Raw genomic sequence first — 136129 nt, 5'->3', positions numbered from 1 at the left:
CAGATGAAGAAACTGAGGCAAGTGAGACAGCAAGCCAGAGGCAGAGCCAGAATTCAGTCCAAGTGGTCAGACTTCATAACCAGGCTCTTCATTTGTTTTTTGGTTTACTGTCAAAGAAAAGCAATAACCATGGCGATCTCAAGATAATTCTAGTCACATTTCTCCTGGCTACGTGGGAGAACTGTAATTTTTGTTAATCAAGAAGATTTATATTGAGGAATCAAATATGGATGAGAGTTAGCTTTTCTTGGGTTCATACTGAAAGGGACAGAAAGAAATAATCTACACTAGCATTTTCACACTGTGGGCTGTGACTCATTGATGAGTTGTGTAAACAGTTTAGTGGATTGTGACCAGAACTTTAAAAACAAAAATGCAATAGACCAGGAAAACACCAGAGTGCCTAATAACCCAGTACATATTCTGTTTGGGGATATGTAATAATATACATGAATATATGTATGTGTGTGTATAATATATATATCTATAGATAGATATAGACCTATATCTGTCGATAGATATAGGTCTATATCTAAAGATATGTAGATATATAGATATAGATATCTAAAGATATATATCTAGATAGATCTATATATCTAGATAGAGATAGATATATCTATCTAGATAGAGATAGATATATCTATATATCTAGATAGATATATCTATATATCTATCTATCGATAGATATAGGTCTATATCTCTCTCTCTATATATATATATATCTATATAGATCCATCTATATCTATCAATCTATATAGATAGACCTATATGTATCTATCTATATATTATATCTATATAGATCTATCTATATCAATCATTTGTATAGATCTATAGATCTATATCTACCTATATATATGTTATACACACATCTAAATATATATTATACACACATACATATATTCATATATACTATAGATATATGAATATATATAGATATCTAGAGATATATATCTGCCCCAGGCCATATAAAAACCACTGATCTAGCTCTCTAAAGCTCTCTTACTGCCTGCGCAGGACTATAATCAGGCCAGTTTTCCTGGAATGATCCATGCTGCCAAAACTGTTACCTTGGGTGTAAATCAAATTCTTCATACCACAGCCACGCCTCTCTTTGTTTTGGAAATGAACGATTTAGATCTCTTCTCTTTTTGGCGACAAGGACCTGTGACTAAAACAGTAAGCTTATTTTTTACATCTAACTTGCTTATGCAATTAATTTTTTCTCTAAACGTCAGGGGTCCGAGTTAGCCCCCTCTGTGGTGGTACACAGAAAGAGGATAGGCATTAATTAGTCCCAATTTGCATCTGAGTTGCAAGGAAGCTAAGTGATCTGCCTCATTTCACACAGCAAATAGGAGAAAGACCTGGGATTTGAACACAGGACAACCTGCCTCCAGGACAGCGAGTTTTAACCACTGTATTATACAGAAGGAATTCTCTGTCGGCATCCAGGGCTGAGAGTGCTGGGATGCTGATGCACTGGGGAGGAGGGGGTGTGTTGAGTTGTAGGTAGGAGCTGCTACATTAGAGGGATGTTTGAGTTCCAGAGTATTGGAGGTAACACGACAATTAATAGGGTGGTGGGTTCTTGGTGTTTGTGCCCCGATCTGTTACACTGAGGGTATCTGTGGGACACTGGACAAGATCTCAAAACAGCCCTGAGATGCTTGTTATTCTTTCCCTCACATAACCGATGAAGAGACTGAGGTTCAGGTTGGGCCACAGCAAGTAAAGAGCAGGCAATAAAAACTATAACCGTTACTGAAGGCTTATTACATGACAGGCACTGTCACACCATTTCCATACGTTATTGCATGTCGTTGTCTTGAAGAATTATCAGCTGAGTTTTAAAGTTAAGGAAACGGGGGAGGTTACCTGCCTGGTTCCGTCGGAAGAGCATGTGACTCTTTTTTCTTTGATGTTTATTTTTGAGAGAGAGAGAGAGAGAGAGCGCACAGGTGGAAGTCGGGGAGGAGCAGAGAGAGGGGAGTATAGAAGATCCAAAGCGGGTTCCCCACTGACAGCAGTGAGCCGGATGAGGGGCTCGAACTCACGAACTGTGAGATCATAACCTGAGCCCAAGTCAGATGCTCAACCGACTGAGCCACCCATGTGCGCCGAAGAGCAAGTGACTCTTGATCTTGGGGTCGTGGGTTCAAGCCATGTTGGGTGTAGAGATTACTTAAATACATAAATAAAGTTATTTAGAAAATATTTTTCAATATTTAAAAGTATTTTAAAATATTTAATTTGTTTACAATATTTAAAATAATTTTATATATTTTTTAATGTTTATTTATTTTTCTGAGACACACACAAAGCAAGAGCAGGGAAGGGCAGAGAGAAGAGGGAGACACGGAATCCAGAGCAGGCTCCAGGCTCTGAGCTGTCAGCACAGAGCCCAACATGGGGCTCGAATCCACGGACCGTGAGATCATGGCCTGAGCTGAAGTCGGACGCTTAACCGACTGAGCCACCCAAGTGCCCCTTAAATATCTTTTAAACTGCTCTGGGACTTAGAGCAGTTGATTAAGGTACCCAAGGTTACACAGTGAATACAGCGCCATAGTCACACTTTGGTCTGCCTGTCCCCAAAGACCTTGCTCTTAGACTACCCTAAGGCCTAACCAGAGAATGTCTGACCTCTTCCTGGGTCACAGAGAAAAGCGAATTTAAAAACAGAAAAAAAAAATTATAGCCATATAAGAGTCAGGATGGTTATAGTGGTTAGCACTCAATAAATGTTGGTGATTATTTGTTCCAATCACCTATTACTGCATAACAAATTGCCCACGAGCTTGGCATGGCCATCAAGTGGCCTCTCTTGCCCTCAGTTCCTGATCAAACACCACAGTGGGAAAAGGCCGTCCCTGTCCCAGACCCCTGGGCTACTGGGAAAGTCCCCTTATCCAGGGTCACCCCCTTTGGGGTAAAGAACCCTGGACATGTGGGGCGCCTGGGTGGCTCAGTCGGCTGGGCGTCCGACTTCTGCTCAGGTCACCATCTCACGGTTTGTGGGTTCGAGACCTGCGTCGGGCTCTGTGCTGACAGCTCAGAGCCTGGAACCTGCTTTGGATTCTGTGTCTCCCTCTTTCTCTGCCCCTGCCCTTCTCATGCTCTGTCTCTCTCTGTCTCAAAAATAAATAAAACATTAAAAAAAAAAAAAAAGAACTCTGGACATGTTCTTGCTTCAGAGATATCCCAAAATACAAACAAAGGTCAGACATGTACTAAAGCCACAATACGAGGCCTCACCAAGACACCTTTTACCCTCTTTAGAGTTGCAGACATTAATGAGAGTGGCTAAGGCATTCATTTCACTTCTAAAAATACATAACACCGGGCTCTTAAGACGTGCACTAGAACTTTCAACTACAAGGCTGTGGGCCTCATAAAGCACCAGGATGGCTTACTTAAATAGGTTCAAATTTAATTAAGTGAGACAACACATTTTAGTTATCAAACATCAGGGGTGAATTGTAATAGAGTCCAGGTGTATGTTAATGGACTTGATTGTCTTTCCATAGGATTATCAGCTCATCATCTGGGCAATAAAATAATTCCCTATAAATTCAAAAGGACTGAAATTATACAAAGTATGTTTCTCTGACCAAAACAGAATTAAACCGAAAATCAATAACAACAGATCTGACAGGTCATCAAACTTTCTGAAAACTAAACAAAACACTTCCTTATTTTAATGCTTATTTTTGAGAGAGAGAGCACAAGCAGAGGGGGAGGGGCAGAGAGAGAAGGAGACACAGCGTCCGAAGCAGGTTCCAGGCTCCGAGCTGTCAGCACAGAGCCCGACGCGGGGCTCGAACCCACAAAGTGCAAGACCATGACCTGAGCTGAAGTCAGATGCCTAACCAACTGAGCCGCCCAGGCGCCCCTAAACAAAACACTTCTAAATAGCCCGCGGATCATATGAAAAACCACAAAGGATATTAGGAACTATTTTGAACTGAATGAAATTGAATAATACGGTATATCACAATGTGTGCAAACAGCTAAGGCAGTGTTTCAAAGGAAATTACAGCATTCAATACTTACAGTAGAAAGGAAAGAAGGGTCTAACAACAATGGTCTAAGCTTGCACCTTAAGAAATTAGAAAAAAAATAAAAGAGCAAAATAAACCTAAAGTGAGCAGACAGCAGAAAATAAGAAAGAATAGAAATCAATGAAATAGAAAATGTATAAACAATAGAGAAAAATCAATGAAAACAAACACTTTTTTAAAAGATCAATAAAACTGATCCACCTCTAAGCATATTGTTCAGGGGGAAAAAAACATAAAACTTAGGCAAATCAAATGCTGTAATAAATAAAAAGGCTAATGCATCACGATCAAGTGGGGTTCATCCTGGGAATGCAGGATTTGCTTTGACACATGAAAAACTAGTCGATGTAATTCAATTCGCTACGTCAAAGAACTAAAAGAGACAGGCATGCAAAATTTTTTTAATGTTTTTAAAAAAAAATTTTTTAACGTTTATTTATTTTTGAGACAGAGAGAGACAGAGCGTGAACGGGAGAGGGTCAGAGAGAGAGGGAGACCCAGAATCTGAAACAGGCTCTAGGCTCTGAGCAGTCAGCACAGAGCCTGATGCGGGGCTCGAACCCACGGACCGCGAGATCGTGACCTGAGCTGGAGGAGGGGACAGAGTCTCCAAAGCGGGCTATTCACTAACAACAGCAGGCCCAATGTGGGGCTCAAACTCACAAACTGCAAGATCACGACCTGAGCTAAAGTCAGATGCTCAACCGACTGAGCCACCCAGGTACTCCCAAAAGATAGAGGCATGTTTGTTTAAAAAGTATGCTCCGGGGCGCCAGGGTGGCTCAGTTGGCTAAGTGTCTGACTTCGGCTCAAGTCATGATCTGACAGTTCATGAGTTCGGGCCCCCGCTAGGGTTCTGTGCTGACAGCTCAGAGCCTGGAGCCTGCTCTGGATTCCGTGTCTCCCTCTCTCCCTACCCCTCCCCCACTCACGCTCCGTCTCTCTCTCTCTCTCTCTCTGCCTATCAAAAATAAAGAAAACTAGTTTTAAAAAATTTTAAAAAAAGCATGCTCCACACCCATTGTGGAGCCCAACACACTTGATTCACGTCCCTGAGATCAAGACCTGCGCTGAGATCAAGAGTTGGACACTTAACCAACTGAGCCACCCAGGCACCCCAGCATACAAACCATTTGATGTAATTCTCCATCCACTCATGACAGAAACTTCCAGAAAACTAGTTTTAGAAGGAAACTTCCTCGACTTGATGAAGAGCAACTAAGAACACCTTTCATGTAGCCTTACGTTATACTGACTAGTGAAAGATTGAATGCTTTCCCCATCAGGTCAGGATAAAACAGGAGTGTTTGCTCTCACCATTGACTTTGTACTAGAGGTCTTATCCAGGGAAATAGACTCGAGAAATGAATAAGCGGCATGTAGATTGGAAAGAAATAAAATTGTCTTTATCCACAGACGAGATGATCATCTAGGTTGAAAATCCTAAGGAACACACACACACACACACACACAAGCTTCTAGAGCTCATAAGAGATACTAACAAGGTCACAGGATACAAGCGAAATACACATCACCCAGATGACCCAGCAATTCCACGCCTAGGTATTTTCCCAAGAGAATTGAAAACGTCTGCCCACATGATTTGTGGCGGCTTTATTCACAATGGCCCCAAACTGGAAACGACCTCAATGTCCAACAATTGTTAAATCAATCAGTAAATTGTGGTGTATCCATAAAAAAGAACAAATACACTCTGTGATAAAAGGAAACCAATTACTGAAACACAAAATGTAGTTACATTCCAAAATCATTATGCAAAGTGAGAGAAGCCGGACAAAAATATTACATTCTCCATGATTTCATTTACAGGAAATTCTAGAAAAATCAAGACAATAGTGACTAGAAGATCATAGATCAGTGGTTGCTTGGGGATGGGTGGGGAGCAGATTGACAGCAAAAGGGCACCAGGAAACTTTTCGTGGTGACAGAAATGTTCTATATCATGATTGTGGTAGTTGTGACACAGATATACACACTTGTTAAAAATCATCCACTTTAAAATAGTGGATTTTATTATATATAAATTTTACTTCAATAAAGCTGACAAAAACATTCCAGAAAAAAAGTTCTATGAATCCAAGTTTCCTCAAGCCAGACTAAATAATCTGTTATAAAGATAGCTTTACAGAATGACAGAAAATTATTCTCTAATTAGCCTGATACACTACCTCAGGATCTTTGCACTAGCTGTCCTCTGCCAGGAACACTCCTGCCTTCCATGCTCCTCCTAGATAACTCTTTATCTTGTCTTTCTTTCTTTCTTTCTTTCTTTCTTTCTTTCTTTCTTTCTTTCTTTCTTAGTAAGCTCCACACCTTGAATGGAGTCCAACTCGGGGCTTGAACTCACAATCCTGAGATCAAGACCTGAGCTGAGATCAAGAGTCAGAGGCTTAACTGGCTAAGCCAACCAGGGCCCCTATCTTATCTTTCAGATCCTAGTTTCAGTATCACATCCTTACAGACAACTTTCTTGAACCACTCTTACAAATTATGTTCTTCCATTATTCTCTATCATAGCACCCAGTTCCTTTTTTCTTCCTCAAATACTTTCTATGAATTTGTAAATAAATCTTGGTTACTATGTTAATGAATTTATTTAACATCTACAGTCTCCCCCATAATGTAAATTTCATGAGGTTAAGAAATGTGTCTATTTTTGTTAGAATAAATAAATAAATAAATAACCCCAAAAGGCCAATTTCAAATTTCAGGATGACTAACAGATAAAGTGTTAAAGATTAGTATTTACCAAAAAGACTAAGAGCTCTCATGAAGTGACAATGAAAAGAACAATGATCAAAGAACCAAGGTTTTGGGACACCTACCTGGCTCAGTTGGTGAAGCATGCTACTCTTGACTTTGGGGTTGTGAGTTCAAGCCCCAGGTTGGGTGTAGAGATTACTTAAAAATAAAATATTTAAAACATAAATAAATACGGACTTCAAGCTGTATTACAAAGCTGTAATCATCAAGACAGTATGGTTCTGGTACAAAAACTGATGCATAGATCAATGGAACAGAATAGAGAACCCAGAAATGGACCCACGAATGTCTGGCCAACCAATCTTTGACAAAGCAGGAAAGAATATCCGATGGAATAAAGACAGTCTCTTCAGCAAATGGTGTTGGGAAAACTGGACAGAGACATGCAGAAGAAAGAACCTGGACCACTGTCTTATACCATACACAAAAATAAACTCAAAATGGATGAAAGATCTAAACATAAGACAGGAAGCCGACAAAATCCTAGAGGAGAAAACAGGCAACAACCTCTTTGACCTCAGCCACAGCAACTTCTTTCTTGACATGTCTGCAGAGGCAAGGGAAACAAAAGCAAAACTGAATGAACTATTGGGACCTCATTAAGAGAAAAAGCTTCTCCACAGTGAAGGAAAAAATCAGCCAAACTAAAAGGCATCTGATGGAATGGGAGAAGATATTTGCAAATGACATATCAGATAAAGGATTAGTATCCAAAATCTATAAAACTTATCAAACTCAACACCCTAAAAACAAATAATCCAGTGGAGAAATGGGCAAAAGGCATGAATAGACCCTTTTCCAAAGAAGACATCCAGATGGCTAACAGACACATAAAAAAAAATGCTCAACATCACTCATCATCGGGAAAATACAAATCAAAACCACAATGAGATATCACCTCACACCAGTCAGAATGGCTAAAATTCACAACTCAGGCAACGACAGATGTTGGAGAGGATGTGGAGAAAGAGGAACGCTTTTGCACTGCTGGTGGGAATGCAAGCTGGTGCAGCCACTCTGGAAAACTGTATGGAGATTCTTCAAAAAATTAAAAATAGAACTACCCTACGACCCAGCAATTGCACTACTAGGTATTTATCCAAAGGATACAGGAGAGCTGTTCCAAAGGGGCACATGCACCCCAATGTTTATAAGCAGTGCTATGGGCAATAGCCAAAGTATGCAAAGAGCCCAAATATATGTACACACACACACACACACACACACACACACACACACTGGAATATTATTCGGCAATCAAGAAGAATGAAATCTTCCTATCTGCAACAATGGGGACGGAACTAGAGCATATTATGCTAAGCGAAATAAGTCACTCAGAGAAAGACAAATATCATAGGACTTCCCTCATAGGTAGAACTTAAGATACAAAACAGATGAACATAAGGAAAGGGAAGCAAAAATAATATAAAAACAGAGAGGGAGACAAACCATAAGAGACTCTTAAATACAGAGACCAAACTGAGGGTTGCTGGAGGGGTGTTGGGTGGAGGGATGGGCTAAATGGGCCAGGGGCATTAAGGAGGGCACTTGTTGGGATGAGCACTGGGTGTTAGAAGCAAGTGATGAATCGCTAAATTCTATTCCTGAAATCATTATTACACCATATATTAAGGAACTTGGATTTAAAATTTTTTAAATTTTACATAAATAAATAAAACGAGCTAAGGTTTTAAATAGGCAATTTACGGAAGAGCCAATAATCATAGGAAAAGCTGATCAAGCCTGTTAACAAACTTATGCTTTCACTCCATACATAAAAATAAATCTCAGGTATACTAAAAGCTTACATTTTTTCAAATAAGAAAAAATAACACTGAAGTGTTGTAATCGACAGAATAATGCCCCCCTCCCCGCCCCTCTTCCACAGATGTCCTCGCCCTAATTCCTGGAACCTGTAAATATGCTACCTTACACAGCAAAAGGACTTTGTATATAGATTAAGGACCTTGAGATGGGGAGATTATCCTGGATTATCTGGGTGGGGCCAATCTAATTGCATGGATCTTTACAACGGGAGAAAGTTCCCTGGCTAAATCAAAGAAATGAGAAAAAAGAAGAAGGAAAAGAAATCTGAAGCATAGGAAAGACTGGTCAGGCCATTGATGGCTTTGAAGATGGAGGAAAGAAAGAGGCGAGGAACGTGGGTGTCCTCTGGAAGCTGGGAACAGCCCTCTATCGGCACACAGCAAGGAAACGGATCTGCCAACAACCTGAATGATCCAGACAGATCTCCCTTAGAGCCTCCAGAAAAGAATGCAGCCCTTTCAATGCCTTGATGTCACCCCAGTGAAACCTGTGTGTGAGTGACTTCCAACCTACAAATTGTAAGATGACAAATTTGTGATGATTACTTGTGGTAGCAATGAAGAACTAACAAGATATCTATATGAACACCTTAGGGGTGGGGGAGAACTTTCTAAACAAAGCCAGAGACCCCAAGTTTCTATTTTTAAAAAAAGATAAGGCTCTTTGATCTTCTTTTAAAAACATATGGAGGGACGCCTGGGTGGCTCAGTCGGTGAAGCGTCCGACTTCGGCTCAGGTCATGATCTCGCGGTCCGTGAGTTCAAGCCCCGTGTCGGGCTCTGTGCTGACAGCTAGGAGCCTGGAGCCTGCTTTAGATTCTGTCTGTCTGTCTGTCTCTCTCTCTCAAAAAAAAAAAAATAATAAACATTTAAAAAAATGTTAAGTGGAACATGGCGATAAATATCATGATCCAAGTGGACATTATAAAGCAGTGCCCTTTGCGGCATTCGTCCTATCATCCGTAAAAAGTACGGGAAAGGAAACTAGAAAAATGGAGTCATGGAAGCAAAATGTAATTGTATCGTTATTTCTGTACTTGTAGTTAAGTGGCTGTAGAATGAAATCACCACTTGGATGCGTGTTTGTCTCAGCAGTGTAAGTTCAGCAGAACCCGCGTGCCAGAGGAGGGTACAGGAACAAAACATAAATGACCCAGCCTGCCTCCCCCCCCACCCCCCATATACAGAGGAAACAGACTGAAACCTAGAGAGGGGGGTGGGGCTGAAGTTCCCCAGTTAAAGTGGCAGAGCCAGGCCTAGAACTCAGATCTCAGACACATCCCACCCCCATCCTGGACAACCATTTGCAGCAAGGGGCTGGATTATGAGTGGGTCCCCAGCCTCATGCTGGCTGAGGAGAAAGGTCTCAGGTCTGAGGCCAGATAACATGTGGAGACCAACCAGCCCGCTGGGTCATCTGTGGCCCATTCGCTGGCGGCTGGCCCTAGGTAAGCTGGGCTCTCTATTTGGGCCTTAGAGCGAAATGCAGAGAAGAGCCTGGATACCACTCCAGTAAGCAGCAGGGCAAAACCGCAAAGGGATCCTAAGGGCTGGGATGGAAAGTAAAACTTCCAAGGTCTTCCTTTGACCTTGGCCAAGGTCATTCCTTTTGGCCTCGCGAGGGGAGAATCCCATTCAAGGCCCAGCGAACAGAAGAAAGGAAGAGGTAGTAGGCAGCCCTCAGCCTGGTGCTGTCCCCCCAGGAGGGACCGAGCCCCGGACAGGCGGGGCAGCGGGGCGGGAGGGGAGCGAGGGAAGTCGCCGGGTCGCTGCATCCAGCCGGAGACCGGCTGCAACAGGGCGAGGGACTGGGGGAGGGGGGGACGGAGGAGGGTCCCGCGCTCTCCTTGTCCGGGTTCTGGGTCCTGCACGTGGATCAGTCGCCTCCAGCCAAGGGTCTGCGCGCCCCCTCCTCCTCTCAGGCTCCTCTGGCCTCGCCCCTCCCTCTCACGTTCCCAACTCCCAAGGACAACTTGTCGCTCGCTTCAGAAGCCCGGGGCTTCGTTCTGTCCCCCAGACTCTTTCTCCCCCACTTCTTTTGTCTATTTCTGCATTTGACGGCTTCTCTGGGAAGCGTTCCCCGGATCTCCTTCTCTCTTGTCCGTTCTCGCTCGCTCTCTCTCGCTCTCACTCTCTCTCTCTCTCTCACACACACACACACACACACACACACACACACACACACACCACAGTCTCTCCTCTGTCTGCCGGCCATCTCGGCGCCTTTCCTCCGCGCCTCTGGCCTTCCAGAGGGCGCAAGGCCCACTCTTGGAACCGCCGCGCGGTGATCCGACGGCGCCCCAGCAAGGGGGCAGGTGAGACCGGCGGGAGCCCCGCCCGGGCGGACGCGGAGGAAGGTGGCGCCCGCGCCAATCCGCCGCCCGGGTCCTGTCCTCTCCCCTTTCACCCCCTCGTCGGCGCCAGGGGGACTGAGGACGCACGAGTCCCTTCGCGCCTCCAGCGCCGTCGGCGCCGGCGCCCCAGACCCAGACACTGCGGCCAGAGGCCTCACGGGGGCGGGGGGCGGCGACCCACAGCCGATGAGCCCTTGGCCCCGGCGTCATCACCAGCGTCCCTAGGCTCTGGAGCGCCCCAAGCCCCGGGTCCCTGCAGCCTCTGAAGACGCGCGGAGGACAGCGCGGTTCGGAGAGGTAGGTGAGACACTCCCAGCCCTGCCTCTCGCCCATGGGAGCCGCGACCACGCAGATCACAACGGAGGCTTGAAAGATCCCTCTGGGGCCGCGCAGTCCCTCGGCCGCGCTTTGAGGACTGATCGGCCGTGGCGGGCGTGGGCTACCTGGGCCGCCTGTTAACCTTGAGCTCCGGACGGATCCAGCCTCCCCAGGCTGGGGTACCCAGCCTTCGGGGTACCCCCCGCAACGCCTTCACTCCCCCCACCCCCCCAGCTCCCACTGGACTCTCACTCTCCAAGCGAAGGTGTGTAAGGGGGCAGAGGGTCACCCCCCCCCCATCCTTTGCCCGCAACCCTGGCTCCCCAGAGCCGGGTCCCGAATGCGCCCCCCGCAGCCTCAGGCCCTCTCCACCAGGTCTGCCCGCTTGCAACTCCGGATTCCAAGCGGATGCAGCGAGAGACCGGGGCTGGCTGGCTGAACAGCCTCGTGGGTGGGGGTAGCTTGGAAAGGGACAGCGGTTATTCGTTCTCCACGGAAATTAGGAATTGGCCTGGAACTCTGGGTCCAGACGGGACCGCCAGGCCCCCAAGGTGCAGAATCAGCTCTCTAGAAGTCCCCTGGAAGCGAAAGAGAGAGAATGCTTGGGGGAGTCTCTTGCTTCTAACCACTTTCCACCGCTGCAAGGGGACCCAGGTTTCCTTGCCCTCTGGATTATACTGAGACCCGAGTGATCTGCCTGGGAAAGCGTGTATCCGAATCTGGAGGGATGCCTGGCGCCGCCATCTTACTGGAAACTCACACTCACAAAAATGATGCGGGTGCATTTTTGTAGAGGGCCCTGTTGTTTATGGTAAGGGGCAGAAGGCAGAGGAAGGATCTCAATTTGTTTGGATTGATTCAGGGGTCAATACCTGCTTTTGAAAAGGCATGTAGAGAGAACTAGGCATAAAGGGGTATGTAGGATTATGGGGTATCTTAGGATTAGTAACCCTCAGTAATCAGTGGGGGATCCTGTGTCAGGCTGTGCCTTTGCCAGTATTTAAGCACTGTGTAGCGACTGAGGATTGGTGAAAACATGGAAAAGAGACGGAAAATTATGTCCTCCCAATTGTGCCCAATAATGAAGGTAGCAGGCGGGAAATTCACATTTTCACCGGTATACACCCCCTCTTCCTAATTAGATCAGTGCGTGGTATATTTCACATATTCTACATTTGCTAAATGTGGAAACATACAGCACAGAACCGGGCTTTCCAGTATTAGTAGAAGCACAATGACCCATACTGGAAAGGAGGGGTTCTCTGAGTGAAAGTTCACATTTATCAGTGTATTTCCCAGACCCCTGGAGGAAGAAAGTCTGGTGCTTTTCCTGATCTGATCTCCCCTGCGAATCCCTCTTTGGAGCTGCAGCTCCTCCCTTTCCCTGGGGTCTGGAGCACTTGGCTTCAAGTGCCAAAGAGGCTTCCTCCGTCCCCCAGCCCAGAAAGGATGACACTTCCTTCCACTCCCAACCATATCACCATAGACTCCCCAGGAGGTGAGTTGTTCCCCACCCCCGCCAAGGTTTAGAACCACCACACCCGCAGGCCCAACACACACATACATTTGCATACTGCCCCAGAAGAAATGCAAGGAAAGGCTTTACTAGCCCCAGGCAAGGCACTGTAGGAGACCTCAGAGGCCCTTAAGAAGAGCCCTCCACTCTTCCACACTGTGATTTGGGAGGCCCAGACCATCCCAAGCAGCTGGTTGGCAGTTTTGCCTTCTCAGAAGCCTCAGAAGCCACTGCCCCCATGACTGGAGTATCTGTTAGGCTGGGCACTTCGCCTCCCACCCACCCTGCCTCCAACTTCTCTTCCTGGCCGGATTAAAACAAACATCAGGCTTCAGAGGCTCTTGGTTTAGAAAGAGGGGGGTCGCTTATTTTAATCTCCTGGAATCATCTCCCTCATTTTTCTCCTCCCTTATGGCTTGCCCTCGGACTCTTGGGTTTTGTGTTCTCTTTCTCCCCCAACACAGAAAGACAGAAAAATCCATGACTGTTTTTTTTTTTTTTTCTGGGCTTGGAGGGTAGGGATGGAGAGAAAAAAAGGGGGGATGTTTGACCCATCTGGGCAGCACTGTGATTGGAGGTGACAAGTCATTATAGTAGGCCCTGCTCTCCAATGCTTAGAGGTTGATTCCACAGTCCCCCACACCCCAAGAGGTGTGGATCTTCCTTAAGAGGAACTGAGGATGTGGGACGTCTGCAGTTTTCAAAAACAGGAAGAATTAAAAATGCTGTCATTATTTGGGTGGCCGGATGTGCAGTTTGGGCAGCAGGTCTGGGCTCACAGAGAAGTGAGACCTCAGGGCCAAGGGGGTTGGGGCAAGGCCTGCCACCAACAGAGCCTTGGTGAGGGCAGGCTTGGTCCTGACCTGGCCTGCAGAGGACCCTGGGCTGTTCATAAGGTGGAGGTGAGATCAGGGGACTGGAGGTCCAGATCTCTCTCCTGCCTGGCTGCCCCATGAGCCCCAGAGCCCACTCAAAAGTCAGGAATAGCTGGAGAGGAAAAAAAAAAAAAATCCCTGAAAACATCCAGATTCGTAATCTACTTAGACATCCAGACCCATCCTGAAAACAGTGGTGGAAACTTTTCTCCTTGGTTGATTTGCAACTTTCCACTCTTCAGTTTGGCAATGGGTACATGGGATCAGCTTGAGGTTTCAGATTTGGGGCTTCAGGGCTCAGTCTCTAGGGAGCTACACTGCAGGGTTTGTGGTCACTCCCCTCCTGTTCCCGTGTTCCCCTTGCTTCTTCCCTTCCTCAGAAATGGCTAGGGCTTTCTTGTAGAGCCATGAAATCCCCCAATTTCCAAGGATTTCAGACTCTTTGGACGTCAGGTTAAGAATTCCTATTTGGATTGATCAGAGGAATTCGTGTCTGGAAAATGTTGAGACCAACTATGGTCATTAATGCAGGTGTTTAGTTTTTTTCCCCTTGAGCTGGTACCTCGGTGCTTCCCAGGTTGACTTTCACCTGCAAAAGCACCCAGGCGGCCTTCTTCTCCCCACCACTGTCTGGAAAGCAAAGGGCGAAAGCCACTAGGGCCTAGAAGTTGCCCCAATCTCAACTCTTTCTTCCTCAGGAAGGGCCGCTGGGGCCATTCTCAGCTCACTTTCCCATCCGTACTCTACCCACCCTGCCCGCCCCCCTCAGCCCCAGTTATAGAAACAACAGACTTTCCTTGCGGGGATAATTAAGGCCAAAGCACCCCCATCCCCCTCCCGTCGCCCATTGGGGCGGCTCTGAGTTGCCCTCCTTCTCAGCCCTCTGCTTACTCCCCGGGGCAGCTGTTCAAGGCTGAATCTCGGCTGAAGTGGAAGAGAGGACTTAGTCCAAAATAACCTGGATATTAACGGATAATAACGAGAAAAATAACCATGAACTCCTGAGCCTCCACCATCCAACAATTTTTTTTTTTCTTAAACCATGAATCAGGACGCACGTTTCAGCCCAAAACTCACCAGGACTAGTCAAATTGCCCGAAACTCTTTTGTGGCAAGAGAAGTCAATACCCAGAGTCCTCATCCTTTAAAACAACAAAAAAGGAGAGGGGCCAGATTTCTACTCCTTAAGCCTCTTACCTCTTCCCCAGTCGGTGCGCTCCTTGGCTGGGGACCTCCTGGGCTGGGAGGTGAAGCCGAGGGAAGGAAGCGCCTCGCAGCAACCTTCTGCCTGCGCGGCTCCTCCTGCGGTCTGCGATGTCCCTGCCTTGCGACTCGTGCAAGCTCCTGGGAGAGACCGCGTCACTGCCCACCGCTGTGGAACCAGGTCTCCTGGGGATTGGGATGGTCGCCCCTCCATGAGAGGGGCTCCAGACCGCTGCACCCCATCGATCCCCCAACTCCAGACATGCTTGGAACTGCGCGGAACGTACCCAAGATCTGTACAGGGCTCCCCGGCGCTGGACGGGCGCAGCAGTCCCCCGCCGCACGCACCCCGCGGTGCTCAGTTGGGGATCACCTTTGTCTCCTGGCCGGGCGCGGAGCGACGGTCTCAGTGCCAGCCGCCGGCCAGCTCGGCGACTGCCTCCCCGCTGCGGGCAGAAGGGCCGGGAGGTCGCCGGGCAGGGAGGCGGGGGGAGCCTAGCCGCAGAGACTCTGCGCGCCTCCAGCCCCAGCCGCCGACAGCCCAGCCGCAGGCTGGCGCCGCAGGGGTGAATCTGGAAGCCTGGGAGGGCCAAGCTCTGAGCCCAGGCCCTCCTGAGGCGGGAACGTGACAGAGGGATTAGAAAAGGAGGCTTTCAAATCCGCCGAGGCGGCTGGAAACGGCAATAAAGGGGCGAAGGGAGGTCGCAGTTACACAGGTGCCCCCTCGGACGCCGCAACGCCAAGGGCCTGTGGACTCACAGCCTCGGCTATCCTATGGGAGACATGAGATGGGGTAGGGGGTTCTGTCCAGCCACCGGAGGCGCAGGGAGCGGCTGTAATCGCTGACCCAGCGCCTCGCCCCAAGCGGGATCTGGGCGCGGGGGGCCCGGCAGAGGCTGGGACGGGCCGTCTTTGCCAAGGGAGCATCTTCTCGCTGTTCTGCTCCGGGGCGGGGGAAAGGGGGCGAGTGGGTCCTAGGCTCGGCTACCCGGCGCACGAACAGTTCATTTGCTCCCTCCGGTTGCCGGCGCCAGCACCTCTTGCCCTCTTTTCCCGGCCCTGGATTTCCCCTCCCGGATGCGCCCTTCCTCCCCACAATTAAGCAAAGATCCAGCGAAACCCCACCAGGGCCACCTCTATCCTCCCGAACCTGCTAATTAATCAGAGAGTCTTAAGGAGACCGAGGAGTTCTAAATGGGCAGTTTGGAACGAGGGGGCGCTCACAAAGTCATTAACCTCCCGGTAAGGACGGGTAAAGGAGACGCGCCTGGCTGCCTCCGCGGCCCCTGTGGGCCCTTCTCAGCACACGGGTTTGGCCGGCTCCACCTACCCCCGCGCTCCTGTCTGGCTGTTTCGGTTCGCTCTTTGTCATTCTCTCTGGCTGCCTTCATGGGTCCCTTTCTTTGTGTCTGCTTCCGACTGCCTACCTGTTCCGCTGTCTCTTGCTCCCCTTTCCGCGCCCAACCTGAGACCAAGGGAATTTTAAGGTCATGACAGCGGCCTGGACGTCGGTGTAGGTTCTCGGGTCGCAGGCAAGGCACCTCCGGCCTGCGAAATATCCAGGGAAGTGTCCGAAGCACCTTCCCCAAGAACGAGGGCATTTCTCAGCGGGGCTGGGGAACGGATCCCAAAACTTTCCGTTCCTTTTTGGTATGGACCAACTCAGGACAAGAGAAGGACCAACTCAACTCAGGCTGGAGAAGATCCAGGCCCCAGTGGAGAAAAGCTCCATATCATTTTGGTTAGAGACACAGAGACCTTGCACACTCGTTCTGTGTGTGGGCAAGGGTGCAAGGAGGTCAGGATGGGTTTGTGGGCCACCGGTCTTGGTCCTGGAGTCCTTAGCACCTGTGAGCAGGTGCCCGTGGTTCCGGGGAAGGCCAGATGACAGTATCCACCCGACCTTGTGACACATTTAAAATTGTCCTCTCTTTTACTTTATCCTGTCAGGTACCCAAATCTATTTCACTGCCTCCCTCTGCATCACATTGGAGGTATTTGTTTGTGAATGGTGGATAAAGGATTCTTAACATTTTGGGGTTCACTCATTGATACTTTAAAATTTGATGAAAGCTGGGGCTCCTGGGTGGCTCAGTCGGTTAAGCGGCCGACTTCAGCCAGGTCACGATCTCGCGGTCCGTGAGTTCGAGCCCCGCGTCAGGCTCTGGGCTGATGGCTCGGAGCCTGGAGCCTGTTTCCGATTCTGTGTCTCCCTCTCTCTGCACCTCCCCTGTTCATGCTCTGTCTCTCTCTGTCCCAAAAAAAAAAAAAAAAAAAAAAAAGTTGATAAAATTTGATGAAAGCTATTGGTTCCCTCCTCCCTAAGTGGGGGGGGGGGGGAGTACTTACATAATACTCACCAAATCCCACAATTTCAGAGGATTTCAGACCCCTTGGACCCCGGGTTAAGGACTCCTATTTGGACTGATCAAAGAAGCTGGTGTCTGGAAAATGCTGAGACCAAATATGGTCAGTTAATATAGGTCTTCACTTTTTTTTGCCTGTAGCTGATACTTTGGTGTTTACCAGGTTATCCTTTATCTTTAAAAACACCCATCCGGCAGTGTCCCTCTCCCCACCACTACCATAGGGGCTGGGTTCCCAGTGGGAGTCAGTCTTTCTCTGTTTCCCAGAGCAGGGGGGGCTCAAGAAAATGGGAAGAGGTTTGCTGCGAGAAGCTGATCTTGGGCTGGCCCAGGGTGGGACCAGCTGCCAGAAGGAAGTGGGACTTGAGGAATAAAAAAACATATCAGGGAACAAAAAAAAAGTAATGAAACTCCTGGAGAGGGGAAGGCTGTCTGGCGACAACCCTCTAGATAATGCTGTCTGTGAGCCAAACAAATGGAGATCGGGCAGTGTGATGTTCTTTTGTGTCCCTTATTGATCTACTTATTCAGTTTCTTCGGAGACCCCAGTTCTCCGTGGGCCTGAGGGCTTAGCCAAGGTTAGAGTCCGGAGATAATGAATTTTGGGTTGAAAAGGGAAGGATTTGCTCCCAAATATTTTTGTTATCTTGTTGGTACGAGCCACACATTATCAGGTAGCTCCTGACAAGCCTGGGGGACCCCCGAGTTTCACCCCAAGTTTTGGCTTCTTTAGACTCTTTGTCGTCCACGGCCCAGTAAAACCTTCCTGGCATTTCTCCCCACTCCTGTGAATTGATCTCCCCGAAAAAAAGTCAGGTTTCATTGGGGTCTGAGAAGTGAACCAACTTCCTTCTTTCAGCACTGTGTTCAGACAGATTAAGGGAACAGGAAATTGTCTGGCTTATTACACACTGCCTACACACACTCACACTCACACACTGCCCTACCCTCCTGGCTCATCCTCAATTGCCTACACATTTCAAGTAAATGCGACCTGGGGAAGGAAAGACCTCAACCCATTGCCAGTTGCCTCTCTCTGGGCTGACACAACCATCACCTAGCAGCCCCCACCGTTCTGGGCTGTCACACAGAAGCCAATGGCTGGCTAATAGTATTCAGACCCCTGCCTGAAAATAAAAAGAAAAAAATAAACAATTTTCTGCTTGGGACAACTTAAACTGAAGAATTCAGGCTGGGAACACCTGACCTAAATGCTTTTAATCAGAGCAGAAGAAATATATGCCCATTTGTTTCCTACTTTACTAATTAAAAAAAAAAAAAGCTAATTGGTGTTCTCAGGAACTTCCAACTGAGGGTCAGGAGCCTCTAGCCATCTCTTCACCCCTTCTCAATTCCCTGTGCCCCACCCCTCCCCCCACAAGGCCATCTCCACCGTGGAGTTGGCCTCTTTCCCACAGAAAATGGGAGGGGGGGATGCCCTCAGACCATCTGGCTCCGCCCCTGCACCAGAACTTTGGCCCTGAAAAGGCAATGCAGTCATTGGCCAGAAGTTCCTGCCCAGCAGGGTCTTACCCTCCCTAGATCCCTGGACTAGTTTCTGGGAGCAGAGACCTCTCACTGCCTGCAACTCAGCACTGCTAACTGGTGGAGTGCAGCTCCCGCTGGAGCCCCAGAGCTTAGCCCAGCCCTGGGCACACAGTAGGCACTCAGGAGATATCCGTGGAATGTGAAATGAAGGTTCCCACAAGGCAAAGCTCTGTGATTTGTTTAGGGAGTCTCTGAGGCCAATAACATGGAGAAACTCCAAGGAAATGGAGTAGGAAATGCCCAGGAAATGAGCAAGCCGTGGTTTTTCTGAAGTATTTCTCAGATGTTCTGCTTTAATTCCGTCTTTCTGGGCCCCCTATTTCTTTTCCACCCATTCTCTGAGGCAGGGATCTTGTTCAACAACTCCAGCAAAGGGAAAAGTCTTATTGAGAAGCTGAATGAGAATATGCCACCACTCCCCAGACCTTTCCCCCACCAGATCCAGATACTTCAGGCTAAAGGGAGTTTGAACCTGAAATGAGCCAGATAATTGCCCCAATTCTCTGTTCCTTATTGAAGAGGTAGTTACAGGCCAAGGGGTTCAAGGGGCCTCGCTTTTATGGACATTGCTTTAAGTCAAAAGAATACATTATACATATACAGGCTGAGAACATACCCTCCAACCCAGACTGGTTCTCTGAGAACAAAGCAGGATTCCTCCTCCCTCCCCCTTCCCTCCTCCTTCTCCTCCACCTCTTTTCCCCCTCCCCTTCCTTGTTATTAATAGTTATTATTTACTACATACTCTCTGTTCACCAAGCACTGTGCTAAATCCTAGACACTTTGTACAGTAATTAATCCGTACAACAACCCTAAGAGTTAAGACATCCAGATTTTGCAGATGCAGAAACTGGGTGACTTTTCCCAGCATAAACCCTGTGTAAGTGTGTGTGTGGGGGGGGGGGGGTGAGAGAGAGAGAGAGAGAGATAATGTTGATGCGATACTGGCAGATCTGAATGTTCAAGTGGTGTAATGGGGATGGAAATAAAGAAAATTGACAATGAGAAGATCTTAAAGTTTTTGAAATATGGAATGTTTTAATAGAAAGCAGACAGTTTCTCCTGCCCTAAAGTGAACAAAAGAAGTGATGCAATTAACTGGCTAATTCCCAGCCCCAAATGCTTTCCCTGGAAATGGGCGGATAATGAGGCCGACAGTATGTTCGCAGTTGAATTCGCCTGATGTTGCACCATTTCTCCCCCTAACTTTTGCGAATCGATTGGGCAAAATCACAGTGAGACGCACAGACGCTTCCCGGACGCTCACATACTCGCGCGCGCGCGCGCGCGGCGGGCGGGCGCGCGCGCGCACACACGCACGTAAGAATGCTGACACACACAGACCCGAATTTATCCTGCCTCTAGAGTCTTTTATGATTCAGCCTCGGGAATGAAAATAGGGTTTGGAGCAGAATAATGTGCCCGAGGCCAGCTAGGGCGCAGCTGCTCCAGATGTGCTCTAGGTAATTAGGCGTCCACGGGAGCCCCTGCCATGCAGGGAAGGCGCGTCTCGGGGCTGCAGACCCGGGCGGGGTCGGGGGGGGGGCCTAGTCTGCCGCACGGTGGGCCCGTGCCCTTTGCTGCCCCAGCCCCGCAGCCCCCCTCGGCCCTCTGTTTCCCTGCCTTTCCCCCAGGGGATTCTCTGGGACCTCTGTCCTACAAGGAACTTTGGAGAGATGTCTCCAAGTGGGCCCCCGCAGTGTAAAATGGCGTCTCTACCTTGGCAGGAGGGGAAGAGGGACCCCCGTTTCTCCTACCCCGTGCTTCTCGGGTTCGGGGGGGGGGTCTAAAGGGACTGTGTCCCGAGCAAGGTTTCCTTTTCCTGGAATCCGACAGGCCATTTGAGCCAAGGAAAGTGACCTGACTGCCTGCCCTAAAGGCCTTTCTCTTTTGGGTTTATGGGGCAGTCCTGTATCCAACACCTTCTCTTGTCATCAGGGCCTCTTTTACAAAGTATTCAAACTTCACGGTGTCCCCGTCCTGTGGGTCGTTTTCACCTGGGTGTTTGAAGGCCTCGGGCACTTGCCCTCGATGACACACATCTGGGGAAGTTGTAAGCTTTGAACTGACCATGTCTTGGAAGGGAGGGGGCCGCGCGCATCTTGTCTCCCAATCTTAGCTGAGACTCTCCTATATTCGCTTCCACTTCCCTTACGTGCTCCCCCAAATCTTAATTCCAACCCCCCCCCCCCAAAGGCTGCCTTTCCTGAAATGAATTTTGCTCACAAGGCAGACATTTTTTGCTGGGGTCGTCCTATTTTGGGGTAAGAGCATTTCACTTGGAGTAAAGGACTTGTCGGCCTGCCTCACCATTTTATAGCTGCTCTGATCTCGGGCTAATGACTTCATTTCTTCGGGCCTCAGTGTCTTCCTTTGCAAGTTGCGGGGAGGGGTTCAGGATTCCGGCGCTGCCCTTGAGCAGGCTTCTGGGGAGATCAAAGGAGACTGGGCTGTGGAAGGCTCTCTAGAGTCGGGAAGGAGGGTAGGGGGTGGGGAGCGGATGAAGCCACCATTAGCTGCCGATTCCTTTCCCAGCCCTCACTCGTTTCATCGTGTTTCTCTTGCTTGGCAGAGGGCGCCAAAGGCGACGCGCCGGCGGCCGGCTCCAGGCCAAGCCCAGTGCGTCTGCAGGAACCAGCCCCTTCACCAACGCGGGACACAGGACTGCGTGAGGACTCAACGCCAGGGCGCCGCCTAGAGGTTGGCGGCGGCCTCAGCCTCACCCGCCAGCCACTGCGGAGCCGCTCCCCCAGCCCGGGGCAAAAAAAATTGGGGGCAAAACATCGAGCCTGGGTCTCAGGGATGGTGCTTCCGGCATCTCTGCCTGCTCTGAAACCCACCCCGCCAACATACTGAACCCTACCTAGGAAGAGAGACGGAGGAAGAAGGCCCAGGAATATTTATTCTCCTTGCAACTCTAACTAAATGGAAGGGGGTCTCAATTTCGGTTTCTTTGAGGATCCTGGGTTCTGCATCTGTGTCTACACTGCCTCCTCTCCACATCTCATGTGCAGTTCCCTCCAGTTATGCTAGAACTCTGCTGTATCTTCAAGGAGGGACAAGAGTAGGGAAAAGTGACCCCTAAATCCTGCAGCTTGATCATCTACATTTTCAATTTTCTGAATAACTTGGGGATCGACGTGCTTTGGGGAGAGGATTTGGACACTTGAGGGTGAAAAGAAACCCCACCTCAATGGCCTTTACTCACGGAGTGACCATTATGAGCTCAACCAGTGTATGAGAAGGGTGCCTGTGGGCAGCAGCTCCCCTGTTGGTGGGTATCTGTGTTGGGCATTGAAAGTTGGCTCCTTTGGGGCCAGCAATCTCGGAAGGAAAAGGCTAGTTGGCATCTATGGGAGTGTATTTGAGGTGTCAGTCCAGTCCCATGCAGAGAATTTTATGCTTTAAACTGGGATCCATGGCCTGGGTTCTGGGTACCAGTGGGGCGGGGAGGGGGCATCTACAAAGCCCTTGAAAAGTATGTGCAAAACTTGTGTGTGCACAGATACATCTGTTCTGCAGCCGTGGCCTCTTCAGATTTTCCAGCGTCTAAGACTAAAATGGTCCCATCCCCTCTCCTCGGCCCAGGGAATCCTGAGACCCAGGTCAGCAATGAGCAGGGAGCCAGCACAGTGACCTGCCCCCACTGCAGGCTTCTGGGGGGGGGGGGGGCGGGGGGGGGTAATAACAGTCTTGAATGGTGTGGAAACTGCTAGCCCCTCAGTCCTGCCCTCCGCCCTTCGCTAACAGCTCCCGGAGGCAAATCCTCATAGCAGGGGTGACTGCCAGGAGCTGCCATCACAGTATTTTTATTAAAAATATAGCATGATAAAGAGCAAAATGGGGGAGTTCGGGCATGTAATAAGGAGGGAGCCGCCGGAGGGGCCTCCTCATGCATATCCTGGAATATGAATATGGGCATGGAAACAAGCTACTTCCTGTCCTCCAGCTGTTAATGAGAGCCCGCCTTCCTCCTCCTTGGTGCAGGGAAGGAGCCAGAGGGCACGGCGGCTCCCATCCCCCACTGGCTGGGGCAGAGTAGGACTGCCTGCCTCAGAGTTGGCCTTTCAAAAAAAATTGCAAACTGTAGACCATAGTATTTTCCCTGCCCCTTCCATTTGTTTATAACTTTATTTTGAATTTTCTTTCTTTCTTTCTTTCTTTCTTTCTTTCTTTCTTTCTTTCTTTCTTTCTTTCTTTTCTTTCTCTTTCTTCCTTTTCTTTCTTTCTTTCTTTCTTTCTTTCTTTCTTTCTTTCTTTCTTTCTTTCTTTCTTTCTTTCCTTCTTTCTTTTTAAAATAATCTCTACACCCAATGTGGGGCTTGAACTCACAATCCTGAGATCGAGAGTCACCTGCTGTACAGACTGAGCCAACCAGATATTCCCCCCTTTTTTAAAAAAAAATCACTTAAAAAAAGAAGTCCCCAGTAATGTTTTGGGGCCTTTCCTTGGAAGTGGGGGGTGGGCGTGGAGCCGGCGGGTCACACAGGGCGCACCTGTGTGTGTCTGTGGGAGGAAGGGGCCGCCAGTGCACCAAGCCCCAGCCTGGGTCTGCAGCTGAGCCTCAGTTCTGCACCCGAGCCCTGACTGCGCCTGAGCTCATCTTAGCCCTCCAGCGCCTCTTAGACCTAGATCCTTTTTATTTTTTGGTGAATAACTGTGAGGCATAATCGAATTCCTTTGCTCTCCCGCCCAGAAATGCACCTAACCAGGCCCCTCCAGCAGACAAAGTGAACAGGAAATCAACAACTTCGCTCCCAATTATCTGGAGCTCACAGCGAAAAGACACTTTCCTTGGTTTTGGTTTTGATTCACTACGGGCTAATAGCGATTTTCCAAATCCGGATTCCACAAAGTTTGGTCAAAACAAAACAAAAGCAAAAGGTCCTGAGCCGAAAAGAGCGATGGAGAGGGCAGTGGAAGTTCAGGTAGTGGCTGTTGTTGGAGGCTTTGAAGGAACCAGACAGGAGACGGTGGCAGAGGCCTCGGCAGAGGCCAATTTGGACACCACTCAGCGCTGGCCGTCACCTCCACTCTGGCCAAGACCAGCGTCTCGGTTTCTCCTCTGGGAGCGCCTGCCCGGCTCAGCCCCTTCAGGCCTTCTGACCCTCTCTCCCCTTCAAGCAAGTACCTGGCAATAAACGGGTGGGGCAGGGCAAAGGTCTGGCAGCTAGAGGCGCAAAAAGAAAAAAAAAAACAAAAAAAAACCCCGCTTTCAGCGGAAAGATGCAAAGAACGAGGCCACAGGGCGTGGCCGGCAGAGCCAGGCTTTAGCGAGGAAGGACGGGGCGCCTAACTCCGCTTGGGCGAAGGGCCGGGTCCGCCGAGCCCGGGCATGTGCGTGCGGCCCGGTGAGTTGCCAGCCGCCGCACGGGCGACTCCTGCGAGAGAAGAGTCCCTGGAGGCGGGGACAGCCGACGCAAAGTCCCGGGGGCCGAGGCTGCTTCTCTCCACGCGGACACAGTCTGCTCGGACGAAAGAAAGGGGCCGAGGCGGCTGCTTCTGCGGCTCGTAAATTTGTTTCCCCTTCCTTTTAACCCGCCCCCCGGCCGTCTTTCTTTTCAGGACAGGAGGGGATGTAAACCATTTGAAGTTCATCAACACGGTGAAGTTTTATTGTATTTCCGGTCCCCAAGATTTATACCCGGGAGGGGGAGCGGGCGGCCGGGCAGACTCCTCCGCTCCCTCGGACTTCCCTGCCGGACACGTGGCCACGCGGACCCTCGCCTCCGGCGCCAGGGCGGGAGGGAGCCGGGCCGGACGGGGGGACAGGCCGCTGGCGCCGCGCCTTCCGACGGCCGCTCCCGCCGCCGCTGCCGCCGCCGTCCAGGTGAGTCCGCCGCCTCGGCTCGCGCGGCCGCCCGCCCGCTGTGGGCTGTGTGCCTGAACACCTGCGACGACGACGCGGGCGTCTGGAGGGGTAGAGGTGGCCGCAGGGGAGATCGGTGGGGGCGGAGAGCGAAGGGCCCAAGCTGAAGGTCAGGAAGCAAGAAGCAGCCTTGCTCTCTGCGTCCCAAGCTGAGCCTCCAGGTTTCATTTGTGAATTCGGAGCGGATCCTCTTACCTGGGACGGCTCAGCCTCTGCGGAACCAGGTCCCCCCACCCCTACCCCGGACGTTTCCGGCAGGGCGACTTCGACTTCGCAGCGACTGTCCAGGCCAACCCGCTTTTGCCTGCCTGTCATCCCTAGTCTTCCTGGTATTTTCTCACACTCTGCTTTTCCATCTATGTCTCCAGCAGTCACTTTCTGCCTCTCCGCTCTCCGGTCTCTACTCCAGTCTCAAAGCAGGGGGGTGGTGTAGGGCTTGAAGATTTGGCCTCTCGGAACTACCCCGGGTGACCCTGGAATATAGGCACTAGCCCGAAGACGGGGAGTGGAGATGCACCTTGATGACAGTTTGAAGTTGAGAAATCTTATCTGTGGAGACCTCCAGCTGCAGAGACGGAGGCTGAGAGGTGGTGACCAGGCAGGTGTAGCTGTGAGGCCTTGTCCAGGTCTGGGGCTGGGCCTAGGGTCCCCATCCTCCTCCACCAGGGCTCCTGGAAGAGAACAAAAGTTCCCGGAATCTCTGAGCTGGTGGCACCGGCTCCTGAATGTTTGTGCCTGGAGTCCTGCCTCCAGATCTTTGGATGGGTTGTTTACTAGCAACTGGGTTCTGTTGGGAAAGTGGTGGAGGAAAATGAAGTGAGTTGGCCAACCGTTTTTGGTTTTTTTTTTTGTTTTTGTTTTTTTTTTTTTTTGTTTTTTTGGCCCATAAGATGGCTACGGGGGCCTGCCCCCTCAGTGAGCCCTTGACCTGGAGCTGCTGAGTGAATTAGGTAGTTTCATGTTGTTGGGCCTGGATTTCTGAACACAACGACATTAAACCACCCGACTCACGGCAGCTACTGCTCCTCGCTTAGCTGGAGGAGTGTGCGTGGGGGGTGGGGGTGGGTGCTGGGCAGGGAGGCAGCATAAGGACCAGTGTATCACTCTTGCCAAATGGTGAAGAGGTTCGAGATCCTTCACCCAGAAACAGCGAAGATGTTCCCCAGAGAAAAGAGGTGGGAAGCCCTAGGGTGTCTTTCCACTTCCGTATTTTTTAAGTGGGTGTTGGGAGGGAAAGCAGGAATGGAGAACATTCTACTCTCCAGAGGCACCTTACTGGGCTATTCTGCAGAGCCAAAGAATGCTGGTTGGGGCTTCAGGCTTTCTGCCTTGGGATCTTGGACTCCTGTCTACGTTTAGACTTTTCAAGGAAAGCCTCTCCAACTTGGCAAATGCTTGGTTTCAAGAGATACAAGGGATCCTTGAGATCTTTGCAACCCTTGGTGGGGGGTGGGGTGGGACAGGACTCCACTTCAACAGGAAACGTCAGGTCCTTGAAGAGGGCTCAGTATGTCCCATTCTAAAGGGGAAATGTCAGGATCCCGTGTAGCCTCAGCCTGTATGCCTCCAGGGTCCTTCCTAGGGCCCCCTAGTGGGGCAGAGGTGGGGCAGAAAAAGTCCTATGTTTCCCAATCCCTCAGCTCCTGTTCCACAGAGTGGCCAAGGCTTCCCCATAGACCCTTGTGCTGGGCTACAGGTTTACCTCGGTCCGTAGAGGCCACCCCCTGGGAGAGGGGCCTGATGTGCAGGCTAAATGGGGAGCCCAGGCTGTTGGGCAGTTCACTCCAGACTGGTGGTCTGACAGGAGATGATGCAGGGGGGGTGGGGCAGGGGCAAAACCATGATACCCTCTTTGACCCCAACCCATTCTAGGCTGCTGGCTCCCGGCCCAGGAGAGGAATAGCTAGACGTACTGGCGGAAGGAGGGGACGGTCCAAAGCATAAGCTAACTTTTGTTCCCAAACTTTCCCCCCCTGCTTGAGGCAAGGGAATGTGGAAAGGGGCCGGGAAAGAGGCCCGACCGGATGGGGCTCTGGCGCCAAGCTGACATGGAGGGGGGGCAGTCTGTGAACAAGGGGCATCTGCTAGGAGTGGAAGGGCCCTTGGGAGACCCACCTCTGGCCCTGGGAGAAATGCAGCCTTCAATCCACCCCCGTGGTGAGCAAAGGCCAACAACACAACTCCTTGACATTTTCTTGTCCTCCAGCCTGGGTGAAGGTGGTCTAGGGTGTCTTTCTGCCTTACCTTACTTCTCTCTGGGCCTCTCACAAACCTGCCCAGCCACCCGGAGCCTGGAGCCTGACTGTCTTCCATCCCGGCGTCTCTTGGCCACCCCCTCCCAGGAACAGTGCTGTAAAAAGAAAAAAAGGGGGATGTTAGAGAGAAAAGAGGAAATCAAGTCTTTGGAAAGCAGAGGGTTTTACAACAGCCTCAGGTTTTATGGAAGCAATTCCGTAATAACCTTCTACCTGCTCAGCTCCTTTCCGCCCCGCCTGCCCCCAACCCCGTTTGGCCTCCTGGATGCCCCCTCCCAAAGAGTCAGCCACCCCCACCGCTTTCCATATCCCCGATGGCTGAGACTTGGGAAGAAGATTCCTGAGGTCTGCTTGGGCCGGTGACCTCTCCGTTCTTCCTTTCACCTCTGACATCCTGGGAGGGAGATTTGGCAGGAGATTTCGTTACTTTGCAATTAAAAGCCCCACTTGGAGGGTGTGGCAGCATTGAGGTTTGAACCCATGTGTGTGGATTCGATGTGATCCCGGTTTAGAGGTTGTTTTGTATAAAGGCTGAAGGTTCTGGGGACCTTGATTTCTTCCCCCTTGGAGCAAACATCCCCACCCCTCTTTCTTTCCCAGAGTGGGTCTGGACTCTGGTTCTGGGTCAGAAGAAATATCTCTGGGTGGTTGGAGACATAGGCTTGGGGACCTTTGTAATTTCGTTGTAGATAGCAGTGCTTTTGTGTGACCCCCACAGTTACCTGAGGGCTTTCACATTCAGCTCATCTTTGCCCACTGGTCAGATTCACACTTGTGAGGGACACGCTTGTGTGCAGGTAATGGTGCTTACATCCTTGTGTCCATCACTACCATGAAAGAAACATCACACGATGTACATCGTTCCTGCAGTTTGGGGTGAGATACACAGTAAAGGAGGTCATGGTCGGACAAAAAAAAAAAAAAAAAAAAGTCACAAAATTTCATGACCTCCCCTGGGCCAGTCTGAGGCATTTCCTTTACCTTCCACAGAAATATTTTGGAAGAAAGTTATCAAAGGATTCAGATGTAAGCCACATGCGTTTGTTTGAGGATACGATGTATATTTTGCCTGAATATCAAGTCAACAGGAGATTTTCAAGCAAGGCTTCCTGATCAACTGATGTTTTATAGCCAGAATTCAAGTACACAAATACTCAAGTTTTTGCCCTTTCCGTAGGTGTGTGATAGTTATAAAAATGTATGCACAAACTTTTGGGTAACAGATCTTCTTCTATGAACAGAATCGTAAACTCACATCATTCACAGGGGTTATACATGCCTCCACATATGCACCATTGGGTCTTCTGTGTGAACACCCAAGCACATCCGCTATTATAGTTGGGTGTATTTATTTATTACATATTCTATACACAACCTAGAGTACAGCACATTTGCACACTGGGTCCCCATAAATAAATATCGATTTGAAATATACATACAGGATATCCACATCTATTCAAATACAAAATGCCTAAGTTTCAGCTTAGCTTATCTATTAAAACCAAACTTTTCCCCCTTTTCCCCATTTATTGTTTTTCTTTTTCTTTTTTCCTCCTCTCTTGCTTTTCCTTCCCTCTGTCTAGATTTTTTTCCTGTCTCTTCTTATTGACAAGGATCTTTCCCAAAGCCGCCCCCCCCCCCCCAAGCACAGGCACTCACCGTCTGGTCCTGGCCAGGGTCGGCCTCTGCTCTCCCCACTTCTGCCTTGCTCTTGGCTGCTCTGGGCCCCAGTGTGGCCAAGGGCTGCAGCTTTTCCCTGCCTGTCCTTCTCCGAGCCACCAGCTACTGGCCCTAGCTGTGCTCAGGCGGCAGCTCCTGTGCTGGGAATGGCCAGAGACTGGGGGGCGGGGGGCAGGCAAGGTTTTCCTTCTTTCTCTTTAGGATTAGGAGTGGCGTGGGGAGCAGTTTGCTGTCTCCGGACAAAGTGACCCCCACTCAAGCAACCTCTCTACTAAGCATCTTTAGAAGCTGGGCTCCAGGGACAGCCGGCAGTCCTGTTTGCCTCCTTCCCTCACGGTGGGTACCATTGTTTGGGAGAGGAAATAAGGTTTTGAGGGCGTCCACAGACCCTCAGAGCACCCAAACAGGGTGCTCCCTCCCCACTGACCCTTTAGCCCTCTGCCTGAGCTGGAGTTGAGCTCCAGTTTGGGACAGCAGCATTTGCTAGAAAGGCTGGCTGGGGTGGGACTATCGCTTGGTGCATTTGCTTCCCCACCTGGGAGATGAGCTGGGGTGCAAGACCCAGGGTTGGGGTGCTGGTTCGTTCTCGTCCCTCCAGAGCCCTCTCTCCTGAGAAGACTGAGACCTCAAAACCTGTCATTCTGAAACTGTTCCCACACTCTGGTGTTAGGAGCAAAGGCTAAGCTCTGGTCTCAGAAAAACAGGCCTGGGTCTCCTCCTTACCCAGCACCTAGGAGCCACAAGGGGAGATGGGCAAGTCAGAAACCTAAACCCTGTCTCCTGGGCCTCCCCACCCTTGTAGGGCACAAGTCAGGAGCTCAAATGTGCTGCCTCTAACTTCTTCCCTAAAGGAAGCGTCCCTCTTGACTTCTCTCTTATTGCAAAGAAAGGCAGCAACAAAGTCTGGGCCAGGAATGGGAACCAGAGGGCTGCAGTCAGAGCCCAGCGCTTGCACGGGCCTGGGTCCTCAGAGCAGCCCAGCACTGTGACTTTTCTATGAATAAAAAAGGCCCTGCCCACACTCCACATGGCCTTTTGGGCCCTAATTTATATACTACAGAAAGTCATATACTCGGCCCTCCATGCTTCATAACACCATTATTTATGGCAGGAGAGGCGCTTTTTTTTTTTTTTTGAAGAATATATTTATTACAGGTAAAGCCAACAGCAGACTCCATACGTCTGGCAAATCGAGAACAGGTGCTTTGCCTTAACTGTGATTCATTCGCTCTGTGCCCAGCTTTCTCGCTGTTGAGTCCGGGGAGCTCCCTTGACTTTCCCAAGCGTCCAACCGCTACTTAGAAGAATTTGCATCGGATTTTTGTTTCCCCACTTGGGTCCCATGGAAAAAGCAGATCTTCACGCTGTTTGGTTCCGGATCTGCTGGGCTGTCGCCCTCGGAGAGCTGGGGTGGGGAAGGAGGGGGCCGGCTGGGCGCTGGCATTGATCTTTAAAAAATCATTTTGAAATCGCCATAATGTGAAGAAATATGGCGCTTCGCCCTCGTATTTCACACGTAATGACACGAGATGGCTTCATTTGGAAAGAAAAGCGGGCGGGAGCGTGTCTGTGTGTGTGCGGAGGTGATCTGCAGCTTTCTGCAGGCAGAGGGGTACATGGCCAAAAAGATAAAACCTCAAATTAGAATGGCCCCGCTTTCGGTAAAAGGACAGGGCTGGGGACAGCCGATCGTTTAAGGGCCCAGGGCCCGGCAATGCTGAGAAAACCCACCCCAGCCTGCTCCCAGCCCCAACCGCAGGAGAGCCCGGTCTGCCCAGGGGTTGCGTCTCCCTGTGCCTCTACACCACAAGAAGCCACTGTACCCAGGGCAGAAGCTGGAGGAGCTGCGGCCGGGAGATGAGCCAGGAAGCCAGCCGGTGGCCCCAGGGGAGAATCAGCGCAGGGCCGCGTAGCAGAGACCAATAAAACCGACTATCTGAAAGCTCCAGCCAGAGAGTTCACAGGAGGGGAGGCGGCGGGTGGCCGGGAGACTGACCTGCAGGCCCTCGGTCTACACTGGTGCCCAATACCGGTATTTGGAAATCTATCAGGAAGGCGATGCCGGGTGAGAAGAGCCATCCGGAAGAGTCGAAAACTGGGCCCCTTCTTCACTGGCTGTAAGGGGAGATAACTGCGGGACCCCTTCCCACACCTCTGCTCTGCTGACACCTTAGGGAATTTCCCTTAACCCTTTCTCACATTCGGCTCCCGCAACGGGGCAATTTTAAGGGCCCCCGGCAGTTATCAGGGGGAGGAAAAGAGTAATGGCTATGCCCCCACCCCCCCACCCCCTACCTCCCTCTGATCGGGGCCAGAGAGAGGCCCTAGGAATTTAAAGGACCTTTGGCTAGTTGTATTAAACTCTTTCTGAGGCTCAACTTTTCAGGGCCTGGTGAATACCTCTAACCTCATGTAGGTTCTGATTTTAGGATAGCTAAATTTTAGGACCAGGTCATTGGACACTCACCCCGCTCTCCTCTGTCAGCTACCGAGGGGTCAGGAGAAGCTCCCAGGCCTGTAAACCTCCCAACATAGTCACAGAGAGCCCTCCAAAGCAGATAATGCCCTATAAAACCCCCCAACTTCTCTCCCATCCCCTTTACTTCATCTCCAGTGGATTGCTGCCGCACTGTTGTTTAATAAACATCTTGTGTCAAGGGGACAGAGGAGAGGAAACGAGGCCTGCGGGGTGGAGTGGCGTTGGGGGGTCCTGTCCCCACCCCCTCTTTAATTATGCTGTGGGCCTCTCGGTCTGCTCCCCGGGCTGGGGTTCTCTCCCTCCCTCTGCCCAGCTCTCCCTCTCTTCCTCCCGGACCCGCCTGGGGAGAGGGCTCCACAGCCTGAATCCCTCCCGAGGCAGCCCGCTGCTTTCCCTCCGCCTCTCCTCCGCCCCCGCCGCCCCATGTCGAGAACAACCCCCCTTCCTGCAAAAGGAGGGGAGGGGGGGGGGGAGGGAGGGCGGCCGGCAGCTCGGGCTGAGGTTACGTGGCCGCCGGAGCCCTGACGTGATAGCACATTGCATCAGCATAAAACAATCCATCCTCGATATGGAATGCGGTGCGGACGGATGACAGCGAGAGCGCAGCCCCCTCGCCCGATTGATTTATGTTGGAGCTGACGCTTTATCAGGCAGTCGGAAAAACTTTGACCAATCATTTTGCAAGGAGCGCTGAGCCGGGCTGCTCCACTGTACTTTGTTGGCTGAGAAGTTGAGCAGGGGGTGGGGGTGGGAGGGTGGGGGGCTGGGGGGGTCGCGTCCGAAAGCCCTCACACCGGTCTGGGTGCCACCTCTCCCTGCTTGGGCGCCGCCGCGCGAGCGCTTCCCTTCCCCCTGCGAGCGCCCGGATAATGTCTGAGAATGTCCATTTCTGGGACGCTTAGCAGCTATTATGTCGACTCGATCATAAGTCACGAGAGTGAGGACGCTCCTCCAGCCAAGTTTCCTTCCGGCCAGTACGCGAGCCCCCGGCAGCCGGGCCACGCGGAGCACCTGGAGTTCCCCTCGTGCAGCTTCCAGCCCAAAGCGCCGGTGTTCGGCGCCTCCTGGGCGCCGCTGAGCCCGCACGCGTCCGGAAGCCTGCCGTCCGTCTACCACCCCTACCTGCAGCCCCAGGGCGTCCCGCCGGCCGAGAGCAGGTACCTCCGCACCTGGCTGGAGCCGGCGCCGCGCGGCGAAGCTGCTCCGGGGCAGGGCCAGGCGGCGGTGAAGGCGGAGCCGCTGCTGGGCGCGCCTGGGGAGCTGCTCAAACAGGGCACGCCCGAGTACAGTTTGGAAACTTCGGCGGGCAGGGAGGCCGTCCTGTCTAATCAAAGACCCGGCTACGGGGACAATAAAATTTGCGAAGGAAGCGAGGACAAAGAGAGGCCGGATCAAAGTAAGTTATAAAAAGTGAGGAAATACCAGGCCGAAGGCCAGGCGAGGTGGGGGGAGGGGAGGGGAGAGGCAATAAACTGCGGACAATGTGGAGGGGAGACCGCGGCGGTGGCCGGAGAGAGCGAGCGGGGGAGGAGGGAAGAGGGAGGAAGGAAGGAAGGAAGCAGGCAAAGCTAGCCGGGTGCCCCCCGAAGGGGAGACTGAGGCCGCTGGCGGAGCGCCGCCCCCACCGCTGCCACGTCCTGGAGGGGACTGGGGCGCAGGCACCACCTCGCCGCCCTCTCGGCCTCCCTTCCCCCACTCCCCCGGGGCTCGGGCTCAAAGCCCGGGAGGAGGCTGTCGGCGGCCGGCCGGGAGAGGGGCCGGCGGGGCCGGGGCCCGGGCGGCAGCCGGCGAGGCCGAGAGCCCGCGCCGGCGAGGGCGGGAGCGCACGGGGCTGCCCGGGGCCGCGCGGCTGGCAGAGCTCCCCGCGCCACGCGCAGACCGTAAAAGCCGGCCAAGGGGAAGTGGGAGGGGGCTCATTAGGATTTTATTTGCGATGCAACAGCTTGGCGGAGGATTGTTCCTAGCAGGTCTCGCGCAGTAGCCGCTCAGGGTCCGCAGCCGGCGCCGGGAGGGGCGGGGAAGCCCTGGACCCGGTGACTGAGCCCCCTCCCCGGATGCGCCGGCCCCTCCCCGGGAGCCTTCCCTCCGGCCGCCCCCTCCCCTCCTTGGCATCCTCGCCCGGCTTGCAGCTTCCTTTTCTGCAGCCCCCGCTGCGCTCCGCGGGGTTCCCTATAGCCCCAGCCGGAGCCGTCCGCCTCTCGGGGAGTCGGGGGATCGCTTCTGAACTTCGGGGGCCGACCGCCAGAGTGGAGAAGGAGAGATCCCGAAGGGACCCTGGGGAGAGGAAGGGTGGGGGGAAGAGAGGCTTGCGGCAAGGCGGAAAACTTTACCCTCCGATGGCAGTTACTCCTCATCTTTCCCACTGCTCCAGAAGCACCCCCGCCAGGAGCCCAGGTCTGGCTAATTTCCAGGAGGTGCTGCTGGCTGGATGTGGGGTAGGGGGAGTCTCATCGTTTTCGTTTTTTAAGGTTGAGAAGAAGCAAATTGGTTGGGGGTTCTTAGCTCCGAACAATAAGCCCCAGGCTGACCGGAACAGGTCCTCACCCCTCACTCTTTTGGGGGAGCGAGGGTCAGATTTTTTTGGTCTCTGCTTGCCCTGCCAGATTTCCTGTCAGCGTGGTGGCCCGCGGGCCCTTTGGGGCGCCCTTGTCTGCTGGAGGGTAGAGAGCTGCCCCCACTCCCCTGAGGTCCCTGCCAGGTCCTACCACCTCCAGCCTGCCAGGGTTAATGACAAGAACTAGCATTTGGGTAACACGGGCTCTTCCCCAAACCTCCCGACTCACACCCAAACAGACCCCCCACACCAAGCCCCCCAAACTCTGCCTGGAAAGCCCATTACTGCAAGGCGGCGGTTGGGCTGGGATCAATTATTAACAGTTTTTTTTTCCTCTTTCATATTTAATGCGGCTGTAGGTCCCATCCCAGGCAATCACATTAAAGACATAGCACTGCAAATTGGTAAGACACGGTACTTAGTGTAGGATGAGCCAGATTATTTTTTTTTTAAATATATTCAGTGCTTTTTGTTTAGGGAGGAGAATCTAGCAAAGGGTGACTGTTATTTTTAATTGGCTCTGCTTTGTTTGGCAACTTTTCTGAGTTCCAGGGTAGGGAGAGAGACAGTGAAAGGAAGACAAGCCCGTGTATATTTTTGTTTCCTCTCTCCCCCCACCCCCCACCTCCCCTTCTTCCATTCAATTACCCCTTTCTCTGCTCTTCCTCACTACACGGAGCCAGTTGGAGTTAGGTGTGCTGTGAAGGGCCTTCTGTCACCCCCACATCATCCACGGCCCCCCACCCTGGGACCGGAGCAGTCTCGCTTCCCAATCTCCCTGAACTTGCTTTAACCAAACTGCGAGCTGAGCAGGAGCGGAAAAGGAGAGACTATTGCAACCATAAGTTATCTGCGAGCCCCTGGCGCTCCCTTGTCCACAGTCTGGAGTTGATAAATGGTTGCAATTGGGTTGCATGTGAATTGGAGTATGCTAGATGTTTGCGTCTCTAAGTGCAGACCCATGTTTGCGGGGTGTGTGTGTGGCGGGGGCGGGGGGGGAGGCGACAAGGTATCTACAGACACACAGGCCTGCTGCCATGTGGCCAAGAGATGCAAACTTGTGATGAAGGCAGGGTGTCCCTGACTGGACTTGGAGGGGCCAGGAGGTCTCTCTGGCGTGGCTGAACAGAAGCCGGCTCCCCCTGGGCCCAACCCTCCTCTTACCTCCCGGACCCAGGGCCAGGACCCTCCAGGTCAGCTACCTCTGGTTAGTCCGGTGGTGCCGGTGGGGAGGGGGGAGGGGCTTTAGCCATGCTGGGCTTTGACCTGAGTCCCAACCAGTGGCGACCCAAGTGGAGAAAGAGACTGAGCGAGAACCTGAGACAGGCAGAGCTTTGGAAGCGCTGACAAGCCTGTTTGGCCCCACTCTGTCCCAGTAACTGTCACCTGGCGGGCGATGTCGACAGCAACTCCTGACCCATCTCTGGGACCCCTTCTGGGAACTGGAAGGCCCAGCGCCCCCCTCCGCAACGCAAGATGGGGGAGTGGAGACCAGGGGGACATCCTCTTGGAAGGAGAGCACGGGGGCCTTTCAGCCCCCCTTCCTTTCTTTGATTCTATCGCTGCTTCTCTTTCAGCCAACCCCTCCGCCAACTGGCTGCACGCTCGCTCTTCCCGGAAAAAGCGCTGTCCCTACACCAAATACCAGACGCTGGAGCTAGAGAAGGAGTTTCTGTTCAATATGTACCTCACCAGGGACCGTAGGCACGAAGTGGCCAGACTCCTCAATCTGAGTGAGAGACAAGTCAAAATCTGGTTTCAGAACCGGCGGATGAAAATGAAGAAAATGAATAAGGAACAGGGCAAAGAGTGAAGATCCCCCACCCCCGCCCGGCCCTCCCTGCCCCTTCCCCATCTCACGCTTATTTATAAGTGATGGCTGCAGGGCCAGCGCTGTCTGGGATGTATTCAAGTGAATGGGGAAGGGGGTGTTTCTCTTCAAAGTCCTTCTCTGCATCTCAAGTATCTTTCCTTTGCCCTTACCTGTCCTTCTCTTCTCCCTGAGCCTCAGAAGGAAGTTTTGTTGATTTAGAAGGTAGACATGTAGTTGGTTTCTAACAAAGTGATGGGCCGCAAGGAAAGAGAGCCCCTAGTCGAGCCCCTAGCAATCCCCTTAATTTTTCTGGGAAGCCCCAGCCCCTCACTTCCAGCCTACCTGTCTCCACGCAGCACCCCCCCCCCCGCCCTGTCCCTATCCTGAGTCACCCAGGGACACTCCAGCTGCATACAGCCCAACAGAAGCCCACACACTTAAAGCCTGGAGCCCACAGTGATAATGGGGAAAGCTCACAGCCAACACTCAAATGAAGTGACACCCCAAATGCAGACCATCGCACCCCAAACCTGGCAGAACAGCCCTCAGACCACCAGCAAGCCCAGATTCTACCCCTGACACAAATCCACATCCAGAAGATGTCTAGAGACGCACTCCTGAATGAGGCGTTGTAGCCCAAAGGGCTCGGCATCACGTCACCATCTCTATGGAATCCCCAACTATACCCCATTTGGACCCAAGGGCAAATGGGGTAAATTCAGCCCCCAAGCTGCAAAGCTAGAAGGGGCGAGGAAAGACAGCAGTGGTCTTATGGAGGCATCTTAGGATTTATGAAGGTGTTTCACACGCACACGTTTTGTTGCAGGAAATGTTTAATTCCGCATGTTGTTTTCCTCTCCTTCCAACAAAAGGAGGTCAAATCGTGGGTCGTAAGCCTTGACAATGTCGTCTGTCTGTTCATCTGTGCCCCGCTTGACACAGACTAGCTTCTCTTGCTCTACACAGGCCCTGCCTTCTTGCACATCCTCCCCAGCTCTGAAATCAACTCTGTTCGGCCAAATCCACCTTGCACCAGCGAATCAAGCCGCCCCTTGTAGAAAAGCCCCTCCACCCTCCATCCCCTGCTAGCTCAACCCTACTATAGGCAGGAAAGCCAGGTCAGGAGAGTCCTATGGAGAATTTATTGTGAATCGATTCCCCGAGAGCGCCCTTCCGGGGATAACTTGTGGACAGGGGGGAGGAGAGGCTCCGGCGGGCGCGCGGAGCCTGGCGCATGCCTCCCCATCCTGCCCACGTCTCGACCCATGCAGAGGAGCCTCGAGGCTCGCGGCTGCCCGCCCCAGTGCAGAACGAGACCTGCCCCAGCGCCGGGCTTTGCCTCCCGCGACTCGGGCCTGGACGGTGGCCTGCGCGGCTGCCTGCCGGGCGCGCGCTTCTGGGGAACGCGGTCCCGCGTGCAAAGGAAAGAGGCGAAATCGCACCTAAGCGGCAGGCCGGAAGCTAACTCTGTGCTTCCCTGCTTCCCCTCCCCGCCCCTGCTCCCCGGAACTGTCCAGTCGCCCTTCAATTCCATGAACTGTTCTTGCTCCTGCTTCTCCCGACCCTGCAAGGGGACACTCCAGTAGAACTTCTTTGCTTTGTCGGTGGCTGTCGTGAAATTGTGCTGTGTTTCGTGATTTCTTTGGGGGTGATTGTCTCGCCTGTTTTCAGTTGTCGCTTATATGGGAGGGGGGCGTGGGTGGGAGTGGGAGGGTGAGGGGCCTAGAGCTCTGATTGTTTGTTTTGGAAGAAAAAAAAACAAGAAAAAGAACAAAAAATATATATCACTCTAGAAAATAAATCTCTTCTTGTGTCTTATTCTGTGTTGGCTCTCCTCACCTGGCCAGAGGTAGAGGTCCTTGTTCCAAGAGGGTAGCTTGGAAAACAGACTCCTTAGCCCAAGAGGTGCCTCCTTTAGACCTTGCAGGGCAGGGCTTCCTGGTGGGGCTGAGAACTGGTCTGGACCCCAGGTCCCAAGACCTCTGCTTAAAGGGAGCAAGAGCCTTCCCACAGGAGAGCCGGGAGACCAGAGGGGGACGGAAGGAAAAGATTAGTGATTTGGAGAGGGGTCTGGGTCTGCAGGGAGCAATGAGATCTCCTCCCCCCCCCCCCAAGTTGCACAGGAGGCCTCCCCACCAACTACAGAGCCCCGCCACTCCTGGAAATAGTTCCTCTCTCAGCTGGCTGAGAGCATCGCCTTGCTTTGGCCACTTCAAAATATCATGCGAGTGAGGAAGGCACCAGCTTCCTGCAGCCATTCCCTGCAGTGGGGCGACCGGGTGTAGACGGAGGCCTTAGGAAGGCCAGACTGTCCTCTCTTGCGCTCAGAAGGAGTGAGCCCCTTAGGGTTCTGGCCCCCACCAGGAGTGTGAGGCTCCAATTCGAGCCACAGGGCTGCAGCCTTGGTATCACGCGGGTGGAGTTTGGTAGAGGTGGCCGGATGCAACAGAAATGTCTCAGGAGAAAACCAAACCTCCCTCCCCAGTCGGACCCCAGAACTAAATTCGGTCTCCAGAGGCACCTCTCCGTCCCTAACAGACTGCGGGGTCCCCGCCAGGACCTCTTCTGAAGGCCGCTGTCCCGCGCAGCCCTGCCTCTCTCCAGCCAGACGTTGGGATTCGGCTTCTGCCCGCCGGGCGGTGGGGAAGCGGCCGCTCGCCCCCGGAGCCTCCCGCCGGGCCCACCCCAGCGGCGCGGCAGCCCGCGGAGACCCTGCGGGTTGGGGGTGGCGGTGGGGACAAAGCGTGGCCCGAGGGAGAGGCGCCTGGAAGTGAAGAGGCCAGGCCAACCCCTCTCCAGCGAACGAAAGCACGAACTAGTCGGACAGAGAGCAAAAGGCAGGGGAAAAGCGAAGCTCCCGGGTCTGGCAGGGCCCCGGACCCGCATCCTCCAAGGAGGGTTCCATTCGGGTTATGAAATGAATCTGGCTTTAGAGCTTGTGTAGACTAGGCTCCCTCCGCATCCTGGGCTCCCCGGCGCCGCGAGCGGGCGAACATCCGCCGGGAGGGAAGGCGAAGGCGCGGCCGGAGCGGGACGCGGAGCTGCGGGGTTGGGGGGCGAGGCCTCCCGGGGAAGCCGCCGCCGGCGTCAGGGTCCCGAGCCCGGGGGTGGCTTCTTTAAAGACAAACAAAGGCGAAGATGCGGAGGCCGGGAAGCCGGAGATGGGGAAATCTGTTGTCATAAAAGAGAGCGAGAGATTCGGAGCGGGAGACCGCGAGAGTGCGAGACAGAGAGCGGCCGGGAGAGGAATTCAATGCCGTGTGCGCAGCAATAAAAGAATATGACCGCTATAAAAGTTTATAGCGTATAAATTTCTGAAGGTTAAGAAACTAAACAGCAGCAAAGCAAACAGTGAGGGGAAACTTTCCGGAGCGCAGGGAGCCGCAGCTGGGCCTGGGCTCCGGGGGCTGGCGGCCGAATGGGTGGGCCTGGCTCCGGAGCCCCCACCCTCCCCCTCCCGGAGGCTTGGGGTTTAGGGGGGAGGCCCGGGGGAGGGGGGCAAAGAGGGGGAGAAGAGGGACAGGGGAGGGAAGAACACTTTGTTGTCACAATTCAGACTCTTGTCTTTGTTCCCTACACCCCCTCCAGGATCGGGCGTCATAAATGAGAAGCCCCCTGCGCACACGCGCGCGCGCGCGCGCGCGCACACACACACACACACACACACACACACACAAAGTCCGGCGGGGCCAGACGTCTGGGCGCGGGCAGCCTCTTGATCCTTTTACAGCCCCATCCCACCCTCCCGGGCCTCCTCTCCCCCCCACAAAAAGCCCAATTGTTTCTTCCTCAGAATTTGAAACAATCGTGTTGGGTTTGAAAAGTACTCGGCTCCCCCTTTTACGGGCCATAAACGACGCACCGAATGGCGGTCTCCGCTAGAAATTAGGGGCTTGAGATGGAGGGAGGGGGTCGGGGGTAAGTATGAGAAGAAAAAAGCTTATGGTTTCATTTTTTTTCCTCCCTACCCCCTCTCCTTGTTTTTTTTTTTTTTTAGCTTATCTGCACAATTTCATGAGCCATTTCCTGATTTCCGATGCCTTGTCTCTCGCCTGCTCTCGTTTCCCTCCCCCTTTTCTGCTAATAATGAAAGTTTCTCCCGCAGGTCGCCTCGGCGGCTGCAGGCTGCTGCATCTCGGGAGAAACTGGCCGAGCCGGTGGCGGCGGCGCCTTTTCTCAGGACGGCCGCTAGATGGCACCCTTGCTCCACGCGAAAATCCCCGGTGCGGCGGCGGCTGCGGACTCTGGCGGCGGCACCGCGCACCTTGGTCGGCCCTCAATCTATGAACTGAGCGCTACCAAAAGTCATGAATAATTTGCGCGTAATAAAAATATAGGGTTCATTATGGCCGTTTCCCCCATTTTATAGATTTCAGATATAGTGTGTTTCTCCCCCCCCTCCCCCGCCCTTCCCCTCAAATGGTCAATTTTCTGAATTTCCCCCAGGAGGAGGTCTCAGCGCTTCTCACCCAGTTTCTGTGGTCGGTAGGGGAACCAATGCCTGAAAACGGGCAGTAGCAGTAGTAACGATAATAATAATAATAATAATAATAATAGGGAAATGGGCAAAATAAAAGGGGAGAACTGGTTGGGAAAAATGAGATTTTCCGGGAGGGGAGCTAGAGGAATGTCTAGCCGGATGCGGGTGAGCAGGTCAGGTGAAAGGGGCGAGCGGGTAGAAGAGGGTCGGATGAAGAGGAAGCTGCCCCCAGACGGGATCAGCAGGAGAGGGAACCGGGTGAGCCAGCCCAGCGTTTGGGGGTTGCCATGTGGGGGAGAAATGGATCCTTGGCGTTGGTGGGGATTCGTCGGTGCCCAAAGCCGGCGGGGCGGCTCAGCACGGACGGACGGAGGCTTCAGAGCCTTTGTGCGCGTCCGGGGCTGGGCGCGCGCCGGGGGATCCAGGCGCGGGGCAGGGGCTCCCCAGAACGGCGAGGCGCGGGAGGTCTCGTATATTTTCTCGGCTGCTCTGCGCGCCCCAAGTTGGGCAGCCCAAAAAGTGTGCGTTTTCCGGCTGGATGTGGGGGCGGGCACGGCGGCGTGAAGCAGGAGCTCGGTTCTCCGCGGTCGGTCCGTGGCTTCCAGGTGAGAGCTCCGGATCCGTGCGGCCCTGCTCCTGGCAAACCTCGGGGACAAGGGTCCTTCCGAAATTTAGCAGCTGGAGGCTTGGACTGGGGGTAATTTTCCTTCTGAGACCCACGAGCTGTCTGTCCATAACCCTTCTGATTCCAAATCTCCCATTTCCTCCTGGTTCAGCCTGATGCGTGTCCCCCAATCCGGACAAACCTGCCTGAGAAATAGACACCCCCCCCCCTCCTTAAAATTAGCCTCGCCGCGGTCTCTCTTCTTCTCTTCCCCCAAGACCGGGTGCAGAGAGACCAGCGGAGTTTCTCAACTTGAGTTTCTCTAATAAATCTGCGCTCCGTTGGGTGTTTATAAATTATCTCCTCGCTCTTTCTTGTTTTTTCTTATAATAGAAACATTTTCCTTCCATCAGGAATTTCTGGCACGGTGTAGGGATGATTTAGAACAAGTCATTGCATTTCTACCTCACCGGTGAGTCCTCAAATCATGACCATAAAATCCCCCGCACTTGATAAAAATGTTCTCTTCGGCAACAACTTAACTCTGCCTTCTGCTGCCTCACCGCCCCCTCAGCCTTGCACTGAAAATCCAAGACCCTGGTTCTCTCCCCTCCTTTTCTCCTTTCTCTCTCTCTCTCCCTTTCAGCCCCTCTCCCATTCTCCTGATTCACTTTTAAAGGACCAAGGGGCCCTACTGGTAGTTTCCCCTTGGCAAAAGCTGATGGTTTCATTTTTGCAAAGGTTAGGGTAAATGGGATCCCCCAAAAGCACCCTTCCCAAAGCAAAGCACTCTGGTGAATAAACAATGGCTCGACTGTGTTTGTAAAGCCTCTAACCTTTGTTGTTAGAATTTTTCTTTCTGTCTGCCTCTCCCTCCCTTCTTCCTTTCCTTTCCTTGGCCAGTGAGCTGATTCAGGAGGCCGTTGGTTGGGACCCTGGGACTGGGGCCTTCTAAAACCAGGCCACCATCCCCAGCAGGCCAGTAGGCTGGGAAAGGCTAAGGCAGGAGAGAGTGGCACCCACTCAGCTCGGCCCTGTATGCTGTGCCTCTGGAGCCCCAGGTCCTCAGGTCTGTGGAGAGAGTTGGGTTTAACTACTACAGGCTCCCCCAGGGGAAAGGAGAGAAAATGGGGAGCTCTGTGGCCTTGCTGCATCCAAATCCCCTCTATCCCAAGGTCGGTTTAAGCAGTGACCATGGCTCAAAGGATGCTGAAAGCCGCAAGGTGCTCCTGCCCACACGTACAGTCTTGCAGCCCCTACCTAGAGCAGAGGAGAGGACAGCACAGGAACGGGACATCAAGACCAAGCACGTGGGCCTTGGTGGGCGCCCAGCAGCGGCCGCCGAGGCCCTTCCCTCCCTTTGATGTGCTGATGGGCGTGGTGATGCCCGCTCACCCTAGGGTGCTGCAGAAGGTGCCTGGGAAGGCTAGGAGCCAACTGAGCTTCGTTAGTTAAGGTCCCAAGGCCTGGGTGCAGGAGTGGGACAGCCCAACCTGGTGTCATCCTGCTAGTAACACCAGGCCCCTCTCCCATCACACAAAGATGGTCCCCCAGGGCACTGACTCGAGTCATTGCCCCCCTCCCCATCCCAGCACTGCTCTCCAGGTCAAGAGGGTTGTGCAGAACTGCAGAACTGGCCTTTGCAGGGCGAACTTTGCTTTCTGCTTCACCAGTGCCCATTAACCAGAAAGTTTCTTTCCCCCCTCCTGGTCCCTTCTCATGTCTTCCGGGACCCCTGCTCTAAAGAAAATCCTTGCTTGTTTGTTTAATGAGGGAAAGTTGGTGAGTGGCCCGGATGGGGCAGAGAGTAGGTGGTGTGGAGGGGGGGGGGCTCCAGAAAGGGGATGGGGGCAGGTGCTGGCCACAGCTGAAGGAGGCGAAAATCTCGGAAAAGTCACCGTTTGCGCCGAAAAAAAAAACCCATAATCGTTCTCATTTCGGCTTCGTCACCCCCACCGCGCTGCAGTCGGGCGGTGGGGCGATCGAAGCTGCAGTTTTATAGCTGTAGAGGAAAGAACTCGTAAAATGCTAACAGCTTTTATGCGCTGCGGCATAAACAACAACAGACTCCGGCTTTATTGCGTTTTATAGTTTGTTAAAGAGTTTACAGCCGTTTTTTGGGGGCCGGTTACCCAGCCAATTCCCTCCACACGATAGTTAAACCTTTATCAATAATAAGGAAATTGATCATTAAAGCCTTAAATATGACTACCTCGTTTGTTTGAAAATATGTTTAGGAGAGGAAGCTGTATGATTTGATAACTTGTATTAAAATACCAATTACATTTATAGGACCTTTTAAAACTCGGCGCAATTAAACCGTGTTCTTTTACATTTTTCCGAAGCGACCCTGACATTTAAAAAGACTCCAACTGCCTCGTTAAAATCGCGAAATTAACAGCGTGCCTCCGCCTGGCGCGCTGTGTATGTGTGTGTGCGTGTTTTTTTCCGTGACTCCCCCACATCAGTCTTTGGGGGTGGTCTGCGAAGGTATTTGATTTGTTGTGAGGCGAGAGATATCTCATTAATGTAGGTAGTTAAACAGATTTAATCCGTATTCATTCTCTCTCACCCCCTCTCCCTCTCCCCCCTCTCCCCCTCTCCCCCTCGCTCTCCCTGGGTGTTTTTTTTTTCCCCTCCTTTTTTTTTTTTTTTTTTCCGCGCCCTCCTCACTCCCTGGCGCTCTCTCGCTCTAGCTCTCTCTCGCGCTCGCTCTCTCTCGCTCGCACCCTCGCTCTGCGTTCTGTCCGGGAGGAGTACGGAGAAGCCAATAGGATGCGGGGTCTCTAATGGATGCAAATGATCATGAAAAGACAGTGCAAAATATGAAACAACTCATTTGCAGGGAAGTAAATCACCGAAAACTGTTTATGAACTGGCATCCCTTCTTCGAAATGTAAAGCGAGGACCTCTTTAAGTGGCGGTATATTTTTGTTTGGGGGGTGGGGGGTGGGGGGAGGGCGAGCGAGCCGCGGCTGCCATGCAAGCTTAGACTTTTGGAGGCTTCGCTGTCCTTTTCTATTCCTGGAAATCACAAAAAGTGTGGCGGCTTCGAGATCTTCTTCGCCTTTTCTTTCTTTTCTTTTTTCCCCCTCCTCCCTTTCCCTCTCCTTCCCTGGCGAGGGTGACTAGGAGCCGGCGAATCCGCGTTTTTTTTCTCTCTCTCTCCCTCCCTTTCCCCCTCCCCACCCCCTCCCCAACAGCCCCCAACTACAGCCGCCGCCGCCGCCGCCGCCTCAAAATTCAATAAAATGAGCTCTTATTTCGTCAACTCACTGTTCTCCAAATACAAAACCGGGGAGTCCCTGCGCCCCAATTATTATGACTGCGGCTTCGCCCAGGACCTGGGCGGCCGACCCACCGTGGTGTACGGTCCCAGCAGCGGGGGCAGCTTCCAGCACCCGTCGCAAATCCAGGAGTTCTACCACGGGCCGTCGTCGCTGTCCACCGCTCCCTACCAGCAGAACCCGTGCGCCGTGGCGTGCCACGGGGACCCGGGCAACTTCTACGGCTACGACCCGCTGCAGCGACAGAGCCTGTTCGGTGCGCAGGATCCAGACCTGGTGCAGTACGCCGACTGCAAGCTCGCCGCCGCCAGCGGCCTGGGCGAGGAGGCCGAGGGTTCAGAGCAGAGCCCGTCGCCCACACAGCTCTTCCCCTGGATGCGCCCGCAAGGTGAGCTCGCGGCGGGGACGGCCGGGGCGGAAGGGAGACCGGAGGGCCCGACGCCGGGCAGGGGGCCGGGAAGGCCGGGAGCATTTCCTGAAGCTCCTGGAAGACGTGCCTGCTGCGTTCCGATCGCCTCCCGTTTCTTTCCTCCTCCCTTCCTCCCTTCCTTCTTTCCTTCCTTCTTTCCTTCCTCCTTTCCTTCCTCCCTCCTTTCCTCCCTCCCTCTCTCCCTCCCTCCCTTCCTTCCTTCCTCCCTCCCTTGCTTCCTTCCTTTCTTTTTTGTTTCCCTTGAAAGGGGGTCGCTAAGCGACATTTCCTGAATCCATAAACCCCTCACCCTGCCTTACTTTTCTTCTTCTCATCCTTTTTTTCCCCTTTTAGTGTTTTATGGGGGTAGTGGAGAGAGGGTGGTGGGAGTGGGGGCGCTCAACTTTTGCACTTCTCAATTGCTTTATAGTTTAATTACCCTGAAGAAACTTTTCTTCTGGGGCAGAGGCTCTGGGGGCTTTTCAAGGTGGGTCCATTCGTCCCCATCCTGGCTTTTTAAATTCTTATATCCTCCTCCCCACCCCCCCTTCACATCCTTCCTTCTAAAGTTTATGGCACTTTTAATAGATTTGAACCACCCCTACCCAACTCTGGTGCTTGTTACCAGGGGAGGGGGCTCCCCCTTTCTGGCTCCCTTAGATTCAGTGGTGTCTGACCCCCCTCACCCCCCCCCCTCGCTCCTCTGACCGCGGCCTCCCAGCGCCCCCGCCCCTGCGCGGGGTAGAAGGTCCCTTGCCCTTATTATACTGGTCTCCTAGGCTGGTTCACGAATCTTCCAACCTTCTCCATCTCTGCCCCCTCCCCCACCCTCCCCTCCCCCCTGTCTCGCCCTTTCCCCCATTCCCAGCAGCCGCCGGACGCAGGCGAGGCCGACAGACCTACAGCCGCTACCAGACCCTGGAGCTGGAGAAGGAGTTCCTATTTAATCCCTATCTGACTCGCAAGCGGCGGATCGAGGTATCGCATGCGCTGGGACTGACAGAGAGACAGGTCAAAATCTGGTTCCAGAACCGGAGGATGAAGTGGAAAAAAGAGAACAACAAAGACAAGTTCCCCAGCAGCAAATGCGAGCAGGAGGAGCTGGCGAAACAGAAGCTGGAGCGGGCCCCGGAGGCGGCGGACGAGGGCGACGCGCAGAAGGGCGACAAGAAGTAGGCTCCAGCTGGGACTGCCAGGGCCGCGGCTGCCCTCCGTCCGCGGGTCCCCCGACCACGCCGCCGTCGCCCGCCCCCGCCCGAGAGAGCTCTGGCCCCGCGAGCGGGGCCGGGAGCCTGGCCTCCCGCCGCAGCGTCCCCCGCCGCGCCAGTCCCCGCTAGTGGTAGTATCTCGTAATAGCTTCCGTGTGTGAGCTACCGTGGATCTCCTTCCCTTCTCTTGGGGGCCGGGGGAGGGAAAAGAAAAGGATTTTAAGCAAGGACTCCCTCGCCCTGCGAGGGTGAGCGGCTGCGGCCTGGCTGAGCCCCCCACGCCCCCGCCCCGTGTAAAAAGCCTCCTTGTGCAATGGTCTTTTTTCCTTTGAACGTGCTTCTTTGTAATGACCGAGGTACCGATTTCTGCTAAGTTCTCCCAACAACATGAAACTGCCTATTCACGCCGTAATTCTTTCTGTCTCCCTCCCCTTCTCTCTTCTCTCTCTCTCTCTCTCTCTCTCTCTCTCTCTCGTCCTCATTTCCCCTCCCAACCCCTCTCTCCCCGCTGCCCTCCCTAGCTCGCTGGCTTTCTCTCTTGCTTCTCTCTTTTCCTCCCAACACCCCCGCCCCCTTTGGTTTGGCAATTTCGTCTTAAGTGTTTCTCAAAAGAGGTTACTTTAGTTAGCATGCGCGCTGTGGGCAATTGTTAAAAGTGTTCTTAGGTTTACTGTGAAGAGAATGTATCCTGTATCCGTGAATTGCTTTATTGGGGGGTGGGAGGGCTAATTATATATTTTGTTGTTCCTCTATACTTTGTTCTGTTGTCTGCGCCTGAAAAGGGCGGAAGAGTTACAATAAAGTTTACAAGCGAGAACCCGAGACTGGCCCGGCCCGCGCTCCTCATTTGCCCCCGGCGCCTTGCAGAGCTGGGGGGGAGCCGGTCACCGGGCTCCTGCGCCCTCCGGGCCGGGCAGCCCAGAGGAGGGGGCGGGGGCTGGAGGCAGGTGGTGCGAGTCCCTTGGCCCAGGGGCGCAGGGGGTGAGGGAGGCGGCTGCGCCTGATTGGAGGAGAGAGGAACGGGGGAGGGGAGCCCAGAGAAACCCCCTCCCTTCGTGTTCTGAGGCTGTCTGCCCGAGACCCAGGCGCCCAGGCCAAGCTGGAGAGATGCGCCCGGTTGGTGGCTCTATCCCTCACCACCTCCCCTTTTGTTTCTGTGGGCCCTCTCCTGTCTCCTGTGTGTGCATGGAAGGGGGGGGGTGGCTGGTGAAAGTGGAGCGCAGGGCCGTTGAACAAGCTTATATATTTATTCCCCCCCCCCACTGGGTTTGGGGGGGGAGGAGGAGGAGAGGGGAGATGCTCTTCCCCACCTCTCCCTCTCCAAGAGTTGGCCACCTTCGCCCAGCTCCGAGGTCGTGGCTCGCCGCCTTCCTTCCTTCGCTGCCTCTGCTTCTCCGGCAGCCACGCTCGACTGAGGCATCCGCCTCCCGGAACCAGGAGAGCAGCATACCCAGGCCGCCCTCCTCCCTTCCTTTCTCTTCCCACCCACCCCACCCCCTTCCTTTTTTATTTTCAAACCTTTTTTTGTTTTTTTTTTTTTTGTTTTAAGCCAACAGAAACCGCAGTATCCAACGCCTGTGGGCTGGATCCCGAGCCTGTAGGAGCACCCACGAAGCCTCACTCCATCCCTGCCCGTATGTCCGGGGGCACCCAGAGAGAGCCAGGAAGCCAGGCTCACCTCCGCTCTTCACCTCGGGAGAACAGGACCAAGTTCCCCCAAAGGCCCAGCCAGGCTGAATTGGCCCAGATTAATAAAGACCTGCCCTGCCCCCACCCACCCACCCAGTTGCGGGCAGTCCCTGCATTTGTTTCTCGCTGGGTAACCGGCTGGGGAGGTGGGTGTACGGGGGGGGGGGTGACAACACGGATCGCTCGGAGGTTATTTATTTTCCCTTCTACTCAATCCCTTCCTCCCCAAATCTCGCCTGCAAGCTGCCTCCAGCCCAAGGGGGTCGGCAGCGGCCCTTGAGCCCCCAGCCCCAATCCACAGAGCTTGGCTTTCCCATTCATTATTGATCATATTTTATAAATCCAACGCCACACAATTTTTTCCACATTACCGGGAGCCGTGGGGAGGCCGCCCGGCCATTGGCGGAGGGCACGTCACGTGGGCGGGGTCACGTGGTCCGGAGAGGAAAAAGGGGGTCCTTTTTGGTGTAAATCTGGACTCTAATTCTGTAATATATCAAGGAATCTCGTAAAACCGACACTAAAACGTCCCTGCCTACAAATCATCCGGCCAAATTATGAGTTCATTGTATTATGCGAATGCTTTATTTTCTAAATATCCAGCCGCAAGTTCGGTTTTCGCTACCGGAGCCTTCCCTGAACAAACTTCTTGCGCGTTTGCTTCCAACCCCCAGCGCCCGGGCTATGGAGCGGGTTCGGGCGCTTCCTTCGCCGCCTCGATGCAGGGCTTGTACCCCGGCGGGGGGGGCATGGCGGGCCAGAGTGCAGCCGGCGTCTACGCGGCCGGCTACGGGCTCGAGCCGAGTTCCTTCAACATGCACTGCGCGCCCTTTGAGCAGAACCTCTCCGGGGTGTGTCCCGGCGACTCCGCCAAGGCGGCGGGCGCCAAGGAGCAGAGGGACTCGGACTTGGCGGCCGAGAGTAACTTCCGGATCTACCCCTGGATGCGAAGCTCAGGTAACGCCGCGCACCGAGCCATCCCGAGCGAGCCGCAGTGGCCTGGGCACATTCCCCGGAAGGCGCCCCCTTCCTGGCCGAGTGCCCCTTTCCGCGTCCAGAATGCTCCGGTAGGAGGTCGGCCGTGGGGGACGCGGCAGCCCCTCGGCCGCAGCCCGGCGCGCCGCCCCCACCCCCATTTTTTGATCGGTGCTCTCAGGCTCGTTCTGCTCCCTTGGCGGATCTCTCTCCGCCGACGCCGTGGCGCTCCGAGCCCCCGCCCGCCCCCCACCTTTCCTCCCGGCCTTTTAGCTTTAAATATTTATCAGCCGCGCCGGCACGGGCTGGAGACGAGGCCGTTTGTCTTGTGGAGGAAGGCTGGGGTTTGCAGAGAATAGCCATTAGGGTCTCCCCCCTCCCTTCTCCCTTCCCCCGCCGGGGATCTCAGCTCTGGGTGTGTCCCCCAGCCCCAGCTTGGAGGTCTGGGGGAGGGGGCCGCAGCGCTCAGCAATTCTCCCCTCCCCCTTCCTTCCCAGCCAACCCCGCTCCCCCATTATTCCCTTCTGGACAATTAGAGGTGGGCTCTAGAGGCTTGGCGGGAGGAGGGGGTATGAGAAGAGATGAAGATCCAGCCAGGGACACAGAGCCAGAGAGGCAGGTGGAGACAGGGGGGCTGAGATCAAGAGAGACGAGGCTCCTGACCCCCCAGTGAACTTGGGAAGAGGGGGTGAGCAGCCTCATAGGAGTACAGCTGGCTTCCTCAGGTGCCCCCTCCTAGGGTTCCTAAGTGCCTCTGGAGAAGTGGCCAGCAAGTTTGCAGGTATCATTCCAGAAGGGTGAATGTCCTCTTAGGAGAGGGTCTCTATGGAGCCAAATCAGAAGTTAGAGAGTGCAGGCCACTGAAGAGGCTACTGCAGGAGCCCCAAGAGAGTAGAGTCTCCTGACTAGCCCGAACCAGACATCTTTCTTAATGCTTTCCTGGTCTCAGGGCCCAACCCCAAGGTTCAGAAGGCCCAAGACTTGTGGTCAGAGGCTCCTAATCCAGCCAGAAGCAGCCCAGCTCCTACACCATCCGTATTGGCGGTCACTGTCCCCATTACCTGCTCCATAATTCAACTGCCTTTCCAGTTGATTTATCAAAGCCCAAATTTTTCTGCTCGTAAACATTTCACGTTGGCTTTTATCTGACTTGAAATTAGGGCCCCTAGTCCCTCCTCCCACGTCTACTTCCCAGGAGGGCTGGCATCGTCACCGCCCCCAGTGCAGCCTCCCCCAAGGCTCCTCAGGGTTTTGGCCTAACCTGGAAAGCTCTCCTCTGGCCTTCAGCCCCCACCACCCTGATACTCCACGTTCCGCCCCAAACCAGGCTGCTGTCTGCCCTGTGCCTTCCTTCCTGGAGGCCCAAATATTGATTTGGAGAACTGGGTCGTCTGGGCAGGTGGGCAGGCAGGACAGCCTGGCCCTGTCTGAACCTCAGCCACTCACTGGAAAATGGTCATCAGAGGGCAACTGCTCTCAGGCCAACTCTGAGCTCCAAGGAAATCTGCAAATTCTCACCTCCGCCTCATACCACAACAGGCTGTGTGTGTGTGTGTGTGTGTGTGTGTGTGTGTGTGTGGTGTGTGTATGAGAGAGAGAGAGAGAGAGAGAGAGAGGGAGAGAGAGAGAGACTAGGTCTATAAGGCTCCTTTGTTTCCTTTTCTTTTTGGGAAAAGCACTCAGGTCAGGCCTAGAGCCCCACTCCAGGGTCACTTCTATGGTTTCCATTGCCCCATTGCCCTAAAGACATCAGAGTCACTATCCAAAAAGGGAAGCTTGGGGTCCTTGGTCCCAGGGGTGATGGGAGGATTAACCTTCCTTCATCCCACAAGAGCCAGCAGGCTAAATTTTTCATCCAGAAGCTTGAGGCTGGAGGACTTTCTGGGTGGAAAGTGGGGATGTTTGCCTCAGGAGGCCTGTAGAAAAGCCTGCACATGCTGGGGGTATGGAAAATAAGAATCTGGCTTAGTGGAGAAATGGGCTCTCCCAACCACTTCTCGTGGCTTCTCCTACATACACTGATTATTCTCCTTTAAATATTATGTGCAGGGACTGACCGAAAGCGGGGGCGCCAGACCTACACCCGCTACCAGACCCTGGAACTGGAGAAGGAGTTTCACTACAATCGCTACCTGACCCGCCGGAGGCGCATCGAGATCGCGCACGCGCTCTGCCTCACCGAAAGACAGATCAAGATCTGGTTCCAGAACCGGCGCATGAAATGGAAAAAGGAGAACAAGACGGCGGGTCCTGGGGCCACAGGCCAGGACAAGGCCGAGGTGGAGGAGGACGAGGAAGAGTGAGAGCCGGAGAAAGGGCAGAGGAAGAGAGCTGAGACAGGGAGAGAGGTGAAGCCCAGCTCTGAGAACTGATCCAGGAAACTCAAATTAAATCGGGAGGGGGAAAACTATTTAAATAGTGGAAAGCAGTTGGAAAGTTTTTAAGGAGAGAAGGTGAAATTTTGGTTTCTTAACACTGAAAAAAAAATACTACCTATAGAAACGTCCGTCGGGTTTGTTTTGTACGATATGAGGACATCATCTACCTGTTCTGTAGCTTTCTGGGATTTGCCGCCCCTTTTCTATGTCGCTATTGTAAGGTCTTTGTAAAATCTTGCTGTTTTGTAAACCCCTTTCTTTGACGCTGTCTTTGTGGTCTGTGGGTCTGGACTTACAGTGTGTGGTTTCCGTCCTCCTGAGCCCCCCTGACTTCCCAGTAGCGGCACTGAAGGGGCCTTAGGGAGCCCCATGGACCCACCGACTAGCTCAAGTGTCCCCTCTGTGCACCTGGCCTGCCCGATGCTCCTTGTTCCCATGAGCCCCCGTGATCCTCTTTACGTTGTATGTGTACCTGAAGGATGGAGAAATAAAACACAATTTAAAAATGAACAGATGCCTTATTTTCTGTGTTTCCCTAGAACCAGGGGTGGGGGACAGAGAGGGTCAGGGTTATGCATCCCAGAGCCTCTTGGCTTCAACTTCTGCTGCTAGTCGTTTCTTTCTGTGCTTGGGGTCGGCTCTCTTTCCTCCTCCTTGCTCTGGGGGCTACTAGCCAGCGAACCCTGATATCACACACACGTCCCCTTTACACACTCTGACATACACAAACGCACGGATGACACACATTCACAGGCTGACATCACACATACAGAAATATATACATCGCCACACACAGTCGCCAATAAACACCCCTACTCGTACGTTCATAAATAAACATACAGGCATCCACACATCCCAACTCGACCCGGGGAACGCACGCATTCACGTTCACACACACTCACGAGTAAACACACGTTCACACTCACTCACAGAAACATTTATGCATGCCAACGTACATTCACACGCTGGCTTATAAACACAGATTCACATTCGCCCCCCAAGGAAGCACATCCACGAGCCCGCACGCCCAGTCGCGCACGTTCGCAAAACAAAACGCCCACAGTTACGCGAACTCTTCCTCGTCCAGGCCTTCAGACCAGGCTAGGGCCCAAACGCAGAGCTGAAATCCAAAGTGTTAGGCCCCATAGGAAGGAAGAGTGGAAGGAAAGGGAAGGTGACCCCCCCAGATCCCCTCCCGCTTCCTGGGCGGCGTTGAGCAGAAGCCGGGCCGGCGACCAGAGACGCACGGCCGGCCCAAGGCGGCCTCCAAAGCCGGGGCGCTCCGGGCTTCCCGCTCACTAGGCACACATTTTCCGCAAGACCTGTTCGGTTCTTTTATTTCCACCTCTTTTGCTTTCATGCATTTTAATTTCTCTCATTCTAAATTAACACAGCGATCCGAATAATACTTTAAAATGGTGGGGAATGAGCCCTGAGAACGAGAACCTGAGCGGGGCAAGTTTACCCGGCTAGTGTGGCCGCAGCCGGGCCGCTCCGAGCCGGCCGCGCCTCCCGCCGCAGCTCCGCCGGCTTCCTCCGCGCCTTGCTACCCGCGGTCCGCGCGGCCGGCAACCTGGAATCTTCTCCGGAGTAGAGAGAAAGAGAAAAAAGAGAAAAAAACATGTGTGGGGGGATGTTATTTCGTTTCCTGCATCTGGGCGCTGGTAGCTCAATTCAAAATACAGGAGTATTTCAGGGGACCTGGGAAACACGGGGTGGATTTTGTTGGTTGTTGGTGGTGTTTGTTTGTTTGTTTTCCTCCAAAACACCCCATGATTGAGGAACGTAAACCTGGAAGACGGCGCCTAGGCATCTAGACCTGTGGAGCTGAGGTTTAGAATTTATTCGATTATAAGCCTTGGATCCTTTAAATGTAAAGAACAGGTATGGGGACAGAGGGGGGGGGGAGCAGTTTGGAAAGGAAGTGCATTTTAGGAGGACCTGTTTAATTTGAATTTGTAAGTAAAAGTCCCCTGAACCTGCAGTTTCCCCCATTAATGACCGCAGAACCCCCTGAGAGCACACAGAGCTGTCATTGGGAACCTGGGTGTGCGGGCATTTGGGCGCGAGAGGCAGGGATCCGGCTTCAGCCTCTTCTAATTTCTGGGGTGCAGAGGCGAGAATCTGGCTGCTAGACTGTCTGCCTTGGCCTCTATCAGGACTACCTTTCTTCCCCGGGGAAAAACTAGGCCCTGGGGGATCTAGGGCCCCCACACCCGCAATGCCACAAGCCTCACAGGTGGGGGTCTTGCCATCTAGAGGGCTGGGAATGAGGGGGGCATTCAGAAGGGGGAGAGGGGGCACTGAAGCTTTCATTTTGCCCTGATGCAAGTGGCAATTCTGGATCCCTGCCGCTGCTCCCGACTCACCCCAAAACTATCTTAGAATGGCCCCTGTGTGGAGGATTTGGGGTGAATTCTTACTAGAAGAGGGGGCAGAGCTCCTGTGAGAATAGGGAGGTTCTGGAAAGAATCCCCTTCCCAGATGGACCCTTGTGGCTCCTCTGCCTGATTCCCTGCACCCCAAATCTCACCCCTTCTCATATTGGGGTTTCCCCAAATAGCGAGAAGGAGAAGAAAAGAAGATGGCGACTGAGAAAAGGGTTGCTGGTGGAGCAGCCATGAAGAAATGCAATAAATTCCTTGTTGTTTTATGAAAATTTACAACTTTGTGATAGAAGTTTATGAGTGGTTGAATCCAGCGATTGGCCGGCGCCGGTCATGTGGCCGGGCGATCGTGAACATGAACTTTTTATCATTTCCCTGGTGGTTATAATGCAGCATTCTTTTGGACACCACACCTAGGTCGGAGCACTGTCGTCCTTCAGGGCTCCAGCCTCTTGATATTTTTATACTTCAGTATCACTCGATAAAGAAAAAGAGAGAGAGGAAGAGAGAGGGAGAGGAAAGAAGAGAGAGAGAGAGAGAGGGAAGGAGGGGTGGGAATTACACAAAAGAGAGAACCAAAAATAATTTTAATTTCTAAGTTGATTTGCTTGCTGATCTGGGATTTTAGTCATCATGGAGGGTAAATGGACAATCTGCCCAGGACTGCAGCCTGATACCATTTTTCAAAGCCAGAACTTACTCCATTTTCTATGCAAATGTCAGAAAAGCGAAACACCCTCTCTCCCAAGTCAGAGAAGGGGAAGCGACGGCTCTCAGGTTGGGACAATATTATCTGGAAGATGAAGAAGAAACAGAACGCTTTTCCCCCCTCCTTCCTCCTCACCCCTGTCAATCGGAGGAAAGAAATCCCAAGGTCTACAAAGGTAAGGGAGATTCTACAATTCTCTTCTTATTCTTTTGCATCGATTTTGTAGGGGGTGGGGCTTGGGTTTGTCTCCGTCTCCCCCCCTCTCTCCAAGACGGGGGCTGAACCCCACCTCTGGGCACTTCAGAGAGAGGCTTCCCAGGAAATTCGGTGGCCGGAGAGAGAGGGGTGGCTGCTTCCTGGAGGGGGAGCCAAGGCAGGGAAGACGGGAGGAGGAACCGAAAAGGGACCACGGAGGCGAGCTCTAAGTCGCCTTTTTAAGCTGGGAAGAGAGGCTCAAGCAAGGGGGCTGCAAAGGAGAGGATGGGGGCGTCTGGGCTCCAGGGCGCCCTAGAAGCCAGTCGCTATGGCCTCTGTGGGTGTGCGCCCCCTCCCCCTCCCACCATCCCCCCCCCTTGTTCCGGCCTCCCCCAGTTGCCCCCCGCGCAGTTCTCTTGCCCGGCATGGGTATCGGCGGTTTTCCGGCGGCATTGGCACAAGGGGAGGTGGTGCCGAGGGACGTTCTGGTCTCTGGAGGGCCTGGAATGTCCGCAGAGGCCCGCGAGGGCGAGGAGGCGGCGGCTAGAGGGACACAGAAAGAACAATTCACAGAGAAATGCTCATTATCTCCCTTACGGAGACATTTTTGAAATTCAAGGGCTGTGGGTGGAGGCACCAACATCGAGGGAGACCCCCTCCCCCCAGGAAGCCAGCCTGAGAATGCCCAGGTCTGTCGCCACTCCCGCAGGAGGGAGCGTCGCTCTGCAGGGAGACAGTTTTGTGGTTTTTAACGCGGTAGGTCACAGCGTGTTGGTGTCTGTGCAATATTGATTCTATTCCTTGTGTTTTATGGGTGTGTGGATTTCGGTGGAGGAAATTGCCATGGTGTGTCTCAGGTGGGAGCACCTCAAACTTTCCCTGGATCCAACCGTGGTGATTGTGAAGAAGCTGTGGAGTGTGTTGTTGTGTTTGAGGCTTGTACACAAAAACAAAAACAAAACAGGGAGGGACAGAGAGAGAAGAAGAAGAAGCAGCAGAAGAAAATCAAAAAGAAAACCCAGTTAGGGAACCTGATGGTGTCCGGACTGGAGAGCTGCCTGGCGCTGAGCTCAGACAGCTAGTCCTGTCCCTCCGGCGCCTGATTTCATTCTCCAGCCAGGCCTCCTGGGGGTGGGGAGGAGGGAGGAGAAGGATCGTTGGGAGGGAGACCGAAATTCCTAAAGTAGCTGGTGGGGTGGAAGAACGGGAAAGCTGGTGAGAACCTAAAAACAGAGTGAGTGAGAGGGCTTCTGGGGAAGCTGCCAGCGGAGAGATAAGCGGTTTGGGGCGTGGAGGGCAGGAGAGACTATGATTTAGTTTGGTTTGCACAAATAGGTGATTGCTTTCCTCTTTTTAAAGACCAAATGCAGAGCGTTCGGCCTGGGGCCTCTGGTGGCCCAGGGATCGCGGGGGATGGGGGTCGGTAGGGGGATATTGGCATTCTGGATCCTGAGCTGGGAAGAGAGGGATGCAGGCCACTTGTGGCGCAGGAAGGGGGTCCCTGGAGGCACAGGTAGATGCCTAGAAGCAGGCCCGGACTGGGTACCTGCAGGGACCCTCGGCTGCACAGCGATAGAAGTTCTCGGCCAGCGCCCACGGTACTCAGGGCCTATTCTCAAAGGAAAAATTCCCCAAACCCATCCAGACTGAAGGTCTTTTTCTCCTGTAGTCTTGGTGTGGTTATAAATCATCCCTTAGACAGTTTGCTCTGACCCAAATTATGCGGTTTGCTGCCATCTACCGTCCGTTCGGAGACATGCGGCTTCGGCGCCGCAAGCCGGGCGACACTGCCTGAACCGTGCGCGACGCCCGGAGCCCCTGCTGCTCAGGTTCGGCGGGTTGCGGGGACTTCGGGCCCAGATTGTCGCTTTCCGCTGGATCTTGGTACCCGCCATTCCGCGTGTGGATTAGAGAACAAGTGTCCCTTCCTCCTGGCCCGCCCCATTCCAGCTCCAAACCCAGCGGCTGGCTGGGAAAGCGGCTTTTTCTAGGACATATTTAAAAAAGACTAATACTGCATCCCGCGGGCAGGGGGCCCTGAACCAAAGGGTTGGGGGATCAGAGTCGAGAGTCCTCACCCTCCTACCCCTCCAAGGCTACAGAGGGGATCATCCGGGCCGCTCGGGAGATGCGAGGCCAAGGCTGTTCAAGGTTTATTTGGTTTTCTTTTCGGCCAAAGGAGGGGGCCAGCAGGGGAGGCGCCGGTCCCGCAGTTCCACTCGGCTGTCTAAAGACAGACCGGGTCTGTGTTCTCCGGGTTGGCCGGTGAGTCCGTGGTGAAGGAATTGAGCCGAATTTTCTGGAAACTGTTGGTGTCTGCAAGTGAGTGTGGGTCCCCTCCCCCATTCTCGACCGTTTCAAGCAAAATCGACACAAATATGCTTTGGGTAAAAATTGAGAGTGGGAGCAGGGATCAATCATTAAGGAACCAGACCATTGTGATTTCCGTTCCTGCAGGACCCCTCACACCCGCTTAACCCGACTGCTCTCCCAGAAGGGGGTGGCGAGGGCAGGGGTACGGGGCCTCCGCTGCCGAGTTTGAATATTGGCCCCTGTCTCACGGGTTACTGATTAGCTCGGGCTTTCAAGCTGCAGGAGGAAGCTCTGGCCGCTCCTTTCAAGGTGCTGTGGCCCCAGTTCCTGGGCGGGGGCTCCAGGAAATTGCCTGCGGTGCCAGGCAGGCCGAGGTGTTACTAGGGTCTGGGCCAGAACTGCCGAGGTGGAGGGGGGCCGGCGGTGCTGGGGGGGCAAACCCAGCGGCTGTGGCGCCTCCAGAGTCTGGACCACAGGAGAGCTGCCCTTTCAGCATTTGGGCAGAAAGAGTGACTTTCCGAGGCCAGAAGGCCCGGCCCAGTGCGGAGGCCCCGAGGGAGCCTGCCCGGAAAGTCTCGGGCCCCTCTTTCTTGTGGGCAATCCGAAGGACAGGTAGGGAGGGAAGGTGGCTGGTACAGGGGGTTGAAACACTTTGGGGCTCCTGGGGTGCCCGTGGACCTGGGTGCCGGGAACAGGGAGAGTGAGCTGAGTGTCACCGTCCATCCCACCCCCCAAGATCAGAGACGGTGCCGTTCATTTGCATAATGGAAATGAGGTCTTTGTACCGGCGCTTTGGGCGGGCTAATTTTAAGGCAATATCCCTAGTAAACAGCTCCCCTAGGTTGGGAACTCCCTCTGGGAACATTTATGTTTCCCAAATTCAGAGAATCACAGAGTCTAGGGGAAGAATTGAGTCGAGTTATTTTCATTCGCTCCATCCCAGCCAGAATTGGGAGTGGGCTGGGGGAAGATGTCCACAACCCAATGAGCCGGAGGTGGGGGGAGCTTTGTAGCTGTGAGGAAATGGGAAACTTGGACAGTGTCTCAATCCTCCTCTCCTCCGTACACATACAGGCAAAAACCCCTCCCTGAGGTTACCGGTGCAGGAGAATTTTACTCAGTTGCTGAGCACAACTCGGACATTTCCCTGGGAAATGAAAATGCGTGCGCATCCAGAGGAGCTCGGATCTACAGCATAGAATATTACAATTATAAATTCTGCCTGTGGGGTTTCTGTACAATCCTTCTGTTGCGTACTCAAGACTTGGTACACATTTATATCCATCTCTCTATATACACACTTCCTCAATGAGGCTGGGAGAGACACCCCAGACTGGCAGACGGCTGTGCCTGCTGGGTATTTACATATTCCCCCTTGGAGACAGACAGACGGCAGTGGACCGAACCACAGACAGATTCGTAGAGATCTGGCTCCAGAGACCAGGCGGCCTCTGGCCGGGCCCTGTCTGCTCTTTCTCCCAAACAAACGGATCAGACGAATAAACGCTCATAAATACCTCTGGGCTTAGATAAGAGCGATGAGGCGCTATTTCTTTTCATGCCGGACTCCAGGCGCCCAGGCCCTGCTTCGGGCTCCATCTCGTGACAGGCAACCTGCAGAGGTGAGGTTAATTTGGGGCTGTGGCTCTAAGGATAAGGAGATTATTTTCATGCTTCTGTATCAGGGAAGTCTCCCTGTCTTACAGCATCCTACTTAGTCCCGACTCCACAGCAAAGCCCACATTGTCCATTTCTAGGAAGGGGACACTGTGACCAGGGAGGAGGCAGGACAAATATGGCCCAAGGCCTAGCCTCAGTGGCAAGGAGGAGGGAGGTACATACAGGCACCCTCCTGACCTTGCTCCCCCAGCCCAAATGTTCCCTGTTCCTCTCTAGGAGTTGGCCCAATCACAGCTAGATTGGGGGCACTTAGGATTCTTCATCATTAGAAGACTTGAGTTTATTTTCTTAAATTTTGATAATCCCCTTCCCCCCCCCCACCCAAGTTGGGCTAGGAAGTGATTGGTGGGACATCCAGGGATCACTATGTGGCCATGAAGGTATAGCCTAGAAGTGTTCCCGAGTTCCGGGATCCTTGTAGGCCACTGTGCAACCAACCAATTTCCCGCTTTTGGTCACCAAGCGCAGCCCTTTCCCTAGTATCCCAACCACTTTCCCTAGTATCTTGTGCCATCTTTTGTGGGCAAACCTGGCCCACAAAAAGGAACCCAAAGCATGAGACAGCAGACAGTCAGCTGGCCCCTTCATCATCAGATTTTGTCACCCATCCTGACTCATTCCTGGACTCAGGTCTGAACATTATCGACCTTTAGTGCCTGGCTTCCATGTGCATAGTTAGAATGTTGAAAACATTTTGATTCAGTCTTCCAGCCTGGCTTCAAGGCTCATTTTCCTTAGATGAGAGAGGGGGGGGGGGAACAGAGATGAGCACTCTTTCTCACACTCAAGCCTGTGCAGCAGCAAAGCTGGTGATACAAATATGAGATGTGGGAGGGACTGGAGAGACACTGAGAGTCTGACAGAAGGGTGGTGAGCCTCTGGGGAGGGGATTCGGGCTGATAGTTGTAAGCTGCCTGCTGAGTCCCCAGGAGGACCTGAACACCTCTCCCTCCTTATAAAACTAAGCCCAAACCGAGTCTTGGGAAAAAAATTCATTTTAAAGAGACCTGCCAGCTTCTGGAGAGACCTGGAAAAGGAGCAAGGTCCCCTCTCTTCCCGGCTGTCTCTGATTGCCTCAAATATCAGGCAGTTTTGAGGACCCAGAATTGGAGGGGGAACAATTTCTTCCCTGTACCCAGACGTACTGAGATATCTTTGATTCTGAAGAATCTGTAGCCCTGGATATTCTAATGATTTGGGGGGTAGGGGGTGGGGGTGGAGTGAGGGTTGCAGGCAGGGTAGGGATCAGGGGAACCTAGGCTGGGGGATGTCCCTTCCTCTTCCTCTCCCTATCCCACAAGTGAAGAGAAGGCTATTCCCTTTCCCCAGTGCCCCTTCCCATTCCAAGAGCAAGCAGCAGATGCTGGAACCAGGCAGGACGTCTTGGGCAGCCGCTGTAGCCTTCCAAGAAGCTCCTAGCCTCGCTTAGCTTAACCTAGCCACAGAGCTGGAGGGAGAACCTTGGGCTCAGACCCTCCTTTTTCCCAGACTTCTGGGTCCTCTGGGCTCTGGCCTGCCCTTCAGACCATAAGAATTGTGAAGAAGCGAGAATAATAAACCCAGGCTTGGAGGAGACAGAGTAGACCTGAGAAGCAGGAAAAACAGTTTTCACCTGGGAAGGAGAGTGCTTCGTCTTCTTCGCCTCTCTTTCTGAAAGCGATGCTAAACAGTGAACTCTTCTCCTTTTCTACCTACACAAGACCCTAGAAACAAACCTTTTCCTTTAGTTCTCTCCTCACCACGCGGAGATTCATTCGGGGGACATTTACCCACCCTTCCCTTGAGGGAACGGGGCTCAAGCAACGCAGGGGTTAACTTTTCTGAAAACACAATTAACTTTTTCCTATCCTGCGTGGGGAGGGGAGGGATATATTTATTTAATCACTGGGGGATGGGGTGGTCTCAATCCAAATGCTCCCTCCTCCCTCCAAGGCACAGACGCCTCTTTCGCAGATCCTACGTAGGTGGAACAGGACGCGTTGTGTTGTCGGGGAGAGAGAGAGAGAGAGAGAGAGAAAGAGAGAGAGAGAGAGAGAGAGAGAGAGAGAGAGGAGAAGGAGAAGAAGGAGGGAAAAAAAAAAAGGTTGATAGGTTTGTGCGCGGGTCCCTCGCGCGGGCTGCGCTCCTCCTGGGTGCTATTTGACAATTCCTGCCTCTGCCATTGGTCAGTGTTGGATCAGATGGTTGTATTTCCTTCTGGCCCTCACTGGCACCTCGCCATCCCCCCTCAGCTAAAACCCAATCTCAGATATACTACTAATAGGCGCGGCGCTCGGACTATAAAACACAACAAATCATAAACCCGGCGGAGCAGCAGCGGCCGAGCGCGCCTCCCCTCCCAATGAGTTCCTATTTCGTGAACTCCACCTTCCCCGTCACTCTGGCCAGCGGGCAGGAGTCCTTCCTGGGCCAGCTACCGCTCTACTCGTCGGGCTATGCGGACCCGCTGAGGCACTACCCCGCGCCCTACGGGCCCGGGCCCGGCCAGGACAAGGGCTTTGCCGCTTCCTCCTATTACCCGCCCGCTGGCGGCGGCTACGGCCGAGCGGCGCCCTGCGACTACGGGCCGGCGCCGGCCTTCTACCGCGAGAAGGAGTCGGCCTGCGCGCTCTCGGGCGCCGAAGAGCCGCCCCGGTTCCACCCTGAGCCGCGGAAGTCAGACTGTGCGCAGGACAAGAGCGTGTTCGGCGAGGCGGAGGAGCAGAAGTGCTCCACCCCGGTCTACCCGTGGATGCAGCGGATGAATTCGTGCAACAGTGAGTGAGCCCTCCCGCGGCCGCCCCGACCCCCGCGGGCCCCCACCCCGGGGACAGAAGTAGCGCCCCCACCTCCTTCCCGCCCCCCCCCCCCGGGGTGCTGGGTGGGCATCTCAGTTAGGAGCTAAGGGAGGACTGGGCGCCTGCCCCGGGTCTCCCGCTCTGTCCTCTGGCCCTAAGGAGTTACAAAGTTTGCAAAGTCCCAGCTGCACTGGGAGCCAGGGGGAGCGAGTGGGCTCTCCCGGAGCGCCACGCCAGAGCCGGATTCCGGGGCAGGGGAGGGGGCAGGGGCCGCAGCCACTGGCGTGGCTTTCCCTCGTGCCCCCAGCCCTGGTCGGGTCCCCCACCCGAAGACGGTTCCATTAAAAACGGAGTGCGTCATAGGAAGGGGGGCGGCGTGACGCTGGCGAGGGAGAGTTGAGTCTGTCCCGGACTGTGTTTCCCTGGGGGTCCGGGGCTGGGGAAGGAGGAGGCACCAGGAAAGGGGTGGTAGTCAGAGGAGGGAGGGCGCATAAGGGGAAGAAAGGGAGAGGGAGCAGGCGCAGGCAGGCGGAGGGGGAGAGAGGGAGAAGCAGGCGCCTGGGTCTCAGGTTGGATTATTTGTCGGCCTGAAGTCCCAAATTGATGTCCATTAGCGGGACACGAAAGTGAGGAGCCGTTAATGCCGACTATGGATCGATCCACGTCATTACGGATTAAGGGCTGGAATCTATCACAGGGTGGTGGGGGAGCCAGATAGATGGAAAGAAAAGATGAGGCTAGGAAGAGACACACCTGGCCAGTGCTTCCCCAGCCCCTCCCCCTCGGCTCAGGTGGGATTTTAAGCCCTCCTCCCATCCCCCACCTGGAGTCTAGACCAGAGGCACAGGCCTGGGAGACCCGGAGGGAATCTGGAGGGGGCGCTGGAGGAGTGAAAGAGGGGGGCGGGGGGAGCAGGGAACTCTCGGAGAGCGGAGGGCATCCCGGGACAGGCTAGAGTCCATGTCTGAGGGTCGAGTGGGGGAGGGGGTTCTGGCCCCACTGACCCCAGGCCTCAGCATCTTCTCTCTGCTGCGTAACAGGTTCCTCCTTTGGGCCCAGCGGCCGACGCGGCCGCCAGACCTACACGCGCTACCAGACGCTGGAGCTGGAGAAAGAGTTTCACTACAATCGCTACCTGACGCGGCGGCGGCGCATCGAGATCGCGCACGCCCTGTGCCTGACCGAGCGGCAGATCAAGATCTGGTTCCAGAACCGGCGCATGAAGTGGAAAAAGGAGAGCAAACTGCTCAGCGCGTCTCAGCTCAGTGCCGAGGAGGAGGAAGAAAAACCAGCGGAGTGAAGGCGTTGGAAAGGGAGGGGGGACGCGAAGGGAGCGGCCTGTGGGGAGCCGAGGGCCTCGGAGAGCCCCGAGAAGGCTCTGCGGGCGGGGGACCCGGGGGACCTGCTCTCTAGCGCACGACACGTGCGGGGGGGCCCAGCGCTCTTTGGACGCCCCCGCCCGCAGAGCTCTCATTGGGTGCTGGGAGGCCCTGCCGCCTGAGCCCACCCAGCACCCTGAGCGTCCCCTCCATCCCTGCGGGACCCGCTTCAGCCCCATCAGGCTCCCCTGTGAGAACTGAGGACCGGACTCACTTGATGTTTCCTGGAAGCAGAGCAAAATGCTCTTGTCCGTGTCGCGTCTCATTTCGTCCATGTCCCCGGTGCACGGTTCAATGGTAGATTCGCAGTCCCCTCAGCGGGGGCCTCGAAGACTCCCTGACCCCAGACCTCTCTCCCACCCCCTCCTTAAAGCCACTGGAAGGAGCACATACTACCTAGAAGTAAGAAGAGGAGCCTCAGAAGAAAACAAAGTTCTATTTTATTAATTTTCTATGTGTTGTGTTTGTAGTCTTGTCTTAGCTCTGGACGTGAAATACTTCGGTAATAATATTAATATTATTAATAATGATGATAATAATAATAAAGACGTTAAAACTCGCCGCTCGGTCACCTCTGCTCCTCCCCTGCCACTCCCCCACCCCCAAGGCCACCCCATCGTCCCAGTGCCGGAAACTCCGCAGCAAAGGCTGGAGCCCTGGTCGGCCCCAGCGGGCCCGACACGACTCGGAAGTTACAGTTGAGATAAAGGCTGGAGCGGTCCCGCCCAGGCTCCCGCGCCGCGCCTCGCCAGTGCTGAGGCTCCGAACAGCCTCTCCTGGTGCACACTTGGGGGACGGAGAAGGGCCGTTTCCCTCTTATTCTCTAGCTTTTCCTCGTTTGTCCGTGGCACGAGGGACGACCGAGGCCCCGAGCCCGGAGCCCCTGCAGAGACAGCCAGGAGGGTCTGGCGCCTCAGCAGCGCCTTGCTGTCCTCACGATCGCAAAGCCGGTAGCCTTTGGCCTGTCCACATGGCCTGATCTCTTTCGGCCTTGGCCCTCGGCTCCCGGCCCGTGCCTCTGGAGACTAAAATCGGGGCCACTGGGTATCTCTCCGCGCGCAGCTCAAGGCTCCAGGCGCCCCTTCCTGCCTCAAGCAGGAGCTCATCGACAAGTAGGGGAATTTGAAGGCGCCGGCGGGCGCGGGGTGGAGGGCACGACTTTCCCCTGCTCCTTGGACACTTGAGGGCAGGAGGCCAGGTGATGGGGCATTTTGGTCTCATGCCCTCAACCAAAAAAACGACCCATTCTCTCCCCACCCCCACCCTCACCCAGGCAGCAATCTGCGGACACTGTTTTCCTTTCTTCCTCCTCCCTCTCTCTCGCTTTTTTATTTTTAAAGAAAATAGCCATCCGGCAGAAGGAGCCCAGCTGCGGCGGTCTTTGGCCGCCCAGCGTGCTCAGCAAGGCGCCGCTGGTCCTCGGAACCCCTTTCCAGGGAAGATGTGGGCCTCGGAGCACACTCTGAAACTACCCAGATGCCAGCAAGGGGCCTTCAGTGGGGCCTCCCAATGCAATAGCGGGCATCTGGTGGAAGGGTCTTGCCTTCATCCCAAACTCTCAGAACCCCAAACCCCAGGCACCTACTCTGCTGCTGTTTTCCCCTAAACTAGGCCGCTTAGCCCCAGCCCTGTTCCTCCTCTGGGGTCCCTGTCCTGCTTTGCCATTTTCCGGGCCTGGGCTAAGGATGAAGAGGAAGTCAGGAGGAGGATTCCAAACTTCTAAAGGGCACAGAAGTGAAAGCTTCTCCGTAGAACCCTCGGCCCAGCCCTGCCAGCTCCGCCTGGACGCTATGCATGGGCCACAGCAGTCCAGGCAGGAAGCAGGCCGGGCTGAACTCAGGGAGAAACGCATTGCAATAATTGTTTTTCACACATCTTCCAACCCTCCCCCCACCATTTCCTTCCCCAACTCGGAGACTTGCAAAGCCCACATAAGGGAAAAGCGACTCCGTTTTTGATCATCTCATCCAGAGTGAAAATAATAATAATAATGATGACAAGGAGAAGGACACCAGTAGTCTAACACCACTTCCAAGAAAGTGGGTAAAGGCTCAACTGGGTCCCTCCTCTAAAAGACTCAACTCTGCGGGTGCGCCTGGCCCAGGTTTCTTTTCTCGCCCGGCGTTTGCAGGGAGCCAGCAGGGAGGCAGCGGTCGCCGCCATGGCAGTCTGCGGCCCGCGCTCCCGCCGATCGCCGGGAGGTGGCGCGCTCTGCTCAGAGGCCGCCGCCAACCTTCTCCCGGTTTCTCCCCCTTCTCCTTTTTTCCCCCTCTCTCGGAGGCTCGCATTGAATCGGCCCTAACGATTCTCGGATCGTCATTATTTGTAACCATAGAGCATGAATTACCTCTTGAGGTCATCAGCGAGAATTTACGACTGGTCAACAAAAGCACGTGATTCTCTAACGCCCCCCCATCCCCCTTCCACCCCCCCCCCATATTTGGCCGCATACATAGCAAAACGAAGTACAGTGCATCGCTATAATTCATTAATACATCATAAATCGTGAAGCACAGGGTTATAACGACCACGATCCACAAATCAAGCCCTCCAAAATCACCCAAATGAGCTCGTACTTTGTAAACTCCTTCTCGGGGCGTTATCCAAATGGCCCGGACTATCAGTTGCTAAATTATGGCAGTGGCAGCTCTCTGAGCGGCTCTTACAGGGATCCCGCTGCCATGCACACCGGCTCTTACGGCTACAATTACAATGGGATGGACCTCAGCGTCAACCGCTCCTCGGCCTCCTCCAGCCACTTTGGGGCGGTGGGCGAGAGCTCGCGCGCCTTCCCCGCGCCCGCCCAGGAGCCCCGCTTCAGGCAGGCGGCGTCGAGCTGCTCCCTGTCCTCGCCCGAGTCCCTGCCCTGCACCAACGGCGACAGCCACAGCGCCAAGCCCTCTGCTTCGTCCCCCTCCGACCAGGCGACCCCGGCCAGCTCCAGCGCCAATTTCACCGAAATAGACGAGGCCAGCGCATCCTCGGAGCCTGAGGAAGCGGCGAGCCAGCTAAGCAGCCCGAGCCTAGCTCGGGCACAGCCAGAGCCCATGGCCACCTCCACAGCCGCGCCCGAGGGGCAGACTCCGCAGATATTCCCCTGGATGAGGAAGCTTCACATCAGCCATGGTAATTGTCGCTTTCGCTCCCTTTTTTGTCTTCCCCCGGCTTTCCTTCTCTGCGTTTGGGGAGGTTGGGGGGGGGGGGAGGCGAGGAGAGCTTGGCTTTTCCTCAAATATAGATTTATTTTTTTTTCCGGGGGGAGAAGTCTCTAAGAGGGTCCTCACAGCTCGGGGGATAGAGCCAAAGAAGGTCTAGGTCTTTAGCTGGGGAGGAGTATTTTTAATCATTTGTCTCCAGATTCGGCTAAGGTTTTATTCGCCCAGCTGTACTAGCTATAGGATGAAGGATGGGGTTTATGTAACGTGGGGAAGGGTCGTGCTTACCCCCGAAATTTTGAGGCTGCTGCTAGCAAAGGAGGGGCGAGCAGTAAAACGAGCTTTCCAGGGCAAAAGTGCAGCCGCTCTCCTCCCTCCCGGGGCGAGCGGCCGCCTGAGCCCAGCGAAGGGTGAGGCACAGGGAGGGAGCAAGAGACAAAGCCGGGCGCATTCACTGCCGGCAGAAGTGGGGGCTGCAGGAGAAGGGGGTGCAGAAGCGCGCTCGGATGCGGGCGTCTGGAGTGGGGAGGATTGGAGCTGCGGCGAGCTGGGTGCCAGGGACGCCTGGGTCCTGCTCCACGCCCCTCTCCCATCCAGTGCCCCCCTCCCTTAACCGGAATAACATTGCCTCGCGGCTCTACTCTGTCTGCTCCAGATATGACCGGGCCGGACGGGAAAAGGGCCCGGACCGCGTACACCCGCTACCAGACCCTAGAGCTGGAGAAGGAGTTCCACTTCAACCGCTACCTGACGCGGCGGCGGCGCATCGAGATCGCCCACGCGCTCTGCCTGTCCGAGCGCCAGATCAAGATCTGGTTCCAGAACCGGCGCATGAAGTGGAAGAAAGACAACAAACTGAAAAGTATGAGCCTGGCTACAGCCGGCAGCGCCTTCCAGCCCTGAGCCCGCCGGGAGGAGCCCTGGGTGGCCCAAGAGCCCTTGCCGCCCCCAGCCCTGGCCCCTCCAAGCCTCCCTGCGCTGCCACTGCCCGCTGGGGACCGGTTCCCACGAGCCTGCCTCGCCCCGGCCTTGTGTTACGATTTTTCGTTCGGTCTTAGGTCTTCCTGTGGCTCCCTCTCTCCTGGACTGGTTAATCTTGTTATTATTGTTAATAATAATAATTATTATTATTTTCCCTCCATGCTCCCCACGCCCCTCCACTCACCCCAAATCCGCCAGTATTTCTGAATGTTCGTGTCTGTGGTTGCACTCCTTCCCCCAGGAAAGAAAGAAACTCGCATGTTTAATGTGAACTTTCCCCTCCCCATCTGTGTTCTTCTAACTTATTTATAAAAGGATGATCGCTGTATTTTGAGTTTCAGCTTGAAACTTCTCTAAGGGGCAGCAGTTGAGGTGGGGTAGTGCCGCAGCGCCCTGGCCCAGCTGAGCTGGCCTCCGCGATGGAGTCCATGACTGTCTCTTTCCACCCTCCTCCTCCTCCCTCCCCACTCCCCAGGCCCAAGTCTCCCAGTGGCTTGGTCCTGGGGTGGGAAGGGGGCAGGGAGGGCCAAAGAGGGTGATATGGAGAAGAGGGAAGGTAAACCTTGAGAGTAAGGTTCCTGCCGCCTGGGTAGGCCCCACAAGGCCTGGCCTGGGAGTGTAGGGAAACAAAAATAATCCTCAGTGTAAAATGTCTTGTGTATTTCTCTGTGAGTCCATGGGTCTGGAGTAGAGGGCCCAAACCTTGTAAATATGGGGATAGTCTGGGTCAGACCCATCCCCTCCCCACCCCCCACCCCCAGTTCGCTTCTAAGACCATTTGTAGTGAGTGAGTGGATGCTGTGCTACGTGTGAAATCTGTCTTTGCCTTTGCCGGGCCTGTCTCAGTGATTCGCTTTTGGTATTTGTTTGTAGCTTTCCTTGAAGTCAAATAAATGTTTCCCCTACTCCACTGCCCTCCCACTTGTCTTTTCTCTGGGGGCCTGCCTCTCCCACCACTGGGCACACCCTAGACCATTCTTGACAGATCTGGGGTGTAGGGAAGGGAAAGCAGGGTGCTTGCCAGCAGCCTCTCTTAGCCACCTACATCCCTGGCTTGGTCAGCGGTACTTGGGCCAAGGGATAGGCTTTCCCCTGTCTGGGGGACTGGGAGGCCCAGAAATCCCACACGGGGCTGGGGTAAGGGAAAGGCCGAGCTGGACTCTACCCTGGCCTTCCACCAGCCAGCCAGAAAAGCCTCTAGAAACCTCTTCAGGGAAAGCAGTTTAGGCCTAAGTCCTGTTAGGAGGCTCCTGGCCTTTTGGGAGTGGTACAGGCCTGCTCAGATCCCCTGGCCCCTGGCCCAAATCCCAATTCAGCTCTGCCACCCACTAAGACCAAAAAAAAAAAAAAAAAAAAAAAAAAAAAAAAAAAAAAAAAAAAAAAAAAAAAAAATCTGCTCAATTTCAAAGGTTTTCTCTCAACCTCAGTCTTCTCTATACTTATCAAGGGCTCCCTCTCTCCAGGGGCCCAGCTGACCTTCCTTCTTGATTAGGAGTTGGGGTCCCTCCTGAAAGACCCCTGTTCCCCTGCCAGCCCGAGTGGCCCAGGGTTAGGGCCCAGTCTTCCTCCATCCAAGTCCGCCTCCACCCTGAGTACAAGAGTCAAGTCTGGACACTTACCCGGTCAATCCCTTCCAGCTTGGCCCAACTTCTTACAGGACTTGGGGGGGGAGGGGGAACTGGTGAGGAGGCAGCCAAGGGTCGTAGAGGCTCTACTGGGCCCTCCTTCCCCCTCACCCCTTGACTTTGTCCCCTTTTGTCCATAGCAAACTATCCCAAAAGTCGCTATGACATTTAGATGTCAAATGGATAGGGGTTTTATCTCGAAGTTAGATCGTAAAAATCGCCGAGAAGTCAGACAGATACCCCTCACTGGCTCGAGAAAGTCACGTGAGGTCCATAAAGTTAGTTTTATGGTTTTGGGGAGTTGACACCGCGCGGTATATTTCACATTCTCCAGAATGTTAAGTGACACTTTAACTGCTCGCTGTGGTGGGGAAGGGGGCAGAGGTAGGTGAGCGCCGTCCCAGCCCAGAAGGCGGTGTCGGCAGCCCAGGCCCCCGGCGCTCCCGCGGTAAGTGGCTTCCAGCTTTCGCTTTCTCCCCTCGCAATTTTGGGGCTTGGAACTGGGGAAGGAAATCTTGCCTCCGGCCGCAGGGCTGTGAGATGATAAAGTGGGGGAAATTTAGTCTGCGTTTTGCACCGAGTCCTGACAGGCTGGGTGTCTGAAGTGGGGGCACTCAGTTCCATAAGGCCTCAGCGGTTGGGGTGCCTGGTTTGTATTCGCAGGAGTGTCTGACTCTTTGTGGGGAAAGGGGCTCGTGGGGGCTCCTTCGGTGCCCTTGGAAATTTAGGGGGCAAGAGGGAAGGGTGTGTATTACTGAAGCAAGGGCCCCTTGTGGGGGGGGGCACTTCACTGCTGGATATCTTCAGACAGACATCTCCCCACCCTCAGGAAAGAAACTTTATGACATTCATTTGTCAGGGGTGTGTGGGGGCGCGCGCGGCTGGGCACTTTTATCTGGATACATCTGAGCTGAGAAAAAGCACCCGGAAGGCTAGCACGGCTGCTGGGGGCTGCCTTGCACTGGGGCTCTCTTTGGCTTTCAGATTTTTGAACCGCATGAAAGGGGGTCCCTGCCCTTTCTCCAAGGCCTGTTGGAGGGGGTTACTCAGGATGGGGAGCGCGGCACTTCTGCACCCAGCTTCAGCCTGTTAATTCCAAGCCGACCCTTCTGCTTGGCTCTAAGTAGGGTCAGAGGGGCACAATCCCCTCAAATTCCAAACCTAATTCCTGGCCAGGAGTGGGGGGGGGGGGGAAGGGGAGCGCTTCTTCCCTTGCCTGGAGGAGTTGGATGTTGAAGCAGATCCCTGGCAGTCCCTCCATAAATAAAACTTGCTCCAGAACACAGACCCCAACTGTAGGGGGGGGGCGGGGGAAGAAGGGACGCAGGAGCTGGGAGAGAAAAATCAGAGGTTCTCTCTTTTTCCTCTCCTCTCTCGCCCTCTTCTTTTCTCTCCACCAGACCCTTAAAAGCCCCTTTGTTTTGTGGTACCACAAACCAGAGGGATTTCATCATTTGACCCCCAGGGGGCCTGTTATTTTCTAAGGGTAAGTCACCCTCTTCTAAAAACCAGAGGCCTCCTCTCCACCAAACTGACCACCGTCCCTTCCCCCTTTTAAGGGTGGCAGCACCCTGTTACTCCTGTTTTTGCCGGCCTGCCAGCTTATCAACTCCTGTGGATAGTTCCTCAAATTGGGCATGTGGCGCCTTAAGGGGCTTCTGATCTTTGGGACAAGGAGAGGGCCACAAGATTCTCTTCATTTCCCATTAAAGGATGCCTGCCCTCTGCCTCTCTCCTCTCTTCCCTGCAGCCACTCTCTGTTCCCTGAGCTCTCCAGTCCCTGCCCAGGCCTGACTTAGGAGAGCCTTCACAGGTTTGAGAGCAAAGAGGACAGAGAGCTTGGTGTCCTCACCCTGATTTGAAGATGAATCTCCCCAAGAATGATGAGGCATTGGTACCCCTTGGAAAGGAGACTCTGGTCAGTTCCCAAAGGATCCTCAGCATCCTTTAAGATACCAGTATATTTTGGAGGCATAGCTTCCCCACGCCCCCACTCTGGACAAGGCAAATGAGTTGAGTAAGGTGCAGAGGAAGAGTGCAGCAGGGGCAGAATCTGACCTGGGGCCTCCTGGGAAACCCCATTGCCATGTGCCCTGGCCTCCCTCCAATGCAGCCTCCTTCTCTCAGAAACCCCAGACCACCAGGCCTGCCTTGAAGATTTTTTTTTTGCCCCCTTCCATGTCAGCTCTGCAAACTCTGATAAAGAAATGTGTGGGGCTGGTGTCCCAGGGACATCTGCTGGGCGTATCTAGACAGATTTTCCGGAATGGCAAAAAGAAGCCCGAGGCGGGGGTGCCCACTTCCTCCCCGGAGGCCAAAACCCTTGAAGGGTCTGGTCTCCTCCTCTAAGCGGCTCCTGAAGACCCTCCGGCTGGGTTTTCCTCTTCTCTACTTTAGGTTGTCTGGGCAATGGTCTCCCTTAAAACCCAACAAGGACGTGTTGGGGAAGGGGGTGAGAGGTGGGAAGGGGGTTCTGGTGCAAGGAGCTTCTTCTCCTTTGCTATAGCCCCCCCTCTCACCGCCCCCCCCATCCTGCCCTTCCCTCCAAGATGTTCTTTGGGAAAGCTGTTCCTCAGTCTGGAGGACTCTTCTCTCCCTTCTCACCCACTTGCTTCCCCTCCCCGGCTTAGCCCAGGCCTCAACCTTGTGAGCTACAGGCTGGTACCCTCTGGCCAGATCCATACGCCCATCCTTGCAACTGCCCAGCACCTTCAACCCCGGGCAGGGCGGAGGAGGCAGCCAGGGATTGAGGCTGCAGTTGCCCTTTTCCCCCCAAGGCCAGCCTGACCAGCACTCTGCAGACAATTTGATTTTGATTTTTTTTTGTTTTGTTTTATTTGGTTATTTTGTTTTGTTTTGGTTTGTTTCTCTGCGCCACGGGGCGGGAGGAAGTATAAAGAAGTGTAAACAGGAAAGCCAGCCGGCCCTGGAGTTCTTAGTGCCCATATTTCATCGGCGGCTTCCTCTCCATAACTGCAGCACGGACACTTAACCCTTCCCTGGCTGTGAGAATGTATTCCCTGGGGGTGGTGGGGACAGGGTGTGGGGGCAAGATCCAAGGAGAAGCTCCTTTCCCCGGCCCGGTTCCTTTATCCCTGGGGTCTGAATGCTGGGGCAGAAGCCAAGGATTTGGAGCAAGAGAGAAAACAGACCGCTCTCCCAAACTCAACCCCTTCCAGGGCAGTGAGGAGAAGGCTCTCCCTGCATGGGCTTTTCAGCTTGGGGACCAATTGGATCGACCAAGGAGGACAGAGCTAAGGAGAACCCCTCCCATGCTTTAGGGTCACTCTCTCCATTTTTGGAGTTTCTAGAAGTAATCAGATTTCGAGGCTGGGATCTGCCCACAGCAGGATTTATCGATTGCTGCAGCGCTGTTACACATCCATATTAATTAACCCAGACACCGGCCTGGAAACTGAGCTGCTTGGGGAGGAGGAGGAGGGGAGAAATAGGGGCCCCTTAAGGAAAATGGACATTTCTCCCTAAGTGCCCCCAGGGCCCAGATTGGAGAGTCCTTCTCCACCAGAATCTTGTGGCCTTCCCCAAGCTTGATGTCCCCGCACTTCTCAGCAGGGGCGAGCATGCCTTCCTCCCCACAGTCAGAATCCACACACAAATATTCTCAGGGGTGGAATTAAACACCCCTCAGGCCTGACTCTTCCTTGTCAGAGGTAGGCTGCCCCAGCCCTCCAAGGGATGGATCCTTTGGTGGATATTCGCAGCACGACCTTTCTAGAGGGCTTCACGCCTCCTCCCCACCTTCCTTCCAACTTCCTCCAGGTAGAAGCTTTTTTATGGTTTGGGGGCTTGTTTGGTTTTTAGTGTTTGGTGGTGGTGGTGGTGGTGGTGATGGCCTTCCCCTTCGTCTTCCCCCTCCCTCCAAAAAGTGATTAAAATCTGTTAAAGGATTTAATTAAGACAGTTAAATGAAAAGGAAGGAGGCGCAAATGAGTTGGGGGAAAAAACCCACACCAAAGCTATTCTCAACGATTAAATCGCCATTTTAACAATATAATGGAGTTTGCATCCTGAAAGGGGAAATCAACGCTCATATCTCATCAATAATTCATAGAGTCCGGGATCACGCAGAGGTCAGCAGACGGGGCCGAAGCGCCGGCCTGCTTGGGGCTCCGAGCCGCTGGAGCCGCTGCCGCATACATTACGCGCCGCGGGCCGCGCTGCCGCCACCTCCGCGGCTGCTTGGGCCGGGGACGCGCCTGCCGACAGGTTTAGGCTGATTTTCGGATTTTTCGTTCTTCCTTTTGGTGAATTTCCTGAGACCCAGATTTCGGGCTCCCAGAGGATGTGGGGGATTTAGGAGACGGGAGAGGACTGGACTTGGGAGCGATTTGGGACCGGTCGCACCTGGCATGTCACCACCTTTCCAAGTTTTAATCTCTTCTCCACCTTTTTTTCTCCGTTTCCCTGTTTCAGGCGTCTTCTGTCCTGTCTCTTCTCTCCCCACATTTCCACTTGAAGAGGAAGATGCACTCGCTGCAGCTTCTTCTAGCTTCTCTTCCCCTGGGGAAGAGGCTCCCAGGCTGCCCGGCGGGGTTCTGGCCTTGCAGTCCGCGTGGTTACGGGCTGAGCCCACATAGCCGTGGCCCTGGTTTCGGCCTCTGAGCCTTGACGCTGTCTTTGATTGTAGCGATCCCTGACCTCGGAGCCCTGTGGGGTAGGGATGAATGTGCTCAAGGAGGAAAGGGATCTCGCAGGCCCCAGTCCGGCTTGCCTGGTCAAGATGACCCCGGGCCAGGTGGGAAGGGAAGGATTCAGCTCGGAAGGCAGCATCTGGAGGAAAAGTGGAGGGAAAGTGCCAGCATGTGAGAACATCTCCCCTTGGGGCTTGAAGGCGGGATGCAGGATAATCTCTCTATTTTGGAAATTCTGCAGGCTTGTTCCATTCTCTGTGTTTGTGCCTCTCTAATTTGCTCTCTTCTGTTTTCTGACTCCCAACGGGCCCCTAGGGAAGGAGGAAGGAAACCTGTCCCTGTGAGAGGTGGGGTCCTGAGAGGGGATATTTGGGCACAAGGGAAACCGAAAGAGCGCAGGTCGCCCGTATGGCCGCTGCGCTGGCCGAGAAGCAGAGGCTGTAACGTCCCCGAGCTGCCAGTAGAGTCCGCCTTAGACCAAGTTCACAGCCAGGCTGGGGCCTCTGAGGCGCCAGCGAGCGGAGCGGCCGTGCAAGGTGGCCCCGGGCCCGCTGGGTCTCGCACGGCCTGGACACTGAGCTCTCTTTTCAGCCCTTTGGGGACTGTGGCTCCCTCCGCTCTCAAGGAACTCTTGCTCCAAGCTCTCTCCACTCTTCACCCCAGAAACTCCCTCCTCCAGGTCAGCCGACGCGTCTTACCGCATCCTGTGTGTCCCCACGCCCAGCACCCGCGGCCCCACTCGGGGACAAGAATGGAGAGGATGGGTCATCCAAAGCCTTTCCAGGCACTCCACAGGAGAGACCGGTGGAAATGCGGGAAGTGGGGTCGATGCAGGAAGTGGGGTGGCGTTTTTGTTTTTGTTTTTTTCCGAAGGAGCTATTTAATAATCAAGACTCCTCTTCCCCAGAGCTAAGGCCCTTAGTGGAGGTTGGGGACGGTGGTGAGCGGGGGAGGGGCACGAAAGGCGTTTTTGCGCTTGGATTTCTGCAGCCGGCGCAGCAGAATGAGACCCTGGGCCGTGAGGCCGGTGTTATTGCCAGAGGGGTCGCAAAGTTGGAGGGTCAAAAGTTTACAGCGTGCGTGAGCGGGCGGCGGCGTCTAGCGGCGGGGGCGGGCTGGGCAAGGGGAGGAGGCTGTGTGAGTGGAGAGAGAAGCGAGGGGGCAAGGGGTGCTGGAGGTATGGGAGGCGTGTGCTTGGGGAGTGGGGGAGCAGAAGTGGGGTGGAGAGACTGACACCTGGGAAGGGAGACACTGGAGTAGAGGAGAAACCCTTCTCCGAACCCGGAGCTGATGGGGTGGGGGAGCCGCACAAAAGAGCAGAGCGCTGGGGGCATGGAATCCTCTGCGCAATTTTCTCTCCCAAAGATAACCTTTGAGTCACCATATAAAATTTAATTAAAACCTACCCAGCCACACACATTAAAAAAAAAAAAAATCCTATTACCCACACGTCCTTGCAGGACATTTGATGCGGCCAAAGAAGGCTTCCAAGGTGAAGGCCTGATTCTCACCAACATCAGCCCCACCCTGCTTCCCCTAAAGGGGCCAAACAGCTGACTCCCCCAACTCCCCCTTTGCCCCCAGGCAGGCCTGCTTTTCAGGGGTTCCTAGCCCCCAGGCTGGGTCCAGGCAGCCGTGGACTCCTATAGGCTAGGACTGGAGGGTTTCTGAACTCCCATTCCTCTTTCCAAATTGCTTGGGTTTAAGAAGGTGGATATTGAAAGAAGGCTGGCTTGCTAATCCTCGCACTCTCCCAAACCTCCACTTGTGTGTTCATCCAGAATCCCTCTCTTCCTATTTGGAGGAGGGAAGGGAAATGAGAAGGAAAAATACTGAATGGCCTCACAGAGATCTTTTTAACTGGAGTTGAAACAAGCGACCTGAAATGAACCTCCAATCCATGCATTAGGCTGCGCTCATAAGTAACATGTTTACAGGGACTCTGTAATTATAACACCAGGGCATATGCCTATTTTTGGTCTTTAAATGACTGTTTGTTGTGTTATGAAATGTCTTCATCTTCTGTTCTAAGCATTGGGTATAGGAGGTGCGCTGTGGGTGTTTGTCCCGAGAGTTTTCATAAAGATGCCTTTTGAAATAGGGCCGGAAGAGACAACAACTTAACGGCAGATTTTACATCAATTTGCCCCAGTTTTTGCCTAACCAGTTGGGTGTGGGTCCCCATTTCTACTCAGCCTTGGGACACGTTTCTCTGAGGAGTCAGGCCAGGAAGGAATTCCTGAAGTCCAGAAGGGGTAGAGGTCAAAGCCTGAACAGGAACTCCTGTTCCTCCTCTGTGTCTTCTTCCTCCTTTCCAGGACAGAATGCTAGCAAATTTATGGTTCTGTGGACGAGCCTGGAGCAGCCAAAGGGCCTGGGCTGGAGAGGCCTCTCGGGAAGGGGAAAAGAGAGTCCTCAGCCATCCTGGCCAAACCAGGTGTTTGGGGATGTTCTCTCCCATCTCCCTGGGCTAGGGGGGTATATCTCCCTGCAGACACTCGCCCTAGACTTAAACTGGGTGGAAGGGGAGTCACCTGACCTACCTCTGCTGGTCCGTTGGAGGCTGGAGAAAGGGGAAAATGTGTTGTTGACAATCCACCAATTCTAATCCTTGAGAGACAAATCAAAGAAAGTCTCTGAGTATTTTTAATGCCTCCTTGCTTTATTCCAGTACCTCCTTGTGGTGGTGGTGATGGGGGTACGTAAAAGAGTTACTGTATAGATGAGAAGTGGTTTTAAACAAAAAACGGCGGGGGGGGGGAGCGAAGTATTGTTTTGTTTTTAAAGGGAAACTAAGGCCTCTGAAAGCCAAGTCCCAAGCTTTGACCAGCACAGTCCAGCTCCTCTCTCAGGGTTCTCTGTCTTTCCCAAATGTGCTGGCCTATGGACCAATTCTCACCCCCACGAGGTGGAGGACTCATTCCTGGGGCCCTGGAGCCTCCAAAGTTTGGGCAGAAAGGGGGATATCTCTGGCACTGGGGGATGGAATAAAGCAGACAGAGTATGCAAGGGGGTGGGCATACAGGCCCTACCGATGCAGCCATTTAATAGTGAAGGCAGGAGGGAAGGGGGCTTCGGCTCAGGCCTGCTCTCAGGGACCCAGATCCCGAAGGCCGCTTCTCCAGGTGCCATCCTCCCTCATAGGCCCCAAAAGGAGCCCCTGTGGAATCATCCTACCCTCTCCCACTTTTGCCTGGGAACCAGAACTGGCAAAAATACAGGAGTGATGGAATATCAAGGTGAAGGTGGGGCAGGCTGAGCCCTATCTGAATGGGACTTTTTTGGGGGTGGGGGTTGGGTGAAGGGAAGAGAAGGTTCTGGCAAAAAAAAAAAAAAAAGTAGAGCTGAGGAGGATGAGCTGAATCAAATTCCTGCTCCGTCATTTTTCTCCCAAGTAATGACCTGCGCAAAATTCAATATGACCGAGCGAACTGCGCCAGCGTATTATAGTAACTGCCTGCTCGTGGGGGAGGCCCGGAGAGGGGTGAACCGTAGGTCACAGCGTCTAAAAATTATTAAAATGTTCGAGAGCCTCGTGACGCGCCTAGCTGTTTAACAAAGACTGACAAAGTATGAGATTAATACGAAAACTTGCGCCTCAAAAACAAAAACACATCAAAAAAAAAAAAAAAAAAGTCTTGTTTCGGCCTCCAAGGAGGCCCGGAGCTGCTGTGCCCGCAGCCGCGGTTCGGTTTTCCGGACACACAATAGTGGACAAGAGCGAGCTCCTCTGTGGCCGAGCGGGCCCGAGGGCGGGTCTGCGGCCGGGAGGGCCGGTGAGTACTCTTGCCCGCTCCCTCTCTGGGCCTTCCACTCCTCGGTGCGGCCTCCGGTGCGCGGGCCGGCTGGGGGCTCGCCTCCTCGACCCTTCGGTTTCTCTCCCTCGCTCTATGCCCTCTCCCGGGCGACAAAAGGTAGACGGATTCCGTGCGGGCTGGGCACGCCCGGGACAGCGAAGGGGGCTGAGCAGTGAGAGGTCACTCTAGCAACCTGTGGCTGCCCGGGGGGGAAGGCTGCCGGCGAGCCAGCGAGCGAGCGGGGGAGTACAGGGGAGGTGGCTCGGGATGCGCGCGCAAAGCTTTTTGCTTTTTCTTATTTTTATTATGACTACTCCTGTTAGCATTCTTTTGAGGGTGGAAGGGAGAGGCAGCCCCCGGTTTTGGTGAAATCCGTCTAGGGAGTGGCTGATAAACCTTGTCCTCCACCCATCGCGGCTGCACTCGGCTGGTGGGGGGGGGGGTGCGGCGCCTCGGTGGGATGGGCAGGTGGCGGCTCCCAGCGCGCAGAAGAGAAAATCTCTGCGCTCTGTCCCTAAGATCAGCCATACCCAGCCCCGCAGTGTCTCTGTCTCCCATACCTCTCTCTTGGGGTGCTCCGAGCACCTGGGCTGCATCCTTTGTGAAGTGCAGAGCAACAGAGAGGCCCGGTGGCCGGCCTAGCGGCCCTCCCCAAATTCGGAAAAGCCGACTGAGTTGGACGGGTTTCAGAGAGCGAGCGAGCGAGTTGAGAAGGACAGGAGGTATGGGGTGGGGGAGGGGCCTGGCCAGTTGGAATGGGTCGTGGAACCCCTGACTAACTGGCCTTTGATAAGACTTGGAAAGATCCCTGCTTGAGGCCGCGGGGCTGGTGGGGGTCCTACCCAGGCATTTTGTCTGTGGGCCCAGGGCCAGACTCTAGTAGTCTCTCTAGGTGCCCATGTGGGGGGGTCTATTGGACCCTCTCTTGGCAAAGATCATTAAAATATAAGTGTGGTGTGGGGTGTATGTGTGTGTGTGTGTGTGTGTGTGTGTGTGTGTGTGATTTTTCAAATATATGCAAGTCAGCTTGGCTGGGCTGGGAGAGTGTTGTTGTTAGAAATCAGGCCTGGAGGCCAAAATTGGCAATCTGGATTTAGGACAGAAAATCAGAGGGTCTCTGGACATAGTTTCTGGCAAGTGGGAGCACTCCTCTTACCCACCTGCAAGGATCCCAGAATTGTGGATGGGCAGAGACTTCTGGAATGTGATGGTTAGAGGGTTGTTTTTGTGTGTGTGTGTGTTATCGCTGTATTTGTTAATGAAATTGATATGATTCTGACTTGCTCACCAGGGATGCAAGTATTTCTCAGGGAGATGGGTAGGGAGTCTGGGCAAGGCGGAAGCTTTCTCTGCGCCAATTCCCCTAACCCTGTGCTGGCCCTCAGCATTCAGTCTAGGACCCAGTTCCCTCCAGCCCAGTCCCCAGTCTCCCAGTTTAGTATATTCAGCAGTTACTGGGACCCTCAGGAAGTTCATTCAGAAACCCCAGGTTCCCCCAGGTTTCCCAGATCCCCATTTTGGTCGCACTGCCAGCGACCCTAGCAGGTGGCAGAATGAGCAAATTTAGACAGAGAGAGTCTGCTTGGGGCTAGGGAGGTGGGAGAAGCGGGGTTCCTCGCACACTTCAGGGATTATCCCCCTTTTCTGGCCCCAGGAGGTATGGGAGTTTGGGAGGGGCCAGAATATCATCTGGCTGCATCTTTTATGGTTCCTCATTGCCCTTCATTCGGAAATGAAACGCCTTTGATCTTTTTCTCAGGTTGTAAATGGAATTGCCCGTCATTAAATATCCGGGGCCCCATCTGTTTGGTCTCCCAGCATTTTTCTTTACAGCTGTTTCTCTCTCTTTTTACCATTGAATTTTTCCAAAAGGACTTTTATGACACCTCCTTCACACCCAGCCGCCTCTCCCTCCTCCCTTTACTGAGAGGCGCCTTGGAAAATATCTAGATATTCGTTTGATGGCAAACTAAAGGCTTCGAGGGGCATGGAGGAACCGATTGGGGTTTTGTTTTTCTTAAAAAAAAAAAAAATAAAAGTCCTGGGGGGAGGGGAGGGGCGCGAGGGCACCCAGAAGGGCCTGATTCTGACTATGCTGCAGCCTCAGGATGACCCTTCCTCCTTTTGTGCTTAGCTAATGTTTACATCTCATAATTCATGCGCCGCCCAGGGTTGCGCGGCGGCCGCGAGGTTCGCGTCCCTTTGCGGAACCGGCGGTTTCAATTTCTCTCTGATAGAAGAGAAAGAGAGTTGAAAACCTTGTAATCCCCAAAATGGACCCGCAGTGCCTTTCCCTGCTCCCAGAGCTCAAAAGTAGAACAAAACGAAATAAAATCAAAGCACTGAAATCACACCCCAAACGAGAAGAAGGCGCGCAAAGTGGGAGAACTGGAAAATTTCTGGGCCAAGAAGATCTGTCTGTCTTCTGTATATACCCTGTAGATCCGAATTTGTGTAAGGAATTTTGTGGTCACAAATTCGTATCTAGGGGAATATGTAGTTGACATAAACACTCCGCTCATTTTTTTCCCGAAGAAAAAAAAAATGTTTTTTTCCCCAAATGAGGACCATCCGGTGACTGACCACACGAAGACTCCTTCCTTTTTCTTTCTTCTTTCTTTTCCTCCCTTACTGGTTAGAGACAGAGGAATCATCTACCTGAATTCTCTCACGCCTGCCCCTGGAAGGCTTGGTCCCTTTTCGCTTCTCTTAGTAGGTTAATATTGCTGGTGGTGTTTTAATTTTATTCTCTCCCTCAAGCCCACTAATTCTCTATTCTGGGATCAGGGAGGCTTTACTGAAAATCCGGGGGGGTGGGCGGGGAACGACTATCGTCGTCAGTGGGCGAAGGCACAGAAAATCGCTTTTCAAACGGATGTTGAGGTCTCCTTTGCGTTTGGGATCAGAACAAGAGGGCCTGGAAATATGCAGTTACGAAGGGGTGTTATTCTGTGTGTGGGTCACCCCCAGGGCTCCCACCCCCAGCATCATAAGGATGTGAGATTTCTCTGCACTGCAGAGGCGGCTGCATTAGCGGCAATTAGAAAGTCTGCACACCGTGATTAGCATTGCTCCGGTGGTTTTGGAATTAGCAAATTGCTATTCAGTGTGCTCTCAAAAGTTGCAAGATTTTTACTCCAGCGCTCGTGTTCAGTGTGAGAAATCAAGTCATTTCTCCCCGCTTGGGCCGCGTTGGGCACGGGGAGGAGTGGATAGGAGAAGGGAACGGAAGGACTGACTGACACAACCAAACTAATAGCGCAGCTAAATGCGATTTGGAAGGCGAGGTCTCCCCGAATTAGTGCATGAATTTCCTATCGATCCGCCCGCGGTTCCATTCATCTCTGACAAGTCCCTCCGTGCACCCGCCTGCTTGCTCCCGACGCCTCCTCTCTCACTCCCTACCCCTCCTCAGGCGACTGCAGAGAAAAGCCCCATGCTCAGTGCCTCTCGCCCCCAATGTGGGTTCCCTTCTCCAGGCAGAGCCCCCAGGCTGTCTCTCACTTAACTCCCCACACAGACTCCTGGGCTCCTCGCCGTCTTGAGGAGGGGATGGGGGCCTATGGAAGGCAGAGAATGCGGGGTGGAGGCGAGGCAGGACAGGAGGGGCTGCACCGGGAGCCCCAACTTCCGAGGGGATCCAGGATTGCTCTCTGCCCAGCGCCCCAACAGGCCCTCCAGCGGCAACCTGCCCTGTTCCTCTCCCTCTCTCTCTCTCCTTCTCTGTCTCTCTCCGATCCCGGAGAGAGCCTGGCGAGGAGGCGGTCGCCCCGCAGGAGCCCTATGTAAATCCTGGTGTTGGGTGGGTGGGGAGGGGGAAAGAGAAGAAGGGGAAATAAACCTCTTTGGCTGGAGTAGGGTCCGGGTGAGCAGATTTCCTTATCCGGGAATCGCAGGCGGGGCGGCCATTGGCTCCGGGGATCACGTGGGCCCCTAACTTTGTTCACTTGACAGTAAGTAGGAGGGCTTTCGGAAACAGGAAAACGAGTCAGGGGTCGGAATAAATTTTAGTATATTTTGTGGGCAATTCCCAGAAATTAATGGCTATGAGTTCTTTTTTGATCAACTCAAACTATGTCGACCCCAAGTTCCCTCCGTGCGAGGAATATTCACAGAGCGATTACCTACCCAGCGAGCACTCGCCGGGGTACTACGCCGGCGGCCAGAGGCGAGAGAGCGGCTTCCAGCCGGAGGCGGGCTTCGGGCGGCGCGCGGCGTGCACCGTGCAGCGCTACGCGGCCTGCCGGGACCCCGGGCCCCCGCCGCCTCCGCCGCCGCCCCCGCCGCCGCCCGGGCTGTCCCCTCGGGCTCCTGCGCCGCCGCCTTCCGGGGCCCTCCTCCCGGAGCCCGGCCAGCGCTGCGAGGCGGTCAGCAGCAGCCCCCCGCCGCCTCCCTGCGCCCAGAACCCCCTGCACCCCAGCCCGTCCCACTCCGCGTGCAAAGAGCCCGTCGTCTACCCCTGGATGCGCAAAGTTCACGTGAGCACGGGTGAGTGCGTGGGCACCCCTTCCCCCTCCCACCCCCGGTGCTTTACACCAAAGGGACCTCGGAGGCATGGGGTGGGGGGAGCTGGGGGAAGCCAATTGTCCCCGCTATAAACTCGCCATTGCCGGAGATTTACGGTCGCCTGTTTTCAGAGCCACATAATTACATCCCCCATAAATTTTTATGGCCTGGTGGGCCCCGCGCCTTTGAAGTCGGTTCCCCATCCTCTTTGCCATTCTCACCAGCGACTTTTTCGCCAGGGAGATGCAGTCTCAGTGAAGTTGGAAGTTGGGGAGGGGTGGGAGAGGTGGGGGAGGAGAAGGAGGAGGGGGTAATCTGTATTTGAGCGGAGAGTTGAGTCAACTCCCAGTATTTATTTTTTCCTTTCTTTCCTCTAGTCTGGCTCCTTGGCTCGAGAAGTGGGCAAAAGTTTTTACTGGGGACAGGCGCTGCTTGGAATCTGAGCACAGAGGGTGGGAACTAACAGAAGAAAGGTTTAGGGAAGCCCCCCTCCCTCTTTCACCCCTCATTCTCCCATCCCGGGGCCCCAGGCCAAGGGGGCAGAGAGGAGCGATTAAAACCTTGTGGAGATTCCTCTCTGTCCCCACCCCCCCTCTCCAGACACCCAAACAACAACGTGGAGACAACATAACCCTCCAGAACTTTGAGGTCTCTTTCTCTTCCTGGGGGCCGCTTTCTTCCCTTTTCGTCCCCACCGCCCCCCCCCCCACTCCAAGGAAGGAGAGGTGGCGGCAGAGGGAGGGAGGGAGGGAGGGAGACGCTGTGTTAGCTGGAAGAAAGGGCTCTCTCCCTCCTCCCTTTCGGGGCAATAAAACTTTCTCTTTCTCCCTCTCTCTGTGTGTGTCCAGTAAACCCCAATTACGCCGGCGGGGAGCCCAAGCGCTCTCGGACAGCCTACACTCGCCAGCAGGTCTTGGAACTGGAGAAGGAATTTCACTACAACCGCTACCTGACGCGGCGCCGGAGGGTGGAGATCGCCCACGCGCTCTGTCTCTCCGAGCGCCAGATCAAGATCTGGTTCCAGAACCGGCGCATGAAGTGGAAAAAAGACCACAAGTTGCCCAACACCAAGATCCGCTCGGGTGGCACCGCAGGCGCAGCTGGAGGGCCCCCTGGCCGGCCCAACGGAGGCCCCCCCGCGCTCTAGTGCCCCCCGCGCGCGGGGGAGCCGCGAACCTCGGGGCGGGGGTGGGTTGTGAGCGCTGGGCGGGGGGGGGGGGGGGGGGCGGGGAGCGGCAGGGGGAGATGCAGGAGGGGACCCTGGGGCCTGGGGCCGCAAAAGCCTACCTGCCCTCCCCCTACTTTATCTATTACACGAATAAACGCAGAGGAGGGGGAGGGGAAGCTTTATTTATAGAAATGACAATAGGGAGCCAGGCGAGGCCCCCCAGAAGCAAGGTTCAAGTCTCTTGCTTTCTTCCTTAAAAAAAAAAAAAAAAGAAGAAGAAGAAGAAGAAAAAGAAGAAGAAGGAAGAAAGAAAAAGACAGAAAGAGAAATAGGAGGCTGCACTCCTCGTTTTCAGCTTTGGCGAAGATGGATCCACGTTTCATCTTTAATCACGCCAGGCCCAGGCCCATCTGTCTTGTTTACTCTGCCGCGGAGAGGACGGGCCTCGGTGGCGACCATTACCTCGACACCCGGCTAACAAATGAGGCCCGGCTCCGACGCCGCCGCCTCTGCTGCTGCCGCTGCTGGAAGACAGCCTGGATTTTCTTTCTTTGTCCCCCATTCCTGACACCCAGCGAAAGCACCCTGTGACTGCCAGATAGCGCAGTGTTTTGGCCACGGTAACACGGCGCACGCACACACACACACACACACACACACACACACCCTCCTCCCCCTCGGTGCCCCTCCATGGGCACACTGACTGCTCACCCCCTTCCACCAAGGGGTGGGGTGGGGGGCGGCAGCAGGAAGGGGACACATGGAGGTGGGGGTGGCCTTGGCACCGCAGGACCAGCCAGGGAAATTGAGTCCAACAGAAAAGAGACCCGGAGACCCGAGAGGGCCTTCTTCTGGAAGGTCAAGCCATTCCTGGCAGAGTCAGGGGCCAGCTGAGTTCTGGAAGCTGGGCACAACCCTCTGGCCAATTGAGTTGTGCAGCGAGGCCTTCTCTCCTCCGCTGCAAATGAATGTGAGACTAGCACAGAAAATGTGGTGGGGCCTCCCGGTCTGGGAGACATATTGCAGAGACCTCTCCCATAGTTTATCATTGTTTTGCATTAATTATTATTATTATTATTAATTATTATTATTATTATTATTATTATTTTATGTCATGCGCGTCCTGTCTCCTGTTCTCTCTCTGACATTCCAAACCAGGTCCCTTCCTAGTTCTGGGGCTGCCTGAGTCTAGAACCCTTCGTTGGCGTGAAAATTTTGTGTCCTGTACAGAGTGACAGTAGAAATAAATGTTTGGTTTCTTGTGACCAGCACGGCGTGTTTTTGTTGAAACCTTGATGTAAAGATACAGACGAATGCCACCCAGCGTATATTTTAAGCATCTCAGTCCATTCGGCCTCACATTGTATGTGGTTGAGGATTTTTTTTTCGAAGGGTCCAAGGAGAATTTCTATCTCAGAGGACTCCAAATTGTGGTAGCTGGTTTGTTTTCCTTTTGGGGTGGGTGTGTTTTGTTTGGGGCTTTTAATTTTTTCCCTCCAGTCCAAAAATGGATTGAAAGTATTGGGAGGGCCGACTCCAATCCCTAATGGGGGGAAAATGTTTCATTGTAGGACACGAGAGGCTTAAGTATGGCAAAGCCTTTCATATCGTGATTTATTTGTCATAAGCAAATAAAATGCGGTTAAGCTGTCTCTTTCTAGACAGACGGCTCTTTGCTTATTAAGGTTCGGAGGGAGGATTTCTGCGAGGCCGGCCTCTTTCCTCCCGCCTAAGAAGGTATCGTTTTCCTCTGAGGTGTTTAAAGCTTTAATGAGTCTAATTTTTTGCACAGATGTTTCTGGGTGTTTGCAGGTTTTCAGAGTATTTTTATATTACAAAGGAGCTAGCCGGTGCCATAGCTCAAACTCTGACAAGCAAATAGATAATCAAGAAGACAAATGGCCTCTTTTGTGAAGCCCTGCTCCTGTATTAATTTTCATTTTCTTTCTCATAGAAAGTATCGAAAGTACGACCGGGGACCAAATAGCTTTCTGTCTCTGAGGTCCCAGTCACCCCTAGAATGGAGTGGGGGAAGGGGGTGGGGGTGCCGATGACCCTCACAAGCTCTGTCGGGCTTGGGCCGTTTTGGGGCAGCACCCAAGAGATGTGCTTAAGGTCCGAGGGCTTCAGCCTCGGGGTCTCTGGTCTTGTGGTGGCCCAGGATACAGCTACCCGCCTCCAGAAAACTTGGGGCTCGAGAGAGCATATGCAATTAAAAGTCATTTTTCAGTCCCATCTCCCTCCAAAAAATAAACATAGCTGATTCCACCAGCACGTTTTTTACTGTTATTTCTTTTGTATTCCTCCGGTTTGCAGCGCCCAGGAGTTTGAGGCGGGGTAGGGCCCGGGACACACAGGGCCGATGTCCACAGCACGGGAAAGGGCGCTGGAACTGCCCGTTGAAATGCTCCTGGAGGTCTCATTTAAAAAAAAAAAAAAATTGACAGGACCTGGAGGCGAGCTTTGTTTTGGTCGAATCGCGGTGTGATGTTTAACTGCCAAAGGGATACCGCCCTTAGTGGAGGGGGAAAATAGTCCTTAAAAAGCATATGCCCCCCCAGGAATGTCTCTATAGAACCAAATCAAAGCTGCTCCTTGGAAGGTATGAATAGAATAAAAAAAAGATTTCTATGGAGCTTAAAGTTCACAGCCATTCTGTGTAGACAAGAGCTAAGAAAAATGTGAGAATTATACAGAAAACCATTAATCACTTCTTTTCTTTAAATACGTATCCTCTCTCCTTTGTTATTATTCAACAGCAAATCTCCGCAGACCGGCTGTTGGGAGAAAAAAGTGTTAGCTGGCTCTCCCGGATCTGCGAGGGGGAAAAAATTTGGAACCATAAAGTTGAAAACTTTTTTCTCTCAGTTTGGAAGAAGCCCTTCGTCATGAATGGGATCCGCAGAATTCAGGCCAGAGGAGGCGAGAGGCGCAAAGGTAACAAAGCCCCTGCCTGGGCTGCCTTTTTTTTTTTTTTTTTTTTTTTTTTAATCATTTTATGAGCTCTTTTTACAAAGGAAAGAAGAAAGTCTCTCGCCTCCTTCTTTTCCTTTTTCAACTTTCTTCGCGGTTTTTTTTTTTTTTTTATGGTGGATGCTTGGTCAGATTTGCTGCCTTTTATGATGACTGATGCTCGGGTCAGAGGGAGAGAGAGGGGCCTCACACCTGGAGAGTGTTTGAACTGCTTGGGACTGAGGTGTCAGGACCCCTGAAAAACCCCAGAGAGGGTGGTTTGTGAGGCAGCTCTCAGAAGTGCTTTTTCGGGTTTCGGAAAATGCAGGCGGGCCTGGGGGGGGGGCGGCCCAGCGTGTGTGCGTGTGTGCGTGTGTGGCGATGTGCACATGTGGCCCGTGTGTTCTGTGACTTCGCTTGTCTACACTGGTGGCTTGCGTCCCATATGTCTGTTCACCGGTGAGATGTTGTCACTGCCGCCTCCTGGAAAAAATGGAATGCAGTTCTTGGATGGAATGCCCCAGGCTTGGAGCAGGGTATAGGTAGATGTTGGTTTGTTGTTGTTGTTTTTCCTTTCCTTCTTTTTGTGTCTAGCTTGGGATTCTAGACAAATATTTGCAACTCTGGAGCAGGAAACTGTTCCGTTTACAGGCGACGTTCGTTCGTTGATGCCGGAATCTTCCTTTTCAACTCTGCCCCCCTCTTCTTCCTGGAGGCTCAGTGTTCAATTTGGTTTCCTTTTGCTCTCTTGTTTTGGGGTCTCTGTTCCCCCTTCTGGGGCCCTGCTTCTGAGGGTGAGGTAGCCAGTGGGCTGTGCCCGAATGTGCTGGCTCTTTTACCCTGGGGCTCACTAAGGGTTTGGAGGCAGGAGGCTGGCAGGAGAGAGAGTTCATGGAGAGGCCACGTTTTCTAGGCGATTAGCTCAGTATTAGAACCACAAAATGACCTCGGAAGCCCCTTGACCTCTCTGAGACTGGACAGTGGGCTGGCTCCTGCCTCCTGCCCAGGAGGAAAAGTCCTACCTCTGCAGGGAGGGGTACTTTGAGCTGTTGTCGTGGCCCCACCTTCGTCATCTCCCTCTAGCCCCCAACCCCTTCTTTGCTAACTGGGAATTTCTGGATTGTTTTTCTATTACTGTCCCCTGGGGAGAAAAGGAGTGAAAATTTTAGCCCTGGGGTGCAGTTGGGGGAAGGGAGTAGGGTGCTGATCTGGATCTCTGTGTAGGACTCCTTCCCTAGGCCGGGTTCTAACCACCGCCCCCCCCCCCCCGCCCCTGCCATGTCCAGTTCATCTCTTGTTTCCTGTTTCGCTTGGAGGGAGCGGAGGGAAGAGAGACAAAGGGAGATGATATGACAGGTCCACAGGGCTTCAGAGGGCTTAGGGGACAAGCCCCTGGGTTCTAAAGAGAGGGAAGGCTCCCCCACTAACAGTCCCTTGGAGGTTACTGTCTCTCAAGGTCTGATATCCAAATTCACAGCTTCTTAACCCATTTTTCTGAAGTTCCTTTGTTTAGAAGACTATTCCTGCAACCACTTGTGCCCCCTTCCCCTAATCCCCAGTCTCACCCTAGCTTCTCACACAGCCCATGGATACCTTCCCACCAGGGGAGCAGGAGAGTTGGGAGAAGGGTCAGTACAGGCTGTTCTGACCATTTCCAAGGACAGTTCTGCCACATCAACCAGAGTTTTAGCAACTTTGAATTTTAAGAGATGCGTGGAGAATTTGCTAACATGGAGCCTTTCCAATTCTGTTTTCTACTTGATGTGTCTGAAAATCCATACCAGCAACCAATTTTTTTTTTAAAGAGGAGATAGAGACAAAGAGACACAGAGAGAGAGGGTGAGAGAGACAGGGTGAGAGAGAGACACGGACAGACTGAGACTCCAGCTGGGAAGAGAGGAAATGTTCCTTCACTTAAAACCAGGAGACACAGAACCTTGCTGGGATGTGTGTGGGATGTTGGTTTGTATTTTGTAAATCGTCTCAATCGTCTCCTGTCACTTGGGGACTCAGTCTCAGGCAAGAACTAACTGGCGTTGGTTGGTATCATCTCCTTTGTCCCTGAGTGGCATGATAAATGCAGGGGCTGGAGGCCTGGGGCAGGAGAGGAAGTGGGTAGAAAGGTGAGCTGGGCTGCTCCTGGACTGGAAATGTTTGAGGTTCATGGGAGACGTGCACCCATTACTCATAAGGGCAGATAACCAATTGTGGGCCTTCTTATAGTCCCAGGTGGCAAAGATCTAGTCACCTGGGACTTTACGAAGCTGCTCTCTGCAGAGTGAGGGGTCCATCAAAGGGAAGGAGAGGGGAAACAATGGAAGGGAAAGTTGGGGTTCATTCAAGGGTTTCAGCCCCATAGGCCAGAGCTTCCAGATTTCCCTTTTCCCTCACTTCCAGACCCCAGTCTTTTCAGGGGCTGGGCAGTCTCCCCAGCTAGACAGACTCACCTTCACCTTCTACAATTCTGGGGCAGAGGGGTTCCTCAGTCCTGCCAGAGCCCCGGGAAGGCCACCCCAGCGCCCGTGGTGGGTCTCCCTGGGAAGAGTGGCCGGCTGGGGAGGGGAGTCTGCTTGGAAAACGGAGTTGGGAAGTTTCCCAGCGTGAGCTGAGCGCTGACGGATTTGTGATCAGCCATAAAACCGGCGCGTTCAGATTCGTAAATCAATCTTGCCTCTCTCGCAGAATGAACGTTCGCTTTATCGGCAGCAAGAAAGCGCTCAGCGCGCGCTCAGGCGCTTGTTTATTTGAACACGGACATTCCCAGGATCCGAAAAGAGTGTGGGCATTTTAACAGAACCTGCCCAGCGTGTCTTCGTGTCATTTTGCGGTTTCTTTTCCTTGTCCTTAAGGACAATTTCTCAGGTTTCAGAGATTGCTGTCTTCCCCTGCTCCTGCATATTGCTTCCAATTTCTCTCTCGCTCGCTCGCTCTTTCTCTCTCTCTCTCCTTTTTTTCTTTCAGACTTTAGTGGACTGTTTTCCTATAGGGGACCGTTTTTAACGCATTTGTGGCCAGGACCTTGCAAAGAGTTGCCCTGGCTGGAACCAGGCGCAGGGCCCAGATCGGGAGCCGGCTGAATTCAATCCCAGTCTGTGTTTTGTATCGGGACAATCAAAGCCCGACCACCCCCCTACAGAGTCTGGGCCCCGCCGGCGCCCCACCCGTGCGTCGTCGGGAGCGGGATTCCGAGGAGGCGGCCGGGGCCAAGCTGCCGCCACAGCTGGAATTTACGGGGGCCGCCGAGTGCGAGTGCCGGGTGGCTGTTTCTTTGCGGGTAGTTAAGGCATCTGGGTCCTCAGCCTCTTCCCCCTTGAGTTGTTTTTGGGTCAGACCTCTCCAAACAAACCAGTGGTGGCCCCGCGGCCCCTGCTCCCCTACCCTAAGCCGCATCGATTCTCTCTCGTGTCTGCTCCAGCCGGCGCGGCGGAGGCCAGGCTGCCCCAGTGGCTGCCGAAGATAAGACTGGGAATGTGCGGACAGGGGCTCCTGCAGGAATGTCTTTTCTGCTCCCCTTTGCGCCCCCACCTCACGCGATGGCCCAGGACTCCGATTCTGGTTGCTACTGGTCTGCTCATTCTGGGGCCAAGCTGTAAGTGAAGGTTTGGGGGATTTGGGTTATTGTTTTTGTTTTTGTTTTGTTTACATCCGAGATGAAGGACTGTGTGTCCGCTTCCCCCTCCAGGCCTAGGGAATGGATTTCCCCTATCATCCCTGTGTTTAACCCTTTAATATGCGACCCCCCCTCCTCTTTGCCCATTGATCGGTCTCCATTGTCTGCTGATTGGGAGCTCAGGGTACTGACACCTGGGGAATAGGGACCCTGGGGCTGCCAGACTGACTTCAAAGCCTCGTCTTTCTTCCCTTTCCTTCCCCTCTAGTTCAAATCTTAAGCCGTCTTCCCTGGTGTGTCAGGGGCGGAGGGGGTCACCGAGATGGTGTGTGACATAGGTAGACAGAGCCTGAGTGCCCACTTCTTTTGTGTAGAAACCCTAGTCTGAGTCTTTGTGTCTAGAACATATTCTCAGTTGGTCAGTAGAATTTGATTCCTCGTGGTGGTAGTAACACAAGGGCGGTGGGGTGGGGGGGAAGTCCCCCTTGCGGGTATTCTCAGCTCTGGGAGCTCCAGAGTCATCTCTTCATCCTGTCCCCTCTCTGCCCCTTCAAAATGTACCACCAAAGATCAGAAAGAGCATTAAAGCCAGAAGCCCCATTCTTCATGCCTATGTACCGCGGACTTGTGGGGAGTGCTTCTTTTGAAGCTGGTCCCTTTAGAAATTTTGTTGCTTTTTTAGGAGAGGGGGAGTGGGTCCCACTAAAATAAATATCCTAGGAGTGAGGGAGAGAATGGAGTTGGGGGGAATCCTAATCTTAAAGGACGCAGAGAGAAGAGCTGGAAGCTGAGAAATCCAGAGGCTTGGAGCAGGGCTCTGCGCCCACCCCACCCCCACCCCCCAGACGCCCCTGCAGACTATTTCTGCACCTCCACGAACTAAGCAGAAGCAGGAGGAGAAGGGAGAGAGGAGAGGTGGGCTGTAGGTAAGTGTGTGTCTGGGCGGGGGGGGGGGGAGTGTGGGGGGAGGTTAGGGAGCCGTAGGTAGAGTAGGTATAGATGTGAATGTGGGAGACAAGAACTTGCTACTCTTCCATTGGTGGGTTGGGGGGAACCTATTTTGCAGGAAAATTTCTCCTCCTGAAGGGGAAGGTCATAGTGGTCCTTTGAGTCTGAAATCGAAAGACCCCCTTCCCCCTCCTGGTCACGTGATTCATTAAATAATTAATGCCGAGGTTGCAGAATAGATATGTATTCGTCAGGAAAATCGCAGGCTCGGTCTCCCTGTTTCTGACGTGCAATTCAACTGTCCTTTGAAAAACAAGCCTGTACCCCGAGAAAAAAAAAAGAGAGAGGGGGAGAGAGAGGGAGAGAGAGAGAAAAAGAGAGGGAGGCAGCAATAAAACAGCCCCGCAGCCGGAGCCACACCGCGGGCTGGGGTATTGTAAGTAGAAGGGATTTCTCACTACCTACCGCGTCTTATATGTCCATGTAAATTTATTGTTTGTTATTAATGTTATTGTCGTAAAATGTGACAAATAGCCATCTTCATTTCCTGCCATTTCTCTTCACACGGTGCTCTGTGTGTTTATACCCATTGAGGCATTGCATAGAGAATTTAGGAATATTCCTCTTCTCTCTCTCTGTCTCTCTCTCTCTCTCCCTCTCTCTCTCCCTCTCTCTCTCCTCCAACCTTTTTCTTGATTTATAGCAATATGGATGTCAGCTTCTCGGCCGGCATGCCAGCCATTGTGTGTGTGTGTGTGTGTGTGAGCGCGTGTGCGCGCGCGCGTCTGTGTGTGTTTGTGAGCGAGTTGTGTTGTTTATGGCCATGTCTTCGATAAATCATTTCTCACGGAAAATGATGTGGAAGCTGGGCCATTTCTGCGGCCGGGAGAGACTGGCTCTCGGAGCTACTCCTCCCTCTCTGCTCTGCTCCCAGGAGTTGGTTATTTCAGACGATTTACAGTAATATATCAGCAGTTAATATGAAAGCTCTATAGCTGGAGGTCTTAAATTACAGCATCTGTGATTATCAATTAAGGCAAGATTTGTATAAATTTGGTAAACCAGAAATGCCTCATTGGCATATAAACCCAGTCAAAGACCACGACCTAATATAAAAATTATATTTGCAAGCCTGATAGAGCCAGCATTCCTGAAGCAGCAGACAGAGCCTCATTTTTCAGTGGTTCCCCTCCAGGAGTTTGGCTGCTCTGTCTGCAGCCCAGGGTAAAGGACCCAACTCTGAAGGCAGAAGGAGCCTGGGGGCAAGAGAAGTGCAGGTGGAGGAAGAAATTACTGGAGTTGAAGGCAAAGGTTTTTGTAATCGATGGGGAGCAAATTGAAGCCCTCTGCAATTGGAAGGGGCTAGAAGGCTTCAGTTATGGTACTGAGGCGTCATCTATAGGGTTGATGTGTGTGGCACGGTGTGGAGGGTGAAGAAGGAGCTACCCACATTGGGGGAGATGGGGTGGGGGTCGGAGGGTGAAGGGCAGGGAGAGAAGCTGAAAGCCTTGGCTGCTTACCCTCCTGGCTAACAAAACAAGGAAATGAATTCACACCCCAGTAGCCTTCCTTCGACCTCCTGAAACAAAGAAAGTTTCCTCAGCAGTGAGGGACTATGTGTGTTTGGGGCTAATGCAAAGAGAAGTTCTCCAAGTTTTTCTAGAAAAGAAATGTTCCGGGAATCAGGTGGTCCCAGAAAGTTGGTGAGTGTTCCAGAACATGGGGTGTGTTCCCCTTCCTAAGCCCCCATCCAAAGAGGGAGCAAATGGGGTGCATATTGGGAGGAGGAGAGCTGGTAACTTTCCCCTCGGGTTTTATGTGGGGGGGGGGGTGGTCAGTCCCTTCCCGTTAGGGAAGAGCCCGATGGGTCCAGAGCAAAGCCAGAAATAGCTTCTGGGGATGTTCTACACTGCGCCCCAAAGTTGTGATGGGTGAGGAGCAGAGGGCCAGAACCTTTGCCAAGTCCGATCGGGGCTGCTGGCTTTTCCTTTTCTGGCTGGAGCCTGGCCAAGTGACTTTATAGCCACGATTATCTGTGATATTTAACTATGCCTGCTAGTGTAAACCTTCGAGCCAAAAAATTAGAGTGACTCCGCGCCCAGGTGTTAATTATTCATGGCATCAACCTCGTGGAGTGTCGGCCTAGGCCCCAGTCTTGGGGCATCCAGGAACTCGCTCCCATGCTCTGCTCCAAGTGGCACGGAGCCCCATCCTTGTTAATAGACAGATTTGTGGGTGCGTGGTGGGAGTCTGGGTTGAAAAGGGTTTAGGGTAAAAGAGATCAAGACCCTAGGCTGGGATGGGTGGGGGTGTTATCTGGTCTGGATAAAAGGAACTGGGGAGAATCTGGATTCAGGGGTAGCTGTTGACAGGACTGGAGATTGTGGGGGAGGAGGGAAGGGCTGGGGGGAGGCAGACTTGAGGGACAGAGGCTCTGACCCTTCAGGCCCTCTCTCTTTCAGTGTTGGAGAATCCCACACATACATGCTCGCTCTTGGTGTGAGAGGGGAGTATGTCTTTCTCCTTCACCTGGGAAGTTGCAAGGCGGGTGTAAATGTGGAGAGGGTGAGTTCGCCCCCAGATCAGTGTTCCAGAATTTAGGCCAAAGTCTTGGAATCCCTGAGAAGGGAGAAGGATTACCTCTTCCTTGGAGAGGAGGAGGGACATGAGGAAGAAGGAAGAGGGTAGAATTGTGTTTTATTAGCTTCTGAATTCCGCCTGTTTTGGAGGATGGGGAATAAAAGGGGAAGGCTGAAGGGTTTGCTCCTTGGGACAGGTCACAGCTTGGGCGGTGGGGGGTGGTAGGTGAGCTGGGAGCCAGTCCTACAGGCTTCTACCCTGGGTTACCAACCATCCTTCCTTCTCTGTCCCTCTTCCCTCTGCTGCTTTTGCCTTTGACGTGGATGTCTGATCCCCCTCTTATCTTCTCCATTCTCTCAGCGCCCCCCTTCAGGTCTTTGTCTCTTCTGGCCCTGGGGATACCCCCCCCCCCGCCCCTTCCCATTCCCCAACTCACACTCAAGAGTCTTCCCCCAGGAGACAAAAGCGGGGAGATCATCCCTCTCCACCATTATGTTATCTTTTAGTTGCTGGCTCCTTGTTGAATCTCTCCATGTGAGGCCTGATGCCCAGGCATATAGGCCTACCCCCAAATCCGTAAGTTTGCGATGACTTTGTTGTTGTTGTTTAAACACACACACACACACACACACACACACACACACACACCCTTGGTTTATTTAGCCACAAAGCATCCTGCCTCTTATCAGTTCTGTGTGTGTGCGTGCACGTACACATGTGCACACACACACACACACACACACACACACACACCACCCCATTTGCTTTTGTGCTGTTCAGGGGATGGAGTAGAACGTATTTGGTCGCAGGGGCTTTCGGAAAGCTGCTGGCTGTTTCCATCTTCTTTCCCAACTCTGCTGGTGTCCACTTTCTCTAGTAATTATAGTGTGTACCCCCCTGCCTGTAAGAAGCTGGGCTTGCCAATGTTTTAGCCATCAGAGGAACTGAATAAAAAGATGAAAAGAGACAGGATGAAAGGAAAAGAGAGGGCCCCAGAGAGAGAAGAAGCAGTAAGATCCCTTTCTGGGGGGGGGGGAAGTTGAGGCAGAGCCCAAGGAGGGGAGGACAGGGAGAGACAAAGGCCAGTCAGAGGGGCAGAGAGGCTGTCCTGGGATAAGGAGCTCCACAACTTGCATGGGTACACACACACACACACACACACACACACACACACACAGAGTTAAGTGACAAGGAGGGAACTGGGAAGGGAGCCACTCACTTTGCCCCCTTCTGTCAAAGAGAATGTCTCTGTGATGGAAGGATGTGTTACCCCTACAGATGAAAGGGCCCTCAGGCCAAGGGCCACGTTGGCCCCAAGGAGAGGGGCAGCCTAGGAAGCGAGCCCAGAAGTGAATTTCTGGAGCTACGAAGTCTTTCCCGGGACTCAGTTCAAACTCCCTGAAGATAGAGAGGCAGAGTATGAGAAGACAAAGAGGCCGTGAGAAAGGGAGAGACGGGAGAGATGGTTATTAGAAAGGGTGCGGAGAGAGAGAGACATGGAGAAAGAGCCCAACCCTTTGGGGAGGGCAGCCACAGGGAGAGGGGAGGGCTGCAGGGGTCTGGAAGCTCCTCCAGACTCGGTGCTTTCTTTATAGGCAGCTGCCCAAAGCTGGGGCCGTCCCAGAAGCAACTGCCTCTCGAGTAGGCCCTTGGGGGTGCTAAATCAGGTCTGAGGCAGCTGGGGCAGGAACTGAAGTGTCAGGGAATGGCCAAGACTACCTTAACACTTTTCCACGGCTCCTGCCAGTAACTTAATGGCTGGAATCTCCCAAAACAGAATTCCACGGCGGGGGGGTGGGGGGGGTGGGGGGTGGCGGGCGGTGGATTTGGGTCAGGCTCTCACACCTGGGCCCTGGAACCCTTCCTCGGCCTCTCTTCCCCCTGGCGGGTTTGGTCCCTCCTTTCCCCCTGTAGGGACGCGGAGAAGAAGTTGATCTGCCAGCCGCCCAAGAACTCTCCCTTTCACCTCCAATCCACATCTCCTCCCTGGAACCCCCAGCCTGAACCGACGGACGCTGCCCTCACTGATCTCCTCCCTCCCCCATCTTTCAGGAAAGAAAAGGAAAAAGGGGAAGCAAGCTCCTACCAGCCTAAGCAGCTTTAGAAAACTCCAGGGAACCTGGAAAATGCAAAGCCTCTCGCGCCTCTCTCTCGCACCAGTCCCTTCACCCCCTCGCCACCGCTCTCTCTCCCCACTGCGCACCCCCACCCCCATCCTCCCGTCCCGTCCTGCCCAGAACTCCCTGCCTTCCCCTCCCTTCTCTGCTGGGCCGGACATATGGAACCCATTTCGCTGGTGACATTGAAGAGCCGCCCGTGCGCCCGCCTTCCGCCATGGCGCCCCCGACGCTCCCCGCGCCTCGCCGTGCCCCCTGTCACTCGCGGCTCCTCTCGCCTGGCAGCTCGGCCGGCTCTCGCGGCCCCGACCGGGCTCGGTGCCAGGCGCGCGCGGCCGCCCGCGGCCCCCACGCGGGCCCTCGCCGAGGGGGCGCTCCGGGCTCCTCCGGCCCCGGGGGGCCCCCCTCCCCGGCCGCGCCCCGAGAGCGCAGCCTCCGCGCGCGCCTCGCCGCCCCGCCGCCCCGAAGGCCGAACAAAGCCGGGGGCGGGGGCGGGGGCGGGGAGGGGGCGAGCGCTTCCGGGCCTCTCCCCGCGCCGCCGGCCGCTCCGGGGGCCGCCGGGGTCTGCACCAGCGCGATGCGGCCGGCTGCGGCCGGGGCGCCCCAGCCGGGGCCGAGGGACCCGGGCCTGGCAGTCGGCTCCCGCGCGTCCGCTGCTCCCGGCCGCCCGCGGCCTGCGCCCTAGCGGGAGTCCGCCCAGGTAAGTGGGGGTGCGCAGCCCCACGGCCCAGCGCGGGGAGTGTGGGGCGGGGGGAGGTCCGGCTAAGGGTGTGCGTGTGGGGCGGCCGAGACCCCAGCTCCTAGGTCTCTCTCCTGGGTCGGGAAAGAGGCTGGATCCGAATCGTGGCAGACAAAGATGTGAGCACCTTAAAGAGGCGGGTGGGTGGGTGCTGAGGGCGTAGAGGGACCCGGGTGTGCAGGGCAATGTGGAGGAATGTGGGGCTGTTCGCCGCCCCGCCGCGGGTGTGTGGACGGGAGCTGGATTAGGGGATGTGGGGGGGGGTGCTCTCCGGCATAGGAAGGGAGTGTTGGAGGCTGGGGAGGGTTTTCCAAGGGAGCCGGAAGCTGTGGGTTGTGGAGGAAATGTGGGGGCATCTCCTAGAGTTGGGGGGACAGCTGGGCCCTGCTCCCTCAGTCCAGCTGCCATCCTGGTGAGCCTTTTAGCACCTGGCGGGTTATTTGAAGCCGAAACTACAAGGGGTTGCGGTGAGGCCGGGTGTTAAACTGAGAAGGTAGGAGAGGGGGTGATTTATGGCTTCAGAGAAGCTATGTTTACTCCGGGACTGCTCTGGAAACCAAAAACCAAACAGAGCAGAGGCGGGAGGAGCCCCTCTCCTTGTAGTGGGAGACGATGCCAGGCTCACTGGCTGGGATTTATTTTCCCAGATGTGGGGAGATGGTGGGAACCGTCCCTTTGCAGGCGCAGGATGCGGTGGGTCTGTGTGATGCAGAAGGAGAGTGTGCAAGCGTGCACACGTGGAGGTGTGTTTGTGTATTGTGTGAGAGCGTCCGCACACTGGGGCACACGTGCGCTCGGGCTGGGGTCTGTGGGGGTACAGCATCGCCTTGGGAGTGGGCACACAGGGAGCTGGGAGGGAGGCTCCGTGTTCTCTGGTCCTGGTACTCTGTGATGTGATAGCTCTTTCCGCGCTTTGCTGCCCCGTCCTCTCACCGTGCTCCCCCCACCCCTGCCCCCTGCCCCGTGCTTTCTTTCCTCCCACAGCCACATGCAGCACAGTCCACTTGGCCTGGTCCCTGGCCCCTCTGTGCCATCTGCCCACGCTGCCTGATCTTCCCTTTGAACCTTTAACTTTGCTATGGGAGACTAAGGAATTAGTGAGCATGACTTCGTGGAGAGGGGGGAGGGGAGCGGGAGAGAAGAAAAAGGCCTGGGGTGGTAGCTGAGATCGGTGCTTGGACACTGGGCCTTGGCAGGCTTGAGTTCACCATTACTTCTCCAGTTCTCCCGAAGCCTCTGCTTGGGAAGGGACAAGTGAGCACAAAGTGGAACAGAGGAAGGGAGCCATGCAGGATGCTGGGGGGTGGGGAGAGAAATATTTTGACCCCAGATAGTTATGTCCTCAGGCCAACTGGTGGCTCTTGCATTTCTTTCTAGAAGCCTGGCTTTGCCTGGAAATTGTTTTGCATTAAATTTTCTCAGCCGCAGAATTATCTTTCCTCGCCTCCAGCTAAACTTGCATTTTTCCACCAGACACTTGGGCCCCGCACCAATGAAATCTGAGAGGAAGCGGCTGGGCCCTAAGTGGCCGTAATTTAATTGATTTTATCATAAATCATCAACTTGATGAAGAACCCGAGGTTTCAGTGAAGTAAATTGATATTAATGGGAGTTTCTTGAAATGCAAACTCCGCTGCATTGTTGGGGCATCTCGAGCTGGGGAGGTGGATTTCATGTATCCCAAGAGCAGAGAGCCTGGACCTGGAACCCGTGTTAGGGGGTTAGGGGCATTAGGGGGTCGGGAAAGCAAGCTGGGAGGGGTGCTGCCAGAGGGCCTGTTTCTGTGAGGGAGCGAGGCAAAGAATGGAACTTTCTTGGGGAGGGAGCAGAATCTGACTCTGAACCCTGCTGGTCATCTTGGGAATGCTGGTCTCCAACTGGTGGGGGCGGGGGGGGGGCAGTTGGGGAGGCTGGTAGGTGTGTGGGCAGAGTTGGGGGTCGGGTGAGAAAGCCAGGCTGGTACAATGGGTGCATTGACTCCTGGTTAAAAATTGCCAGGTCAAAGCCTTCCCCTTCTAATTATACAAATTAATTATTTACTGCTCAGGTTGCTGTCCAAAAATAGCACTTTTGATTTGGTGATGAAGGTAGACAACCACCCCCCCCCCCGCCACGCACAACACTCACACACAGAAAAGCGGTTAAAACCGTGCATGAGCCTCTGTGGGGGCAAGGACAACCAGGAGTGGGGTGGGGGCTGGGCAGTGGGGGTGTCCCATTTAAATCCCAAGAAGAAATATTCTGCTTTTGCCAGAGATGGTGCCCATTATTGTCTGAACTCAGTTTACTACTGCGCAATAATGGTTATTCGCTTTCACGTTAGCGCACAGAGAACCAAAAGCTGTCAGTCCAAAAAAGGACCTTAGAGATCATTTAAACCCAATCCCTCCCCTCCACACATGTTCTCTAACTTTATAGAGGGGACACTGAGGCCCCAGGAGTTCACTGCTTCAGAGCACATAGCCAATCTGGAATGCCTAGAAGCCTAGCCTCCCAACTGCTACGCCTATGCCAAATTTTTAGACAAACCACTTCCTGGCTCTGAGCCTCAGTGTCCCTGTCTGTAACAGTAGCAGGGGTAGGACAGGACAGTGTCTGAGTTCTCCCTAGGTGTAGCCTTGGGTAACTCTCTAGTGCTTGGGGTCCTGAGAGCATCTGGGTATAGAAGTTACTGCACACGCTTATTTGCAATACAGGGAGTTTGTATTCACCCAGAGCAGTGGATAGTTACTCTGACTGGCTCTAGGAAATCTATTAGAATCTGGACCATTCTTCCTCTTGAAGGTGTCTTTATTCTCAGCAGAGAAGCCCAGGCTGAGAGCAATAGAAACAGAAGGCAGTGGAGAGGGGCTGGCTAGCTGGGTTGGACTGGAATTGGCATTTGGGGGTGAGGGGCTAAGGAAGAGGAGGGTTCCCCTCACAGAGCAAGGCATTTTCCTTAACAGGCACCGGGCTGAGGCTGGAGCTGTTCAAATTTCAGCTTTTGAAATTCTTCCTACTCTAGCCCAAAGACTGAATTATGGTTTCAGAATTTAGATTCTGTAATGGTAGGCCACTGTCTGTCCCCCAGCCTCACTCTGACCCCAGGGCCTTTGAGCCCTCTCTTTTTGGGAGACACACACAGGGTGCCACAGCACTGTATCAGGTCTCCTCCCCGGGCAGCCAAGACAGGAGGCTTATGAGGTGGATGAGCCCCTGCCCTATTCTTTTTTTTTTTTAATTTTTAAAATGTTTTTATTTATTTTTGAGACAGAGAGAGACAGAGCATGAGCAGGGGAGGGGCAGAGAGAGAGGGAGACACAGAATCTGAAGCAGGCTCCAGGCCCTTAGCTGTCAGCACAGAGCCTGACATGCGGGGCTCGAACTCACGGACTGGACTGTGAGATCATGACCTGAGCTGAAGTCAGACGCTCAGTCGGATGCTCAACTGACTGAGCCACCCAGGCGCTCCACCCCCTGCCTTATTCTTGCTCTTGTCTTCATCTCTTTTCCCAACTGAAAGTAGATAATATTCAAAAGAGGAGAGGGCTTCTCAGAAGTTGCATAGTTGTGAGAGGGAGATTTCTTATAGGGTCAGGGATATGGGAGGCCAGCAGGGGACCAGAGGTTTCCAGACTGCCTTGGGAAGTGTGGCCAGGTACATGAGTTCTGATGGAGGAGTGAGAAGAGATGGGCAGAACTCTTTGGGGTTCTGGAAATCAGAAGCTCTGTTTTGAGAGGTGGGGGGCGGGGACTCAAAGGGCTGGCAGGTCCAGACTCTGGCCCTATCCTATTCTGACTCGGGGCGGGGGGGGGGGGGGGGTTATATTTGGAGGCAATTGGGAAGGCCTTCCGCTGATTGGTCATTAATCCGGTGAGTTATTGTCTGCTAAACAGAGGTCACAGGGAGAGAGACATCCAATCTGTCAGGAGAGACCTGCGCAGTCGCTGGCAGCAGGCTGGGCCCCTGTCCTCTCTTGCCTGCCTCTCCCTCCCTTCCCCAGCAGCCCACCTCCTCCCCAAGCTGTCCAAGATTCGCCCTTCTCCCTCTTGCCTTCTCCGGGCTGCCCACCTTTGTCTCAACACCCGCCAGCGTGGGGGGTTGCCAGGCCGGGACTGAGCTTCCAGATGCGGCGGGGACCCCGGATTCAGAACGGGTTCTTGAGCCCCCAGGGCGCCCGCCTGCCCCGGACTCCAGCCTCGGCCCCGCGGCACCTCCATCGGCTCCGTATGGTCAGCGCATTCAGGCGGCCTCCGTGGTCACCGGGACACTTTGCGAACCCATGTGGCTGCTCCCCCCCTTTTTTTCCTGCTTCCCCCTCGCGCCCCTACACTTTCGGGGCAGAGAGAACAGAGCTTGCCTTTTTCTTCTCAGACCGTACTCCGTCTTCTTTCGATCCCGGCTTCCGCTGAGCCGGGTCTACACTGGCCTCCGCGGAGGCACCGAATCTTCTCCTGCCCCGTTTCCCCTTTGTTTCCTCCCGCAAGGGCATCTTAGAGAGGTGGGGGTTGGGAATCCACAAACCAAGAGCCATCTTCTTTAGCAATTTAATTTTACAACCGCCAGCTTTGAAATCTTTATTAATATTCAAGAAGAGATGGACATTCGGGTGTGTGTGTGTGTGTGTGTGTGTGTGTGTGTGTGTACTTCACACGAGTCCGCAGCGGCCACAAAGTTGGGACAGTGAAGCTGGAAGAGTGTGGGACCCGGAGCCCAGACAGGACCAGAAAGAAACAGATCTCGAATTGCTTGGCTCCCCGGCTCCCAGGTCCCCCGCTTCTCAGTGAGCCGGGGGTTGGTTGAGCTGGGGGCCAGATCCTTGGTCACCCCAAAGCTGAAACCAGAAATCGATTTTAAAGGAGCCAGCCATTTTGTCCTTATTGAGAGGAGAATTTTCGTTTGCTCTTTAATGGGTTTTATTGGGAGGGGGGAGAGAAAGAGACATGATCCCTCTAAGGCCTGGGAGGGTGGGCGCCAGGAATGGCTTAAAGAGGTTTAAAGTGCTCCTTGTCCCCTGATATTGAGTAGGGATTAGGAATGGAGGAGCGGAGTGCTGTAGGGAGTGGAAGAGGAAACTATGCCCATGAAGGGGGCTCTTCTTTCTAATATTTACCTTTATTATTAATTTCTGCCTTTGTTAGATTATCATAAAATCTGTCCTCATCTTTTCTCGAGTTTTCCTTTTCAATTTCTCTCTCACACACGCACACGGTAAGTTGCCCAAGTTTCCCTTCTTGGGTCCAGGAAGAAACTGGTCACTCCTCTCTCTGGTCTGCCCCTAAATCACCACTGTGTTGTCAGGAGTGAGAAACTCCTCTCCCCTGTCTTTTTCTAGACTCCGGTCTTCCCTCACACCCCTCTGATGTCTCCTACTCCGAGTCCCCTGGCCCAGCTCCTCACTGCCCTGCCTTTGCCCACCCAGTGGAATGGGTGCCGGCCAGGCTGCCTCTTTACCATCAGCCTCCCATCTCCCAGCCCCGATCAGGGGCAACCGGCCCGCCAGAAATCTCCAAGAAAGGAAGGAAAAAGGCAAGAAAGAAACCAAACTGGGATCTAATTGCCTCCCAAGCATTTCAAATGGACTTTGTTCTCCAGGTTTAATAAGAAGCCCCCACTCCATCTCTTACCGCATTTGGGGGGTGCGTGTCTTCTGAAAGTTTTCTCCAGGTTAGCTTTCTCCAGCCCCAGTCCTCTTTCTCGCCCCCATCCCACCGTGCCCCAGCTCCTTGTGTCACCAGAAGGGACCACAATGAGTTGAGGAGGCTCTGGGAGGGGAGGGGTCCGCTACTGTCTGGGGAAAGCATCGCAGCCCCAGTCTCACAGGCCCGCCTTGGGCTGGGTGCCCTCTAGGCTCTCTTTTATTCCTTGAGGCAAAGCTGTGCAGCCCCATAGCCACCAGGCTCTCCTCTTCTTTCAATTTTGCAATGACCTTCTCTAGCCAGTGGTAGCAACAGCTAGGAGAGCTGGAGGGTCTGAGGTCCATTTTTGACTTTTAATTTGGGGGAGTCAGAGAAAAGACCCAAAGGTGCTGGTTCCCTTAAGCCTCTGGAAGCCTCCCTGGGCTGAGTCCCCAACCCACTAGGCCCAAAGCTACATAGGTGCCAACACTGTAGGCCCCTAACCAGGGTCTAGAAATCTCAGGACAGGCTCTGTGCAGCCACGTACACAGGCAGCCCTAATGGCTCTCTTTGAGGGTCCTGGCTTGAGCCGCAGCATCGGCTCTGGCTTGAGCATTTTCTTTTCTTGGTACTACTGATAAACAGAAAAATGGCCCCCACCCTTCATCCTCAAGCACACCCCCCCCCTTCCTTCAGCCACCAGCTCTCTAGGCAGGTGGTAGTAGGGTCCTTGGGGCATCACAGTGGGAGGTTCTGCATGTGGCTCCTGTTGCTGGAGGGCAGGGAGGCCATGGGTCCCACCCACCCCATTCAGCAAGGCCCCCCAAAACTGGCTGCTCCAGCCCATGAAAACTGACTTAGCAGGCCCGGAAGAGGTAGGAGCTGGAGGAGGCCCTGGGAGAATAGGACCCTTTCTCAGCCCAAAGCAGAGCTTGTGAGTGGGGAGCAATAGGGTATGAGGGGAGCTTTGCCAGACACAGCCACCCTCTCCCGGAGGGGAACAATAGCTGGAACCATCTCTCACCTTTGTTCTCCCAGTCCCATCTCCTCTGGTGCGTCCAGATGGGAGAAGGCAAAAGCCAAGCATTCTAACCAGGAGGTCACAGGGTAGTGGCTGCCTCTGTCTACTCCAAGTTAAGGGAACAAGTTTTCCAAGCTGCCTTTGTAGAAAAGAGAGACTCTCTGCGTTCTATTTCATCCCCTAAGTCCCGACTCAGCAGTTAGGCAGAGTTGCAAACACTCCTGCTTTGGGAAATGTCCTGGTCTTCTTTTTTGTCTCTTTCCTCCAGCGGGAATGGCTCTCCCCACCCCCCGCCCCAAATCTGCAGACACCTACATTCTTGGCTCTTGTCTCCCTCCTACAGGCCTCCTTGCCTTTTCCTGCCCTTCTCAAACACACCCTAAGAAAAGTTTAGCTTTTGTAGTCTTCCTCATTTGTGCCAAGAGTCATAAATCTTGCAGAGCTAAGAGAAACAAACAGGTTTGTTCGGAACAATACTAATAACCACCCTTCTCTTCTGCCAGCGCATTTAAGATGAAGCCATTTTGGTAGTTCTTCTCACCTTCTCAGAAGTACAAATGTCCTTATCACCTCTTAGCCCCTTCTGCCTATCCCGAGGTGAGAATCTTAACAGAAACTTCTCTGTTAAGTTCTTACAGCCTCTCTATTGCCAGCCGTGTCTGGAGCTCGAGTTAAACAGAGTCCCCCTTTTGTCACCCTCTCCTCAACCCCCCTCCTGCTGCAAGATGGTCTGGATTTTTAAAATAATCACTCACCGCTTGTTGTCTGTTCTCAAAAAAGGGGGGGTGTTTTTAAAAAAACGTCTGGCTGTCCCCCCTACCGGTTGGAAACTGGGCCTGGAGACTTGCAGGGAGAGAAGAGGAGTAGGGAGGGTGTGGGGGAAGAGAAGAGACAGACTGGGAGACTCAGAGTGGGGGGGGGGGAAGCCAGGGTGAGAGGGCGGGAGACCGAGCCACCAGTCCCAGAGGAGTGAAACTACTTAAAAAAAAAAAAAAAAAAAAAAAAAAAAAGCCTTGGTGCTGCCATTGCCAATGAATGCAGAGAGGCACCCGGCACCCCCACCCCCAGACACCTTGGGTGCCTTTGACTAGGCCTCCCCACCTACTTCTCAGTTAGCATAATGGCTTATTAGTGGGGTGCGGGGTGGGAGGGGGGGGAGCTGTGAACTCCACCAGCTTTCCCTTGCCTGTGCTCTCCTCTTCCTCCCCCGCCAAAATCTCAATTTAAAAATTTACCTGTTCTTTAAACAAACAAACAAACAAACAAACAAGCATCTCTGCCTTCTTTCCTTTCTCACTTTTTTTTTCGGGGGGGGGCGTTAAAAAATTTCCCCCGCCCCCATCACCACCACCACCTTCCCTCCTTATCTGGCATCTAAGCTTACTAAAGGGGGAGTGGTGGGGGGTGTGTGTGAGCTTGTGTGTGTGTGTGAGTGTGTGTGTGAGTGTGTGTGTGTGTGTGTGTGTGGTGTTTTTTTTTTTTTTTTTTTTTCCCTGTGCAAAAGCAGAGGCCATTGTTACGGAGAGTAGGGCGTACCAGTCTTGTAGGGCAACCACACTGTGGCGGCTTGGCCAAGCCGGAGCCCGGAGCTGGATTCTCAGCGAGCTGAGCCGCTCCAGCACCTTTCGGTCTTCTTCTATTTTTTTCCCCCGCTCCCCCACCCCCCTCCCTCCTGCGCACCCCCGCTCCTAAGCCGAGTGAATTGAAGCGGACGCCGCGCGGCTCCACCGGCCGCTCTGCCCCTCGGGCTCCCCAGCCGGGGTGGCTACTGGGGGGGGGGGCGACGCAGCTTTAAACAGTGGTCTTTTTTTCCTTTGCCTTCAAGGAGGGGAGATTTCTCGCCTGCCGCTCGCGCTGGGGCTCGATGTGAATATATATTATGTCTGCCTGTTCTCCCCTCGTCGGTGGCTAAGGTAAGCTGGACTGAAATAGGCTATCAGTTTGTGAATGGCGGAGAGTATGTCTCAATGATTTATGGCCCATATGACTCCAATCTCGGTTCAAGAAGAGTTCACAAGCTTTAAGCTTCCTTCCACGCAGCGACTCTCCTCTCCTCTCCTCTCTCTCTCTCTCTCTCTCTCTCTCTCCCTCTCTCTCTCTCCCTCCCCCTCCCTCCCTCCCTCCCTCTCTCCCTCTCTCTCTCTCTCTCTCCCTCTCTCCCTCTCCCTTCTTGCTTCTCTCCTTTTCTCCTCTTTTTTCTTTCAGCAGCCAGAGCCAGAGCTGAATTTCCCCCCAGCTGCTAAGAAGAGCCTAAGCTTTCTCTCCTTTCCTTTCTTGTTCTTTTATTTTTCTTCCTTCCACTAATTTTTTTTTTTTTTAAGTCCTGGAAGGTGGCCTATCCCCTCTCTCCGGGCTTCCCCAGCTATTGTTACTGTCCTCGGCTCTTTTCAGGGGTGTGCCTGGACAGGTGGGGTTCTTGGGGTGGCTCACCGCCCTCCTCCAACGAGACCCTGGGGGGAAGCCGGGAGCCACCGTCTCCCTCCCTCCCTCTCTCCCGAGAAGCCATATGGAGCCTGGATTTTTCCAACATGGAGGCAAGGGAAATAGACATGTTTGGCTTGGTAGAGCTGCTCCCCACCCCCTCTTCTCCTGGATCCCCAGATCTCAGATCCCCTCAGCACCTTCACCTCTTCTCACTGTCCCACCAGCCAGGCCTCTGCGCCCTCCGGTCGATCCGGGCCTGGCAAAGTCCCAGAGCGGAGTTGCTAAGGCGCCTTTTAATTCGGTTACCTCCAGCGCCCAAACTTGCTGCCCTCCGCCCGGTGTGCTTGGAACCTGCTGCCGCTAGCCGTTGAGGCGTCCTGAACGCTTTCTCTTCGCCTCCTTGGGCCAGCATAGCTAGTCACCAGCCACCGCGGCAGCAGTGGCCGAGACAGCCCGGAGGCGGCAGCCAGGGGCTAGCTCTGTCCACAAACCTCCCGGCCCTTTCTCGCCGCCAGAGGAGTCTCCATTCTTTCCTGTTACGTCTCTGGCTTCTCCGCTTCCCACACTCGCCTGGCCTCTGTCCTGCGATGGTTTGCAGGTTTATTGCAGGGGGAACGACAGGAATTTCAGCCCCAGGCGTCTAGTCAGATTATTGCTTTATCATCATCACCATCATCATCATCATCATCATCATCATCATTACTGCTGTAACAATCATTTAGACTAAATAAAGCCAGGGCCCAGCCAGCCAACCCCTTCCAACGTTTTTATTTCATTCTCTTCTCTATTAATAACAAACTCAACTGATGCCTGTTAATTAATTCCCCCTTCATCCAGGGCTGCTCTGAAGCTAATTTTGGTTAAATCATCAGAGGCTAATGGTAATAATAATAAAGGGATTGGGTCAGCCTGGTCAATTGAACTCCAGTTCTCCTCCCTGGAAGGACCTGCTGTTTGCAGACCCATGTGTATTTCCCAGAAACAAATTCTTCCCAGAAACCAATCGGAACTCAGGGCTCCCGGCTCCCTTTTGAATGTGTATATGTGCCATTTAGAAGGGGATTTATGTGTGGGAGGGACTTCTTCACCTGCACTCCTTTTATTTTATTTGCCTATTTTTAGTTTTCTTTGGGGTTGAACAGCTGGGCTGAATGAGATTTAAGTAGTCTAAACTCACATGTCAGAAGAGAGGGTCACTCTGGAGGTTTTATGAAATGTGATGATGAGAAATTGGGGAAGACAGGGAGGGAAAAAAATGCAGTCAGAACTTTTAGAAGAAATATACAAAATCCTATGACAGCACGAACCTTTATTTTTTTTTCTGCACAGTTTTAAGCGTCTGCATTAAAATAATGATTTTTTTTTTTTGCCTCAGAAAACTTCAGTAAACAAGGTACCCTGTTTCCAACCCAGAGAATAATATTGTTCTAATTGCTCTGTGGACTTTTTTTCCTTTGGGAGAAGATGTCCTCAGTTAGGAAGTACTTTTGCGTCTCTTGGTAGTAAAGTCCAGCAGTTATCCAGTTTTTCTCTCTTCTTTTCTTCTTTTGGGGAAATCAAAGGACACAGACTATCAAGGAAAGGGTGGGAAAAAATTAGGTCTGATGAAAAAAATGGAGCGGGGAGAGACCTGGGCCAAATGGTCACTGCACCAATCCGTCTGGCCAGGGAAATAGAAACAATCCTGCTCCATTTGGGGGCCCCATGGGGGCCGCTAGCTGCTAGCTGCTGGGTCCCAGACTTGGCTGAGCAAAGACTCAGACTGGAGGTGGTGGTTCCTCCAGGGCCAGGGAGGAGGCTCGGTTCTGCTGGCTCTGGAGGTTAAAAATGTTCAGGAAGTTTCTAGGTCAGGCTGTTGTTGTCTTCTTCGTGAGGTGGGTAGGGAAAGAGAGGATCCCTCGCAGGAGAAGGTTCCCTGCTCAACTTGCTTCCCCTTCCTGTCTCTTTTGGAGATCCTTGGGGTTTTTTTCTCCAGGCTAGACTCTGCTTGGGTGACAGACCTAGATGGACCTGGAGGGAGGCAAAGACAGCAGGCAGGAGGCCTCTCAGCTCACAGGAGGGTGTTGATGGTGTTTTTATTTTGGAGTCTCCTAGTCCCCCCCCCCTCCTTGAGCCACCTTATCCCAGAGTTAGTAGGGGGAGATAGGGAGAGGGAGGAGGAGAGGTCAGGGACTAGCTTGCAGGCAGGAAAGAAGCAATGGCCTTCCAGTAGTAAGATTGTATACCTAGGCAGTCCCCGAAGGAGTAAAATCCTTATTTTTGAAGTGGAAAAAAATTTTTTTTATTTTTAATTAAAGCACTGAAATAAGAAAACTCCATTTCAGGTCAGGAAAGTGGCCTCAGCATCTGCTTTGAAGATGTTGGGGTTGGGGAGAAGAAAAAACCCTATTGATGTCAGTTCCCTTTTCAGCTCCTAAGATGGATTCGAGCCCCAGTCCTCTTCTCCCCCTTGTGTCTCTTCTCTCACCCCACAGGTCAGCAGCTCCCAACGGACTCGGGAGGAGGGGGGCAGAAAGGGGAGGGGGGGGTCCGGCGCCTCACGTGACCCCCGCGGGTGCCAATGTCCGGTCGTGAGGGTATCAGGCTCTTGCAAGTTGCCACCCACTGCCCGGGCCTCGCCCAGCGATGCAGAAAGCCACCTACTACGACAACGCCGCGGCAGCACTCTTCGGAGGCTACTCCTCGTACCCTGGCAGCAATGGCTTCGGCTACGAAGGTCCCCCCCAACCCCCCTTTCAGGCCGCCACGCACCTGGAGGGCGACTACCAGCGCTCGGCGTGCTCCTTGCAGTCCCTGGGCAACGCCGCCCCGCATGCCAAGAGCAAGGAGCTCAACGGCAGCTGCATGAGGCCCGGCCTGGCCCCCGAGCCCCTGCCCGCCCCGCCCGGCTCACCCCCGCCCAGCGCCGCACCTACCAGTACCACTAGCAACAGCAATAATGGGGGCGGGCCCAGCAAAACCGGCACCCCCAAGTGCGTTCCTGGCTCCAACTCCACCCTCACCAAACAGATATTCCCCTGGATGAAAGAGTCAAGGCAAACGTCCAAGCTGAAAAACAGCTCCCCCGGCACAGGTACCAGCTCTCTGCCTTCCTCGTCGTCAGCTTTTGTCCAGGCCAGGAATGTCACTGTTATTCTAGCACCCAGCCCCTAGGCGCCCAGGCGGCGGCCGGGGAACAATATCAGGTGGCGGCCCTGCAGCGCCGCTTTTCCCGTCGCCCCCACCACCTGATGACCCCTGACCCCGCCAACACCCTCTCCCTCCAGCCACCCTTCACCTGAGCTGCCGAGAGCTCCAGAAGGCCAGGCGCTCGGACTCAGCCCTTTGCAAGGCCGCAGAGCCACGAGACGCTGCCAGTAGACGCAGAGTCGTCAACGATTGATTATTATTAAGTATGATTACTGTGGGTATTAATCACAATCGCTCGGGCCGCCCGGGGTCCCGGCCTCCAGGCAAGGCAGCCTCTTCGAGCCACACTTCCGCGCCCTGCCCCCGAATGTTCAGATTCCCCCAGGGGTTCTCCTCGGCCGCCCACCTAGTCCACAGGACCCCCGGCAGGAAGTTTGTGTGTGTGTGTGTGTGGGGGGGGGTGTCTTCCCAGAACCTGGAGCTGGTGATGGGGGAAGAAAGCGCGCGCGAGAAAACCCAGCTCTAAATAAATGGCCATGCGGCTCTGTCTGCGTGACATGATCAAATTTTCATAAGCTGGGGCAGCAAGAGGAGAACAGGTCTCTTAATAAATGCCACTATTATAGAGTGTCCGCTAATGCGACGGGCGTTGGGGGGGTGGTGAGGAGGAGGCGGGGACGAGAAGGGGAGGGCGGCGGGGGCTCCGAGTCCAGGCCTGGATTTATTAAGAAACCATGCATTCAATTTCGGCGTGTTCAGTAATTATCTTTTATTTCATTTTGTCCCCTTCCCACCCCTCCCCCTCGGATCCAGCGGAGGGCTGCGGCGGCGGCGGAGGCGGCGGCAGTGGTGGCGGCGGGGGCGGCGGCGGCGGCGGCGGGGGAGGGGACAAGAGCCCCCCGGGGTCGGCGGCGTCCAAGCGCGCGCGGACGGCGTACACAAGCGCGCAGCTGGTGGAGCTGGAGAAGGAGTTCCACTTCAACCGCTACCTGTGCCGGCCGCGCCGCGTGGAGATGGCCAACCTGCTGAACCTCAGCGAGCGGCAGATCAAGATCTGGTTCCAGAACCGGCGCATGAAGTACAAGAAGGACCAGAAGGCCAAGGGCCTGGCCTCGTCGTCCGGGGGCCCCTCCCCTGCCGGCAGCCCCCCGCAACCCATGCAGTCCACGGCCGGCTTCATGAACGCCTTACACTCCATGACCCCCAGCTACGAGAGCCCGTCCCCGCCCGCCTTCGGCAAAGCCCACCAGAATGCCTACGCGCTGCCCTCCAACTACCAACCCCCTCTCAAAGGCTGCGGCGCCCCGCAGAAGTACCCCCCGACTCCGGCGGCCGATTACGAGCCCCACGTCCTCCAAGCCAACGGGGGCGCCTATGGGACGCCCACCATGCAGGGCAGCCCCGTGTACGTGGGCGGGGGCGGCTACGCGGATCCGCTGCCGCCCCCTGCCGGCCCCTCCCTCTACGGCCTCAACCACCTTTCCCACCACCCCTCGGGGAACCTGGACTACAATGGGGCGCCCCCTATGGCCCCCAACCAGCACCACGGACCCTGCGATCCCCACCCTACCTACACAGACCTCTCCTCTCACCATGCGCCTCCTCCTCAGGGTAGAATCCAAGAAGCGCCCAAATTAACACACCTGTGATCCGAGAGGGGCCGGGGGGCGGGGGCGGCGGAGGGGTGAGGTCTTGGGGAGAGCTACGAGGGGCGCAGGCCATGCGCTCTGAGGGGGCAGCCTGGAGGTCTGAAATAGGGAGGCAAGGAGGCGAGAGCCACACTTCCTGCTGGGAAGACCCGGGGCTGGAGCCCCTTCCCCTCCCCCTGGCCTGAGAAGTTGCTTTGTAAGGTCCTCCAGTCCTTGTTCGGTCCGCCTGCCAACCCACTGGAGAGAAATCCACAGCCGACTGTGGAGATGATCCCCTCAACCCTAGGCCTCCAGCAATACCCAGTTAGGAGATAGGGAAACAAGGCAGAGAAGCACATTTTAAAAAGCAGACAAGATGGCTAGGCCATCACCAACCAACTAACTTACCTTCCATCTCTGTGAGTAATTCCTCCAAATCTTGATTTTTTTTTCCTTGCAGTTCTCCTTTAAAAAACAAACAAAAAAAGAGAGCCCATTTCAAAACCAAGGGCCCAAAGCACGCTCCCCTCCCACTTTCCTGAAGCCTCAAGTTTCCTCCCACCCATGTGAGGTTTCTGGGGGCGCTCCCTCCATTTTTAAGCCCCATAGTTTCTGCTTTAGGACATTAGTCTACACCCCGCCCCCATCTATTACAGTTTTCAGAGGGCTCAGGGATGGCGAGAGATCCTGAAAGTCAGAGCTGTCTATATTATAAATATATATTTTTTTTCTTTTATGGAACGGTGGGAGGTCAGAGCAGGCAAGGTGTCAGGACTGAAGCTTTGCCCATTCTGCTGTCTCCCACCTCAGCTCCAGGACCATCCCCCTCTCTCCACAGAAAGCAATTGGGCGACACGAGGTTCTACACTTTTCTTTTCTTCTGTTGCTCTCTTGACTTAACGTGAAAACAGGGTATATTTTAACAAACTGTCTGTCCCAGGCAGGGGCTGCAGCTGGGCCTGTGCGCCTCGCTCAGCCCCCTGTCAGGACACTTTTGTTGCACTTAGAGTTTACATTTTAATGGATATAAAAACAACTGTGAGAGATGCTTGGGTCTGCAGGAGTCCGGCATCGCTCAAAAAGTGTGTGTTCTAGTGAACATTTTCATATATATTTATTGGTTATAGCCTGTTAAAATATTTTCTTTTTTTTTGTATTATTTATCCCCCCCTTACATTATGTATTTATATGAGGGAAAAAAATGACAAATTGTACTTTTTTAGTATTTACTTGTTATAAAGGACGTTGTGTTTCCTGTCATGTAAAACCAGCTATTTTAGTTATTATTGTACTCTAGAAAAGAGCTGTAGATTTATGTTAAACGCGTACTTATGAGCAATTGTAATTAGTTCTAAAAGGCATGAACTCAGCTCCTATTGTCATTGTATAGTCCCGAATTCGTAGAGTTAGAGTTAATTCCCTCTCGAAACTTTCTTTGTTCTTCCGTAGTTACTTTTTTCCTCACTTAAAAGGGTTGTCTGTCAAACAATTCTTGAATAAACTTTCTGTTATCAATTTTATCTTGTCCTGGTGGTCCAATTTACATAGCAGGGGGAGGCTGCTGACTGCCAAACTTCCCCCAAGGAAAGAAGGACGTCGAAGACCCTATCTTGGCCTCTCAGTTTTTCTCATTGACCTTTTGTCCTCTCGTGCCTTTGGCCACAACTTCCCGGCCACACCTTCAACAACAACAACAACAACAACAACAACAACATCTGGCCGTTTACCGCTTCTTCCAAGGAACCTAAACTTCACAGTTCTCTTCCGGAGCTACAAAGAAGTCGTCACGTGACCCGAAGCCCAACCACCATTGGGTCTAAAATGAAAACAAAGGAAAATGATTAAAAAAAAAAAAATCTGAGGCCTAGACTTCTCAGGTCAAACCTTAAAACTAAAGTGAAATTAAATCACTAAATAAAACTCGGGGCGGAGGGAGAGGAGGCGCTTTAGATTTTCCCTGCCAAGGAAAGGGGAGAGGGAGGAGGGAGGGCGAGGCGGTGGGATCCAAGCGTAAATAAAATGGTCCCCAGGCAAATGTGCAGCTCCGTTTCCACGATCCTTGGGAAAACTTCATTTCTTAGTCGTGGTTCCATAAAAGTTTTATCATATCGGAGCGAGGATAGAGAGGGTCTGTCAAAGATGAAATGTCACCGCCGCGTCGCTGGAGCCGATAAGAGCGAAGAGACAGGGCGGCTGAAATATGGAGCTAATTCGTTGAAAGAGAAGCGATGGCTGCTTGCTGAAGAGATGCATAATTCTAATTGTAAGCGATGCGCCCGCATTGCTTAATTAGGAGCATATATTTGGTGGTAGTGGAGTGGGGGGGGGGGCAGTGTCAGTGAGACTCGTTCCAGGCCCTCAGCCTTAAAGCGAGGGCTGATTTTCATTTTTATGTTGCATCCTGGCAGTCCAAGGTTAGTAATTACAGTCTTTATGCAACAATAAATAACAATAAAAAAGCAACCTGAATTCTACCCCCCCCCCCCTCCACCAAGTAGGGTTTTAACTGGACTCGGCTCATCCAAGCAGCAAGCAATTTAGCATCGGGTCAGGCTATAATTTAAAGGCATAAGAGCGTGCAAAGTTTGATTGGGATCAAATAACGCTCAAGGGTTTTTCTTTCTTTCTGTCTTTCTCTCTTCCTCTTCCCTGAATAACATTTTCTGAATAATGTAACTAGATGGAGCGCCATGTTTGGCTCTGGGGGTGGAGTGGATTGATTATCTAGCACGAGAGAGGCAGGCCAAGAGAAGGAATTGAGCTTGAGTTTGAAAAACAGAGCTTTGGCCTGAAGCTGGAATTGCAAACGAAAAAGAAGGGCCCACTTGGCTTTGGTGTCCTCCGCCCTTCTTTCTGCGGGCTTCCAGGCTCTAGCTAAGCAGCCAAAGTCGTGGGGGAAAATATCTGTGCTGTAAGATTCACAGCGTAACAGGAGGCGGGGAAGCAGTGTCTCTGGGAAGGAGGGCTCTCTTGGCCCCTTTTAACACCCAACTTTTCTGCTGTTCTCTAATCTGGCCATAAAATCTGTCAGCAGGGTTAAAGAGAGCCGTATTTCCTGCAGGGACAGTCTCGGCCTGAGTTGATGCGGAGAGAAGCGCTCTACCCTGCAGCCAGCTGGAGAGGCTGCGGAAAAACTTCCAGGGCTTCTCAAGGGGGTGAATGGAGGGAGCACCCTCTTTCAGGCCTCCCTGCACAACTTCCAGACAACTACTCTTCGGATTCTTCTGTGCCCACCTCCCCTCCCCCGCCCCATCCGCACCCCCCCCCCCACCACCACCAAATGGCGAAAAGTGCCTTCTTTGGAGTGGAGTTGGACACAACGGTCTCTGGCCAGTTTGCCCAGTTCAGAGCAGCTCCTTCTGTTCTGAGCCCTCCGCAGCGGGTCCACCTCCCGTCCCTGCAGCCCCCACCTACAAATCCCCTTTCTCTCTCCTGGCTCTCCTCTGGCCTTCTCGGTCGTCTCGGCCTTTTTAAATACTCACCGCCACCCACGCGGATGAATACTCACCGCCACCCACGCGGCTGTTACATTGACAGAAAGTTTCTAGTTCCAGCTCCCGGCTGAGTTGCCATTTCTCTGCTAACCAGCCTTCTCCTCCTTGCTGGGCAGCCGAGAGGAGGAGGGGGAGGGGAGGCCAGAGCCGTGGGAGTTCTCCACACAAACTTTCCACCCAACTCAGCGTCCTTCCCTCTGTCCCCATTGCCCATCTGTTTCCCTGCTCTCCCAGAATCACCTTTCTCTTTTGCCATCACCCCCACCCCCAGGCCTTTTAAAGGGATGTGGAATTTCGGCTGTTCCCTCGGCTTTCCCAAAGAGCCAAATTCTTTGATGCCATCGGAGGGAGCTGTCAGGGGGCTAAGATTGATCGCCTCATCTCCTCTCGGTCCCTCTGACCCACTTATTTAAAAATCTTCCCCCAGATCGACTTTTCATTTTCTGCTTTGAGATCTAGTTTCCCACCAATTGCTCCGGGGTGGGGGTGGGGGGGCGAGTCTTGTGTCCCCTCTCTCCAGTACATTACAATACTCTCTAAAGTTCAGACTGTCTTGATCCCCTCAAAATAAAATAAAAAAAAAAAATCCTCCCCTGCCCCCTAAATGGAATATAATCTCAGTAGTCATTGTTGCCACCCTCTCCGTGCTCAGAGAATTCTTTCTTGCCGGGGATGATGATGATGATTAAAACTAGCACACTGGCAAAAATAGGAAGGGGGATTCTCTTTGTCCTGGGCGGGGATTCCTCCCCCCAAACATTGGCCTGAGGTTTGAGAGTGCTCTAAGTTAAATCTCCTACTATCTTGGTTCTTGTTCATGTCCCTGGATATAGATACAGACACAGGCTTGTGGCTTGAGGGAGAGCATAGGCACCTTACACCCTGGTTGTTGTGGGGTCCTGAAAAGGAGTGAGATGGCTCCAGGTGGTGAGGAAGGCAGGTGGACAAGTGCTGCAAACACTGGGCAGAGAAGGGAACTGAGACCACACAGCTTTGGCTGCCAGAGGCCCCAAAGAGCCCCTCACCATCTAGCTCACTCCTCTGTGTCAGCCTGGGAGTGTCTGTCGATTTTCTAAGATTTATCTGTTGCTTTTGGGGGTGGGGTGGGATGGGGATGGAGGTGCTGATGATTGTAAATCTCTCCTCTTCCTTATTGCACCTTGACACTGACCTTTCCCAAAGGGTGGAAGTCTCTTTCTACTATCTTTTTCTTTCACTTTGAGATCCTTACTCAGCTTTCTTTCTTTCTTTTTTTTTTTTTTAATGGGAGGAGAATGGGGAAAGATCATATGGCTGGCATTATAAAGAAAGCACTAATGTATTCTATCAAAAATATTTGGGAGAGAGGAAGACTTCTCCCTTAGATTCCCTTGTTTTCCACCTCTTGGAGCCTCCCATCTTCTGAAGGGGGTGAGAGAAAGGTTCCTCTAGCTTTTCTGGAGAAAGGGAAGCACTGGGGAGAGGGAGTGTAGGACTGGGGGCTCACGGTGTCCAGGTCGTGGTTCTCTAGAGTTTTTGAATCAATTAAAGCAAATAATGCTCTCTGTTTTCCACCAGGCCCAGACAAGCGATTGGCCAAGGCCAGTCCCGTGACCATGAATTCCCTGCAATTTCGCCGGAGTCCTGGGTTTAATAGAGAGAGTCCCCATACGCTTGTATTTATCAGCAATATACAATTATAAAGGCCCAAAATAAAAATAAAAAAAAAACAGAAACAGAGAGAGAGAAGAGCGAAATCTCCCCCTCCCAAAATCGCTCCATCACATAAACCTGGGGGGGGCAGGAGGGGGGGTCCCTTCCGATCCTCCCTCCTGACGCCCCCCCCAGCAGGCCCCCTCCCCCACCATTGAAAGCCATGAATTTTGAATTTGAGAGGGAGATTGGGTTTATAAACAGCCAGCCATCGCTCGCCGAGTGTCTGACTTCCTTCCCCGCTGTCTTGGAGACATTTCAAACTTCATCAATCAAGGAGTCGACATTAATTCCTCCTCCTCCTCCTTTCGAGCAAACCTTCCCCAGCCTCCAGCCCGGCGCCTCCACCCTTCAGAGACCCAGGAGCCAAAAGCGAGGCGAAGATGGGCCCGCTCTGCCGCCGCCGCCGCCGCTCCCCGCCGCCCCCTTGGTCCCCGAGTTCCCCTGGATGAAAGAGAAGAAATCCGCCAAGAAACCCAGCCAATCCGCCTTGTCTCCTCCAGCCGCCTCCTCCGTTTCGGCCTCCGAGGTCGGATCGCCAGCAGGTCGGTTAGCGGGGTAGGGGTGGGGTGAGGGGCAGCTAGAAGAGAGGGGGAGAAAGAGCAATGGGGGAGGTAAAAATGGTGTCGAGCCTGTTGGGGATCCTTGCCCCGTCTAGTCCAGGGATGAACAAGAAAAATATACCGCTGGGGTTCAGGCCTGGTTTTTTCTTTTTCTTTCTTTCTTTCTTTCTTTCTTTTTCTTTCTTTCTTTCTTTAACACTATAGCAGATTTTGGAGGTTGGTTGGGGAAGAGCCTTTTCTCTGTTGGAAAAAGGATTTGATTTAGCTTTTCACCTTTATCTGTACGGAGGAATCAAAGTGGTGTTGGGGATTGAACCTGGGCGCAGGAAAAGATTCAGTCCCATTTCTCCCTGCTCTCAAAGAGGGGAATTTGAAAGCTAGGGCGGACAGGAGGTGAGGAATAATCTTTCTTACTGAACCCCCCTCTCTCTGGGTTAAGCTCGAAAATGCCGAATTGAGGGCTCCACGCCAATGATTCGGGATGGAGCCTCTGAGGTTCTGGGGGCAAAAGGCAGCCGCTCCCTACCCCCTGCGTGGCCCGTGGGCGGCTCTCTGAATGCTGTGCCCTGACCCCGGCAGGGTCTGCGGGCGAGAGGGGGACGGGAAAAGCCGTGAGAGCGGGCCGCTTCGGTAGGCGGGAAGGGGGGGGGGGGTGCTGCTGATACTGTTTTTGGCGGCTGGGGTGGTCTTCACCTAAGCTGAATGAGGTTGAGCAGGGGACACCGCCCGCTTTTGACACCCAGCCCTCTTTCCCTGCAGATGGTCCGGGACTGCCGGAGGCCGCCGGCAGCGGGGCGCGCAGGCTGCGCACTGCTTACACCAACACGCAACTGCTGGAGTTGGAGAAGGAATTCCACTTTAACAAGTACTTGTGCCGGCCGCGCCGCGTGGAGATCGCGGCCTTGCTGGACCTCACCGAGAGGCAAGTCAAGGTGTGGTTCCAGAACCGGCGCATGAAGCACAAGCGGCAGACGCAGCACCGCGAGCCGCCCGACGGGGAGCCGGCCTGCCCAGGCGCCCTGGAGGACGCCGGCGAGCCAGCCGACGAGCCCGCGGCCAGCCCTGGCCGCCCCTCCGCCTCCCGGCCGGCGCGGGAAGCCTGCTGTCACCCGCCCGAGGTCGCGCCGGCCCTCCCGGGCGCCCAGGGCCCCCAGCCTTTGACCGCTCACGTGGGGGGTAGTTTGCGCGCTGCCGCCAGGCTGGAGCCCGAGCCGTTGCCCGAAGACGCCTTCCCCGAGCGGCAGGATTCGCCTTTCCTGCCCGATCTCGACTTCTTCGCGGCCGACTCCTGTCTCCAGCTGTCCGGAGGCCTGTCCCCCAGCCTGCAGGGCTCGCTCGACAGCCCGGTTCCCTTTTCCGAGGAAGAGCTGGATTTCTTCACCAGCACCCTCTGTGCCATCGACCTGCAGTTCCCCTAACCTGTTTCCTCCCCCCCCGGCCGCTTCGACCCCCGTCCCCTCGTCCCGTCTGCTGGAAAACCCGAGGACCCCCCTCCCCCAAGTCGCTTAGACTTCTTTCTGTGTTTTGCTAAAATTCAGGTATTACTGAATTCGTGTTTAATCCATTTCCTTTCGTTCCTCTCTAAAATATTGGGCACTCGGGCGTCTTTTTAAAACACACAGACAAATTCCGTTCGGTAGACTCCTTCCAACGAAATCTCAGGAATAATTAAACTCTTGGGGGGGGGGCTTTCTTAAAAAGGAACTAGAGGATCTTGTTTTCCTCTCTCTCTTTTTAAGTTTTAGACCCGTAGATTATTTATTGAAATTCTTTAATAATAGGAAAAGGGGAAAGTATTTATTGTACATTATTTTCATAGATTAAATAAATGTCTTTATAATACGAAAACGAGTGTTTGTGTTGGAACCCCAGCCCCTTGCCCCTCACCTCCCTAGGCCTGCCCTCATTCCCTCGGGACCCGCGCGAGGCTGCTCGACCCCACGTCGGCTAAGTCCGGGTGGTACAAAAGCGACCCTACTTGGCCACCGCTTCTCGACCTCGCAGCTCGAGAGGAGTCGGGAGCTTGCTGGAATTCTGTCACCTGCACACCCTCCAACAGATGGCCTTGGGTCCCGCGTCGGTGTTCCCGGGGCTCTGCTTAGAGATCTAGGTGGGCGGGTGGAGGGAGAGGAGGCCTCGGGGACGCGACCGGGGGGGTCGTAGCAGGGGGCGCAGAGGTTTAGCGGGAGCGGAGGGCTCCTAGGGTTTCCCAAGCTTCTGGCTTCAGTGCCCCCAAGCCGGGTGGAAAGGCTTTTTCGGGAACACAAGAAGCCCGGGGACGCGAGGCCGGGGGTCGTGGGCCGAGTGGCGTGGGGGTTGGGGGGTGTTCTCGGGAAGCAGGTTTCCAAGCGGGCCAGGAAGGAGGCTCGCGGAAAAATGGAGCGAGGCCCGGACCCCAGTGCTCCTCGGTGCCCGCAGCCACTCTAGGGCTTCGGGGTCGGGAGGGCGTCCGAGGAGCGGCGGGGCCGCCAGCCCGGGGAGGCCCGCGCCGCCTCTGCAGGCGCTAGGCCTCCGGGGGCGGGAAGGAGGAGCGAGGAGAGCTGGAGGGCGACAGGACAGCCGTGAAGATGCTCAAAATGGCGCTGGGGCCGGGCTGCAGGGAGGGCGCGGGGAGAGTCGGTGGCCGCCATGACAGCCGCTTCGGGGCTCTGTCCCCGCGCCCGCCTTCTCCTTTCCGGACCTTCCAAGCCCCCCTGAGGAAAGGGAGCCAGGAACCTCCTTTTCGTTTTGTGTTATTAAAAAAAAAAAAAAAAAAAAAAGAGGCCAGCGGAGGCAGAGGACGCGCGGGGGACGTGGAGTGCGCGCGGGGTGGGCGGTGCAGGGGTGAGCCGCGCAGGGGCGAGCGGCGGGTCTGCAGGCCCAGGTCGGCCTCGCGGGGTCTGACTGTGCACCCTTGGCTCAGGGATCTAAAGCCCGGCCGCCGCTTCCTCCAGATGCAGGCCTACCTGTCTTACCGACAGCTTCATTTGCCATCTCAGCTCTGTCTCCTATCCCCCACCGCACCCGGCCCGGCTGCTTGCAAACCCGGCGAGCAGGGAAGCCAGGATCGATCTCCCCCATCTGCCTCCTGGTTCGTTCGGGGAACGCGGAGATTTAAAGGGCCCTGGAAAGCCATCCATCCTTCTTAGGTTTACTTAATATTTCTCTGGCTCAGAAACAGACACCGCAGGGCTACCTCCCCAGCAGATGCTGCCATTCTCGAAAAGCAGTTTATTTCCTGGGCCTCCCAGACTTTCCCCTGGACCAGCAGGACGGGGACTTGGAGTACCAGGCACGGGGAGGCAACAACTGTCAGGAAAAGCCAGGAGCCAACACAGGTCGTGACACATAGGACTAGACAGGCTCTCGCATATTTTTTTAACTGGCCCCTCAGTGTGGGAAGTGCACACATCTTATTCAGCTGGAATTTAATCCCTTAAACTGTCTTAATATAGAATTCATCTCCTGCATTAAATAATCTTATGTCATGTTAAGTTGCACTTATTTCTTTCATAAATAAATTAATATAGAACAATTAGATGTGTTATTATAATAATATCATGTATCTTATTAGTTTATTTTCCCCTCATAAAATATATAGGTATGAAATAAATTCAATATATTAAAGTAATAATACACAGCTTATTGGCTCTTGTATTTATTTTCCCCATAAATAAGTGAATATACAATATATTAAAACCACACTATACATCTCATTGGGCTGTGTGTTTATTTCTCCATAAAATATGCCCATGGGCAGTGCTTAACATCTTAAAAATCACAGCACATAGACATCTCTACACCAACAAAACGAAACAGACATTTCAGCTGGGGCTTTGATTTCTATGGACAGCCAAACTAGATAATTTGGTCTAATTAAAAATGCTCTTTCAGCTATAACAGGTTGTTACAAGGATCAAGAATACCAAAAGGATCTTGCTAATTGCCCACCTTCCAGCTTTCTTTGGTGGTCAAAAGGAGAGCACCCTTCATCAATGCCAAAAATACAGGATCTGCTCTGCTGGAGAGAATTCACATCCTGGAATCATGGCTTGGTCTGTCACACTCTGGGGCCTCTGAGGCTTCCGTTCTCTTAGAGCCTTGCTGCCCCCATGGACCCACCGCATCAGCAGTACCTGTGAGCTACTTAGAAATGCAGAATCTTAGGCTCCACTTCAAGTCTGCTGCAGCAAAGTCTCAATTTAGCAGATCCCCAAGTAATTTACATGCACATTAAAATTTGAGAAGCACTATTAGATCATAGTGCCACCTTGCTTCCTGCCTTCCTCCTGTGCTTCAGAATTTTTGATCCTCTCTACCCAGCTGATCCCTCCCAGTCCTCCCCCAACTCAGAGCAGTGGACCAAAGGGTAGGGAATCTCAGCTCCTTCCTGAGGCTGCACCAGTCCTAATTCCTCCCTGCCAAAGTGAGTGGAGGGCCAGGGGAGTCCAGCCAAAGGCTGGATCTACCTGTTTAGATCTAAGTACTTTGTGTATCCTGAGAGCGGGAAGCAATGAATCCAGGGAATCAGGAGCACTTCCGGCATTTCCCCTGGTTGATTATTAGAGAGAAGTTGGAACTCTTTTCACAGGCAGCCCGGGACACTTTCTGTCTCTATTTTTCCATATTCACAAAATTCACCGTCCCTGATGCCACTCCAGCAGAACAAAGAGACAATGCATTTCCAGAAGGAAATGACTCCTGTTTTCAATCTCCCCACCCAATTTCAAAATCAAAGGAATGTCTGGCAATTTGGGATTCATAAAGGATTGGTACTCAGGACCCTTGTGTCCCAGATCAGCTCCTTTTCCTTATTTCATCTCTGCGGCCATCCTATTTAGCCTGAGATTTCCCAGCTGGCTTTGGCGAAGGAAGGAGAAGGGGTAAGGATTCCCAGATAAAGCAGTAGACCCTCTCCCCGGACCCCCCCCCCCCCCCCCCGCTTCTGCCCCACCACCAGTGATGGTAAGCTAGAAGGTAATACCAGGTGGCCACACTCACTTATCCCATTCTGATTGGGGCAGGGCTCCTCTTGGGGCAGGACCATTGTGAGTGGTCTGGAGCACAGACTAGTTCTAAATTGGCTGTGGTTGGAGTGGGAAGGTTTCAGTCAGTGCAGTCCCCAAAACTGTGGATCAGTCTGCCCTGCCCTTGGTGAGTCATTTCTTAAGACAAATGACTCAATATTATGGTGAAAGCAAACGACCATTAGACTGAGGAATTATTTGCAATCATGATAACCCTGAGTCATTAACAAAAAATTTTAACTTATGACTGGCCAAGTCCCTTCCACTTTCCAGACCTCAGTTTCTCCATCTGTCAAATAAGTGGAAGAGCTAAATGCGTTCTAATATCCTCTGCATCAATATCCGACCAAAGTAATACTTGTTAGTCTTTGTGAACAACGTATTAAGTACTTATGATGGCTGGTGTCACGTGCTTTCAAATGGAGGTGGTGACTTGATGTTTGACAATAACCCGCCTCCCAAGTATCTGGTAGGACCCTTTTAACAAATTTTAAATTTGTGACTTAATACCAACCATCATGCCCCAATCATTATTATTATTATTTAAATGTTTATTTATTTTGAGAGAGAGAGAGAGAGAGAATGTGTGTGTGTGTGTGTGTGTGTGTGTGTGCGCGCGCGCGCGTGCCTCCGCACAAGGAGGGGAGGGGTACAGAGGGAAAGAGAGAATCCCAAGCAAGATCTGCGCTCAGCACTGAGCCCAACGTGGGGCTTCATCCTAGCCCTGTGAGATCACGACCGAGCCGATATCAAGAGTCCCCCACCCAGTCACCCACTGAGCCACCCAGGCACCCCCCTGCCAGTCATTACTTAAACTAGTAGAGAAAGAAACCTTTTCAGCAAGCATGAATTGGGTATAGTGTTATGTGTCAAGTTTTCAATAAATATGGGTATTCCAAAATGTCCTAACCAAGATTTCCTCTGACTTTCGTCCCTTGTCACCTTCCCCAACATTTGGTTATGTTTCCTCTTGTTTCAAAAACAGTAGGACATTTTATACAAAAAGAACCACCACACTTTTTCTTTGACATGGTGTACTAGATCTTAAAAGTCCCTTTTAGACAGGTTTTGTCTCAGTGCTGGGGCATCAGAGCACAGGTACAAGTTCTGGGTCTCCTTAAATAGCCCTGCTGAATTCACCTGCCCACCTTTCCCCTAAGTTTCTGACAAGCATTCCGTGGCTGTGCTGTACATCTTCCTGAAGATGTATTTTTTCTAGTCAAATACATGTCCTCAGTTTGCAGAAAGTAGCCTCTAGCCCCCATGGGATCCCCTCCACCTCCTGTGGTTGGTGTGGCCCAAATCCTCCCTTGACCTCTCAGGCTTAGTTCTGCTTTCCTGTCCCCACCCCCACCCCCCTCTTCACACTCAGCTGGGAAGCAGATATTTAGTGCCTGAAGGACATCTAAAAAACCACTTCCTCCTGAGAACAGAGTCAAAAGTAAAAAAGCCCTCCTCAAACCTTCTCTAATTCCCAAACACTACAGAAAAATCACAGTCTGGACAGTCATCCAGGTACAAATTCATCTTGGTCACTGTTCTATAAAGTTTCCAAAGTGGGTATTTTGGCCACAACTAATGCACTTGGAGAAACCCAATTAAGGAGAAAATTATTTCAATTCTTCGTGTCACTCTAATCTTTCCTTTTAGGAAGATTCCAACTCTCTGATTTACCTTTCATTCCGGATGAAATCTATCTAGAATACGGAAGTTAGTTTCAACCCCTACTCCACTCAGAAAGGCAGTTTCTAAGCTACATTCCTCAAGGAAGGAGAGATAACATCCTCCTTAGAAAACTTTTTCCAAATATTTGGAAGATCAGGAAATTCTTGCTAAGATCGAACATCACCTTCCTGCTACAATTTTAATCCTTTGGGTTCTTTGTCGATTATATAATATTAGGCTTTAGTTTCCAAAGAACTCTGCAGTTTAAAAGAGAATCCTGTGCCTAAACAGAGCCAAACTTCTCAATTCTTGATGAAATTTGCATATGATAAAATACATATGTATAATATATGGTGATCCGTTACATGAGAATATAGCACACATGCTATTTTCCTATCACATCTGTCCAGATTTTAATATGCCAGTTATAGTAAAAAGCAGAAAACTGTCTCATAGTATTTTAGAATGTGAATGTAATGTTAATATCAACATTTATAAAGTTCTCTATTGTTTATACTTTCTTGTTTGCTTTAATCCCACTAAGGATGCAGTGAAGTCAGTAGAATTAAACCCATTCTTCTTCTCTGAGGATGAGACTCAGAGAGACCAAGAAATCTGTCCGGAGTCATAATGCTAAGAAATGGCCAAGCAAGGACTTGAACCCAAGTATTCCAGCCCCCGAACTAGTAGTCTTCCCCTTATGATATGTACTGCCCACAGTCTATGATTGTCAACCAGATTTGTGACAATTTAATCAGCTTGTATTAAAAGAAACAGCAGTGAATTCAGTCTCCAACCTCTCTTCAAACGGCCATCTCTTATAGAGGAAAAAAAAATGACAACCCTTTTAATTCTTAAGTTCCAACCTTTGATCTTGGTCTTGGCCTTCAAGAACTGGGCTGGGGAGAGCAGGCAGAGAGACACTTGGGGACCTTATGAAAAAACTGTGCAGATAGCTCCTGCTAACCCCCAGCAAAGGCAGCTTCCTACACACACACACACACACACACAGGCCAGAATCAGGTGTAAACTTCTAACACATTCCCCCATTCTGATTAGAATGGCCCCCCTGCCTGCATCCTGGGTGTGATAAGGAGGGGCACCTCTCAAAGATAATTTCAGCTCTAAACATGCCTATGTTCCCTTTGCTCCACTGTTTAGACACACAGTATATAAAAGAGGAAATCAATCTGCTTTATTTCACTTTCGTGTTGGGTCTACCCAGAACTTCTCTGGTGAGTTGAGTTTGGTCAATCAGAAAATCCTACACCCATAGGTTTTTTTCCAGCTATGGATTATTTCTGTTTGTTTGTTTTGTTTTGTTTTGTTTTATAATCAGCTGTGAATTTAGCAAAGAATTCAGGCTTCACAGACCTTCTCCTCAGGCCAGAGTCTGGTGCGGTTTCTTTTGAGGAGGAAGGGACTTGGGAACACATAGGGAGCCAAGTTACTTTTCTCCCCCCAGTCATTTCTGCTGGGGCTGGGAGAGCCAGCAGGAATTTGAGGAAGTTTTAATCTCTCTGCTACACAAGGGAAGGGAGCAAGACTCAGGGACGAATTAGAGATTATACTGAATTTGGAGAGCTAAGGCCAAAACCATCTCTGCAATCGATGGTTTCACTTGAGACACTTTTTCCCCAACCCTTTTCATCTTGTCATTAGTGATAGACTATTGGTCACTTGGGCTGTTACAGGGAGGCTGCGTTTCCCCAACTCCCAGACAGATTTCTGTTGTTTTATTAAACTGGTTTGGAATTCACTGCTTCCCCTAGACTTCAAATTGTTCCCTTAATTGGAAAAGCAAGGGACGAGATGAGCGGGTTCTCTCTGGGTTGAGGGAGAAAGGTAGAGAGTGAAGTGACAACTCTCAGAGGCTGGGCAGCCAGGTCAGACAAAGGCCTCAATCAGATTTGGGGTTAGAAGAGAAATCCTAACCCTCTATCTACCCTTCTTCTGCAAAGGTCTCGGTGGAGAATATCTTAAAGTGAGAGGGAACCATTAGGGACATCTGTAAACCCAAGAAGAGAAAACAGAAAAAAATAGGCTTGTTCTCACCTCCACACTCCTTTTCTTTTCAACCCCCCTGCAGGCCACCCCTGCCCCCATCTCGATTCTCCTTTCCTTTGTCTGCCCTCACCCCTTTGGCAGTGAACATTCTCTCCCCCTCCCCCATTGTATCTCCCTTAAAGAAGTTACCAGCTGGTCCCCCTCCCCCCAACTTGTTCTGGTCTGAAGCAGGGTCCCAAGCAGAGTACATGTAAGGAAGGAAAGGGACAAGGGGCCTGTGAGCTCTTTCATAGTTGGGGGCTAAGCGATGCAGTGATGAAAGGTTATCAAGAGAAGAGAAAGGTAGTGTGATTCTGGTGATAAAGATAGAAAGCGGGAGAAGGGACCATAAGGCACAGGCAAAGTGAGGGGAAATGGGAAACAGAAATATGGACACAGAGACTGGGAGAGAGAGCCAGCTTTGGGGTTCTTTGCAAAGGATGAGTACTCACCCTGCCCTTTAAGGCGTGGGGAAACCTGAGAAGTTTTGAGGGTCCTCTCTGGACCTGTCTCACCTGCTTGCTTCCTTTCCTCTCCTGAATTCAGTTGTTTACAGAGATCCCTTCCCTGAACTCTTGCCCTCCTGGACTTGCCCTAGCCCCGGCCCCAGGCCTCGGGTCAGGCAGACACCCTGACAGGTTACAAATGAGCGTGGGTGTTGGATTGCGCCAAGCTCTTGTCCTCCGAGTCTGGAGGAGGAGAATCAATGGGGTCTACCTAAGAGCTTCGCTTCCAGTCCCATCTGGGTTTGAAGAGAGAGAAGGAGGCACTTCCTGTTCTCCTCCCCTCCCCCAACCCTAACCCGACAGACACAGAGCAGCGAGGGGTGAGACTCCACTCCTGAACCTCAGGACCTCCACACTGATTCTCCCATTCTCCAAACAAATTCCCTCGCCCTATTCTAGAAAGTTCACTGAAAACTGGACTAATCTTTAAGCTGCAATTGGTATTGAATTTGGGAATTTGAGGTTTGGGATAGGCGGTGGCGGGAGGTGGGGGGGTGGGGTGGGGGAGTGGGGGCGGGGTGGGGGGGCCGGGACAGGGGATGGAAGGTGGTGAGGGAGAGAGAGGTAGGAGGCAACCAGGGGGAACACAGGAGCTACGCTAGTTTCGAACACTTGAGAGAGAGAATAAAAATTCCCTCCTCTTCCCCCTGTAAACATCACCTAGCTCTGTGCCCATTGTGGCTCTCTGGAGAGATACAAGGAGTTATTTGAGTCTGAGTGAGTGAGCCAACCACAGCTATGGATGGCTAGAGAGAGGATAAATACATCTGGAGAGATGAGGTGATGGATAGGTAGGGAACGAATATAAATATGGAGAGAGACGGACGAATGGAGAGATGGATTGAGACAGAGAGAATATAAAGTGAGGCTGAGGGAGAGGAATGGATGTGTGAATGAGGAGAGAGCGTTTATGCGGAGACGTGGAGGGAGAAATGGGGCGTTTCTCGCCCCCCTCTGCACATTTCTGTCGTCCTGTCTTGCTCCCTGAAATGCGTTTCCCACCTCTCGGTTAATGAATTCTCCCTCTAGACTCTAGGCCCTGCCTCGCCCTTGGGTGTTTTGCACCCCCTTCCTTCACAGGTATCCATTTGGCCCAAGATAACATACCTCCCCCCCCCCCCCCCGCTGTCCTAGCTCATCACCCCAAGATAAATTGGGAGACAGAGACCAGGAGTGGGAGTTCTGGGCAAAGTAAGGAGGCTAGATACCCCACCTCCCAGTCTACAGCCTTGGGGGGGGGGGAAGGCTCCTTTGGGGGGGTGGAAAGAGTGAGGGGCAGCTGGGTTGAATTTGTCCAAATCTAATAACCCAGGAGCCTATTGAAGGCCTTGGGGGTTGGGAGGGGAGGAAAGTCTTGAATATTCCTCTAACTTTTACCCCCTCTCCCTCTGGTCCCTTCTTTCCAAAAGTCTTTGAAGAAAGATGTTTTTGACGCTTCCACGTCGCTCTCAGATGGATGGGCTGCGGGTGATTGAAGTGTCTTTGTCATGCTAATGTTTGGGGGGTGATGGATGGGCGCTGGGGCTGCCAAACTCTGGCCCGCTGCGCCCATTGGCCTGGGAGAGATCACATGCGCCCCTCCACCCCCACTCCCTACCTCCTTCCTGGGGGAGCCCTGGCCCAGGCGAGCTGGGCCAGGCCATGGATGCAAGCTTCAGCGTTGTGACATACTGCCGAAAGGTTGTAGGGCAAGAGGGTGTCTCCCCCAGACGGGCCGACCCTCCTGCGGCCTCCACGCATGGACTATAATAGGATGAACTCCTTCTTAGAGTACCCACTCTGTAACCGGGGACCCAGCGCCTACAGCGCCCACAGCGCCCACAGCGCCCCTACCTCCTTCCCCCCCAGCTCGGCTCCGGCTGTTGACAGCTACGCAGGGGAGACCCGCTATGGCGGGGGACTGCCCAGCCCCGCGCTCCAGCAGAACTCAGGCTATCCCCCCCAGCAGCCGCCTTCTGCGCTCGGGGTGCCCTTCCCCAGCTCGGCGACCTCGGGGTACGCCCCGGCCGCCTGCAGCCCCAGCTACGGGCCCTCTCAGTACTACCCTCTGGGCCAACCCGAAGGAGACGGAGGCTATTACCATCCTTCGAGTTACGGGGCCCAGCTAGGGGGCTTGTCGGACGGCTACGGAACCGGTGGAGCGGGCCCGGGGCCGTACCCTCCCCCGCAGCCCCCTTTTGGGAGCGAGCAGACGGCGAGCTTTGCATCGGCCTATGCTGATCTCCTCTCCGAGGATAAGGAATCGCCCTGCCCGTCAGAACCCAGCACCCCCACAGCCCGGACCTTCGACTGGATGAAGGTTAAGAGGAACCCACCCAAGACAGGTATGAGACAGGCGTGGCCACCCCTTCTCCGGGGCCCCAAACAGCTCTGCTTCTCCTGCACTGAGGGTGTCCTAGGCCTGGGACGGCAGGACAGGTGGAGCAGTCCAGTAGAGGCAGGTAAGAGCGCTCCGCCCAGTTTCAGGTCACTTGGGGTTTCCCTGCCCAGCGAGTGCCCAGCGAGTGCCCACTACGTTTAGGAGTAAGTCTCCACACCGCCCCCCTCCCCCCCGCACTCTCCTGCTTCCCGATCTGTGTGCCCAGCACAGACCCAGGACCTGCTTATGTGTGTGTGTGGGGGGAGATGGGGAGGTAGAAGGGGGGTTGGTCTGAATTTGGGGGTGTCTGGTGATCAAAGGGCACATTGAGAGCTGAAGTTGGAAGGAAGCGGGGGGGGGGGGTTAGCTAGAACTGACCCAGGAGGAGGAGAGGGGAAGGAGAAAGAGGTGAGAGAACTGACGTGGCCCCCTCTCTCTCCCGCCCCGCCCCCCCTAGCGAAGGTGTCTGAGCTGGGCCTTGGCGCGCCCGGCGGCCTCCGCACCAACTTCACCACGCGGCAGCTGACCGAGCTGGAGAAGGAGTTCCATTTCAACAAGTACCTGAGCCGGGCCCGGAGGGTGGAGATCGCCGCCACCCTAGAGCTCAACGAGACGCAGGTCAAGATTTGGTTCCAGAACCGGCGCATGAAGCAGAAGAAGCGCGAGCGGGAGGGAGGCCGGGTGCCCCCAGCCCCTCCGGGTTGTCCCAAGGAGGCGGCTGGAGACGCCTCCGACCAGTCGACGTGCACCTCCCCGGAGGCCTCGCCCAGCTCTATCACCTCCTGAATGAAACCTTCCGACCCTCGGGGCTCCTCCGCTCTGGAGCGCCTCAGCCCAGCCCCTCTCCTCCGCTCTCCCTAAGCCAGGCCTCGACTTCATCGTTCCAGCCACCCGTCACCAAGGCCGGGCGCTCATTTACAGCTGCTTTTGGGGAGACTGGGGAAACACTTTTCTCTGGTCCGGGCGGGGTGTTGATGGCTGGGAACCCTACAGGACCAGAGGCATGGGAGACACGGAACGTGTCAACTGTGGAGGGAAGGGCTTCCTTCCGCCTTTCATCTGGGGACCAGCACGTGGGTGGGGTAGGAGCCAGCCACACCCTCCTGAATTCTCCCTTCTTTCCAACTTCCGTGTGTTCAGTTAGTGCCTTTGAGTCTCAAGGACTCTTCCGGAGCCCTCGGTTCCTAACTCTCCCTTCTAGGCCGGGACAGAGGGAAGGCCTTGAAGTTTCTCCTGAGGGAGGTTTTTGGGTGCAGGCCTGTTACCGATGCTTAATCTCTCCAGTCACCACAGACCTTACAACAGCACCAGCTGCCTTGTGACAGACCAAAAAACTGCCCCCCCCCACCTTATTAGCCCCCTCCTGGCACATTTGTATTGCACTAACTCAGCCTCCAGAAGTTGTTTTCTGAGACCTGCCTCTTTCCACCGGCGACCTCATCTCTAAGCCACCAAAGTGTTTTGGAATTTGGTACTCCGGAGACTTCTGGAACGTTGTTCGAGGCCTGCCCCCAGGAAGCCTCTACCAGGAAGGCGCAGGCACGCCCCCACTAGTTCCTCCCCTATTTATTGCCTCCTGGAAAACCCAGGACCCTCCTCCCCATTCACCTCTACCCCTGGGGCAGCCTAGGGAGGCCCAGGTGCAGTGAGAGCTCCCAAAAGCAGCAAGCATTTCTCTGAACCTTAGAAACAGTGGAGGTGCCACGGGAGTTTCTGGAAACCTGAGCCCCAAGTGAGCCGGGTTCTCTCTGTACCTCCAGCTACCTCATTTCAATAAAGTCTGTGTTTTTCCCTCTTCCCGACTCAGTCTGCTCCTCCACACCCCCTCCCCGCTCCCCCCCCCCCCCCCCCAGGGTGGAAGAGGCGCCATACTCCAAGAGCCCTGAGGAGACATGGGGGAAGATTTGGTGAATGCTGGTTGGGCTGTAAAGATTTGAGCTGGAAGACCTCAGCTGGATAAAGAGGACTTACTGGGTGGGACCAAAGCAGAACTGGGCCCCAGCCTCCAGATCTGACTGTGGTCAGTCCTTGGGTCATTGGAGCAGCCAGGAAGGAGGTGGGAAAAAGAGAATGGGAAGGAAATCGCCCGGAGAGGGTCCTGAGAGGGAGGGAGGCAGGAAAAGGGAGAAACATTATTTGGAGAGAACAGAAAAGGTGCTTAAAAAAAAAAAAAAAGAGGAGGCAGTCAGTGTGGGGGAAAGCAAAGGCCCTCTACCCCCTCCCCCTGCTCTCTCCCCCAGGCCCAGAGGGAGGCCTGGCATGGAGTGGGCCTTCACACTGAAAGTTTGCTGAAGGAGTGAGGTGGGGGTGGGGAGGCTGTGTAAGGTGCCCCCTCCCAATCAATTCTTGCTCAGAGAAAGAGGATGGGTCGCTGACAAACTCCAGAGGGGCACACGGGTTACCCCCTAACTCCCGCAGTTCCCACCCGTAAGCCCCCAACCAACGGGGATGGGGACATCGGGACAAAGGAAACCAGGGTAGCTGGGAGACTCTGGCCCTAGCCGGCCCGCCTCCGAAGGGCCCTTCCCTGGCTCAAGGTGAACGTCCTGGGTCTCCGGGCCGCTGGACGGCAGAGGGGAGGCGGCCACGACAGGGGCGGGAGGGGTGGGGCTCAGGAGAAGGGCAGGTAGCCCGCCCAGCGCCCAGCGGGCCTGTTGGAGGACGTGGGAGGGGCTGGGGGCGGGGAGCAGAGGCCCTCCCCTCCCCCCCCCCCCCCCCCCCCCGAGGTAAATCCCAATCCCGCGCGCTGACCTTTTTACCTCGAAGCGCCTCTGGGCTTTTCCAAACAAGCCAACAGCCAGCCCGCGGGGGCAGCTATTGTCTCCTGGCCGGTCCCACTGACAAACCTTTGGTCGGCGGAGGCGGGGGGCCGGGGCTCAGGAAGCTCCGCGACGGCCACCAAACCGCCATCGCTCACTCGCCCCGCAGTGCCGTCGAGCTGACATCGGCCTGCGGGCTCCGGCCCGGTTTATTGATTCCGGTGACCCGGGGAGTCCAAAGGCCCCGGAGCCCGGACAGCTGGGCATGGGGGTGGGGGCGCGGGACCAAGGGGTTGCCTTATCCACCCCATCTACTAAATTCTGACCTCAAAGGAAGAGAGGCTGCGAAAAGGACTAAGAGCGTCCGTAAGAAACGCTGAGCGTTTGCTTCCTAATGAAAACGATGCCATTATAGTCGCGGCAACGTTATCGAGAGTTGCACAGCCCAGCCGGAGGGGATGGGAAGTGTGTGCTTAGCTTTCCCAGAGGCTGCTGTCTTGCCCTCTGTCCTTAAAAAAATCTATTAACTGCTTTTCTGCATTGAATTGAAATTGCCACCAAGGTTGGCTTCCCCAAAGGGGGTCACCTTGACTGAGGGGAGAGAGCAAGTGTCTGTGGAAACAAAACTCCCCTTGCTTGGAGCCATTTACTGTAAGCCGGTAGAGCCTTCTGGTGGAGGGATTTGCGGACCCTCCAACCTTGGGGCCAGCAAATGGGCAAGGATGCAGGGAAGGAGAAGGAGCAGTGGTTAGAGCAGGAGCACAGGGGTGGTGGAGCTGGACCTCAGACTGGGGCTGACAGGTCCTGAGGGAAGCGTGATGGAGGAGACAGGAGGGAAGGGGAAGGCCGGCCCATTTGATTTTGGTCATAGCAGAAGGAGCCCTCAGATTCCCCCCGGGGAAGGGTGAGGGGCAAATTGATTCTCTGTTAACAGCGGGGCACCTCAAAATAATCCACAATGAGCCTGAGTCTCCTATCTCCTTAGATGCAAACATCGTTCCCACTTTGCGCTCCCCTAAATCCCACTCGGACTCCAGACCGGTCTACACAGAAGGCAGTTAGTTGGGTAAAGAAAAGGTCGCTGTGCATTTTCCTATCAAAACTGACAGAGGAGGAGGACGGCAACACAAACAGAAACACATTTTCCCGCTATTGAAGTATGTTGATGGCTTTCACTGTTAAACTTTCCAGAATAGATGCCAAACTGCTTTACTCATGGATTCCTCTGTGGCTTTCAGAAAGGTGGGTTTTTCACAGCCCTCGAGGGGGCAAGGAGAATTATATTCACCAGGAGATCTGAAAGTGCATTTTCTGCAGAACTGGAAAGCCCTCCACCCCCACGCCTCCATTTACCACGACCATCTCGAGAAAAATCTCCTGTTTTGAAAATATAAATCTTAAAAAAAATTTTTTTAATGTTCCTTTATTTTTGAGAGGGGGAGAGAGAGAGAGAGAGAGAGAGAGAGACGCGGAGCGCAAGCAGGGGAGGGGCAGAGAGAGAGAGGGAGACACAGAATCCAAAGCAGGCTCCAGGCTCTGAGCTGTCAGCGCAGAGCCTGACGCGGGGCTTGAACTCACAGACTGCGAGATCATGACCTGAGCCGAAGTCAGATGCTTAACTTAACTTACTGAGCCACCCAGGCGCCCCGAAAATTAAAATGTTAAGAGAATTTTTTCCCCTTGATTCCTCACCGGAGACAGAATTCTTCTCAGGGCTGGTTGCAAGTCTGTTAAGGCTTCGGAGGAGCATCTCCGCACCCCTCCCCCACTGTCGGGGGCGGGGGGCAGTGGAGCCTTCCCACTCCACCCAAGCCTCCCTCCACACCATCTGTTTCTCAGCCCGAAGTGTGAACTTTTCTTCTTTCATTTGCCTTCTTCTTCAGCGTTTGTTCTCCCAACGTGAGGCCCTTTGATCTCCTGGACAAGAGAGACAAGAAGAAGAGATTTAAAAAACCCTGAAGTTCTTCTTACTTTTAAGTTAGTTTCTTTGTTACGAACATTCCTTTGCACCCAAGCCGCTGGGCTGCTGGAGGGCAGTTGGGATGGGGAGGCTGGGGGCATCTCGGGATGATTCAGATGGGGGTGGGTGGGGATCCAGATGAGTCTGGAAGGAAGGCTGAGGATTTGGGGAAGTGTCTGGGATACCTGGGTTCAACTCCTTCAAACCTCGCCTGTCATAGCCTGGTGGCCTTGGGCCAGTTGTCTAATTCCCTGCGACCAGTTTCCCTGCCTACAAAATGGGGATTGTAATTGTACCTATCGCATAGGGTTGATGTTAGGATTAAATTAGTTCATATGTGAAAAATACTTGGAATAGTCCCTAATAAATAAACGTGAGCTCTAATAGTAATTGTCATCATGATAAGGGACATGTCCTCGCCCACTTCTATGGTCCTTAATCTATTCCAGGGCACATCTGGACCTTCAGGACTGCACACACATACGCTTACTTGTCACACTCGGATCTTGTTGGATCCCTGATACGTCTAGGGGTCTAAGGGCAAGTTATGGGTCCATAGAAGGGATTCCCTCCTTAGCAGCTGAGAACAGCTCAAGCAGGTCTGACTAAGACCCCCTCATTTCCTTCAGGTCTCAGGGCACTCCCCCATGGAGGGGGACAGTTCTCAGGGCCTCCGCACCTTTCTCCCTCCCATTATGGGAGGCTGGGCAAGAAGAAGGCAGACATTTTGAGTTCCCGACTTACACTGGTGGAGGGCAAGGGTTCTAAAGTGTCACTTCATTTTCAATGCGGTCCCCCCCTCCCCCCCCCTTATTAGCTGGGTGAGCTATTGCTGGTCACTCAATTTCCCTGTGCTTCCATTTCTTCAGATATAAAATGGAGGCTGTTGAGGAATAAAGGAGGTATATGAGACCTACTTAGAACACTGCCTGGTAGGGGCGCCTGGGTGGTTCAGTCCATTAAACGTCTCGAGTCTTGATTTCAGCTCAGGTTGGGGTCTCACAGTCCTGGGACTGAGCCCCACGTTGGGTTCCCCGCTGAGCATGGAGCCAGCTTAAGATTCTCTCTCTCTCTCAGGCGCCTGGGTGGCTCAGTCGGTTAAGCGTCCGACTTTGGCTCAGGTCATGATCTTGCGGTCCGCGAGTTTGAGCCCCGCGTCGGGCTCTGGGCTGATGGCTCAGAGCCTGGAGCTTGCTTCCGATTCTGTGTCTCCCTCTCTCTCTGCCCCTCCCCCGTTCATGCTGTGTCTCTCTCTGTCTCAAAAATAAATAGGGGCGCCTGGGTGGCGCAGTCGGTTAAGCGTCCGACTTCAGCCAGGTCACGATCTCGCGGTCCGTGAGTTCGAGCCCCGCGTCAGGCTCTGGGCTGATGGCTCGGAGCCTGGAGCCTGTTTCCGGTTCTGTGTCTCCCTCTCTCTCTGCCCCTCCCCCGTTCATGCTCTGTCTCTCTCTGTCCCAAAAAAATAAATTAAAAAAAAAAAAAAAAACGTTGAAAAAAAAAAATTAAAAAAAAAAAAATAAATAAACGTTAAAAAAAAAATTTTAAAATAAAAAAAAAGATTCTCTCTCTCTCTCCCTCTCCCAGCTCTCTGGATTCAGTAGAGATTTTCTGCGTTATGTTTATATTCGCATAAGACCTTTCTCTTACTTTCTTGCGCTGAGTTGTTCTTGGTCTTGGCATGACGGAAGCAGACGTCCTCCAGCCATGGTCCTCCTGCATTGCACCCACAGACCCACCTGGTACCATGACCATGGGACTTGCTGTGAGGGAATAAAATGATTACGAACAAAAGGATTCAGGGTAGCCCCACAGCATACTGGTCCAGTGTCACGATGAGCCATGCTCTTGGCAGGACAGCCTTCTTGCAGAACTCTGGGAGCACATTTTCACTATACTCCGCGACATTGGCACCCCTTGCAGTTGAACTAGATTTTTTGTTTTTGTTTTTGTTTTTTTTTTTTGGTCTGATGACTCAGTCCGGAGTCTCGGGACTTCCTTGAATGACCTCCTTTGCATGACTCGATCGCAATATTCCAGAGGCTTCAGCTTTGTTGTTTCCCTGGCTTTCTCAATGCTTTCAATAATCGGAGTGAGTCCTGGGTGGGACAGGAGTTGGAGATGCAAGCTATTTAATATCCCTTCTTGGGAGAATAGAGAGGCTCGAGCAGCTGTAGACTTTAGCTCAAAGGCCTCCTGGCCCTTGTCCACGGTTGTTCTCTTCATTAGGAAATGAACGGGTCAGATACTTCAGAGAAAGAAAGAATTTTGTAAGAAGTCGGGAGACGCAAGTTTATCGAGAGACTCCTGTGCGTCCTCAGGGAAGTCACCCAGTCTCTCTGGGCCTGCTTTCCCAGTCTTTGATGTAAATTGGATTATCCCACTGCAGCTTGACTCATCCTTTCATCTGAGGACAGAAGAAGACATAAGTAAGAAAGAATGTTAAGCTTAGTGGGGGGATCGGAGGGTGGGAGGGTGGGTGGAGGAATCATCCTGTTGGATATAGTCTACTGGCCTAGTTAGAGCTAATTAAAATCACTCTTTCTCTTCCTACACCCAGTCCATTTCCTCCAGGCTCTCAAGATCACTGGCCTGAGTCCAGACAATTCTCAGTCCTGCAGCCCTTTCTGCCTGCAAGAGAACCTAGGAGGGAAGGAGCCCCACAAAGCATGTGCTCTCTGCTCCTTTGGGGCCCGAAGCTCCCTTCAGTTTACTCTGGTCTGACAGCTCCATTTCAACCCCCACCTTGGAGATGAGGCAGCTCAATATTTACCCAGCCAGAGAGGTTTGCCCAGAAGCCTGGCCTCCCTAGCCTGCTCCTGCTGGCTCTGCTTTGCTGCCCCCCCCCCTTCCTTTCCCGGTTCATGGAGAGTTCAGCCCTAAAATGGCTAGCAGCCCCCCACCCCCAGCCCTGGCGGAGCTGCCTGTCCAGGGGATTGCTGAGGCCAGAAGAGGGGAGGGGAAGGGCCCCGGTCGTGGGGTCATGCCCTGGTCTCTCCACTTTTGCTGGACCGGCAAGCAACTGGGGCCTCCCAGAGGAGAGACGACTCAGCAAACGATGGTCTTTTTGGACTAAAATGGACCCGTTGGGTTGGGGAGCCGGTCCAGGGCTACAAAGGGTCATGTCTCTGCACGTGATTAGTATCATGGGCTATGTTTAATCGTAGAGACACTTGGTAAACTTGTAACAGTCTGGGCTCGTTTTCCAAAGACACTAAAAGCGCTTGTACATAATGAGGCGACACACCGTTTCCAGCAGCCACATATGAGAACAGTCTCTTATCTCCTAACATTCTCAATTTTACGGTCCACGAAGGCTGAGATTTTTGTCTGTTTTGTTCCTGCCTCCGTTTCTAGTGCCTGGCACAGAGTAGATGCTGTATTTGTTGATAAAGGGACTATTGAAGCAAAATGTTCCTGTCTAGAAGGCAGGTACCCCCCAAAATGGTGCTCTCAAAGGATGTCAGTTTCAGGTGTTTGATTAGTGCAAGCTTGTTAACATAATCGACGTGTTACCATGAAGGTAATTAAAGTAAGGTTGCGGATGGGAGGGGACCCGGGAGGCATTTTCTTCTTCTCCTACCTTTGTACATTAAAGGTGTCTATCTCTGGCAAATGACAGAGAGAGTTGATTTCTGTAGCTTCAGGGTTAGTCTGTTCCCAGGGTTCACCCGCAGAGGTTTTATTTGGGCTTCCTTTAGTTTAGCAAACTCAAGAAAAGACTCAACTTTGGAAATGTAAGGGATTTGAGGCCCAGCTGGATTTTTTTTTTAAGTAAGCTCTACCCCCAACATGGGGCTCGAACTCACAACCCTGAGGTCAAGAGTATGCTTTAGGGACTGAGCCGGCCAGGAGCCCCTGGGTGTTTAGATTTGTAGAAACGTTGGTAGAAAAGGGATGGAATGGTTGTCCTTCTGCAGAAAGATCCAGGTAAGGAGATCCCAGTGAGTCACTCCTGGCACAAATAAGCCTTTCTTTTCCCTCTCCATCTCCCAACTCAACCCCACAGAGTTTAGGGTCATTCAGACATGGATAGACTAAGGTTTCCTTTTATCTTTTCTAAAAATACTTGGGATATCCTCCCTTTCTGGGGCCAATAGGCACAGAGCAGGGGATGATGGGCTTGTTGGGTCTGAAAGGGAACAACAAGGGAAAGCATTACTTTCAATGCTTAATGGAACTCGGGCAAAGATGGCCGCCTGTTGGAAGTTCCCCGCTCTCGGGAAGATCACCCAGCCTAGCCTGGTCAGTTGCTATCATTGGAAATTGATGGCTATTGATGACATCCTTTTGCTCATTCCTACCACCGAGATACACACATGGATCCTGATCACAGAAACAGGCACCTGCCAGGTCAGGAAAAGGGAAGGGAAAACCGTCTAGGAAAAGGAACGGTCCCCTGCACCCTCTGTTCCACCCTGGGGCTAGATTTCTAGATCAGGGGTCCCTTAGGAGGAACAAAGTTGGGGGAAAGAATGCCTCAGCAGCAACCTGCAGATTCGTCAAGGGCCACGGGTCCTGGGCATGGTTTTAATGCCTTTGGCCAGGGTTCTCGGATTCCCCACTTCAAACAGGCCACAGCCTCTGCCAGCTGCTGTTGTTTTTTAGGACGGGGAGTCTGAAGAAGCAAAATCTGGACAACATGCTGGTCAGGAGAGAAGTCTTCAGAGTATATGTAAGCAAACACAGGCCGGTAGATGGTGGACGAGCTATCCCACATTGTTCTTTGGTTCCAAACTTCTTCCCCCCCCGCGCCCCTTCCACCACCTCCAGTCATTCCACGGTGTCTCCCATTTACACTCAGTCATTTTCCAGAACTCAGTGTTCAATCCCCACCTTTGGGGTTTGGCAGGAGAGATCTGACCCAGGGGGCTGAAGCTACCAAGAGCCAGAGGTGGGCAGGAAGGCAACGGCTTTGCCGCTTTGCCAGAGGACGGGTGGGGGTGGGGTGCTGAATCCGGCATGGGGTCTCTATTCAGCAATTCAAATCCAGCAATTTAGGTGTGTTGGAAACGGAGAATTGCGAAGATGCCTTTGAAAGTGCCTGCATGCTCGCAGGCTCCCCCACCTACAGTGCGAACATTTCAAAACCTATTGAAATCCACACCTTGACACATTCCCACAGATACGCCGGCCTCCCTCACGCTTAAACAAGCATTGTTACTTGTGTTCTCGACCAAAAATCGAGTACACAGCTTTGCAGACATGGCTGCAAAAGCTGGAGAAAGCGGGCTCCCGGGGAGACAGCCAATTTTGCCTGCATGAAAATGTCCTCTTTCTCTCTCACTCTTTGAGTTTCTACTTTGTAAGTGGTGCAAAGCAAAACTTCTGAGAAGTGTGAGTGGAAAACAGAAGCGTTCTAGGCATACAGGTGAGAAGGAAGAGGGTCTTTTGCTGAAAAATCCCTCCGTGGAATTTATCTCTACAGAACTCCCAGAATGGAAATGAAAAGGAAATCGGTGGGAAATTAATCAGCTCACC

The 136129-nt window shown here is 53.5% G+C and overlaps 9 protein-coding genes and 3 long non-coding RNA genes across 20 annotated transcripts; 10 read left to right on the top strand and 2 right to left on the bottom strand.

The window, feature by feature from the left end:
- Nucleotides 1-24720: 24720 nt before the first annotated feature.
- On the bottom strand, nt 24721-27854 carry LOC131497488 (uncharacterized). The gene is made up of 3 exons (XR_009254986.1): nt 27698-27854; nt 26965-27070; nt 24721-25391 (listed from the first exon to the last, which is right to left on the bottom strand). It is a non-coding gene; the product is annotated as an uncharacterized LOC131497488 (long non-coding RNA).
- Nucleotides 27855-31911: 4057 nt separating this feature from the next.
- HOXB9 (homeobox B9) lies at nt 31912-37184 on the top strand. The gene is made up of 2 exons (XM_058703795.1): nt 31912-32530; nt 35266-37184. The coding sequence occupies exons 1-2, from the start codon at nt 32014-32016 to the stop codon at nt 35499-35501; spliced, it is 753 nt and encodes a 250-aa protein (XP_058559778.1). The 5' UTR covers nt 31912-32013; the 3' UTR covers nt 35502-37184.
- Nucleotides 37185-40865: 3681 nt separating this feature from the next.
- On the top strand, nt 40866-46311 carry HOXB8 (homeobox B8). 4 transcript variants are annotated; one of them, XM_058704125.1, is made up of 4 exons: nt 40866-41057; nt 43282-43508; nt 43789-44260; nt 45150-46311. In XM_058704125.1, the coding sequence occupies exons 3-4, from the start codon at nt 43837-43839 to the stop codon at nt 45455-45457; spliced, it is 732 nt and encodes a 243-aa protein (XP_058560108.1). In that variant the 5' UTR covers nt 40866-41057; nt 43282-43508; nt 43789-43836; the 3' UTR covers nt 45458-46311. The 4 variants fall into 4 exon arrangements, with proteins under 4 accessions (XP_058560108.1, XP_058560109.1, XP_058560111.1 ...); XM_058704126.1 differs by lacking the exon at nt 40866-41057 and having other exon boundaries at nt 43259-43508; XM_058704128.1 differs by lacking the exons at nt 40866-41057; nt 43282-43508 and having other exon boundaries at nt 43525-44260; nt 45153-46311.
- A 201-nt stretch (nt 46312-46512) lies between these two features.
- On the top strand, nt 46513-47270 carry LOC131498206 (uncharacterized). Its single transcript, XR_009255342.1, has 2 exons — nt 46513-46605; nt 47039-47270. It is a non-coding gene; the product is annotated as an uncharacterized LOC131498206 (long non-coding RNA).
- A 341-nt stretch (nt 47271-47611) lies between these two features.
- On the top strand, nt 47612-51041 carry HOXB7 (homeobox B7). The gene is made up of 2 exons (XM_058705222.1): nt 47612-48135; nt 50203-51041. Exons 1-2 carry the CDS (start codon nt 47736-47738, stop codon nt 50454-50456), a joined length of 654 nt encoding a protein of 217 aa, XP_058561205.1. The 5' UTR covers nt 47612-47735; the 3' UTR covers nt 50457-51041.
- A 7527-nt stretch (nt 51042-58568) lies between these two features.
- On the top strand, nt 58569-62530 carry HOXB6 (homeobox B6). Of its 2 annotated transcripts, XM_058705221.1 has the most exons (3): nt 58569-59798; nt 59835-60571; nt 61633-62530. In XM_058705221.1, exons 2-3 carry the CDS (start codon nt 60157-60159, stop codon nt 61890-61892), a joined length of 675 nt encoding a protein of 224 aa, XP_058561204.1. In that variant the 5' UTR covers nt 58569-59798; nt 59835-60156; the 3' UTR covers nt 61893-62530. The 2 variants fall into 2 exon arrangements, with proteins under 2 accessions (XP_058561204.1, XP_058561203.1); XM_058705220.1 differs by having other exon boundaries at nt 58569-60571.
- A 1435-nt stretch (nt 62531-63965) lies between these two features.
- HOXB5 (homeobox B5) lies at nt 63966-67017 on the top strand. Its single transcript, XM_058705217.1, has 2 exons — nt 63966-65097; nt 65782-67017. Exons 1-2 carry the CDS (start codon nt 64536-64538, stop codon nt 66027-66029), a joined length of 810 nt encoding a protein of 269 aa, XP_058561200.1. The 5' UTR covers nt 63966-64535; the 3' UTR covers nt 66030-67017.
- Nucleotides 67018-75712: 8695 nt separating this feature from the next.
- On the top strand, nt 75713-81875 carry HOXB4 (homeobox B4). The gene is made up of 2 exons (XM_058705219.1): nt 75713-80669; nt 81536-81875. The coding sequence occupies exons 1-2, from the start codon at nt 80222-80224 to the stop codon at nt 81832-81834; spliced, it is 747 nt and encodes a 248-aa protein (XP_058561202.1). The 5' UTR covers nt 75713-80221; the 3' UTR covers nt 81835-81875.
- A 45-nt stretch (nt 81876-81920) lies between these two features.
- HOXB3 (homeobox B3) lies at nt 81921-110121 on the top strand. Of its 5 annotated transcripts, XM_058705211.1 has the most exons (5): nt 81921-83592; nt 84615-84792; nt 103246-103333; nt 106319-106917; nt 107787-110121. In XM_058705211.1, exons 4-5 carry the CDS (start codon nt 106470-106472, stop codon nt 108620-108622), a joined length of 1284 nt encoding a protein of 427 aa, XP_058561194.1. In that variant the 5' UTR covers nt 81921-83592; nt 84615-84792; nt 103246-103333; nt 106319-106469; the 3' UTR covers nt 108623-110121. The 5 variants fall into 5 exon arrangements, with proteins under 5 accessions (XP_058561194.1, XP_058561198.1, XP_058561196.1 ...); XM_058705215.1 differs by lacking the exons at nt 81921-83592; nt 84615-84792 and adding an exon at nt 88380-88396; XM_058705213.1 differs by lacking the exons at nt 81921-83592; nt 84615-84792 and adding an exon at nt 89443-89801.
- Nucleotides 110122-110316: 195 nt separating this feature from the next.
- LOC131498205 (uncharacterized) lies at nt 110317-112535 on the bottom strand. Its single transcript, XR_009255341.1, has 2 exons — nt 112110-112535; nt 110317-110417 (listed from the first exon to the last, which is right to left on the bottom strand). It is a non-coding gene; the product is annotated as an uncharacterized LOC131498205 (long non-coding RNA).
- A 1289-nt stretch (nt 112536-113824) lies between these two features.
- HOXB2 (homeobox B2) lies at nt 113825-116198 on the top strand. Its single transcript, XM_058705216.1, has 2 exons — nt 113825-114332; nt 115110-116198. Exons 1-2 carry the CDS (start codon nt 113951-113953, stop codon nt 115766-115768), a joined length of 1041 nt encoding a protein of 346 aa, XP_058561199.1. The 5' UTR covers nt 113825-113950; the 3' UTR covers nt 115769-116198.
- A 9008-nt stretch (nt 116199-125206) lies between these two features.
- HOXB1 (homeobox B1) lies at nt 125207-127727 on the top strand. The gene is made up of 2 exons (XM_058703340.1): nt 125207-125897; nt 126390-127727. The coding sequence occupies exons 1-2, from the start codon at nt 125312-125314 to the stop codon at nt 126716-126718; spliced, it is 915 nt and encodes a 304-aa protein (XP_058559323.1). The 5' UTR covers nt 125207-125311; the 3' UTR covers nt 126719-127727.
- Nucleotides 127728-136129: the final 8402 nt, after the last annotated feature.

This window comes from Neofelis nebulosa, chromosome 16, assembly GCF_028018385.1.
Source record: "Neofelis nebulosa isolate mNeoNeb1 chromosome 16, mNeoNeb1.pri, whole genome shotgun sequence".
NCBI classification, from domain to species: Eukaryota; Metazoa; Chordata; class Mammalia; order Carnivora; family Felidae; genus Neofelis; species Neofelis nebulosa.
This window is presented reverse-complemented; position numbering and strand designations above follow the sequence as displayed.

What these genes read in the sequence shown, in the direction of transcription:
- HOXB1 (XM_058703340.1), top strand. Translation starts at nt 125,312, where the DNA reads ATGGACTATAATAGGATGAACTCCTTCTTAGAGTACCCACTCTGTAAC. An exon ending in GAGGAACCCACCCAAGACAG is followed by an intron (nt 125,898 to 126,389) that starts GTATGAGACAGG and finishes CGCCCCCCCTAG; the next exon opens with CGAAGGTGTCTGAGCTGGGC.
- HOXB5 (XM_058705217.1), top strand. Translation starts at nt 64,536, where the DNA reads ATGAGCTCGTACTTTGTAAACTCCTTCTCGGGGCGTTATCCAAATGGC. An exon ending in GAAGCTTCACATCAGCCATG is followed by an intron (nt 65,098 to 65,781) that starts GTAATTGTCGCT and finishes TGTCTGCTCCAG; the next exon opens with ATATGACCGGGCCGGACGGG.
- HOXB7 (XM_058705222.1), top strand. Translation starts at nt 47,736, where the DNA reads ATGAGTTCATTGTATTATGCGAATGCTTTATTTTCTAAATATCCAGCC. An exon ending in CCCCTGGATGCGAAGCTCAG is followed by an intron (nt 48,136 to 50,202) that starts GTAACGCCGCGC and finishes TATTATGTGCAG; the next exon opens with GGACTGACCGAAAGCGGGGG.
- HOXB6 (XM_058705221.1), top strand. Translation starts at nt 60,157, where the DNA reads ATGAGTTCCTATTTCGTGAACTCCACCTTCCCCGTCACTCTGGCCAGC. An exon ending in GCGGATGAATTCGTGCAACA is followed by an intron (nt 60,572 to 61,632) that starts GTGAGTGAGCCC and finishes GCTGCGTAACAG; the next exon opens with GTTCCTCCTTTGGGCCCAGC.
- HOXB3 (XM_058705211.1), top strand. Translation starts at nt 106,470, where the DNA reads ATGCAGAAAGCCACCTACTACGACAACGCCGCGGCAGCACTCTTCGGA. An exon ending in AAACAGCTCCCCCGGCACAG is followed by an intron (nt 106,918 to 107,786) that starts GTACCAGCTCTC and finishes CCTCGGATCCAG; the next exon opens with CGGAGGGCTGCGGCGGCGGC.
- HOXB9 (XM_058703795.1), top strand. Translation starts at nt 32,014, where the DNA reads ATGTCCATTTCTGGGACGCTTAGCAGCTATTATGTCGACTCGATCATA. An exon ending in CAAAGAGAGGCCGGATCAAA is followed by an intron (nt 32,531 to 35,265) that starts GTAAGTTATAAA and finishes CTTCTCTTTCAG; the next exon opens with CCAACCCCTCCGCCAACTGG.
- HOXB8 (XM_058704125.1), top strand. Translation starts at nt 43,837, where the DNA reads ATGAGCTCTTATTTCGTCAACTCACTGTTCTCCAAATACAAAACCGGG. An exon ending in CCCCTGGATGCGCCCGCAAG is followed by an intron (nt 44,261 to 45,149) that starts GTGAGCTCGCGG and finishes CCCCATTCCCAG; the next exon opens with CAGCCGCCGGACGCAGGCGA.
- HOXB2 (XM_058705216.1), top strand. Translation starts at nt 113,951, where the DNA reads ATGAATTTTGAATTTGAGAGGGAGATTGGGTTTATAAACAGCCAGCCA. An exon ending in CGAGGTCGGATCGCCAGCAG is followed by an intron (nt 114,333 to 115,109) that starts GTCGGTTAGCGG and finishes CTTTCCCTGCAG; the next exon opens with ATGGTCCGGGACTGCCGGAG.
- HOXB4 (XM_058705219.1), top strand. Translation starts at nt 80,222, where the DNA reads ATGGCTATGAGTTCTTTTTTGATCAACTCAAACTATGTCGACCCCAAG. An exon ending in CAAAGTTCACGTGAGCACGG is followed by an intron (nt 80,670 to 81,535) that starts GTGAGTGCGTGG and finishes GTGTGTGTCCAG; the next exon opens with TAAACCCCAATTACGCCGGC.